This window comes from Panthera pardus, unplaced genomic scaffold (assembly GCF_024362965.1).
Source record: "Panthera pardus isolate Hobbes unplaced genomic scaffold, ASM2436296v1 HiC_scaffold_24, whole genome shotgun sequence".
Lineage (NCBI taxonomy): Eukaryota > Metazoa > Chordata > Mammalia > Carnivora > Felidae > Panthera > Panthera pardus.
In genome coordinates this window covers 130,417,391-130,539,286 of record NW_026526810.1, presented here as the reverse complement: position 1 = coordinate 130,539,286, position 121,896 = coordinate 130,417,391, and the positions used below count along the sequence as shown (strand labels likewise).

General features: G+C 50.5%; 1 protein-coding gene across 2 annotated transcripts; it reads right to left on the bottom strand.

The window, feature by feature from the left end:
* Positions 1-22,901: 22,901 nt before the first annotated feature.
* CUNH14orf132 (chromosome unknown C14orf132 homolog) lies at positions 22,902-79,444 on the bottom strand. Of its 2 annotated transcripts, XM_019462196.2 has the most exons (3): positions 79,195-79,444; positions 60,985-61,264; positions 22,902-28,974 (listed from the first exon to the last, which is right to left on the bottom strand). In XM_019462196.2, exons 2-3 carry the CDS (start codon positions 61,000-61,002, stop codon positions 28,750-28,752), a joined length of 243 nt encoding a protein of 80 aa, XP_019317741.1. In that variant the 5' UTR covers positions 61,003-61,264; positions 79,195-79,444; the 3' UTR covers positions 22,902-28,749. The 2 variants fall into 2 exon arrangements, with proteins under 2 accessions (XP_019317741.1, XP_019317740.1); XM_019462195.2 differs by lacking the exon at positions 60,985-61,264.
* Between the last annotated feature and the right edge of the window lie 42,452 nt (positions 79,445-121,896).

The following is a 121,896-nucleotide window of genomic DNA, read 5'->3' as shown; positions in this document are numbered from 1 at the left end:
GTTCAAGGTGAAGATTAGGTGGGGAAAGCACGAGGATCGTGCAGCAGGTTAGTCTGCTTGCAGAGAGAGGTTGGGTCAATTCAGAACTGAGGAGGCTTTGGGCAGGGGGTTGTAAAACACTCATTTCCTGGGGTTAAATCTGAGGAAGCTTCTACTAACTTTGCAGCTGCGGCCATAGCCAGCTTAGTAGCGCAGGAGCAACTGAACCAAGGTGCATATGCTGCGATAACGGCTGGATGCTTCCTGCCCAGTTCCCGAGGGAGCTTCCCCAGGGCTTGGTTGCCTCTTTCGCGTACAAATTAGGTGGAGGGTTTTGAAGAGTTTAGGTAGCCCCAGGGCAGGTGGTTCTGGTTCTTGCAGCCCTTGTTCTAGTCTTTTCTCTTTTTGATGTTTATTTATTTCTATTTGAGGGGGGCCTGAGGGATATATAGAGAGAGAATCTCAAGTAGGCTCCGTGCTCTAAGTGTAGAGCCCGATGCAGGGCTCGAACTCAGGAACGATGAGATCATGACCTGAGCTGCAATCAAGAATTGGATGTCTCACTAGCTGAGCCGCCCAGGCGCCCCAATCCTTGTTCTAGTCTTATAAAGACCTGTTCACGTTCATCTTCCCAAGGAAGGGACTCAGGGACTGACATTTGAGTAAGTTCCCCTAGAGTAGGGAAGCCAATAGAGAAAAACTGGGAACTGGAATCTATGTAGGAATCCGAGATGCTGCTGTTTAGTTGAACACCTAGGGAATTCTTGGCTTAGCTTCGTTCTTTCGCTGGATTCTTTCAGAGCCTCGATTGTGACCTCGGGAATGAACAGTATCTAGAAATCACTGTAGTTTTTCCTTAGAGACGTTATGCCCTTTTCCAGCTCAATTGTAGCGAATGAATGGAATCTTTTATGGACACCTCCTTGGTAACAGAGCACCAGGAAGAGATCGTCTTTGTAATAGGGTCGATTTTCTGAGGGACCAGGGGGTGCTTCAATCTTGGTGGGGCACCAATCTTGGTGGGGAGAAATAAGAAGGGGCCTCAGGACACCCCTGAGGCATGGCTGTCCAGGTGGATTGTTGGTTGTTCCACGTCAAGGCCGGTGGTACTGGCTGTTGGGCTAAAGGCTGAAGAAGGCTGACCCTATGACCACAAAGTGAACCGCTGTGGGATGATTGGACTCCTGATAAAAGGGAGTCAGGGTTTGGGACAGCTGGGAAGCAGGGGAACAACTCTCTTGCTAATAGCGCTCGAGTCCTGGACACGTTGCCATCCTGCCCAGTAGGTTTCTGGACTGGCCAGTTTGGCATGTTCCGGGGCTGGCTCGGGGCATGATTGGTGTGCACCTTGGGTGGTCTTAGACTTTAAAGGATATTGAGGCCACTTGGGACAAGGTTTAGTTATGTCTCCCTCAGTCTTTCTAGGTCCTGCATTTTTTTATTCTTCCAATGTAGTATTAGAAGTAGCCCACCGATTTTGGGATACCTCGATTAAATTAAGAGGACTTGTGTTGGAATTTGGCCTCTTCTATATCAAGGACAGGTTGTAAAGAACATAAAAGACCAGGTTCATGGTGGTCAGGAAATTCTAAGGTGGGACTTCCATCACTAGCCCTTTTAATTCCGAAAGGAGCTCTCTACCTAATGGACCGGGAGCCTAATCACAGCAAAAAGGAATGTTTTTCAGTGAAAGGTACCAGAGTCGGTGTCCTGGTCGAGATAGAAAGTCTCCATGAATTTTATAAGAGACCCCCACTACGGAAACATCATTTTTCACTTCAAGGGATTTATTGTCTTAGTGGAGAGTACAGCTGTGGTAGCTACCAGAATTTGGAAAGGTTTCCTGTTAATTTAAATTTTAGTTTCCCCTTGACTAGTTAAGGGAATTACTTACTGGTAGCAGTTTACTGGAGGATTCTCAGAGTCCTGTCACCTCTGGCAGGGGCGGCATGTGGGGGGGCCACCTTTGAGGGCAGATATGGGGACATCTGAGTTGGCATTGAAGGATTTGCATAAACCTTTGAGGACAATCTTTTTTCCAGTGTCCTAGCTGATTACAAATGAGACGTTGATCCCTGGGCCAGCAGTTTTTTAGCTGAAGTATAATTGAGACAAAGCATCCCTTTAGTTTCAGGTGTACATCATAATGATTTGATATATATACATATATATATTTTTTTAAGTTCATCTATTTACTTAGAAGGAGAAAGAGAGAGCAGGGGAGGAGCAGAGAGAGGGAGAAAGAGAGAATCCCAAGCAGATTCCACACCATCAGCTCGGAGCCCGAGGTGGGGCTCAAACCCTCAACCGTGAGATCATGACCTGAGCCGAAATCTAGAGCTGGACACTTAACCAACTGAGCACCAAATCCAGGCACCCCAGCGATTTGATATTTGTATACATTACAAAATGATCCCCGTGGTCAGTCTACTTGCCATCTGTGAAGTTATCACTTAACTATATTCCCTATTCTGTACACGGTGTCCCTGTGCCTTATTTATTCTCTATCTGGAAGTTTGCACCCCCAATCGCGTTTGCCCATTTCCTGCCCCCAACTCTCCCCCCAGCAGCCGGCAGTTTGTTTCCTGAATCTCTGAGTCGGTTTCTGTTTTATCGTTTGTCCATTTGTTTTGTTGTTTAGGTTCCACATATTAGTGAAATCACGCAGTATTGTCTTTCTCTATGACTTATCTCGTTTAGCATGATACTCTCTGGGTCCGTCCATGTTATCGCAAATGGCAAGATCTCATTCTTTTTAGTGGCTGTGTAATATTCCAGTCTGCCTATACCACATGTTCTTTATCCCTTTATCCATCGATGGACACTTAGGTTGCCTCCCCGAGGCCAGCATTTTGATGACGGATCCCTAGGAGGGTGCCGTGCAGGAAGCTCAGGTGTTAGTTTAGTGTTCTGGCCTTGGAGCCACTGTAGCTGTGAGACTAATAGCTTGGTGAACATTTGTTTGCGATCTAGTTCCAAAGTCCTTTCAAAGTGCCCAGTTACGGTCCTGACCTCCGTCAGACTGGTGGCCTCCCCTCCTGTTTTCTTCCTTTTGATCAATCCACTAATCTCAGGAGATAATCCATTTGCAAACAGGGCAGCTAGAACACGTTGGGTGACTTCATTCATCGTATGAAACCCAGAATGCCACAGGAAGAGAGCTTCCCGACCTGCCTCAAAGCCTGCAGTGGATTCGTCTCTCTTGCCATGGGTTTGAATAATAGGCCCATCAGTGTAGGCAGGGAAGTCTCTAGGAATGGCTTTTTAAAAGATCAGTCGCTATGTTGAGAACCTTTTCTGGTCCATGAGGACCAGATCTCGGTCTTGAATATTATGATGCTGAATACTGTCTTCAGGGCTACATGATTTTGCTTCCTGCATCTGTTTTTGGACTTCATGGGGTTCTATCAAGCTTTATAAGCTGATAAAGATCTGGAAGCCCTGGATATAGGCCCCAAGAAAGACTCTAAGTTCTTTGGAAAAACTTTTGGGGATCCTCCTTGACTTTAGGAAATTCTTTAACTATGCCCTTAGTTTAGTCTTTGACCACAGTGTGAAAGAATGCCTAAAGAGGATCTCCTGCAACCTCGGGATAGTTTTTATTATTTTATTTTATTTTATTTTATTTTATTTTATTTTATTTTATTATTAAAAAAAATTTTTTTAACGTTTATTTATTTTTGAGACAGAGACAGAGCATGAACGGAGGGAGGGTCAGAGAGAGAGGGAGACACAGAATCTGAAACAGGCTCCAGGCTCTGAGCTGTCAGCACAGAGCCCGACGCGGGGCTCGAACTCATGAACCACGAGATGATAACCTGAGCCGAAGTGGGACGCTTCACCAACTGAGCCCCCGGGCGTCCCTGACACTGGTTCTAAATGAGAACATGCAGTCAACTGACTCTGGGAGGCTCTCCAGGGTGGAGTCATCTCATCTGCAGTGTGGTAAAGATTCCTAGAATCGGAAACAGTCGGGAATCTGGTGTTGGCCCTCAGCTGTGTCGCCTGGGGCAAGGTAGCTTAACTTTTCTTAGCTTCATTATCTGCCCTCCAGTCAAAAAGGGCCCCACACTTTCCTCCATGGTGACGTGGTGACGACGAAGGAGTAGATGTGTGTGTCCCCACACGCCTGGTCTGTTCCCTTGTACAGGGTCCCCTGGGGAGGGGCGAGCCCCGAGGCGGGGCTCCGGCTGGGTGGCTCCTGGATGCCCCTTCCCCCCCAGCCCCTCCCTCCAGGGGACACACTGTGGTCACACCTTCCTGTGGCCTCCAGTTTGCCCCAGAAGCTCAACGGGTGTTAACCCATTGAATGCCGACAGCGAGGACGCTCCCTTGTTGCCTCTGTTTTACAGGTGGGGAAATGGAGCCCCGGTGAGGTTGGGCGAGGTGCCGAATGTTACAGGTGAAAAGTGAGACACAGGATGTGGGCCCAGGTGGTCCTGCTGCTGGCATCACTGCCCTGCTCCATCGCGCTCGGTGCTGGTGCTGGAACTCTGTTCCCTCTCGCTCTGTCCTGGGTGTGTTCACGGCAGAGGCTCGCCCACAGCCAAGGTGCCTTCGAACCCATTCCTCTTCCTCTTGAGATGTTCTCTTTCGACTCAGGATGTACCTCTTGGGCCCAGCAGTCATGGCCAAACGTGTGTCCTCCAAGTGGAGAAAAGCGGAGGTTGAGACCGGCTCTCCACAGAAACATGAACTTCACCTTGAAGTCTGGCTCACCACGAAGGAGAGCCACGAAACGAAGGACACGTGCACGCTGAGATTTTAGGGAGGGTCACCATCGGCTCAAGGGGCACCGCATTTTAAAAGGGGACAGAGAGGGGTCCCTGGGTGGCTCAGTCGGTTGGGCGTCCAACTTCGGCTCAGGTCATGATCTCGCGGTTCGTGGGTTCCAGCCCCGCGTCGGGCTCTGTGCTGACAGCTCAGAGCCTGGAGCCTGCTTCAGATTCTGTGTCTCCCTCGCTCTCTGCCCTTCTGCTTGTGCTCTGTGTCTCTGTCTCTCTCAAAAATAAGTATTTAAAAAGTTAAAATAAAATATAAAATAAAATAATAAAATAAAAATGAAATGAAATGAAATGAAATAAAATAAAATAAAATAAAATAAAATAAAATAAAATAAAATAAAATGGGACAGAGAGATGTCTTAGTCTGTTGGGACTGCCGTAACAAAATGGTAGACCGTGGGGCTTCCAAATTCTGGAATCTCGGAAGCCCGAGACCAACTGAACCGCTGACCAGCTCAGCTCCCGGTGAGGGTCCTCTTCTTGACTCGCGGATGGCCACCTTCTCGATGTGTCCTCCCTCCCGTGGTGGAAAGGGAGTTCTCTGCTGTCTCCTTTTACCGGGACACTAAGCAGGGCTCCGCCGTGGGCTTTACTTAACTCTAAATATTCCCTTATTCTAAACGCAGCCACATGGGGGCTGGAGTTTCACCATATGAATCCCAGGGGGACACAATTCACCCCGTAGCAGGACAGAATCAGAAATGGCATTTCAGGCATCCGCAAGGGAGAGTTGGTACGTGGGTTAGAGTCTTGGAGTCCACTAGAGAGTTCCCCGTCTCTGACCACTCCCCCTCCCCAGGCTGCCTCAGTTTCTTCTTGCGTGAAGTGAGATTACACACCTTTCTCGTAGGCTTACTGTGAGAACATAATGAGAAAAATAGAGCTAAAATGCTTCGCACGGGGCCTGGCACATAGGAGCTGTTCGTGTTCTTACTCGAGAGGGTCTCTTTCCTTCCACTTGCACGCGGGCTGGTCTTGGGACTTGCTTTAACCAGTGGAATGTGGTCCAAGTGGTAATCCGTGAATTTTAGAGCCTGTGCCTCAAGAGGCATTCTGGCTTTCACCAGGAGCCCTGACGCACCCTGTGAATAAGCCTGTCGGAGGAGGAGAGCCAGGCCGAGAAGAAGGTGTCACATTCCAGACACAGGAGTTAGATCATTCTAGACTATCCAGTTGCCCGCTGACCATAGGAAAATCCAGCAAAATATCAGCCTGGCTGGCCCAGACCAGAAACATCAGCCAGCTGACTCACAGATTTGTGAACTAAATAAAATGGCGATGGTGTTAAGCCACATTTAGGAGTGTGTGTGTGTGTGTGTGTGTGTGCGTACTCAATCAAATAAGGGCTAAGTGCCCATCTGAGTGAAGTGTGGGGAGATGTGTATTCTGTAAATGGGGACAGATCTTGGCGCTATTTGGGCTCTTGTCTCTATTGTCAAAGTAGACAAAGATATCTGAGCTGGCGTGGAGGTGTGCACGCTGGGAACTCTTCTATTACCTTGGCTTTTTTCCTTTTCTTTCTTATGTTTAATTGCACCGAGGTGAAAACTATGCAGGTAAGCCATGCGTCATCCTCTGTAGAAACTCGAGTCAAGCCTGGGGTCTCCCATGGCGCCCTCTCTGCCTGTCTTCCTTCCTGGGGTAACCATGGTTACTGTCCTTCCTTGGTGGATCCCATCCCTATCTACAGCGACGTGGGGACTGAGGTGCAGCGTTTTCTACCCTCTCAGTGGGACTCTATCTCACTGATTTTTCTTCCTCCTTTTATTGTATTTATTAAAAAAAATATTTTTTTTAATGTTTATTTAGTTTGAGAGAGAGAAAGTGAGCAGGGGGGAAGGGCAGAAAGAGAGGGGGAGAGACGGAGAATCCCAAGCAAGCGCCACGCGGTCAGGGCAGAGCCCGATTTGGGGCTCGAGCTCATGAACTGTGAGATCATGACCTGAGCTGAAATCAAGAGTCGGATGCTCAACCGACTGAGCCACCCAAGTGCCTCTCTTTTTTATTTAAAAAAAATTTTAAGCATATTTATTTATTTATTTATTTATTTTGAGAGAGAGAGACAGAGAGGGACAGAGTGCGACAGAGAGGGAGACACAGAATCCAAAGTGGGCTCCAGGCTCTGAGCTGTCAGCACAGAGCCCGACCCGGGGCTCGAACTCACAAACTGCGAGATCGTGACCTGAGTGGAAGTCTGATGCCTAACCGACTGAGCCACCCAGGTGACCCTTTCCTTCTTCCTTTTAAATTATTACTCTAGGAGCACCTGGGTGGCTCGGTCGGTTAAGCATCTGACTTCGGCTCAGGTCATGATCTCACAGCTGGGGAGTTTGAACCCCGAGTCGGGCTCTGTGCTGACAGCTGGGAGCCTGGAGCCTGCTTCCGGATCTGTGTGTGTGTCTCTCTCTGCCCCTTCCCAGCTGGTGCTCTGTCTCTCTCTCTCTCTCTCTCTCTCTCTGTGCGGTTATCCTGTGTGGGGCTGCGGGGCTGAACACTGGGGGAGCCGCTGTGGGGTGAGGCTGGCTGAGTCAGCTGATCAGCTGTCCTGGTCTGCGGGATTCTGGGGGGTCCCTTGGCCATGGGGCCTTTGGCACTAGGGAAGTCCCCGACTAACCTGGAGGAACTGGTCACCCCGAGGCAGGGGGACCAGGTAAAGCCCCCCCTCACCCCCAGCAGGGAGGGCTGTCACTGGGCCGGAAGGGGAGGCGGCTGGACAAGCAGAGGGAACGTGTGTAGGGGGTGACTGTGTCCCTGTTTGGTTTATTTGTGTAGGGAATGGTCTGGGCTGCTGGCTGCCGATGACCAATCTGAAAGTAACTTTTGCTTTTCGCCCCCTCGCTCCCCTTAAAACCCATGTCGCAAGCCGGAGCCTGTAAGTGATGACTTCATGGCCATCCTGGCCTCCCGTGGTCGGGCGGCTCTGGAAAGGGCCAGGGCTGTCCTTACTGTAAGCTCTGCCATCTGGCCGTCTTGGCTTCCTGCCCTTCTGCGCACGGTCAGAGGTCACCCCTTATCTTCCCGGGGACCTCCTGGAACAGCAGCCATCTCGGGGCCAGAAGGAGTGGCGGGGAGGGCAAGGTGGAGGCAGGGAAGCCCAGCTATGTCCAGTGGCGGAGCCTGGTAAGGAGCTCGTCGAGGACCGTCCTTAAAGCCACCTTCTGAGATGCGAGCGTGTGTGGGGCTCCCATGGCTGCTGTACCCGATGGTCACAAATTTAGTGGCTCAAAGCAGCACAGTTCTGGAACTAGATGTCCAAAAGCAGTCTCCCTGGGCTGAAGGCGAGGTGTGGGTAGGGCTGTTTCCTTCTGGAAGCTCCAGGGGGGAGACTTCCTCCCTGACTTCTCCAGACCCCTAGACGTGCCCACGTTCCTTGGCTGGGGACCCCTTCCTGCCATCACCCCAAGCTCCTGCTTCCTTCTTTTCTTCCCTTACTACTCACCCCAGCCCCCCACCCCCCTCTTTCTTAATTAAAAAAAATATATTTATTTATTCTTGAGGGAGAGACAGAGCATGAGCAGGGGAGGGGCAGAGAAAGACCCACAGAATCCCAAGCAGGCTCCAGGCTCTGAGCTGTCAGCACAGAGCCTGACGCGGGGCTCGAACCCACAAGCTGTGAGATCATGACCTGAGCCGAAGTCGGACGCTCAACCGCCTGAGCCACCCAGGAGCCCCCTTCCACCTCCTTTCTCTAAGGACCCCTGTGATGACCTTGGGTTCACCTGGCTAATCCAGTCTCCTCTCCCCACTCAGGATCTTTAACCTAATCATGGCTGCAAAGTCTTTTTTGCCACACAGGTGACATCTTGACGGGCCCCAGGGCCCCGAATCACACATCTCTGCAGGGCCCCTACTCAAATCCCAGGCTGCCGCCAAGGACCCCCATACTGGCTCGTGCGGGTCGTAGGTACATTTATGACAGCGAGGAGGTGCCGTTTTCTCTGGGAAGATGAAGCCCGTACCAGGCACGGAGTTTGTTCAGTGGCGCAAACCCGAGGCCAGCACCCGGAGGCCCCTAGGCCAGATGCCTGTGGGTAATGACTACACGTGCAGCCACCGAGGGGGCCCCGACGTATGTTCCCTCTTGACCCAAGGGCCGGCGGGTGGGCTATTTATGTGGACCTCCTGTTTGGTTAGCCAGGTGGACCCAGCGGCTCCTTTAGGAAGGACGTACTCAGTCTTTTAAGGTGGGGTTGGCAAACTTTCTCTGAAAAGGTCCAGGCAGTGAACGTTCCCGACTTTGCCAGCCCCATGGTATCTGTTGCAACCGCTCAGAGGCTATCGGACCTGCTTGCACAGCTGTGGACGAGACATAAACAAAAGGGCCTACTGCGTCCCAATAAAACTTTATTTATAAAAACAGGCAGTGGCCCCTGTTGGCCCCTGTCCCAGAGCATTTTCTCCTTCTCTTGCCTCCCCTCGGACACTAGCCAAGGAGACAGGGGCTCCCTGGTGCCCTTGAAGGCGGAAGGGGCCCTGCCCCCACCCTTCTAATCGAGAGAGAACGGTTTTAAAGGCAGGCTGGGCTGATCGGTTGGGCAGGGAGCCCTCAGAATGGTTGCAGCCGCCACAAAGTGAGCGCGAACCCCGTGCGGGGCTGCCGAGGTCATCGAGTTCAATCCACAGGGCGCTCCCGTGTCCTGTTGCCCAGAAATGAAACTGCGAACAACCTCCGGGCCTCGGCCCCGATACCTAACACCAGGAGGGGGTGGGCGGGGCTTTCATGGAAGGTCATACGTGGTCGCAGAGCTATAGCCCGTCTGGTACCAAGAAGCACGCTGCTTCCCTCCCCTGCAAATGTGGTTTTTTTTGTCTGTTTGTTTTGTGTTTAAAGCTTCTTTCTTTCTTTCTTTTTGAGAGAGAGAAAAAGCACAAGTGGGGGAGGGGCAGAGAGAATCGCGAGCCGGTCCCACGTTGTCAGCGCAGAGCCCGACGTGGGGCTCAAACTCACGACCCGTGAGCTCACGACCCGAGCTGAAGTCAGGTGCTTAACTGACTGAGCCACCCAGGCGCTCCCCTAACGGATGGTTTTTAAATCCCGGGCTGCAAATGCAATGCCCACGGGGGGCCCAGGGAATAAGGTAGGGCTGAAGTCTGCCGCTATAAGACAGACAATCTGCAGCCGTGGGCGGGCTGAGCCAGGACTGGGCAACTGTAGGAACAGAACCCACCTACCGTGCGTCCAGATGTGTGAAAGCTATAAATCAGCTAATGAACTGTTGACTAAAATCTATCTTAGTCCTTGTATTCTTCTATCTTAACAACTACACCTGCACGCCAACCTGCAAGGATTTGGGTTTAGGCTTGGGTTTGATACAGACTTCTCGAACTCTATTGTGGTTCATTTTAGGTGTCAGTTTGGCCAGGCTACGGTGGCCCAGGTGTTTGGACAACCAGCAGTCTTGATGTTGCCGTGAAGGTATTGTGTAGATGTGATTAACGCTCAAATCCGTAGACTTTGGATACAGCAGATTGCCCTCTAGAATGCAGGTGGGCCTCATCCGATCAGCTGAAGGCCACGAGGCAAAAAGGCCGAGGTAGACTCTTCCCAGAAAAAGGAAGGGATCCTCCAGACCGCATCTCAGAAACTCTGTCTGAGTGTCCAGCCTGCTGCCCTGAGGAATTTGGAGTTCGGATTACAACATCAGTGCTCTTACCTGAATTTCCAGACGGCCTTCCCTGCGGAGTTTAGACTTGCCAGCCTCCATAACAGCATGAGCCAATTCGTTGAAACAGACCTTTCTTTCTCTATCTTTGTATATCCTACTGGTTCTGTTTCTCTGGAGAACTCTGCCTCAGGCAGACGCTGTGGGGTTCTATGCTGGAATATGGTCCCCAGAGAGAGCTGGCCTGACCCCACTTTCTGCCTCCTGCTACCTACCTATCTGAGCCCCATTCAGTGCCATCTTTCCCATCTTGCAAACAGCTGACCCTTGGTGCTGCCCCAGGGCATAAACGTACAGACACCTATGGCAGTCAGCTTTCAAAACCTACAAATTAGGGGCACCCGGGTGGCTCAGTCGGTTAAGTGTCCGACTTCGGCTCAGATCATGATCTCGGGGTTTCTGTGTTGGCGCCCGGCATCCAGCTGTGTGCTGATGGCTCGGAGCCTGGAGCCTGCTTCGGGTTCTGTGTCTCCCTCTCTCTCTGCCCCTCCCCTGCTCATTCTCTCCCCCTCTCTCTCTCTTTCAAAAATATATAAACATTAAAAAAAAGAAAAACCCTATAAACTACATAAGCCTTGAGGAGGACACAGAATTCTGGGGTCCTGAGTAGTAAAGTTTGGTCTTGAAGACAGAGGGAAGGGTCCTTATGGACATGCATGTACCCGTGGCTTCTCAGGCTCCCTGCCCTACAGGAAGGGCCACGTAGAGGAGGACAGGGAGGTGCCCTTTAAAAGGTGGGGGCGAGGACAGGGACCCCTCTGCCTGGGCCTGACGTGAGCTAACAAGTCCACACCTCCTTTAGAGCCTGCGGCCAACCTCACCTCCCCCCACCCGTGTGCCAGCAGCCCCATGTGGATATTTGCATTTTGCCCAGGAATCCGGATTTTCTATTGCTGTGGCTCTTGGCAACCAGCAAAAATGAATTTTACAATAAATCCTGTACAGGCTGAAGGGGTTTCTGGATGAGCTGAGAATGTTGGTCCTCTTGACCTGAGTCCCTGGGTTCGTGGGTGTGATGATTCTGTGAAAATTCATCGAACCGCACAGGTACGATCTGTGTGTTTTGCTGCCTGTACGTCAGGAGCTTTATTAACACAAACCAGAGCCAGGCCCAGGTCCATGGGAAGAGGTCTGAGGGCTGGGTTTGGGCCGCTGCCCACCGGTTGGGACCCCGGCTTTCAGCTCCTCTAGGGCATTCATTTTGTGGGGCGGGATCTGGCCGCATACAAGGAAGTTTTGATCAATTTCCTCTGCGGTTTAGGGCTCCTCCCTGTTTGGGAACATGACCTCCTGAAAAGTACCATCTCGGCTTCCCCAGGTGCTTCCTGTAGGCGGGGTTTCTAACAGTCCCCGCCCAGTGGGCTGCGCGGGCCGGTTTATTCCTAGCGCCACACTGCCCCCTGCTGGTCGAGGCCTGTCATGGCGCCCCCTGGGGACAATTTTTGGGAATGAATTCCCGCACCAGAGTTTTCTGGGCAAAGCAGGATTTTGAGTGGGTTTCCAGGGAGGTGAAAAGTGAGCGTCGGAAACGATTACTGCACTGTATGTTAACTAAAATTTAAATTAAAATAGATAAATGTTAAAAAAAGTACAAGCCAAATCTCGGTTTAAAAAATAAAAAAAAGAAGAGTGAGTGTCAACATAGGTGCAGACACACACACATACTCCCTTCCCCCTGGGAAGGAGACTCCTGTCCCACAACAAGGGTTATCCCGTGCTCCGTGCCCAAAGCAATGACACTGTATTTTTGTCTTCGTAGTCACCAAATACTGCTCCTTCCTCCTCTCTCCTCCCCGCCTGGAAACAAAGTAACCCTCCGTCTTGGGTGGACCCAAGGAAATCTTTGTAAGGGGCTTTGTAACAAGCATATTCCCCCCACCCCTAAGTTAATGGAAACAAGCTTCATTAGGTAGCTTTTAAACACAGAAAATTAAAACTTCTAATGTTCTTTACAGCAAATCTATAATATCAGTGCTTTGGCCTTCTTAAGTTGAATGCCCTTTACCATAAAGTATCTGATTTCAAGCTTTACGTTAATTGAATATTTAATCCCTTTGGTTTCCCTATCTGTGCACAGCAAAAGAGTGTGGTAAGATTAGCAAATCCTAGACTAGCAGACCCTTAAACAACACGGGTTTGAATTGCGTGGTTTGAATCTGAGAGGCAGATTTTATTCGCTAAATACAGTACTGCACGTGTCCTTTCTCTTCCTTATGATTTTCTTAATAATGTTTTCTCTTCCTTAGCTCACTTTATGGTAAGAATACAGTGTATATAATGCACATAACATACAAAATATATGTTCATTGATAGGCTCCGTAAACGGTAGGCTCTTAGTAGTTAAGTTTTTGGGGAGTCAGAAGTTATATGTGGATTTTTTGGTGGCACCTGGGGGGCTCAGTCAGTTAGGCGTCCGACTACGGCTCAGGTCATGATCTCACGGTTCGTGAGTTCGAGTCCCACATTAGGCTCTATGCTGACAGCTGAGAGCCCGGAGCCTGCTTCGGATTCTGTGTCTCCCTGTCTCTCTGCCCCCTCCCCGCTCGCACTCTAGCCCTCTCTCAAAAATAAATAAACATTAGAAAAAATTTAAAAATAAAATAAGTTATATGTGGATTTTCATCTGTGCGTGGGGTTGGCGCCCCTAACCCCTGCGTTGTTCCAGGGGCAGCTGTATATTGACGATCTATCATTCTCGCTTGGCAGGTTTTAGAAATAGCACAGGCACCTAATACAGGTCGACTCCCTGGCTTCTACTTGCAGTGCGCAAGGCCACAGAATAGATGCTTGGTGAGCATTTGTTCATACCTACAGGACGGTTCATATCTACAAGCTAAAGATTAGGTTTCAACACTGATGCCTCAAAGGAGCATCTTTATGCCTGGGAAGCAGTTACAGTTGTGCTTGGATCCTGTGACAACCTCTCCGTATCGGCCCTCTTCAACTGTACTAGAATGGACAGGTGACGGCTTCTATCTCGGGATCCATACTATTGACTCACAAAGCAAGAAAAAGGATGGACACAGTCAAGGGGAGAAGAGGGATGACCTGAGGGGCTGTGGCTGCTGATGGTAGAGTTCCATAATGACTCCGGGCCACAGGGCGCCCCCTGACTAAGGCTCTGGCCGTGAAAATGAGGCTGGAGGTCAGCCAGTGCCTGCAGACCCAAAGCAGCACACGCATGATGCGACGGGAGAGAGCACACTGAAGTCTAGCTTATGAGGACTGACTGCTGGTGACAGCTTTGGGTGTCTAATCAATCAATGGCGGAAGGGGCAGCTTGGGTTGTGGGGTCCAGAAGGACTGGGTTTGAACGGGCTGTGTGACATTGCACAAGTCACCTAACCTCTCTGAATTTCAGCTTTCTCGTCTGTAAAATGGAGATGAACGTATCTAGGTCTTGGGGAGGTTAGGGTGATCGCTTTAGTTGTATTCCCCAGGAACAGACCCGAGACCAGGTTCACAGGCAAGTGATTTATCCAGGAAGTGCTTCTGGGGAGAGGTGGAGAGAGAGGGAAGGGCAGAGTGAAGTCAGGGTAGCAGTTTCAGGCAACGCCCTGCAGAGGGCAGCCTCAGCCTGATCCTGCAGGGAGCTGGGACAGGTTAAGTTGCAGCCCTTTAGAGGCAAAGGAGGGGCGCCCGTCAGTCACTGGTTAAAGGCCACCCCAGGGGCGCCTGGGTGGCTCAGTTTGTTAAGCATCCGACTTCGGCTCAGGTCATGATCTCGCGGTTCATGAGTTCCAGCCCCGCGTGGGGCTCTGTGCTGACAGCTCAGAGCCTGGAGCCTGCTTCGGATTCTGTGTCTCCCTCTTTTTCTGTCCTTCCCCTGCTCACGCTCTGTCTCTGTCTCAAAAATAAATAAACATTTAAAAAAAGGTATGCCAAAAAACTCTGTAGAGTGCTGCGCGTGTTAGGTTCCCCAAAGCAACAATAATTACATGGCATTGTATTGGGGCTGCCCCCCTCCACCCCCTGCAACACTCTACTGGTAAGAAAACAAAAGAGGGAGGGCACTGATAGGTTGTTATTATTTGGGGGCCTGGCCCAAAGGGATACCAGGGTCAGGTCCTAGGTGCTGGGACTCATTGGTGGGCAGTACCTGGGGTGTTCAGAGGCCAACGGATAAGACCAAGGCCAGGGGCTACATGTCAAGCCAGAAAAGCTGCATCTGTGGTCAGACTCAGAGTGCAAGCCCCCAGGGGTGGGCGGGGGTGGAGGTGCGGTGGGAGCAGAAAGGGATTGAGGTGGCAGCAAGGCAAGAGAGCCCAAGATGGTTGATGTTGAATGGGATGGGGCCCTAGAGCTTATCACCTTATCAGTTGGTGGGCCAACCGTCATGGGGGTTAAAGGTCAGAGTGCATTGAGAGAGTGTCAGTGAAGACCATTTCAAGGGGCGGAAACCCAGTTCAAACTGGTTCAGACATACCGGGAATTTATTAGCTCATGGTAACTGAGAATCCCATGGGTCAGCCTTCAGGTGTGGCTTGATCCAGGAGTCCAGTCAGACCCATCAGGAACCAATCTTTCTTTCCATCTCTGGGCTTTGTGCCCTCTGCTTCATTCTTAAATGGTTCTTCTTGTGGGGGCAAGGTGGCAGTGGGCCAAGGCAGGCTCCCGTCCTCATGATCCCCTATGAAGCAGAGTCTTTTCTTGGTATTCCCATACGAGTCAAGGGATCATTCTGCCCGTCTGCACTTGGTCACCTAACCGTCCCTGACCCAGTCACTGGGGCCAGGAGGGTAACATGTCACTGGGCTAGAGCCGCGTGCCCACCCTGCACATACTCACTGTGGTCACGGAGCCTGAGATGAACCGGGCACACAGATGGAGAGGGTGGCTCCCCAAAAGAAGATGGGGTGCTCAAAGGAGGGCAGTACCGTCAGGGATGGGGTGCTCAAAGGAGGGACAGATGCTGGGCAGTCCAAGATCGGCACACGTTTGCCTCAGAACCCAGCAGTGGAGCCAGGGGGGCCCAGGGACACCTGCGGGAGTCATACAGGGCTGTCCTCTCCTCTTAGAAGGGGCCAGCAAGGTAAGGGGCGTCTCCTGGGCACCCACCAAGGACAGCAGTCCCCTGCCGTGTCTTACGCACACGTGGACCCCTGCTGGTAATAAGGTGCCTTCAGAGGCTCGATCTGGGGGGAGGGTTGGGGCACGTCACACGGTCATGTCTCTGAGTGGGACTTCAAGACTGGACAGTGGGTGCCTTGGGGGCAAGGGCCAGGCCGTATTCCTGTGCGTCCAGCTCAGCTTGGAGGCTCAGTGAGTGCTCGCGGAATGAAGGAGCGGATAAGTGAATGATGCTGTTTCCAAAGGCACTTCTGGGACAAGACCACACTTTGTAAGGAGCTGAGGACAAAACTCTCTTCGCCACCGGGCTCCGTGGGGTGGCCTGGGCACCTCGGGTCGTCGTTCGAACTGTCATCTTAGGCTGAGCAGCCACCACATGTGTCCCCTGGGAACAGAGGGTTCGAGAACAGCAAATGGTTCTCCCGGCACTTGGTGCCTCCGTCCGAGCCCCAGCACCGAGGGACTTGGGTGGCATCGAGCAGCCCGAGGCCCGTCCCCGGGAGGCACCAGCCCCCTCTGAGTTCCCGTCTGGGAAAGCTCTAGGCTGTCGAGAGAATTTCCTGTCTTTCCAGCCTACACCTGACACAGGGCCCCCGACCTCCTCTGCTCAAGAGCATTTATGAAAGAAAAGGGGGAGGGGCTTTTTGTTGTTTTTGTTCATCGCGGCATCATTTATTATTGCAAAAATATGTGAACTTAACCTAAATGCTCCCCAGTGGGACAACAGACAAATTGTACACAAACGACAAATGAATGAGAATACTCTATGTCAGTTACACGAACAAGCTAAAGTCAGATGTATTGAGTTAAATCTCAACCATGTAATACTGAGCGAAAAAGAGCAGACTTGAGTTCACCTTTCTTTTTAGAATTTAATTAGACTGTACTTGGCATACTATATTAGACGAGTTTCAAGTGCACAAGACAGTGATTGGACAAGTCTGACCACCACTCTAGACCCACCAAAATAAGTGTTGATTTTTTACAGTGTTGTTGACTATGCAAAGTTATTACAATCTCGTTGACTCTGTTAGACTCTGAATCCTCCCTCTGTCTCTGAGCAGCCCAAAACTCAGGCAGGCCTTTCGTCAAGGGCCCAAGAGCCATTTGCCTAAAATGTAATCGTGGGGAAGGACAGGGCCTCTGTCTCCCCGTCTCTGCGGGAGGGTAGACTTTATTAATAGACTCGCCAGCTTTCAGACACAGCTGGACGCACCCCATACCCACGGACCCTCCTTCTTACTTGTTCACTCCTGAGTCCCCCTGAGCGCCTCCCCCCCCCACGCGCTCGCCGCCCCCTTCCCTGCTCCCTCTTGTCACCCCTGCACAACTCTGCTTCTGGCTGCCTGGCTGTCCGTGGTTACCCAATATACTGGGTTCTCACACTTGAACTTACTCTGCTGGGCCTTGTGAATCTCTGCCAGGTTCCTGACCGACAACCTTCCCCCAAACTGTGTGCCCCTTCACTCCAGCCGGACTCGCTTTATTTTCCTCCAAACCTTCATCACCGTTCCATGCTATTGAGGGAAAACTGTTCCTCTGTGCACAACAGTCCCGCCGTCAAATAACACGCCGACCATGTCTCCGACTCTCGGACACCGACGGAGTGGCCTGGGCTTTCATTTCGTTCTGACCCTCACCGCCCGGAGGCCGACGGGCTCAGGCCCACCCACCGGAGGGCCCCCACGTCAGGTGGTCCCCAGGATCCCCGCGCTTGTGTCTGGCCCGCCGTAAGTGGGGGCTCCCACGGCACCTTCCTCGGGTTTGAAGATTTGCTAGAACAGCTCACGGAAGGCAGGGGAACACTTGGCTAGGTTTCCACGTCCCAGAGGATACGAGTGAACAGCCACGTAAAGAGGAGCTTAGACCAAGGCTGGGAGGGTCCTGGTGCTCCCATCCCCGCGGGGTTTGGGGTGCACCACCCTCTGGCATGTGGGTGTGTTCGTCGAGCCGGACGTTCTCTCCGTCCTGCAGTTTGGGGTTTTGCAGCGGCTGCTTCGAGCAAGATGGCTTATCTATCGCCAGACAACGGGGCTGGGGCTGAAAGTTCCAAGCCTCCGTCCATCATGGGCTTTTTGGTCACCAGCCCCCACCAAAGTCACCTTATTCGAATGAAAGAAGTTCCTATCACCCAGGAAATTCCAAGGGTTGGGGTCCTGCCTTGCTCCCCTAGCGCATCTCAGAGCTCAGCCCAGACACAGGTTGGGAGGGAGCCCCCAGTTGGAGAATCAAAGCCGGCTTGGAAAGAGCTTTGCAGGCCCTGAAGACAGCACCCTGGGAGTGCGAGCGAGCGAGTGCGGTTACCATGGTGGTTAATGTTATTTGTGTTGTTTGCAGAAGAGGCACCCCCCCCCCCCCGCCCCCGCCAGCCTGCAGCTTAGCTTGAATAAATTTTAATCATCCTGCCATTTCTGCTGCCCTGGTCAGGCCAGCACTCTGCAGGGACCTGAGCACTTAGAGGCCTGCCCAGGCCAAAGGAAAAATCAGCAGGGAGGGCAGGCTTCGGAGATGCAAACAGGCCAGGCTCCAGAATTCCTAGGCGGCCCTCCAACATCCAGGGAACCATCCCTCCCCTCCTCCTCCTCCTCTTCTCCCTCCTCCCCTCCAGGCTCAGCCAGCTCCAGGGGTAGTGTTGGCAATGGCCATCCCCCCACCCCCTCCCCGGGGAACCCAAGGGCAGTGCGTCTTTCCTTGCATCTGCTTTCACACTCGCGCGGAGGGTGAGCCAAAGGTGACAGGCTGGCTTATTATCCAGGAGAAGGGAGCACGTCTGCCACCCCCCCCCTCCCCCCGAACTCAGGAACCGGCCAATTCTTTTGCGGGCCCGATATTGCACGTTGACATTCTGAGCCAGCGACCCATCTCCAACCATCAAAATATCCGGGTTGATTGGCAGCTGGCAAACAGAATGCAAACGTACGTATTTACAAAGCAAATTTGTAAAACCAAGAATGTAGTAGAAACCCCAGCAGGGGAGGAGGGGGGCGGGGCACGTTTTCTGTGTGGGTGGCCTGGCAGGGGCCTCTTAAAACACAAATACAGTGGATCCTGAGAAACTTAACAGAAGTCCATGGGGGAGGGGAAGGAAAAAAAAAAAGAGGTTAGAGAGGGAGGGAGCCAAAGCATAAGAGACTCTTAAAAACTGAGAACAAACTGAGGGTTGATGGGGGGACAAGGGAGAGGGGAAAACGGGTGATGGGCATTGAGGAGGGCACCTGTTGGGATGAGCACTGGGTGTTGTATGGAAACCAATTTGACAATAAATTTCATATTTAAAAAAATAATAAAACACAAATACAGGGGCACCTGGGTGGCTCACTCAGTTGACCATAGGACTCTTGACTTCGGCTCTGGTCGCGATCTCACGGTTCGTGGGTTTGAGCCCTGCGTCCGGCTCTGTGCCAGCAGAGAGGAGCCTGTCTGGGATTCTCTCTCTACCTCTCTCTGCCCTCCCCCTCAAAATAAATAAATAAACTTAAAAAAAAAACATAAATACAGGCCATGCTGTGCTGTGGCTGCCACCGTCTTTCCGTGGAAAACCTTGCTGCTGGCTTTGTTACCCCAAAGTCATATGCCTTATCAATCTTGAGAACGTTGTCTGCTGGCCGTGTGAACGCCCCTGCCATCTTTGCGGGCTGTCGGATGGGGGGGAAGACCCAGGGGAAGACCCTGTCCAAGTCGGGGACAGGGTGTGGTCCCAGGAAGACAGCTGGAGGAGGTGGTTTGAGAGGCAGAATCAAGAGTCACTCCCCAGCTTCCTCGCTGCCTTCCTGTTCCAGACGTGGTGTCCCCTCTACTCCAAAGACCAGCCCTGCTTGGTGCAGCTCATAGTGGCCCGCTGTCCACCCTGCCTCCCCACCCAGCCATTCGGGGCCCCTTTGAGCTGGCTTTATCTGCTTATCAGCCTTCTCCCCATTACTGCTTTGAACTCCAGGCTCCAGCCTGGCCTCCCCCCAGCGCCCACGCACCCCTCTGCCGTGCACCGGCTTCTTTAGGTACCATGCCAGGTAGAGTCTTGCCTCCTCCAGGCAGCCCTCGGTGATCTATTTGGCTTTACTTGGTGCCTAGGGAGCCCTGTGCAGTGCTCAATGCTGTGCGATGCCTTCTTTTCCTTGGACGTCTCCCGTCCCTTTTGGTTCACTTCCCTGCGGCTGTCAGCTGGCACAGAGGGATGGCCAGGGCCTGGGCTCTCCTCACCCAGCAGGCTAGCCTTGACTCTGCAGGATTCCAAAGTCACTAAGACAGGAAACTGCACGTTGTCTTGAGGCCTATGCCCAGGACTCGACCAAAGTCAGTCCTGCCAAAGCCTTTTGGTCGACATAGGTCACCAGGTCAGCCCAGAGAGTCAGATGTTGGGGAGAAGACAGGCCCCACCTCTGGATGGAGGAACTGAACAGTCACATTGCAAAAGGAGCTTGCATGCAGGAAAGGGAACGTTTTCTGGTGCTTTCTGCATCTTGCATTGTAGCCAACATTAATCCCTCTAAAAAACATCCTAAGAGATGGGGCGCCTGGGTGGCTTAGTCAGTTAAGCATCCGACTTCGGCTCAGGTCAGGATCTCGCGTGTTTGTGGCTTCGAGCCCCGCGTTGGGCTCTGTGCTAACAGCTCAGAGCCTGGAGCCTGCTTCAAGAGTCTTTGTCTCCCTCTCTCTCTGCCCCTCCCCGACTTGTGCTCACTCTCACTCTCTCTCTCTCTCTCTCAAAAATAAGTAAAAACATTAAAAAAATAAAATAAAAAGATCCTAGGAGAGAAGGTCGCATGGGGCGGCATGGAGTGTTAATCTACCCCTTACTTTCCTTGGCCACATGGTTCAGAGCAGCGATGGCCAAGAGTCGCTTCGTGGGCATGTGACCTGTGCAGCCACCCAGGTCCCCACATTCTGAAGGGCCCTATGCTTGGTTTGATGCCCGTCTTGAAAATCTTCTTATTAAAAAAAATTTTTTTTAATGTTTATTTTTGAGAGAGAGAGAGACAGACAGAGCAGGAGCGGGGGAGGGGCAGAGAGAGAGAGGGGGGAGACACAGGATCCGAAGCAGTCTCCAGGGCCTGAAGCCACAAACCATGAGATCATGACCTGAGCCAAAGTCAGGTGCTTAACCATCTGAGCCACCCGGGTGCCCCGCCATCTTGAAATTCTCAATAACGTTGGAAAAGAAGAGCCCCACATTTTCATTTTACATTGGGTCCCCTGGACGAGGTGGCTGGACCTGAGAGTGGCTGGACCTGAGAGTGGATGATGCACCGGGAACCCCGAAGGTCCAGGGTCTTGCTGCCTGCAGAGGGACCCGAGGAGCTGGACCCGGTCCAAAGCTCTCAAGGTGGGCAGCGGGTGAGGTCTGCAGCCCAAGATTTCTTGGTCATAAAACATTTGACCCTTGACCCATGGATCTGTTGACTGGCTTGCCCCTCCCTGCACTTGTCCCCGAGGTAGACTGCTCCTACCTTTTAGGATGACCAGACTTTAAGTTGGGATCCAAGGCTTTGGGTCCCAGCTATTGCCTAAGCCATTGATCCAATTAGCCCCTTGCACTGTCCCTGCCTCAGTGGGGTCCCGGCCACCACGGTGGACCTCCTTTGGGGCCTGATACGGATCCTTCAGAAGGGACCCTGGTGCAGGACCCCACACTTGGCCCCTTATCATTTCAGCACATAACACCTGGCAGTGACATTATCTGGACCTCTCTCCCCCTCAAACCTGCTCCAGGGCAGAGGCTGCTCATTTGGCCCAGCACCCCTGCTCCTGGCACATGGCCTCCAGAGCAGCTCGTTCTCAACAGACGTCTAGGGGACATTTTACAGCCTTTAGAATATGGACTCTGAGCCCAGCCGGATTCCGGTCCCGGTCCTGCCACTCACCAGCTACATGGCCTTGGGCAAGGAACCTCTCCCTGCCTCAGTTTCCTCATCTGTAGACACATAAACAGCATGACAATAGTACCTACGATGTATGGTTGTTGTGGAGACGAAGCAAGTTAATATGTATGTAACGAGCTCAGAACTGCACAGAACACCTAGTAAGTGCCCTATGTGTGCTGTTATCAGTGAATGAATGAAACTAAGTGCATACCCACTGTCCCGCGTTGTGTTGAAATGTATTTGGGCTGGTCTTTCGGATATCATTCATTCATTCCCTGAATGCCTGCCGGGTGCTCGCCGTGAGCCAGGCACCGTGTGAGGTGCAGGGGATTCAAAAGGTGAGTGAGATCCACCGGCTCTGGGAGGGCTCACGGTGGGAGGGTTACCGATGGGGTAAGCCAATGTAGCTTCTGGGATCTGTTACAGGGGTGAGGCTGGGGAGACTGGGGAGGGGTGCGGGGAGGAGGGAGTCATCCTGCCTCAGGTGGGGCAGAAGGAGCCCCAGAGTGGAGGTGACACTGTCTGGGATCCTTCAGCTTAACGCCCAGGTTGGAGTCAGACACTTAGAAGTTCAAGTTTTTCCTTTTTCTTTTTTTTAATGATAATAGAAAATGACAAGAGTAACGGTGCTAACAGTCAAAAGGGCACGATCCCACAGCCACATTTTGTACATCCATCAATCACGGTTAGATATTTTTAAGCAAAAGAACACACTGAAGGCCTCCGTTAAGAAATCGCCTTTTCACTGTAGTAAAAGTTAGTGACCTCGTCGCGAAACCCAGGGGGGTTGAGTAGCAAAGGATTACAAGAATAGTTAAAATACCTTTCTATTAAGTAAACTACTTACAGGTTGATTATGAAAACGTCAGTAAGACACAGAAACGTTTCCGGTTCTCTCTGCGTGAAGAGTTGGGACCCGGAGAGCGGCCAGTTGCAAGAATAAGGTCTCTGTAAAACTTTAAATAGTAGAAAGTGTTCCTACGCCTTCAACTGGGGGAAACGGGGTGGGGCACGTGGAAAAGGGTCAAAGGCAAGGTAAGACGTGGGTTTGCTCAAAGGCTGTTAGGCAGCCCCTCCGTATCCATCCATCCCTTCTAAGCTTCCCCCCCTCCCTCTCCCCTCCTCAGCAATGCTTCTCAGATGCATCGGTGAGCGGTCAGGTCCTTCAAGGTCCCGGAGACCAAAGTTACGGGGACAAGTTCAGCCCGACCCTACCATCCCACTTTGTAGGGTTTCCTCTATCCAAGCGGAGTCTCCCCGCGAAAACCCGGGACGGCGGGAACCGAGCGTCCACGGCGACACAGAAGACTTGCTTGACTGTGGATCACTGTCCTTGGACGGGACTGTCTGAACTTGGGGCGGCAGCAGCCACGATCACTGCGGTTGCCCAGAGGAGCTCTGATTTATGCCATGACTCACAGACGGGGAAACGTGGAGCTTTGGAAAACACCCATAGTTTTGGATTCAGAGACAGTATGGCCTAGTGCTGGGTTTCCCCGCCTCAGCACTGTTCGTGTTTTGGGGTCAGATCATTAATTCTTTGTTACTGGGGGTGTGTGTGGGGGGGGGGTTGTTCAGCAGCACCCCTGGTTCTAGCCACCTGAGGCCAGTAGAACACCACCCCCACCAAGTTGTGATAAACAAAAATGTCTCCCGACATTTGTCTCCAGGCCAAAGGTCCCCTGGAGGACAGAATTTTCTGAGGTTGAGAACCACTGGCCTAATAATGTTCAGCAACTTTGCTACATAGATGCCCTGGGCTCAAGACCCCGCTCACCTGCCGACCAGCCTGACCCGGCAAACTCTCCCCAACTTCTCCGACACTCGGTTTGGGACAGACACTGGGGTCACTTGGTGGCTGCCTAGCCACATGGAGGGGGCTCGGGGAGGAATAAGGGCTCTGGATTTCCCTAAGTGCCACAACATACAAGTTCCCTGCAAATCTACCTTGTCGGGATTTACTCCCGAGGCAGGAGGGGTCTCAGACCTCCCTCTGGGGAGGTGGGAAGTCAGCCTGCAAAAGGACCCGGAAGCAGAGAATGAACCTTATTATGCAGCAGAATGGACTGTTCTGGGCACGCACACGTCTGCACCTCGGCCTAAAGATGGGTGCAGGGTTCGTCCCAGGCACCGTGCGGCCCGTCCAGCCTCTCCAAGGGCTTCCTCTGCCTTTGTTGCCCATCTTGATAGAACATGATGCCTTTCACAGTGACTCAGAACAAACATCATAGACTTACATCCCAAAATTTATGTAGCCGATGTTACATACCTTCGACCATTCAGTCACACTCCCAACAGCTCCCCTTTTCTCACTGGGGGAATCGCTCCTCTCTCCAGTCACTGTGGTTTGCACTATTTTGTCCCTTGTCGTACCCCCCCCCCCCCAAAAAAAAAGGGACAAGAAAATGCCCAAGGTCTAATCTCAGAAGGGACTTTCTGGGAGCATCTGTTTAATTCCGACCACCTAAATTTCTTGGAGAGGCTCCTTTTTCCGATCGGAGATTATGAACTCTGTCCCTCTGGGCTCGCAAGCACTCAGCTCAGCCAGCCTGTCCTGCGTCCCTGTCACTGAATGACTGAGGCCAGGGGCCGGTGGGGCAGGCCAACACAGAACATTCAGGCTCTGACTGCCCCCTCTGGCCCCCTGAGCACAGCTCCTTGGCTGTCCCGGGGTCACGGCAATCCAGCCCACCTAGGACTTGCTCTGGCGATGGTCAAAGGGCACTCGCCAGGACATGGTGCAGGGGCCCGGTAACAGGTGACAGCATGATGCCTGTCCTGGGGCTGGGGCTCACGTCCAGGGCCACCCCTGCAGTCCCCAGTGAATGCACAGCACGCCGGGAGGCGGTGCCCTGGACCAGGCAGCTGGACACTTGCCAGGTCTCCATTCAGTAACCGTGTGGCCCCAGTTGCCCTTCCAAATATTACAGATCCTGATGGGAGGCTCTCTGATGCCTCGTGACCCCTGTGAGCTTCTGAGACTGATGAACACGTGTGCACTCTCCTGCCCCTTTCCAACACCTACACTTGAAAGTCTGCTATCCGGGACCCACACAGCCCCAGCCTCAGAGCCCCCCGTCCTGGGATGGTCCCTTCCAGGGAGCTCCCCATAGAGTACATGCATGCAAGGAGACACAGGGTTAACTACTCAGCCTGGAGAGCCAACAGGGTTGGATCTGAATCACAGCTCTCTAGATGTGGGTTCTCAGGCACATTAGCCTGGCCTCAGTTTTCTCAGCAGAAGAATGGGACAATGACTAATGTGTACTTCTCTGCACCTCACTTTTGCCCCCAAGGGGTGATTTGAGAAGTGAATGAGATACAAACAGAGCACAGCACAAGGAAAAGGTGCACAAGAAGTGACAACAGTAAGGATAATAATTATTAATAGTTACCACTATTAATGACGAAAGAAGGTCATGCTGAAGAAGCGTGACATTTGTCTGGAAGGAATCGGGGAGCACGGCAGACGATGGTGGAGTCTTTCCAGTCTCCAGGGAGGGATTCCCACATATGCTAGTGGTCTGGCCACATCCAAGCTTTCCATTTAGAACAGGCTGGAAAACGGCCTACTGCCTCTCCAACCAAGTGGCCTGCCCTCCTAACTTTCTCCCTTGGATCCCGGGGACCTTAAGGGAGATATAACTGTCTCTCTCTGCGGGGGTGGTTAGGGGAGGTCAGGGGAGTATCGCTTGCCTCTTAACCTTGACCTCATGGGGAAGGGAGGGATGGCAGCGCGATCATCTTGCCCAGGCCCACACGGGAGGTGGGATGCCCTTGGGATGCACCTGCCTGAAGTGCCTTCTGGCCTCTCCTCCAAAGCTCTGGTGACGGTGGCTCAAGACCTCCTAAAGCAGGTGTTACTCTGTTCAGTGAAGTGTCCCACATACAAACAAACACAAGTGTGGGACACCTGTGGCTTGCAGGGGGGTGATGGGGAGACATGGAAGGCCAAGCATGAAGAACATTCTAGCAAAGGCAGGACCTCTTCCCTGAAGAGCAGTTACTGAAGAGGCAAGCCCCTTCTTTCTCAGCACTGGCTCATCGAGTCAAGGTGGGCTCTGGGGCCAACGTCACCCAGGAGAAGCCAGAACGGGAGCTCTAGCCTGGGGTCAGCGACAGCAGCCTCTGTCCCTCCTCCCCGGGACAGCCCTGGGGCTCGACAGAATGACCGAGCCTGGGCTGGAGCCTCTCCCGCAACACAGACCGTCCCACCTCTCCTCGGCAATCCCGGCGGTCGGCACCTCACTCCTCGTGTGGGCCCTCTGTCGGACTCCAGGTCTTGGCCGGGGTCCTTCTGCATGGTCCAAGAAAGCTGCTCTCTGGAAATTTCCACAGCCACATAAAAAGACGTGTGCTCAACTTTAGACAGGAGAGCAGGCAACAGGGACTACCATCCCTGAAGCTTGAGCAGAGAGCCGGCAATGGGCAGGGGACGAGCGTGCCCCGTTCTGAGGACGGTCAGACTTCTACCTGTGGAAGAGGCCAGAGCCGGCCCACGCCACGCGATGACATGGGACCCCGGGGAATGGCCTCTGTAGACCCAGAGCCTGGTTTAAATGCGCCCTGCAGGTGCCAGCGGCCGACGGCGGCATGGTGTGGCAGAAAAGAGGCTGGCTTTAAAGCCGGATGGTCCAGACTCAAATCCCAGCTTGTCACCTTCGTGCTGTGTGGCCTTGGGCAAACTCCTCTGAGCTTCTGGTTCCATATCTGTGTACTGGAGCCATGAGGCCGTAAGGTAACCGTACGGATTGAACGTGTGCGCGTGAGTCTAGCACGGCGCCTGGACACGATGCTCACCCAGTGCCTCCTGCCCGTTACCCCACATCTAAGACAGAACCCAGCTACGTAGGGCAGGAGGGACAGGACAGCACACTCTCTGGCTGGAAATCTGTCCTTCACCCTTCATTGGACATTCACATGCACATCTATCCTCGTTGTTGAAGTGATGGTGGAAAAAACACACGCACAAAGAAAAACACCACAGGCGACTGAGACAGAGTGACCCTGAGCAAATCACTGTCATCACAGAATGCGAAGTTTGGACAAGATGGGCCCTAACGCTCGTGGCCTTGTGTCTGTGGCCCTGATGCTGAACGGAGAGAAATTCTTGAAAGTTGAATTTAACCGGCGTTTACGCCAGAGGGGAAGAAAGCCTTCGTGGGGGGAGATTCCTGTGCCCAGAATTATCCAGAAAACACCCGGCCTGCCAGGGCTCTCCTGGATACCAGGTCTTTCTTAAGAGCTGGGGCCACACGCTCCCTTCCTACCCATCACGGGGCCCAGAACCCTCTCTCCCCTGCCCTCGCCACAGGCCCTTTGGGGAACAGGGAGAGGTCGCCTGCCTCTTTTCGGGGCTGCAGGCTCCCCCGAGGACGTGGGGTCAGAGGGTGAGGCATCAGGACGTCTGGGCTGGAGTGACCTCCTAGCATCGCCTTGGACCTCTGGCTCTGGACTTCCTCCTTGGGTTCTTATGAAGACATGGGTCTACAAGAAAGACCTTGCTCATGGGGCGGACATGGGGGCCTGAGACAGGGAGGGGTCTGCTGGAGAGGCAGTGGGGGTGATGGGCACGCGACAGCTCGCCACCCAGCCCGGCCCGGCCCTGTGGAGAGCACAACCCTGTCCGTGACCCCGGAACGAGCCCAGGCAGAAGGTCCCACATCCCTTCTCCTTCTCTGCAAAGGTCATTCCAGCTCTCTGCGCTCATGGCCTCCACTTGAGCCGAAGCATTTACGGACGCGTGCGTGGCTGCGGTGACAGATGTGGCTCGTAAGAGTTGGCGGCCGTCTGGAGGTCGGGCCGGTAATCCCGTTATCACAGCGGCTCAGCGCCAGCCTCCCAGACGAGTGAGTGGCTGCCTCTGGACAGCTGAGACGTCCTTTTGCCTGTTATCAGGAACATTCATTTCTCCTGAGACCACAGGGACACATCCAGCCCGTTTGCAATGGTCCCCAAACGGTACTACGGCTTCTTACCCAGTCTTTCCAGTTTCTCAGCCATGGAGGACGGGGCGTATGCCATTCATTTTCTTTTGTGTGGCACAGGGAGACAGTCTCGCTTGGCCCGAGGGAGCCCGCAGGGGAGCCTCTCCCACTCTGGTCGGCACAGGGGTGCTGCCTGGGAAAGGGAGAACCACGCAGGGGCCTCTCCTAAGGACAGAAGAGCGAGCCCTTCCCCATGCTGCCCCGTCCCCACGGCATGTCCCATCACGTGGGGGTTCCCTTGCTTGCCAGGCCCCCCTCAGCCACTGATCTGGAAGAACCCAAGGGGACTGACCCAGACGGAGTGCAGTCATGCCCTGCGACAGAATGCGGGAGCCACGCCGAGAGTAAACCGCGGGGGTCTGAGCACCCCTCCTGCCTGGCACACAGCTTCCAGAACCTCTGGGCGTTCTCCCCCAGGGCAGCTGAGAAGCAGGAATTTGCTTAAGAGACTGCTTTGTGGGGGGCTGAGAGAACCCTGAGCCCTGAGCCGAGTCAGGAAATGTCCCTCCTGCTCTGACCCCCCCAGGAATCTGCGCTGTGACCTCCGGGCGTGGTCACATCCATCAGAAGATCAGGTGTGTGTGAGCCTGCCATCTAAAATTCCGTGATTTCTCAGAGAGGAAAGCATCTTCGTGCGGGTGTCTGAAGACGTGACTACTCAGCAGATCTAAAGCTTAAAGGCGCTTCTTCTGGTTTTAAAAAAGAAGAGAAAGTCTGTCCAGCAGATACCGGCCCCCCCCCACCCCACCCCTCCGCCCCAGGAAATCCTACCCGTCCTTGGGTTTCCTGATGCATCTGGGTCTTGAAAGGGGACACATGACTGGTGACAGAGGTGCCCTCTCCAAGTCAAGTGGGAACGTTCTATGGCGCAGGTAACCACAGCCAATATTCCAAAGGGCCGAGTGGGAAACCAAGGCCGTTCCGGGAACGCTCCAGTTCTGAGGGCAGCTCCTTCCTGGCACTGGACACACCAGGTGTGAAAAGTTGGCATAAAAACAAGACACGTGTGGGATTACTTCCCGCCCGCCAGCGATCGACCATGTCCGTATTTCAAACCTGACTGGCTGTTCCTTTGGGTCTCACGTTCCTGGAATGCAGTTTCAAGAATTCCCCAATTTGCTCCTCCAAGGCTCTGCCCCGTCCCGCCCCCAGAGGGGGCTGGAAACTCACACTCCCATGTTTTCTGGATCAGCTGGACCACAGCATAGAACGTGGGCGATCGGGGCCGCTTGGGGAAATTCCTGACGCAGGGTGGCTGACCCTGGTGCCGCGCCCCTGGTCAGAACTCCCGGCTCCAGAACGTGGGCACAGCCCAAGGCCAACGGCGACAGCGCTCTGAGCAAAGCCTCGCCCTGCTGCGAGCGCCGCGCGGGGTGAGCCGGCCTGGGGCCCGCGGGCACCCCGAAGCTCAGAAGGTGAAGGCATACACCACCCCAACCACCACGATGTTCCCCAGTGTCGCTATGATGGCAATCCAGAGTAAGACCGCGTCGTTGGAGGACCGCGGAGGCTCCTCCGGCTGGCCCTGGCCGTTGGACGCCGCATGGACGTTGGTGGAGGAGTTAAAGAGAGAGTACTCCGTGCTGAAGTCCTCGTTGGGCGAGTCCATGAAGGCGCCTCCCATCATGGGTAGCTGCGGAGAGGGAGAGAGAGAGTTAGCTGGGGCCCACGGGGCTCTCCTTGCGTTCGCTATCATTGGCAGTGCCCATTTTCACCTATAAAAGTTAGTATTGACAGCCATGCCTGGAGGCAAACACCCTCATGCCCATTTCGCGGATGGAAGCATCAAGGCGCACAGCAGTGGGGGGAGTGGGGGGGGTGGGGGAGGGCAGCCCACCACGGCTGCTGGCCATCATCGGGGATCACACCAGCCCTCCAGAAACCACGCCCCATCTAAAGGCCACGCCCCATCTAAAGGCCACGCCCCATCTAAAGGCCACGCCCCTTCTAAAGGCCACGCCCTCCACACCAGCCTGGATTGTAAATCTTCCTCCCTCTTCTCATTGTGAAGTCATGATGCTCAGCACAGAACATTACGGAAACAGTCGAGAGGATAAAGAAAAAAATGAAGAGTCCGCCTCCCCACTTTAGGACAATCCCTGTCAACGCTGCGATATTTTCTTTTGAATCTTTTTTCTGTGTGAGTGTGTACGTGTGTGTGAGAGGCAGAGAGAACGTGTTTAAACGTGCGGTTTTACGCTCCTGTATAAAAGGTCCACTGAAGTACCATTTTAACCGTTGTATCCTATTCTACCACAAATACAAGCCATAATTTAACCATTCCCCTATGGTTGGCGATTTAGGAATTTCTTTTTTTTTTCTATTATAAAATTTGTCTTATGTTTATTTGTTTTTGAGACTGAGAGGGACAAAGCACGAGCGGGGGAGGGGCAGAGAGAGGGAGACACAGAATCCGAAGCAGGCTCCAGGCTCTGAGCCATCAGCACAGAGCCCGATGCGAGGCTCGAACCCACGAACCGCGAGATCATGACCTGAGCCGAAGTCGGACACTCAACTGACTGAGCCACCCAGGCTCCCCTTTTCCCCCCTATTATGAATAATGCACTGAGAAACATCCAGTACGTACATCTGGGGGTACAAACATGCTTGTTCGTGCATTTTAATTTATTGGGGGTGGCCTCCCAGCTGTGGAACTTCTGAGTCAATGTGGACGGATACTTCAGAGCTTCTGGTGCACAGGGACACATTCCCCAGAAGAGCAATTCTTCTTCCCAAAGCCTCGCACGTGAGGACGCCAGCATGTGGGCACCCCAGAGATCGGAGTAAAGGCTCCAGGCTGGGGGTGGGGAGGTGCCGACCCTCCACACAGCCACGGAGAGACCCCTCCCTGCTTCAGCCCAGGAAACCGAGGTCCAGGCCTTCCAGATCACTCCAAGGGCTGATGTGCCTTAGGTTCCAGGGTTGGCTCAGGCAACTATTAGGCCCATAGTGTTTGTTTGTTTTGGATGGCACCCGAGTGAATGAACATTGGAGCCTTCCTTCAATACACATTTCATTTAATCACTCGGCTAACCTGTTGGAGGTATCCCTATATCCCCCTTTCACAGGTGGGTAAGCAGAGGTCAAGACTGCAGTGCTGTTTCATGGTGGAGTCAGCGCTGAGAGCCAGTCTGGCTATGGAGCCCGGTGCTTCCTGCCCTGCACGCAGCTGCCCCGACTCTGGGGTCTGACTCCACGTTAGGGCTTGGAGACGTAAAGGTCACTGACCCCCGGAAGACTCGGGCCACAGGGGAGCAAATCGGGGGCCATTTCACTTGGCCGCTCACCTGACAAATACATATGAGGGGTGTATTAATTAGGTGCCCCAGTTCCTGACTCTGGATACAGTGGTGAGCAAGACAGAAGAGGCCCCTGCTTTCATGGGCCCACACTCCAGCCGGGGGATGACCCCGGAGGAAGATGGAGAGGGAAGACGAAAGGCAGAACATCTGCTTGGAATAAGCCATCAGGATCCCCACGGGGAGGCCACCTTCAGGCAGCTCTGTGCTCGGCCCACCCGGATCCCAGAAGCTTCTATGGGCTCAGAGGAGCTCGGTGTTACATCCGTAACACAGCTCTGTCCTTTATTGGGGTGGGGACCCTCCAGCCGTCAGCCTGGGGATGTAGTAACAGGAGGGGGACTGGGGATCTCAGGACAGGCCAGGGGCCGAGCCTCGGGGGCCAGTGGTTACAGGGGCGTGTTCACGGTGCAGCCTAGAGCTGCATTTACATACATGTGCGTGTGTTATGGTTTAGCAGGATGTTAAATTAACATACTGAGTTAAATTAACACATTTAGTATATGTTAATGACTATAATGATGAACGCAAAAGAAATCACAGTTGACATACATTCTATGAAAAATACAACTAAGCGGTTCAGTAAGAGAGCTGTGACCTCCCTTGCCCCCAAGCAGGTGACAGAGGGGATGGGCTGCAGCCGGCTCAGGCAGAGGCAGCCTAAGGGGGGCTGAGGGGCTGGTGAAGCAGGGCAGCCCTGGGTCCAGGGCCTTCCCATTAAATCCATTCCTGCTTTAGAACTCAGCCACCGGTCCTCTCCACTGGAGCCCTCCTTCCCGCGTGCCCCCAGGACCCCATCCTGTCCTCGCGGCCACCCGTCCCAAGACCCAGTGGCCTGGAAGCTCCGGGAGGCCGGACCAGATCTGCTTACTCTCATCACGGAGTCTCTGGAGCCTTGCACGGGCCTGGCACACGGTGGTGCCTAATAAATGCCTTTTCACGGACTGACGAATGACAGCCTCTCTCAACTGGGACAAACAGATGTCACTGCCAGGACAATGGCGTGTCTGGCATGTCCCCCTTCCACCTGCCACCTGCCAGGTATGGAGGGCGGCGGGGTCCTGCTGCCCTCCCTGGGGCGGCTGGCGCCCCAGCCACCCCAGGGGGCCCACCTTCTCTAGTGTCTTCCTCTGACCGCCCACAGCGGAAGCAGGGCTGAGGTGAGGCCACGGACACTCTCTGCTGGTGGCCTCTTAGCGAGGCTGCGGCCAGGGCGGGAAGCTGCACTTTCTGCCTCCCGATGCGCCTCCCCTGGGCCCGCTCTACCCCACAGTTAACCCACATCCCAGCGTCCCCACTGGCCACCTGTCCGTCCCTCTCCCCCACCCAGGGCCCTGCTGGGTTTCCGGGCAGACCCCACTGCCAACCGCTCTCCCATCCTGCTGCGGCCTCGGGGGAGGCCTGTGCCCCCCTCGCCTCTCTCAGGGAGCACCAGCTCAATGGGTATTTTCATCAAATCCCTGGAGAAAAGGGGGAAGGTGGTGGGAGCTCCTGTGGGGGGAAGAGAGAGCAGCCCCAGGCGGACCGGCCCTGCCCGCCATCGCCACCCCCGCCCGGCGGCCGCTGCCGTCCGCTGGCTCTCGGCCCAGCGCCCCTCCACCCTGCACCCCTTCCTGCGCGCTGGCCCCCTGCACGCATTTACTGTGCCTGTGTCAGCTTCCCACGGCGGCCTTAACGAGTTACCACACGCTCAGTAGCTTGCAGGCCTGGAGGTCGGACGTCTGGGACACGGGTCTCACTGGCCTCGCTCAACGTGTCACCTGTGCTCCTGCTGCACCCAGCTCCCACGTCGGCCCGTGGCCCCTTCCTCTGTCTCCCAAGCCTGCAGCGTGGGGTCCTTCCAAACTCTCTCTGACCCTCTGGCTTCCCTCGTGTGAGGACCCCAGTGATCACACTGGGCTCAGCCGGATAAGCCAGGATCGTCTCTGATCGCAGGGCCCTTGACCTTCAACACACCTGCAGAGTCTCTTTGCCCTGTAAGGGGACGCACCCAGAGGCTCACCTAACTGCAGCTCGGGCTCCCACTACCAGGGAACTCTTCTTGAAGGCAGGCATACGACCTATTCATCTCAAGCTCCCTCAGCCCCCTTCTTAACACAGACAAGGTGACGAGTACGACCAAATGGAATTAGTGAACTGAAGTCAGCAGAAGCCTCCCCCCCACCCCCCGCCCCGGCCCCGGGCTTCGCATCATAAACCTGGTCCCAGAGACCCCAGCGGCGGGACAGTGCCTTCTCCACGGGGTGAGCCCCCTCCCGGCCCTGCACCTGCCGTGACAGTCAGCTCAGCACGGCCGGCGTCCGACGGATGCTGCTACCTCAGAGTGTGGGGCCAAGGGCGGGTTCTGGGGCTCAAAAGACTCAGGGGTGAATCCTGCTTCATCACGTGTAACAGAGCTGGGGGGGAGGGGTAGTCCCTTAACCCACTTGCCTGTAAGTAACGAAGATAATTCCTTATCTTCAGTGGAGGCAGCAGGATTCTTGCAAGGAGGGAATAAAATCAAATACGATAAAACGTGGTGCACGATAGTCACTCAGTAAATCCTCATGCCTCTCCTTTTATCGTTCTTGCAGAAATTCGGAACCAGGAGCATTACACGCATCTCTTCTCCAGCTGCTGAAGCTGAAGGGAGGGGATGGGGAGCCTGGCATCGCCAGTCGTGTGCATTTACGCGATCAATTAATCCGACTCTAATCTGCAGGTGCAGCAGGCAGCCCCCCTGCTCCCCAACTTATGTTTAGGCCGAGAGGCGTTCCAGGTTCGGCCAGCAATGTCATTTACTCCCTCTGTCTCGGGTGTTTGGTTCTTCTTCTGATGTTGTTTTCCTTTGTAAAACAGATTCTCCATTCTAAGTGCCGGGACAGACACGAAAACAAGTCTCAATGGCAAAATCTCGTGAAGAGAAAACAAACAGACAAACAGAAAGGTCAGCCTCTACTGCATCATTTGGAAGTTGGGAAGAGACATCCGGGAGGACTCATGGTCAGAGTGAGGGGTGGAGGCTGGAGTCACCCCAGAAGCAGGTGGTCAGAGAAGCATCTGGAAGGTCCCCTGGAGATGCTGCCCCCACACCCCCGGGGGCAACGGGGCCCTTCTCACACCAGTGGGCAGGCGTAGTCCCTGGCCCCCTGGGAACGGAACCCTTGGGTGAGGTTTCGAAACGATCATTATTAGATATTTCACCTGTTGCAATTCGACGTGGGTGTTAAGGCTCCTAAGTTCAAACCCTGCAGAAGAGAGAGGCCCACGGAGGCAGAACAAGAACCTGTGTGTCATGTTGCTGAGTCACAATCCCAATCAGGATGACACAGGGCAGGGCAGGGGCTGGAGGAGCAGGGGGCTCGTTTCCCCATCAGAGGAGATGGTCACGTCCGGGTCAGAAAAAAAAAAAATCTGTTGGCTCGTGGAGGAGGGGACACCAAGACAGGTCCATGTTCAAGGTCAGTGTTCTCAATAAAGGCCGTGCTTCTTGATTGTAACTTCCAGGAAGGCAGGGACCCTCCCTATTTCCCACAGTATCCCCAGTGCCTGGGACAGAGCAGGTGCTCAAAAAATATTTGGTGAACGAACGAATTCCAGAACCATCAGCCAAGACTTCTGAGGGCAGGTTGAGAGTCAGCCTAGAGCCAACATCTCCTGGTTGGGTGTTCCAGGCCCATTTCTTAACCTGTCCGAGGCTCTAGATTCTCACCAAAACACAGGGAGAACACCAAACTGTCCCGTTAAAGGGGGCTGCGAACAGGTGCCATATGCTTTCTGCGGGGGGAAAGACAGGTCACAGGAGAAACTCAGATACCCTCCTTGAAATTAAAAACATGCCTACAGAATACTCTGTATTATGCATGGATCCACACATACGAAGTCAAGGTAGGAACATGAATTGCGAACATACGAGTCAGACTCACCATGGCTGTTGCCTCAGAGAAAAGGGTTGGGGGCAAAGGAGATAGGTTTTGTCTGTCATACTTTATTACAAGAAAAGATGAGCAAACGTACTGAAATATTAAATAGCTTCTTCTGGTCACTGAGCATATGGGTGTCTGTTACTTTTTGGTATTTTTATTTATTTTTTAAAGTTTATTTTATTTATTTTGAGAGAGAGAGAGAGAGAGGGAAAGAGCGTGCGTGAGCAGGGGAGGGGCAGAGAGAGTGAGGGAGAGAGAGAATCCCAAGCAGGCTGTCAGCGCAGACTAGGGGCTCAGACTCACGAACTGTGAGATCATGACCTGAGCTGAAACCAAGAGTCGGATGCTCAACTGACTGAGCCACTCAGGCGTCCCACTTTTTGGTATTTTTAAACTTCTAACATTAAGAGCAATGCTTTGAACACTGGAGTAGGCCACAGACGAGGTGGTTATGATCACCACCGCGGACCCAGCGGCTCTCTGAGGCCAGGGTCTGAGGCTCTCTGAGCCTCCAGGGTCCCGTCCCTCAGCATTGGAGTCACTATGTGGCACGTGGGAGCCTGGCATGGTGTGGAGGGGTTCCAAGAGGGTGGGCTGTTGTGGACCTTGGCCGCATAGCAGAGCTGCTCCAAGGAGGGGGGTTGGCCCCCAGGTCCCCATCTGTTCCTGCTGAGAAGAGGGAGGTTAGATAAATCTCCCCCAAGCTGGGCCTCTCCAGAAGGAAGGAACAGAAAATGCTTTCAAAAGGAAATCTTCAAAGCCTGGTAACCAGAGGTGGTTCTGGCAGATGCTTCCTGAATAATGCCCGGGCTTCAGAGGAGGGGACAAGAGAGACAAAGAGCGTTTGATGCGGGAGGCTCCGTGCAGCGGGCTTGCGGGCCACATGCTGGTTCCACCCGACCCTCCTCCCTTAAAAGGCCATCCTCGGGGCCCCTGGGGCATCCCTGCCCAGACACAAGTAGGATCTGATGCTCCCGGGCTGTGGATTTCAAAGTTAAATTCATACGGGGGTAAGAAGGGTAAAAAACGTTCGTATTGTCCCCGTCCCCAGGGAGTGGTGGCACTCTGGTGCTGCTCACGGCCGGGACACCTGGGTGCTGGTCCCGCTGGGGCCCTGTTGCCCTCTCTGAGCCTCGCTTACCAGGGAGAGGCTCGGGTGAGTGTTCGCCAAGGCCAAGCCCAGAGCTCAGGAGCCCTCACCAGACACGGAGAAAGCCAGGGTCAGGTGTCAATGGTCCTCACGTGACAGCCCTGTGGCGAGGGCTGGCAGACAGGCCCTTAGAGAACATCCTCACCCAGTTAAATCTGAATTTCAGACAAACAGCAACAAAACCAGTTTCTAGCGTGAAAAACATCGCATGGGACATACAGCAAAATATCGTACTGAAGAATTAATCCGACGTTCAGGTTTAACTGGGCCTCTTGCATTTTTATTTGCTAAATCTGGGCAACTCTGTGTGTGGCCACGCGGACAGCTGCCATTTCTGAGTTTGTGTAAGGGGCCACGCCCTCAGTTTCGTCTCCCCAGAGCCCGCCATCTGCGGTCTCTGGGTGACCTAGTTCACTGGAAAATTCCAGGGATGCCTCTGGCCAGCCTGCAAACGTTATAAAGGTAATTTCTCTCACTACTAACTTCAGGAATGTCTCTGTGGTCCAGGTCCCAGGGCTGGCTACACTGGGGGTGCCATCCATCCATTCGCTACCCATCCGACAAACACCGATGGCCTACTCTGAGCCTGCAGGTGTTAGACAGACACTAAGGACGCCTGTGACCTCTGGCCTTGGAGAGCTTCCCTGAAAGGAATACAGACAGGGGCGCCTGGGTGGCCCAGTGGGTTGAGGTCATGATCTCATGGTCCGGGAGTTCAAGCCCCGCGTCGGGCTCTGTGTCGGAAATGCAGAGCTGTGTGACACACAGGGCAATAAAGTTGACAGAAACACTGACCCTCACTTGGAGGGTTAGGAAAGAAGGCCTCCGGGAGCCAACGAGTACCCCGGGGAAGAGGGTGGGGAAGGGATCCCCTAATTCTGTGTAGGAACCTGCACACATTCTGGGCTCGCTCCGTGTTGTGCAGGCACGTGAGGGCCCCACAGAAGTGTAAAGAAGGCTTTGACAACGGAACTGAGACGGAACGCTCTGTCCAAGTCCAGATGCGCCCCTGAGAGGCGGCTCTGCAGCCCTGAGCCCAGCAGCATCGGCAGCGGCTTTCCGGTCAGGCCGATGCTGGGACCACCGCCTGCGGAAAGCGGGGCAAGAACCTTCTGAAAAAAGAAACCTCCACGTGGTCCTACGGACTGACACATTCTACCAAACGTGTAAGGAAGAATCATACCAATCCTACATAACCGCTTCCAAAAAACAGAAGAGGGAAAGGCACTTTCCAACTCTTTTTATGGAACGCTTCCCAAATCAGGTTAATGATGCCAGCCCCACCCTGCTACCAACATCAAAGATATGGCAAGAAAGGAAAATTGAAGGGCAATATCCCAATGGAGCATAGACAAAAAGCAGACAACAGGCATTAGCAACCCGATTCCAGGAACACATAAAAAGAGGATGTATTTTCTGTTGTCTGGGTCGACATTTCGAAAATCAGTTAATGTAATTCATACCCTGACGGAAGTAAAAACAAAACAAAACAACACATAATCATACCAATAATTGCAGAAAAGTCATCTGACAAAATGAAACACCCATTCATGGTAAAAATTCTTAGCGAACTCAAAATAGAAAGGAACTCCTTATATCTGACAAAGACCATCTACAAGAGCAAAAAACCACCACCACCACCAGCACCAGCAAAAAACAACTGAGGGCTAACATCATACTTAAAATATTTAAAAAATCGGTGCATCGGGGTGGCTCAGTGGGTTATGCATCTGACGTCGGTTGAGAGCATGATCTTGAGGTTTGTGAGTTCAAGCCCCGTGTCGGGCTCTGTGCTGACAGCTCGGAGCCTGGAGCCTGCTTTGGATTCTGTGTCTCCCTCTCTCTCTGCCCTTCCCCTGCTCATGCTCTGTCTCTCTCTCTGTCTCTCAAAAATAAATAAACATTGAAAAAATTTAAATATGAAAAGAATCAATTGTATGTCTATAGTCAAGCAATGAACAATTAGAGTTTTTTAAAAAGTTCCATCTAAAGAGCACCAAAAAATTAAAGCACTACATATAAATCTAACAAAATGTGAACATGATCTGAATGCTAAAACAGCAAAATACTGATGAAATAAATCAAAGCATAGCTAAACAAACAGAGAGGATAGTATGGTCATGAACTGGAAGATTCAATATTGTTAAGATGTGAATTCTCCCCCAACTGATATAGAGATACAATGCAATACCCGTCAGAATTCTAGCAGGCGTGTTTGTAGATACAGACAAGCTGATGCCAACATATGTATTCCAAGGCAAAGGACCAAATATAGCCAAAAAAAAGAGAACAGAGTTGATGAATTCACAGTAGTACTTTATTTCAAGACTTACTATAAAAGCTACAGTTCTCAAAAAAGAGTAGCACTGGCAAAAAAAAAAAAAAAAAAATACATAGATCAAGAAAATAGAACACAGGGTCCAGAGAGATAGATTCACATAAATATGATTCATTCAGTTTTTAAAAAATCACAGAGAAATTCAATGAAGAAAGGGCAGTCTTTTCAACAAATGATACTAGAACACTTGGATACCAGTAAGCAAAAAATAAAAATATAAAATGTCCCTGGAACATGATCTCTTATATAAAAATTAGCCGGGGCGCCTGGGTGGCTCGGTTGGTTAAGCGTCTGACGTCGGCTCGGGTCATGATCTCACGGTTTGTGGGTTCGAGCCCCACGTCGGGCTCTGAGCTGAGAGCTCAGAGCTTGGAGCCTGCTTGGGATTCTGTGTCTCCCTCTCTCTCTCCCCCTTCCCTGCTCATGTGCTGTCTCTTTCTGTCTCTCAAAAATAAATAAATGTTTAAAATTTTTTAATGAAAAAAATTACCAAAAATCCCCATCCTCATACCTTATATAAAAATTAACTCAAAGTGGATCATAGACTTAAATGTAAACATAAAAGTGTAACAGTCTGAGCCTTGCAGTCCTTTCCGTGCCCTGGGTGACATCAGCGGTCCCGATGCACAGGCTGGAGCTGAGACCCACGTGCAGAGCCAGGCCGGTGAGGCTGGGCCCCAACCTAGGTTGGCCTCTGAAGCCCGAGCTCTTGTCACAGCCCCCAGATTTTCCTGCGTGTGTGGCAAAGGCAGATAGGGAAACTGAGGTACCTGGCCTACTGCAGAAGTCACTGTGACATCTCCACAGGCTGGCTGAGGGCTTAGGACCCGAGGACGTACTAAGTACCGTGACCGTTCTGTCTCCTTGTGGCCACTCACACCCTTCCCTCACCCAGAACCTGGTCCTAGACCTACACTTAACCAAAACTCTCCCTGACTTTCCAGGGCCAGCTACTATTCCTGGAGCCTTCCCTCGAGGTTTCAACTTCTTCTGGTTCTCAGAGCATTTTACCTGTGCCTCTCCTACCATCTCCCCGATGCCAGAGCACCACACACAGCATCCATAAGATACGGTATACACACACACACACAACACACACACACACACACACACACACACACACACACACACACTGCATGCCGCCTTGGGTTCCTAAGTGCCTTGGAGAGTTTCTTTCTCTGCACCCCATGCAGCGTCCAGGCTTTTCATACAGAGTTCCTTCATACATTTTAACAGGAAGGAAGAAAGAAAGGAAGGATGGAAGGAAAGGGGGGAAGGGAGAGAGGAAGGTAGGGAGGAAGGAAGGGAGGGAGGGAGGGAGGGAAAGAAGGGAGGGAGGGATGAAGGAGGGAGGGAGGAAGAGAGGGAGGGAAGGCTGGGAGGGAGGGAGGGAGGGAGGAAGGCAGGAAGGCAGGCAGGAAGGAAAGAAGGAAGGAAGGAAGGAAGGAAGGAAGGAAGGAAGGAAGGAAGGAAGGAAGGAAATTCTGATCCAAGGGCTGGCACCCAAATCCTATTGCTTTGGTTAGCACATAACATGGGTAAGAAGAACATTTCTGATCAAGGAAAAGGACAGTCATGTGAAAGTCTTCAGAGTGGGGACCACTGCCCATCCCTTGCCCCCTGGGGCTGGTCTCCCACTGGATGTCTGGGGCTCTCACTCCCACAGATGGAGTGGTGCCGTCCGCCAGGGCTGGGGCAACAGGCACCCCCAGGCCCCACCAGGCGACAGGACTTGGGCCAGCTGGCCAAAGGCCAGGGGTCCCCACTGGGCAACGAGGGGAGCGTTAACGACTCAAGCAGAGTGATTCAGCAGGTCACTGGGGTTTATGCCGCCGGGTCCAGGGGAAGGTTCAAGGGGGCAGGGGTTTGTTCAGGCCGCCTCAGAGTATGAGGAAGTCCCTTTATGATGCAGGCATGAAGGCCACATGGCCACTGGGTGGGGAAGAAGCAAACCACCTCACAAAACAGAGCGCGCACACCCAACAGATGTGCAAATGTGTGTTCACCACGACACTTGTACACACGTCTGTAGAGCATAATTTGGAATAGCCTCAATTTGGAAACAGCCCAGCTGCCCATCAACACTAGGACAGATACGTAAATCGCCATGTATTCACATAGCGGAATTCTACACTAGGAGAATCGTGAGCCACAATTATGCGCCACGGCATGGAGAAACCTCACAAACGCAACGATGACCCAAAAAGCTCACGCAAACAAGCACCTATCAGGGGACTGCCTTCACTTCAGTGGTCCTCGAACTGGGAGTAATTCTGCACCACCCCCCCCCCCCCCCGGGGACTTTCGGCGATGTCCGGAGACATTTTTGATGGTCACAACTGAGGGGAAGGACGTGCTATCGGCAGCTAGGGGGCGGAGGCCGGGGATCCTGCCACACGTCCTATAGCACACAGGACAGCCCGTGACAACACGGAATCCTCCGGTCCCAATCCCAAGAGTGTGCCGACTGAGAAATCCTGAGTTTTATCAAGGTCAAAACCGGGCAAAACTAGTATCTCGTGTCAGATTCAGCCTAGTTGCTGTGGGAGGGGTGAAGCCTGGGAAAGGAGCACGCGGAGTTTTGGGGTGGGGGCTGGCTATATTCTGATCGGAGACAGAAACACATCAAGTTGGGCGCTGTCCCGTGCGTCTGTCCTACTTCCAAAGCTGTCCTTTAAGAAGACAGAGGAACAGCCAGGCTTGCACAGGAGTCCTGACTTTGATTCAGATGACTCCTGAGACAGACTTTCTGCTCGGACTGTCCATACCTCTCGGGACATTGCTTCCCCGTCTCTGCGCATCAAGCAAGGCTCAGAGCGAGCTCGCGCGTCTGCGGACGAAGAGCCCCGACGTGGCCATCGTTAACCCACACTTGTCCTAGCTGGCTGCCGAGACCCCGCGGGCCCCAAGAATGGAGACGTAAAGGTGGGGCGTCCTGAGGGCAGAGGCCACAGCACATCATCAGTTTGGATCCTCAGGTCGGCCAGTGGCACAGCTCAGTGGCTTTCATGAATGCCTTCAGCGAAAACGGACGCAGAACCTGCCTCCAGAAAGAGGTAAGGACTTTGGGCCCAGGGTCCGTGTCTCTGCTGGTGAAGGACAGGAACGGGAAGGAGCGTGTGAGCATGCGAGCTTGTAAATATGTGGGTGTGAGAGGCAGGGGCAGAGACAGCATACGCAGGAGAGAATTCGTGAGCACAGGTGAATGAAACTCTGCCATCCACACACCAGGTCAAAATCGGAACCTGGGTCTGCTGGTGACACGCCTCAAGTGTCTCCTCCTCTCCGAGACCTTGCATTTCTGCAAATAGGGTCTGTGTTTTATCTGCCAAAGGCTTTCCCACAGAGCAAGATAGGAGAGGCTCAGACAGTGCAGAGAGCAGAGTGAGGATGTGACAGGTGACCGGCTCGAGGGAGAAGGTGGGCAGCATCCATTACCAGCGACCCAGGGAAAGGGCAGCGTCACGGGACATTGATGGGGAAATCAGTTATTTTAAGAGTAAGTGACCAGGTGAAGACGGGAGGGTTCTGGGCCCCTAGAGTTAATCACCGAAGGCAATGGACCATCCTCTAAGGACAACCAGAGTGCCCTCCGGAGTGGGGGGAACCTTCTCTCATCAAAGAGCCTATGCCCCCTGGGCTCCTGGCCCAGCTCCGGCTACCGGTGGCCTTTCGGCCAATCCTCCTGGCTCAGTACAGAAGGCAACTCCCATTCTGAGAGCAGGGCTCTTGGGCGTGGAGTCTTAAGTGGAAGCAGGACGCCATCCTGCTGTGAGTTTCCTCCCTGGGACCTGGAATGTGCTGGAAGAAACGGTAATGAGCACAGGTTTGAAGACTTCTCCTTGACGAGAGGTTTGTGCTAAGGACCCCATACAAACTTCCAGGTTGTAAAAACAAAGGTCAGCGTGCCACAGCCTGGGAAGAAGGACCCCCAAATAAAGAGAGCCATTCCCTCTAAAATGGTAACAATTATGTCCTCTAAAAAGTAAGAGAGGCAGCATTTCATGGCATCTAGCTCAACATCCTCAGTGCCCTTCGCCTCCGTCTCATGCCTAATTTATGAAGGCCGTGGTCATTCAGTCTCTGAGCCCTGGCCTCTGAGGACAGTGGAGGAGGCTGAAACCTTCAAAAGCCACCCACGTGCCCGGGCTAGTTGCCCTGGCCCCATGTTGGCCATCACGTGTCCCTCTCATGTCACCTTGCTTCTATTTTTTTAAGTTTATTTATTTTTGAGAAAGAGAGAGTGAGCGGGGGAGGAGCAGAGACAGAGGAAGAGAGAGGATCCCAAGCAGACTTCGTGCTGTCAGCACAGAGCCTGATGCAGAGCTCGAACCCACAAACCGTGAGATCGTGACCTGAGCTGAAATCAAGAGTTGAACGCTTAACCAATTGAGCCAACCAGCTGCCCATGTCACCTGGCTTCCTGCCCATCTCCTACCTGCCCTGGTTAGAGAGAATGCCTCTCAAGGAGGTGGTATTTCCCCATCTTACAGATGATAAAACCGAGGCTTCAATGGATGAAACCTTCCCAAAGTTCCAAAGCCTGAATTCAAATTGCCTGACTCTTATGGGGTTCGTAGCAATATTCCAGAATAATTATTATGGAAGTCAACAGTCTGGGTATTATAGGGTTCCTGGCAACATTCCAGGGTGATCATTACAGAAATGAACAGTCTGTGTATTATGGGGTTCGTAGCAATGTTCTAGGATGCTTGTTACAGAAATCAACAGTCTGAGTATTAGGGGATTCGTAGGAATATTACAGGATGATTCTTATAGAAATGAACGGGCTCTACCATGTCCCAGTGCTCAGCGCCTGGAACATACAAGGTGTAAAGGTGATGAGGCGCCAGGGGACAGAAACTTTCTACAGAAGCCTGATGTTGAGGCATCGCTGAGGAACGTGCCTGGGTCCTGCCCCCCGCCCCCCACCAGCTGGGGTTCCCGACAATATCCACACGCTTGTTCTCCTGGAAGCAGAAACGAAGACTCAAACACGCCCCGCTCTGGTCTCATTCAGAAGCGGGAAATCCTTTTCTCCTCCCTATGGGGGCATCGGCAAGCGGCTTTGCCTCCTTCTACAGACGCGGAAGTTACAGAGCAGACGCAACGCCCCCCCCCAGTCTGTAGGGAGTGTCCCGACCCCCGGCCCCAGGCTTCAGGCCTCCAGCCTACCATCACTCAAAGGAGCATCCGCCCAGACCCCAAGCCCGGAGAGCCCTCCCACGAAGTCACCCAGCCCCAAGCCACTTTGGATGGTGTCCCACAGAGAACTGGCCTCCAGCTTGGCTATGTCGTTGAAAGAGTGCAAGGCAGAAGGCAGTTCTGTCCTCCCGTCAAACTTACAACACACAGCCAGCGGCCCGCCCGTCTGCCTCTTTCTGTATGTAGGCTGGAGGTCAAACAATATCGTTGCCTGATGTCAACCCTTGCCACTCGTGTTGGCTGATGTTGACAGCATTACGTTGTATCTCCTTTAGCATCCTGGGACGGCAATGGGTCAGACCCCATCCCCCATCCCCCACATGGACCACACTGCCCTCCCTGCTCCTCCTGGACAGGATATGCCAGGTGCTTACATGCTGGAGAGTTTGTTTGTTTTTAATTTTTTTAAATGTTTATTTATTATTGAGAGACAGAGAGAGAGCATGACATGGGAGGGACAGAGAGAGGAGACACAGAATCTGAAGGGGGCTCCAGGCTCCGAGCTGTCAGCACAGAGCCCGACGCGGGGCTCGAACTCACAAACCACGAGATCACGACCTGGGCCGAAGTCGGACGCTTCACCGACTGAGCCACCCAGGCGCCCCTGTAGAGTTCTTAACGAAAACCAAAGTGTATGACATAATAATAAAAGCGAATATTTATGGAACGCCTGCCCCACACCAGATACGGGCTGGGCCCTTTATGGGCATGATCACATTTTCTCATGAACAGCCTCATGAGGTGGGCACCATCACCACACCTATTGACAGGGCAGGAAACTGAGGCACACAGTGAAAGGAGGGTGGTGAGGCATCACCGCACAGTCCTCTCTGTAACCCCAGTGAGTGGACACCCCCATGTGCCAGCATGGCCCGGACAGGGAGAGACACCTCTTCTCTCGTTGGGCATCTAAGCTGGCCAGGAAGGCAGAGGACACATCAGTGACGTTTGCAAAAGTGACAGGGCACAATGACATCAGGCCGGTGCTGAACACACGCCGAGAGCTCTTAAAGCAACGTGTGTTTATTTCGGTGCCTCCCTCAGTAGCACTGAGCCACGGCGACACCGATCTCATTTAGCACCCCGGGACGGCAATGGGTCGGACCCCGTCCCTCCACCGCACAGACCACACTGCCCCCCCGCCTCCTCCTGGACCGGATATGCCAGGTGTTTTCATGTGGCCACCTCGAATCTCAGGCCGTTGCCTGTACCCTCCACTGCCTGTGGGTCCTCCCTCTGTGCTCGCGTCCTGTCCCGAGCCTCTCCTGAGCCGGCCAGCGGGAATGAGCGGTAACCCACCCGAGGAAGGGCTTCACGGTGTCGCCTCAGCCTCACACCAGCCTAGCAGGAGGTGGGTGACTAGGGGCTCAGGGAGGTGCGGTCGTTTCTCTGAGCTTGCACAGCTCTAAGTAACTGACAACTCCACATCAGCTGACTCCTAACCCTTGTCACTGCAGGCTACGTCATGGCGTTCTCCACCGGGATGGCGTGTTAAATTGTTCCTACAACTGATAAAACATTTCTTACGTTGCTTTGTGTTGTATTTATTGCACTGCACGGTACTTATTGTATACTTGTATTATATTATGGCACATTGGGTGATATAATGTTATATTATGTTACAGTCAGCTGCCTACTGGTCTGTTAGGTTACATTACATTACGTGACATTATGCTATGTTACATCGTGTTTAAAAATAGTTGCAGTGACGTTATGTTATTTTATGTTGCATTAGGTGATGTTACGTTACATCACACTTAGCTGTGTACTAACATCACATGAGAGTACGTTGTGTTATATTAAGTTACATTATGTTACAGTGTGCTGAGTCCTTATCTTTCTTAGGGATTGTGATCTTGAGGACAAGAACGGAGTCTAATGTCTGAGTTCCCAGTGCTTAGCACATCAACTCGCATAGAGTATTTTATTTAAAAATTTTTTTTAATCTTTATTTTTGAGACAGAAAGAGTGCAAGCAGGGGAGGGGACAGAGAGAGAGGGAGACACAGAATCTGAAGCAGGTTCCAGGCTCTGAGCTGTCAGCACAGAGCCCGACGAGGGGCTTGAACTCATGGAACGTGAGTTCGTGACCCGAGCTGAAGTCAGACGCTTAACCCACTGAGCCACCCAGGTGCCCCTGCAGTGTTTTATTTTAAAAAATGTGCTCCATTAGTGGCTGTGCATTGTGCCGTTTGATACGATATCTACGTGGCAGCTGATGTGGTTCTACTTGGGACTGAACATGTCTAGATCCAGGAAACCCTAGGACCCAGGAAAACAAGGGTATTTTTGGAAAGCCTCAGAGCATCACAGAATTACGAGGAAAAAGCAAATTCACCCTTTTGAAGCCGTTGCCATAGAAACTCAGCACCACGCAGCAAGGGAAAACACTGGCTTGTCAGAGCACACATCATCTTTGATGACCCATAATGGAAGGAACACCTGCCTTGGGGGACAGAAATGTCAGAGACAGGTGGTCTAGGACTCCCAGGACCTTGCCCTTCACAGTGCGTCCGTGGTCCTCAGTGCGAATCAGGGGCCCCCTGCTTGTTCTGAGAACCTCGAGGGGAACCAGGCAAAACCAAGTGGGGATGTTGCTGTCCTCCCTGCTGCACCTGATGGCCTCCTCTCCAAGGTCATGGCTCCCTGGGGTGGAGGGGTCACCACACGTCTGTTGGTTCAGCTAGGAGAAACTCCTGTCACCGTCACTGGGTAGAAGCAGTTCAGCAAACACAAAACAATGGGGGATTTTTTTAAGTCTTCCCTTAGGGAACAGCTGGCAAAAGCGGTCACACATTAGTACCTATTCTGTCCCCAACTTACTCACTACGTCTTCAGAATGATTCAACAGGAACAGTGGGCCCAGTCCCCTGTGTGGGCCCACATCCTCCCGATCATACTAAATTCCCTTTCGCCCAGTGGAATAGAGTTTCAGGGCCTTGGGGTGAAGGGTGGGAAGTTCGTCCAATTGTTCATTCATTCCCTGGCTGAACAAATGTGGATTACATGCCAGGGAGACCGGCTGGAAGCCAGAGCGGCAAAGCGAAAAGCCATGTGATCTCTACTTTGGAGGAAGAGAGCGAAAGAGAGGAAAAGAGAGCAGGAGGAGAGGGAGAAGAGGAGAGGGGAGGGGGGTGGAGAGGAGAACTAACACATGAAATTAATGGGAGCACAGCATCGCTCCGGGTCAGGGAGTGAGTACATCCTGGGGAGAAGGGAGGGGGGCAATGACATACCCAGCATGTTGACTCCCTCAGCAGACCCTTTGGGATCTTGATTCATTCTTTCTTTCTTTCTTTTTCTTTCTTTCTTTCTTTCTTTCTTTCTTTCTTTCTTTTTCTTGCTTTCCTTCCTTTCTTTCTCTTTCTTTCTTTCTCTTTCTCTCTTTCTTTTCTCTTTCTTTCTGTCTCTTTCTCTCTCCCTTTCTTTCTCTCCTTTTCTTTTCTTTCTTCCCTTTCTCTTTCTTTCTTTCTCTTTCTTTTCTCTTTCTTTTCTCTCCTCTTTCTTTCTTTGTCTCTTTCTCTCTCCCTTTCTCTCTTTTTCTTCTTTCTTTTTCTTTTTTTCTTTCCTTTCCTTTCTCTTTCTTTCTTTCTTTTTTTCTCTCCTTTCTTTCTTTCGGTCTCTTTCTCTCTCCCTTTCTCTCTCTCATTTTCTCTTCCTTCCTTTTTTTCTTTCCTCTTTCTTTCTTTCCTTTCTCTCTTTTCTCTCCTCTTTCTTTCTTTCTGTCTCTTTCTCTCTCCCTTTCTTTCTCTTTCTTTCTTTCTTTCTTTCTTTCTTTCTTTCTTTCTTTCCCTTCTTTCCTTTCTTTTCTTTCCTTTCTCCCTTCCTTCCTTCCTTCTTTTCTTTCTTTCTTTTTCTTTCTTTCTTTCTCTTTCTTTCCTTTCTTTTCTTTCCTTTCCTTTCTCCCTCCCTTCCTTCCTTCCTTCTTTCTTTCTTTCTTTCTTTCTTTCTTTCTTTCTTTTAGGTAAGGAAAGACCTTAGCTGAAAGTATTTTTGCTGTAAGTGGAGGGGTGACTATTGCAATAAGGAAAACTTTGGATCGTTTTTTAATCTCCCTTCCTCTCTACCACAAAATCATCTTCGGCAGTAACTGTGACAAGAGACGACACCACAAGGCCAGACATCACAGCAGGTGCCCACCGGGATCTCCAGGGGAACGTTTTTAAAATGCCAGAGTCGGGGCGCCTGGGTGGCTTGGTCGGTTAAGCGTTCGGCTTCAGCTCAGGTCATGATCTCATTGTCCGTGAGTTCAAGCCCCGCGTCGGGCTCTGTGCTGACAGCTCAGAGCCTGGAGCCTGTTTCAGATTCTGTGTCTCCCTCTCTCTCTGCCCCTCCCCTGTTCATGCTCTGTCTCTCTCTGTCTCAAAAATAAATAAACGTTAAAAAAAAAATTTAAAACGCCAGAGTCTCCTCCTACAGAGGATGTCCCTGGTGAATCTGCTGCACCCCTCCTCCACAGGGACACCTGTGGCAGCAGGAAGAAGAGAGATACGCGCCCCAAGGGAGAGAAATAGTAGTGTCCTAGGAAGCTTCCAGAAGGCTTCCATGAGGGGTGTCCCCTGAGACGGGTCCTGATGCATGGACAGAAAACCCGCCAGGCAGACAAAGGGGGTTGTCTGTTCAGTCCCTGCTGACATTGGGAGCTGGGAGCTGGGGGAGTAGCACTCTCTCCCCATCTTTTGTCGGCGGCTCTGGCTACTGTCCGGGAAAGCCGGCCGTCGTAGACGCAAGCCGCCTGGGACACGTGCAGGTGTGTTCACAGGGGTTTCTGCCACTGCCGGGTCAGAAGCCAGAGGGAGACTCTCCTCCTTCAACTGGGTTCGGGAAGCCACGTCACAGCCCCCTGCCTGTCCGTGGGAGGGAAAGGCCAGTGTGTTGTAAAGAAAACAGGGACAGAGAAATAAAGGAGGCTGGTGCCCTGGGCATAGTCCGTGCCAGAGAGAAAAAAAGCTGGTCCACAGGGCTGGCCTGGAAGAGACCGGCGTGGAAAAAACCAAGGGCTAGGAAAGCAAATAAAGATTGGGATACAACTTTCGTAATTCCCCCAAAGGACCTCACAGTCCTGTTCCTCAGGGTAAGAGGGCTTAAAAAAATGTTCTTTAATGTTAATTTTTGAGAGAGAGAGAGAGAGAGAGTGCAGGGGAGGGCAGAGAGAGGGAGACACAGAATCCCAAACAGGCTCCAGGCTCTGAGCTGTCAGCGCAGAGCCCGACGCGGGGCTCGAACCCACGGACCGCGAGATCGTTATCTGATCTGAAATCAAAAGCCAGACGCTTAACTGACTGAGCCACCCAGGCTCCCCCAAAGAATTTTCTTTCTATGTGATAAAAGTCATGGTTTTACCATGTACTGATATTTGTTTTACGATTCAGGGCTAGGGAGATCTGAGCTGTCACTTTCAATCCTGAGAGCACACAGCAGGTACTCAATAAATGCTCCCAGGCTCGTTTGGGCAAAATCAAGTCTGGTTTATGCTCCACAGGAAACCTGCCTGTTGGACAGAAATCATCTCAGAAACAAGGCCATATTCTTCCTAAGAGTATTTAAGGCCAACAAGGTCCAGGGCGCCCCAGCTTGACAGCCCAAGAGCGAAGAAAGTACTTCAATCCTCTGTTGAAAAACCCTGGCCCAGCCTCAGCTGAGAAGTTTGGAAAGGGGTGTGGGGCTGTCCCCTGTGTGGCCTGGCAAGAACGTTGCTCAGAATAGCGGTATTGAGGGTACCTGATCATTACCAGCGGCTGGCAGGGTGCAGGGGAGGAGGGATTTTCTCTAAGAAGAGGTAGAAAATGTCTCCTTCCCAAGCAATGATGACAGTCAAATGATTCATGTGTGGGCTGTAATCTCAATGTCTGCTTTTGCAAGAGGCAGAGAAGAACAAAGAGGGAATAAACCAGAAGGTAATACAAAGATCCTTTGGCTTCCTCCCTCCCTCTGTCCCTCCGTCCCTCCCTTCCTTCCTTCCTCCCTGTCTCCCTCCCTTTCCTCTCTTCCTTCCTTCCTTCCCTCCTCCCTCCCTTCCTTCCTTTCTTTCCTTCTTCCCTCCCTTCCTTCCTCCTTCCCTTCCTTTCTTTCCTTCTTCTCTCCTTCCCTCCCTCCCTCCCTTCCTTTCTTTCCTTCTTCTCTCCTTCCCTCCCTCCCTCCCTTCCTTTCTTTCCTTCTTCTCTCCTTCCCTCCCTCCCTTCCTTCCTTTTTTTTCTTCTTCCTTCCCTCCCTTCCTTCCTTCCTTTCTTCCCTCCCTCCCTCCCTCCCTTCCTTCCTTCCCTCCTTCCTTCCTTCTTTTCTTTCCTTCTCCCCTCCCTCCCTCCCTTCCTTCCTTTCTTTCCTTCTTCCCTCCCTCCCTCCCTTCCTTCCTTCCTTCCCTGATTGACTGGGAACAATCAGAGGCTCATCACATGGTTCAAGCAGAGAGAGGGCCACAGACATGCCACTTGACCGCGAGCCCACCTTCTTCACCTGACCCATGGGACAGCAGCCCGGCTGCCAGACAGGGGGCAGGTTCAGAGACAAAGAACGCATACAGCAGGGGCTTAATAAGCGTGGTGACTTTCTGAGAAAAGCAGTGGGCAGCTAAGAGAGCTGCCTGCAAGGGCTTCTGACTTCACAACACGCTGAAGGGCCAGGGCAGATGGACAGAGGCTTTCTCTTCGGGAAGTCTGATTAAAATCACTCCTTATTAGGGAGAGATGCGGTGCCCGAGGGAGAAAACCAAGCCTTAGGACGGTCATCCCACTGAGGATTGCGCCGAAGCGTTTCTTTCCTTAAATCTTGCCCACCCAAAGGCATCGTCTCAGATCACCTGCTGCTTATAGGCGGCCAACGAGCTCTGCCAGAAAGAAAACAGTGAATTAAACACACACACGCCCAGCCCATACTTCCTGCTGTGGCCGGAGGTCCACCACGCGCAGCCCCAGCCATCGCACTGGCTGGTGGCCAGTTTGAGACTTGGCGACACCTGAACAAGAGCCAGCAGCCCCCCAGCGAACCTAACGGTCTGTAACGCGGGGCAATGCTGTGCACGTCCACTGGCAACGCGTCGCACCGAACCCCGATCACTCCAGCGCAGATAAGCGCGAGGACGGGGAGCCGGGCCACCCGAGTGCCACGTCTGACGCGGCTACCAGGGAGCTGTGTGACCGTGGACTAGTCCCTCACCCTCTCTGCGCCTTACGCTTCTCCTCCGTACGGAGGCCAACGAGAACAGCCTGGCCGGGGAGCCGTAAGGGCTTCACGGGCCGACAGACATAGAGACCTTGAGAGCTCAGTGCGTGGCACGTGTCGTGGTAACTACCAGACGGGTAATTATTTGATAGGCCGCCAGATTCCTTAGCGTCGCTACTAGAGGTAGCTGGCGCATCAGGGAACCTTTGCCCACCCCCTGCCCGGGTGGCATCTCGCATCCTCTGATGTTCAGTGTCATGGTTTGCTCCTCTCCGGACGGATGCGTGTTTGCGGATCTTGCTGGGCTGATCCGTGGGTGTGGGTGGGAGGGAAGAGGCGTCTGGCCAAGGTGAGGCAGGAGGCGCGTGGGAAACAGAGAGGGAGAAAGGACGCAGCCCTGTGGGTAAACTGAGGCCCGAGTGCCCGGCAGGAAGGCAAGCCATCTGCTCACATACACTCAACGCACCGTTTCTCCACCGGACCAGCAAACGTGCGCGACGCGGGAAAGCGTCCACACCCCACAAAGCACACCACCCCTGGCTCAGCTCGCTCAGCACTGGCTGTATAAACAGGGCCACTAGCATTCCCACTCTGCCATGGAGGGGATGGAGCCCCGTGGGGCGAGGACTTGCCAGACGTCCCACGGCAAGTGTGGGGCCCAGCGCAGACCTGGGCCTCGCCACCCAGGCCCACCGACCTCCTCCTCCTGTGAAGACCCCACCTCGTGCAGTCCCCTGCTCTGTGCTGGGGACACTGGGAAGCCCGGGCCAGCAGGGCCCTGCCTGATGTCCACAGGGACGACAGCCTAGCGGATGGAAGGGGGAGGAGCTTCGAGAGCAGCACAGAGAAAGAGCCTTGCTTTCATGCGCGGGGTCCAGGGCACCCGGATGCGTGGGCAAGGGGGTTCTGAACCTGACCCCGAAGGAGGGGAGCGGGGCATTCCAGGGACAAAGCACGTGGAGTCTGGGCCGTGCCGTCGGGGGCCGTGTGTGTGTCTGCCAGGCCGGAGCCGGGACTGGGAAGGTGCATTTGGGGCCCGGGCTGGGGCGGGCACCAGGGTCTGCTCCCAGGACTGAGGGTCAGCCTGGGGACTTGGACTTGATCCCCCCACGGGCAGGACAAGGACAGGATCCTGGGTCAGGAAGGGACTCGAGGCACCCAGCAGGTCAGATGCACCCGCGACGGTCCAGGAGAGGAGGGTTGGCCGGGCCACAGCAGTGCCATGGGGATTTGCGGACGGATGTTTGTGTGTTAAGAAACACCCCACCCCGCTAGGGAATAAATATCCTGCAATTTACGCCGCATCTGACCGCTGGGCTTCTCACGGCAGGTGACAGTAGGGAGGTCCAACCACAGACCTTCACGTCCCTCCTGCCGCTCGCTCGTTGTAGGACTTGGGCAAGCGTCCTCAGTTTCCTAATCTGTAGAATGGGGATGATAGGAGCCCCTCCCGGCACCGGGCCATTGTGAAGATTCGTGCATATACGGCGGGCACCGTATTGGGCACTTAGCACACGTCCAACAAAGGTCGGGCTGCACCAACATCACTGCTGTTACGTGTGCAAAGCTGTGTGCACACGCGAGCACAGCCAGAGTCCCAAGTGAACCAGTGCAGGTGTGAGCGAGCCTGTTTTCAGATCTACCGAGGGACTCAGAGTATGACAGGTGCAGGTACCTAGCGCAACATGGCAGAACCGAGCGGGTTCGGACCCTCGTGGACAACCAGTGGGCCCCCCACCACGGAAGACGAGTGATCTTGCCGCCAGCAGCCCATCGGCTCTATCCCAGAGGCGCCCGCGAGGGCAGGGCCAGAACACGGAACTCTGGGATGGCCACTCTTCCTGGCTCCCTGTTGACGTCCAGCCTGTCTAATGGAAAGTGTGTCTGTTTTCTTCTCTCGCTTTCAGATGTCATTTACAAGTAAAAGACATAAAAAGATATCGTTTATATAAAACAGATACAGTTTAACCCAATGTGATCAACAGATCCCATTCTGTGCCAAGTATTTACCCGATTCCTCTACGGCCAGGGAGAGGTGGCCAAGGGACAGAGCAGTACAGCATGAGCCCCCAGCCCCCTCCCCCCCCCAACGGCTTCCGACAGGGAAACTTTGGAGTGACCTCACTTTTGCATCAAAAATTAGTGATAAGAGGGGCGTCTGGGTGGCTCTGTCTGTTAAGCATCCGACTTCAGCTCAGGGCACGATCTTGTGCTTCATGACTCTGAGCCCCTCACTGGGCTCCACACGGACAGTGTGGACGGAGCCTGCTTGGGATTCTCTCTCTTTCTCTCTTTGCCCCTCCCCCACTTGCTCTCTTTCTCTCAAAATAAATGCATAAAAAAAAGTGATAAAAAGATGAATCCTTTCTATACGCGAAGAAGCGTAAACATGAACTAATCAGGTTATTTCATGCCACAAAAACCACGAAAGCAGCTGGACTTTGCACAGCTCTGTTCGTTTTGGGAGCCTCATTCACACATCATCAGGAATACACTGGTTTCTTGAGAGTTTGCATGAAAGTGAATTACACCGAAGAAAAGAGTTAAAAATAGTGAATTCTATCAATACAGGAGTCATTGGGATTTCACGATATTGTTGTTTTAAGGTGTTCCATTGTTTTTGAGCCTCTATTTGTCGGTTGTGATTTTCTGTCGCTGTTGCCCCTGGTCAACACAGTCGTGTCCTTTCTGTATCTCCTCCAGCTAAAACTAGGAAGAGCCTGTCACTCTGAGAGAGGACCCGGATCCCGGGTGAGGTCACGATCTCACAGTTCCTGAGTTCAGGTCCCAAGTCAGGCTCTGTGCTGCCAGAGCAGAGCCTGCATGGGATTCTCTCTCTCTCTTTCTCTCTCTGCCCTTCCCCCGTTCATGCTCTGTGTCTCTCTCTCTCCCAAAATACATAAACATAAAAAAAACTGCTCTGAAGGGGTGCCTGGGTGGCTCAGTCTGTTGGGCATCTGACTCTCGACTTCAGCTGAGGTCATGATGCCAGGGTTGTGGGATCGAGCCCCCCAAGTCAGGCTCTGCAATGAGCATAGAACCTACTTAAGATTCTCTCTCTCTCTCTCTCTGTCTCCCTTTGCCCCTCTCCCCTGCCCATGCTCTCTAAAATAAAAGACAAAACAAAACAACAACAGCAACAAAGCTGTTCCGATGAATCCTGTTCTGCTTTAAAATGTTCTCAGATGGGGTGAGAGATTAGAGCTTATTAAGAAGTCTCAGCAGGAAAGTTAACTATTGACCACCCCCCACCCCAGGAGCATTTTATTAATGCGCATAATTATAATAAGCCAATATTCACAAGGTTTTTAAAAGTGAGAACAGGGAGTTAAGTGCTGGGGGTCAGGGAAGAGGGTCAGTAGAAATGATGTCATTAAGGAACGTTCTGGTGGATAAAACATAGCTGGGGCAGGGGCAGCTATTTCCAGGAGACAAAAGATGCATTTGTGAGTAAGCTGTCTGTGTGCAAAAGAAGCTGTGTGCAAACAGAGCTGGAGAGGAGTGCCAGGTGAGGGAGATGGGTCCCAAGGTCTGGCAGGGATCAGGGGACAGGGACAGTGATGTCGGTGAGCAAGTCCTTGGGAGGCACCGGCTCTGAGAGGGCATCTTCAGGGGCCCCGGGAATGGTCTGCTTCTTGACCTGGATGGCAGTCATGGGGGCGTCTACATGGGTATGTGTATGTCGAGGATGCTCTGACAAGGCTCGTGGCTCGTGTATCACCTACAGCACAGGACACAAAGCAAGGTCAGCAAAGGGAAAGGTGCAGGTGGGTGGAGCCCATAGGCACCTGCTTCGGGAGCGCCTCCTCCTGAAACAGTCACACAGGATGCCCCGTGCTCCCCAACAGTGGGTTCGGACGAAATGTCCCCAGTGTAACCACAGGCTGCTCAGCACCAGGTGTTCACCAGGGGCCGGTCACGCAGGCACCTTCTGCCCAGCACCTACCCAAATTCCAGACTCCGGGAAGGAAAGCCGGTGTCCCATGTAAACCGTACTGTTTGCAGCGTGAACGGTCCTTAGCAGTTGGGATGCGGGGGACCCTCCAGCCAAGCGCTAACTTTGTATAAGCAGGGCTTTCACAGGATGGCTGGGACACAGGCCTGATATGTCAACCACTGTCACACCATCTGTAGATGCTTCAGGCTGCACACTTCAGAGATGGGCTCTGGATGCTAAGTTACGCCTCCCCGGAAGCAAACAGGAAACCAGAATCCACAGACACGTTTGCTTGAGATGTGAGACCCTACGAAGCTGTGGGCACGGGCCTTTGGTTGGCCTTCGCTGGGACAGATAAGAAGATAATTACGTATTCGTGTAACAGTTACCAGAACGTTTAAGGTAAATCTGATGCTGAGTCTTGTCCTCAGAAGGTCAAGCCTCGCTGTGTTTACCGAGAAGACCTGCCGGTTTTGATGTTGTAACGAATGCTTTGTTTCAACAGCCCTGCAGGCTATTGACTTACAACTCTGACTCTGCGACTATTGTTATCCTTTGTTGGAATATTTGTGGTGGAAAACGATCTGGTCACCCGGGGTTGTGGACTAGGTTTGCTTCGGGAGGATGGTCTCCACCACCCTGGCTGTGAGTTGCCCTCTGACCAAACTGGTGGGAAATCGGTTCAAGGTGCTGATTGCCTTAAAAACGAGGAATACAGCCGAAGGCTTTGGCCTCCTTGCACACGATTATTACTTTGCTATCTTGTGAGTCAGTCACTGACAGATGAGCTTTCGACTGCAACACACTGAATCTCCCCCTGCTGCCTACCAGCAAAGCTGACCCAAAAAAGAGCTAAAAAAAAAAAAAAAAAAAAAGATGGCAAGAGAACCAACATATTTGAGACAAGGTTCTTCTGGGAGAAGGGACCGGTCTGAGTCAGGAAGCTTCGCCAGCTGGAGTCAGGCTGGTCAGAGGAAGCACAGGGCGGTCAGCAGACCCAAGCGTGGGTGACGGGGGACGCTAATGCTCTTCCCAATCCCCACTCAACCCTTCCAGACAAATGCCACTGGCTCAGTCTTACAGGCCAGGAAAACAGGTCCAGAGCTGCTAGGTGACTGGCTCACTTCGCACAGGAGCCTAGAGGGCGCAGCAGGAATTGGAAGGCAGCTGTGCCTTCCTCCAAAGGCAGCACAGCTCGGGGAGGGGACACGGGCGGCGGCACGTTTCCCCCCAAAGTGGAGGCATTTTCGGGTATTAAAAGGACAGGTGAGTCGTTAGGACAGATGAGAAGAGCGGGCGGTCTCTGAGGGCATCTGTTCTAGAGGCCAGCTCCGACCACGGATGCAGGCCCTGTCCCAGACTCACCCCGCGCCCTACACTGTCCCACACAGGACTGACGCGGGCTCTGTGTGGAGGGACCCAAGTGCCTTCCGCAGGATGCAGGTCTATGACTGGTGGTCTGAGCCTCGTGCGCTCTCCCTGCCCAAAGGGGGAGCCAACTGTCCCCTGTGGGCAAATGTTCCAGAGCCGACACCCCAGGGACCTGAGCAGGTGCATGGGAGGGGTCTCAGGGAGGAGCCTGGGCCTAGTCTGGAATGAACCTGGCGGGCACGAGGCCCCTGGGCTTGAGCATGAGGCGGACAGCGGGCCTTATGCGTTACAGGTGGGATGAGAAGTGGGGACACATAAAGGGGTCTGAGCCTCATCAGGTGGGGGGGGGGGGGAGAAGGTGGGAAGGGCACCCAGACTCCACGCGTGCTCTGGCCCTCCTTCCTTCCTGAGGACCCTCGCGCCCCAGTGGCAAACCCTGCACGCCCCCAAACAGACGGAAGCCGGCACCGGCCGGAGCCCAGAGTTTCAGGACTCGAGGACCCGCCAGCCGGCCCCCTCCAGAGCCTGGGGCCACACCACAGCTGCTGCAGCCTACAAGAAAGACCCAAGTGTGCAGAATGAGAGCAGCAGGACAGGAAGTCCATAACAGCAGGGCTGGAGACACCACCTCCTCCAGGAAGCCCTCCCAGAGAGCCTGCCGCTGCAGGCTGTCTGAAGTGCCTTCCTGTGAGGCCAGCCCCAGCCTTCTCTCTGAGTATCATCAGTTCTCTCGGCTCCTCTGCTCTCCCACCAAATGGCTGTCCCCTCGGTAGCAGGGGCTGTCCTGGCCGCCTCTTCTCCCAGTACCTGGTGCGGAGCTGGACCCAGGCAAGGGGCCCAGAGCACGGCTGGCGAACGAATTAAGCAGACAGAGGAAGGAAGACTGGGCTTGCTTGGCATGAGGCCCTGAGTGGTAGCATCAGTCTTCCCATTGCGGAGTCCGGCCCCCGGCCCCTCTGCTTTCCAGGCCCAAGGGGCTCATCCCCAGTGCGCACCGAAGCCACGGGACCTGGCATCTGTCCTACTGTTCTGTCTGTTGGTGCGGGTCCCCTCCACCTGCCCCTCCTGCGCGCCAAGCACCTTTCAGATGCGACACCGGCTCCCCTGCTCACGGACCTCCCAGGCCACTCACCGGCTGCTTCCTGAGCCTTCCGTGGTGCTGCCCTTTCTCCGGAGCCCCTTCTTTACCCGCCCCCCCCCCCGCCCGCCATATACCCTGTGGAAGGGCTGGCATGCAGCCTGGCATGGGGAGACCCGCTTTTCCTCTCTGCACCTGGGTTCCTACTTTTGCAGGCAAAGCTGGTGACCCGTGCTCCCGCATCAGAGCAAGCTTGCCCTGCAAACCAGAAGCGCCGTGGAAATGTGAGGGATGCCAGTCACTGCCGTCCTTCCGGCTCCCGGCTCAGGCTGAGCTCAGACCCAGCCACCCGTCCCCTGCACGGCAGAGCAGGGAATGAGGTGGGAAAAAGCACACGGGTGCCTGGCAGCCAGCTGGAATCCCAGCTCTACCATTTACAGCAGCTCTCCGAGCCTCAGTTGCTTCACCTGAAAAATGAGCAGAATTGTGATTTCTCACTCAAAACGGAGGGCGGAGGCTGATCTGTGTTGATCCCAGGAAAGCGCTCAGCAAAGAGCCTGGCGCCCCGCAAATGGACACGGGTGGCGCCATAGAGCGACCCAAGGGGCCAAGGGCACCCGGAGGTCACCTCCTCCACCACCGTGACGTGAGTCAAGACAGAAGGAGCCCTGGTGTCTGCCCATTGCTGACATGATGGATCCGGCGAGAGGAGGCCCGCACGTTCCTCCCCCCAGAGCATCCCCCAGCAGCGCCGAATTTTCCTGACCAAAAGTATAAAAAATGGGCTCCAGGGGCACCTGGGGGGCTCAGTCGGTGAAGCGTCCGACTTCGGCTCAGGTCATGATCTCGCGGTCCGTGAGTTCGAGCCCCGCGTCGGGCTCTGTGCGGACAGCTCAGAGCCTGGAGCCTGCTTCTGATTCTGTGAACCTCTCTCTCTGACCCTCCCCCATTCATGCTCTGTCTCTCTCTGTCTCAAAAATAAATAAACGTTAAAAAAAAATTTAAAAAAAAAATGGGCTCCACCCAGAGGGATCAGTAGACCTCATTTGCCAGGAGGAGGCTGAGCTGATCTTCCTTTAGCAGAAGGCATCGTTCTTCCCTGTCCACCCACGGGCCAGTCCACACTGCGTGGCACTGGGGGGCAATGAGTTGGGGGGGGTCCATCAGCCCAAGCTGCTCCAGTGGGTGTCCTGGGGACTGACCCCTGGTTTGGGACAGAACGATGGGCAGCTCCAGCCATTGGGACCTGTGCATGGCCCACTTTGAGAATCTGTCACCTTCTTGCTGGCTGCAACCCCACGTAGAGAAGCCATCTCTGCGGCCAACAGCCCTGCAGGGTGACAAGCTCAGAGCCGGGAGGCACCCTGAGCACCGGCCCAGGTCCCGGGCCAGGCATGGTGACCGGTGCGTTTGTCATGCATGGCGGGAGGAGGTGCGATTAGCTGCTACCATTGGCGGTGGGCACAGACAGGTAGTATGGCTTGCCCAGGTCACACGCGACCAGGAAGGGGCTGAAGAGAATTTGGACCAGGGTTTCCCCACCCTGTCTCCGGGGGTCTTCCCATTTCTGTGTGCAGCAAGAGGTCCCGCGGTCCACCTCCCCCCCACCGCCCCGTTTTGTGGACCAGGACACAGGAAATGCAACATCACAACACGTGCCCGCACACATACGGCGTGGTCTGATCCACGAGGCCCGAGAGGTCATCGAGAAATCCTCGCAGACGAGGAAACTGAGGCCTAGGAAGATGCAGGGCACGTTCGAATCTCCCAGCCAGTTTCAAACGCAGGTTTCAAACCCAGTCTGTCTGACTCTTCGTCTCTGGCCCGTAACCGCCGGCTTCGCTGAGACCCTAAGTGGAGCCTCAAGGGGGGACGTCCGTCACCCAGCCCCGAGGTCGCACAGCGCATGGGCAGCATTGCCGAGACCGGACAGCAGGTGTCTGGGGGCGCGAGCTACCCCCACCGCTCCGGCCCACCGAAGGACACGCGGGGCAGTTCTGTGTTCCCTGCGCAGGAGACGCACAGGGGCCCTGCCACGCGGATGCCTGGTAAATTGCTGCCCGTGTGGCAGCATGTGGACGGGTCTGCAAGGTTTGCGACACCAGCTCGCTCCACACGGCCCCTTCCTCATCAGTTCTCTCCAGGGAGCAGCTAGAGCAGTTCCCTTTCTCACCAGGTAGGAAACCCACATCCTGCCCCACACTGTGTCCCAGGAAGCTCAGACTTCTGGAACGGCGTCATAGTGGCCCTGCTCAGCACGGGGAGTGCGGGGGGAGGGGGGGAGGCTCCAAACGTGCCGTGTTTATCCCCTCCTTTCATTTGTCCCCTAACCCCCAAGAGGCAGGTTCCATGACCTGGATGAGGAGGCTGAGACTCAGAAGTAACTCACCCGCTTCCCCTAAGCCTGGGCGGGAGCCGGGCTCCGTGCCCTCCCAACCCCAGCTTGCGGGCGCGCACCGCCGGCCGATGGGCTCTGGGCCGGGATGGAGATTCTGCCCATTGGACAGGAGGGAAGGAGCAGGAGCCCGAGGACCAGGTCAGGGAGGGATCCTGAAGACACACGGGGGAGAATCAAGCGCTGGACGGAGGAGAGGGGCTCCAAACCACCGCGATCGCAGCTCTGTGCCTTCTCCCCGTAGGCTCCTCCGTACCCGCACAGTGAGCAGGCTTCCAGAAGAAGCTTCCAGAACCCCTTACAGCACTTCTACTTCAGGCTGTAGAAGCAGGATCAGAGAGGCTAGTACTTTTGCCCAGGGTGACACAGCTCAGGAGTGGCCAAGGGAGATGCAAACCCAGATCTGGGCACTGCAGTTCGAGGGATGAGCATTATCAGGAGACAATTCTCCATCGGTCTCTCACGCGCCTTCCGAGCAAAGGCCTTGACGGCTTTTGTTTCCGACGGTCTTTTAAAGGCGTTTGCACAGCAAACCGCCCCGAAGAAAGACATAGCGGTCCCTCTGCTTCCTGACCACGGTGACGTCTCCCTCTGAGCAAAGGCTGGACAGCTTTGCCGGCAGCTCCCTTTAAATTTTTTTTTTTTTCAACATTTATTTATTTTTGGGACAGAGAGAGACAGAGCATGAACGGGGGAGGGTCAGAGAGAGAGGGAGACACAGAATCGGAAACAGGCTCCAGGCTCCGAGCCATCAGCCCAGAGCCCGACGCGGGGCTCGAACTCACGGACCGTGAGATCGTGACCTGGCTGAAGTCGGACGCTTAACTGACTGCGCCACCCAGGCGCCCCAGCTCCCTTTAAAAGAGTGAGGTTTCGGGGCACCTGGGGGGCTCAGTCGGTTGAGAGTCCAACCTTGGCTCAGGTCATGATCTCACGGCTTGTGAGAGAGGGGAGGGAGAGAGAGAGGGAGGGAGAGAGGGAGAGGGAGAGAGAGAGGGAGGGAAGGGGAGAGAAAGCCAGAGCGAGAGCAATGGAGGGGCAGAGAGAGAGGGAGACACAGAATCGGAAGCAGGTTCCAGGCTCTGAGCCGCCAGCATGGAGCCCGATGCGGGGCTCAAACCCACAGACCGCGAGGTCGTGACCTGAGCTGAAGTTGGCCGCTTACCCGACTGAGCCACCCAGGCGCCCCAGCACCTTTTAAATTATAGTAGGCAAACATGCGATTTCAGACACCTCACTGTTCTTGACATATCTGTGTTAAGGTTCAAAAAGATCAGGGGTACACATTCTGGAAGGCAGAAGTGGCTAAATAGCGCTCAGAAAAGAGATGTGTCTCCTCAGTAGGAGTCAAGGGTCCAGCATCATGGAAGGTGAGATTTGGCCCTCAATGGCCACATTAATGGGTGTATCAGGGCTAGATTCAAGGAGGTGACGATTCGAACATAGTAATAGTTACTGGCATTCGTGCAATCTTGTGCAGGGTGCACTTTTTCATCCATCATCGCGTATCATTCTCCGGCCCACGCTGGGAGCTAGGTGTTACTGCTCCCATGTAACAGACAGAGACACTGAGGCTCCAAGAAGGTATCTTACTCTAAGTCACAGGTGGAAGGGCCACCCTGGGACTCGGGCCTCCGGCTTCCCCAGCTCAATGCTCTCCCTGGCCCCGTGCAATCACAGCAGAGGCTACCATGTGCAAGCAGGAACAGACTTGTTTCCTGGGACCAAGGGGCAGAATTAAAGGGAAGGTCACTTTGGGCTCAAAAGAGGAAGCTGGCAGTGAGCAAGTCCCATTTGCTGACACTTACTAGGAGCCACGTCACCATAGTTAAGCCTCATAATCTCGAGGTGTGTCGTAACTCATCACAACCCCCGCCATCCTGTTGCAAAGTTGAGCGTGCTGGGGCTTGGAGAGAAGAAGTGAGGTCCCCGGCTGTACAGTGGCAGCCTGACAGCAGAAGTCACTGTCTCGCAAGGTGGTAAGTTCCCCGTCGCCGAAGGCACACAGAGGGCCACTCACCCTTTCTAAGGAATGCTGGGAAGGATTCTGGCATTACGTGAGATCTGCTTAGGGATCTGGCCAGGGGCCTAGAGCAATGAAAACACAGGAGTCAGAACTCACCCTCAGGCTCCCTGACTTGGGGGCTCACTGCGTCCATCCCGTGGGTTTTTATTAAGCACCTACTGTGGGCCAGGCCCTGGGGCTCCAAAGAGGAACAAGGCACAGCTTATCCCATCAGCCTCGGAGGGTCTCCTGGACAGAGAGGGGAGGCAGATATATGTGTAAAGAGGAATGAGTTGTAAGACGTTGATGTCGGGGGGGGGTTCAATTTCAGCTTGCCTGGAGTGCTCCCCATGGAGGCTCATGACTTCAGTGGAACTGTCGTTGTCGTCTTCTTCTTTTTTTTTGTTTTGTTTTTGTTTGGCACTTCTTTCCCAGATGGGCTACTGGGGAGCCATAGGGCGAGCCATGCTTCTGGCTAAGTGTGCTCCCACAACAGTGCTCCAGACCCGTGGGGGGCTTCTGGGTGGTGGGTGGCCAGTGGGAGACAGAAGGGACCAAGAGTAGTCAGGCAAACCAACTTCCCTGAGCCTTGGGATTTACTTCCTAGAGGTCTCCTAATGGGGTCGCCAACCGCTGTCAGGCCCAGGCTGGGATTTCAGGGGGTCCCCGGGGACACAGCAGGGCTAGGGCACAGAAGAAAAGTGCACTTCGCCGGCGGCCCAGGGGAGTCAACTCCCCGGGGCCAGGGGTGTGATGGGTCCTGCTCGCCCTCTGCCGCCTCCCCGATGAAGCCACAGGAGTGGGCATTAATTCCTGGGCATCCCTCCTGGTGGCTGCTGAGACACAGAGGTGGGGGAGGGGCAGCAGGGGCTGTGTGGTCTCCTGGCCCTGGGCCACCTTCCCTGGGAGGTGCCGAGGGGTCAGGACTGGGTGCCATCACTGACAACCAGCTGTGTACGTGTTCACCTCTACACTCATTACCTGTCCCCACGCAGAGAGCAGGGACTTTAGTACATATTCCCTTGTGTGCCCAGTGCCCAGAACCGTATCAGACCTATACTGGGTGCATATGAAATTTTTGAGAAATGAATGGCCAGAGGGAAGGTGCTAATTCCATCATCCCCCTTCCTTTTTAAAGAGCAAGAATATTAGTGAAATACACAGTGAGGTGCCCTACACTCTGGAAGGGTACGGCAGTCGTCCCTGAGGGATCCAAAGATCCCTGGGGAACCCCAGGTGACTTGTGAGTAGGGTCCCCAACACCCAGGTTTGCCAGGAAGTCTCTGGGTCTCAGCACTTAAAGCCCCACGTCCCGAGAAACCCCTCGGTCCTGGGCCGACCCGGACAGCTGGTGTGGCCTTACCTCCGAGCCACCACGTTGATACCGAGGCCCAGAAGTCGAGAGGGATCAGCCTTCTATTCAAACCCAAGTACCACCGGCTGCGGGCTGCAGAGGTCTCACCCTCTCCGGTGGTGGAACGACCACCCTCAGTTCCCACCGCTGGGACTGTTCACAGGCTGGCACGCAACGTTTCCCAGAAAGCCCGCGTCCTGGGCCGCATCGTGGCAATCACCCTGCAGGGGGCAGGGGAGGGTGCTGGGGCCTGGGGAGCTCAGGGACAGGGCAGTGGCAGTGGCAGGACTGGGCGTGGCCAGTAACAGGTGGCCCTGCCCTGGGGAAAGAGAGCTACGATCCGGACTCAAGCAGTCAGTGCCCGGCAAGCGGGTGGAAGACGAGGTTTTCTATCCAGCTTTTCTTGTGCTCTTCTTGATTCCTGGCTGTCTCGAGTCTGGCCTTGGGTCGGGGGGTAGCAGCGATCCGGGTATAAACGAGACAGGAGGGCTCGCCCTCAAGGAACGCCAGGATCCTCTACTCTTCTGACGGACACAGAGGGGCTGCGGGGGTGCGGAGGAGGCGGGAGAGGAGGGGTGACCACTTCCGGAGTAAGCTCCCCCTGCTGCGGCCCCGTCCCGGGCTCTTTCAGCCTCGTGTGGGCCCCCCCCCCCCCACCCCGCCCCCGGCCAGCCTCTGGCACCAGCCCGTCTGGGCTTCGGGAGAACTCACTGCAGCCACAATGCCCTCTACGCACACAGGCTCCGGGGAGGAAGACAGGCTAACGGCAGGCTGGGCCGCGGAGGTCTGTGACCCTGAACCACACCTGCCAGGGCTCAGGGCTCCCTGCCCTCCACCTTGAGCGCTGCAGTCCGTCAGCTGCTATCCAGCTGGTACCTGGGCCCTGGCTCGGACCCAGCCCGCTCTCACCCCTTCCTACCTGGGTGACTCTGGGCCAGACCCACAGGCTCTCTGAGCCCCGCTATCCCCCTGTGTGAAGGGGCTGTGTGGCCAGGGCGGTCGTGCAGCACAGGGCCTGGTGCTCAAGATGCATCCACGCCGTCTGCCCACCCCCCTTCCACCTGAGGGCAGGCTCCTGCCTCACCTGTCTGCGTGCCTGAGCGTGATGTTCGGGGCGCAACGTGCGTTGACACAATGTTGATCAGGGTGACCAAGGTGACAAAGCCTGGTAATAGCTTCGTTCGGGCTCCTCGCCCCCCCCCCAACACAGCACGGGGGGGCCTCTCCGTGGCACGCTGCCCGCGTGGCCGACCCTGCCTGATAGATTTGGTTGTTGGGGGGCACAGAGGGGGCCCCGGTGGAATCTCCACGGGGAGGAAGCAGGGCTGCAGGGACCTCAGAGAGGAGGCAGGGGGTACAGGCAAGTGCCACCCGGCTCGGCAGAGAGGCGAGGGCACAGGGGCCTGGGACACCAATTCGTCACCTCCCCGAGGCCCCTCCCCCCGCACTCCTGCCAAAGCTGCTGGAAGCCAAGTTTTACTGCATTGCTAACCGGCCCCCACAGCCCCGTGCTGAGAAGAATGAGGGGCCGTCATGGGGTCTGGAGAGGACACGCGGGGGCCCGGCTGTTGGCGGCCACCCCGGGGAGGCCTGAGGCTGCGGCCGTCTGGTGCCCACCCCCACTGCCCAATTGCATACCCCTGAGGAGCGAGACTCCCCACGGTGCAGGGGCCTGGGTGGAGGCCTGGGGGCACCCACCGGCTTCGGGCTGCCGGCACACAGGCCTGACTCCCGCATCCCAACACTGGCCCTCTGGATGACTCCCGCATGCGGTCACAGGGCACCCAGAAGCAACTCGAGAGGCAATGGCAGTGTGGAAAGGGACTTGCTCTGTAGGTTCACGGCTTGGCTCTCTAACCCTGGCATCAGACTCGGCTGTGAGGTTCAGTGTGTACACTGCCCACCTTTTATGGCATCTAGAAGATTCCAAGACGTGCCAGACCGAGCAAGGTGCTGCAGCCGGGGCCCGGGGGAGTAAGCAGTGGGCCCGATTCGGACTCAACTGTTACATCCCCTTTTCCACAGTGCGGGAAAGGAGGAAGGTACAAACACAGCTGTTAAAAACACAGGCTTGAGGAAATTCTGCTTCCGGCCAAGATGGAGTAGAGGGGACTGGATCTCCGCTTCCAGATGAAGCCACAACGAAAACGTACAAAACATACGAAAATGGTTTTCAAGACGTGGGACATCAGGCTGGTGCAGAACGTGGCCCTCGAGAGTTAGGAAACAAACCAGGTGATCCCTGCAAGTGACTCAGTTTCCCGTCTGGGGAGAGGTGCCAGGCTGTGGAGCAGGGAGGAGGAACCCAGACAGCGGCCGGTGGGCGCCTTGATGGGAAGGGCAGGGTTGAGAGTCTGGGGAGACCAATGCAGCTACAGACAACAAGGCACAGCATGGAGGGGAGAGAGGTGTATGGAGAGAGGATCCTGGGGGTCTGCAGGAGGACCCCTTAGATATCAGCAGAGCACTGAAGCGTGCACATGTGCGAGGGACACTCTGGAGGCAGGAATCCCCCAGAAGCATGACAGGAAGTCGTTCCTAGCACCCGTACAGGCCAGAGACAGTCCCTGTTTCCACCAGCCCCTTTGAAAAACCTCCTAATTCCCAGGCCACTGGGTAGAATCCTCAAAACTGCCTGCCTCAGCAGCAGGAAAGACTTACTTTTAGACTAAAGATGGCCCCAGTCCGACCTGAGAAACCTTGAAAGCTCAAGACCCCAAAGGATCAAAGTGTTTCCAGGTAACATAACTGTACCCCAGAATAAAGCTCAAGAATATTTGCAGGAACACGAGAGCACGGGGCGTCCCACAAGGTAAAACTCACAGTGTTTGGCATCCACTCAAAATTTATCAAGCATGCAAGGCAGCAGGACGCTATGACCCATAAGGGGGAGACAGCCAGCAATCAAACCCAGCCAGAACGGAGGTGGATTTAGAACCAGCAGAGGAGGGCAGGGGAGCAGCTGTTGTCACTGTTCCACACACCCAAAAAGCGAGAGGAGGGGGGCGCCTGGGCGGCTCAGTCGGTTACGTGTCTGACTTTGATCTCACGGTTCGTGGGTTTGAGCCCCACGTCGGGCTCTGTGCTGACAGCTCACAGCCTGGGGCCTGTTTCAGGTTCTGTGTCTCCCTCTCTCTCTGCCCCTCCCCTGCTGGCACTGTCTCTCTCTCAAAATAAATAAATAAACATTAAAAAAAAAATCCAGGGGCACCTGGGTGGCTCAGTCGTTTGGGTGTCCGGCTTCAGCTCAGGTCATGATCTCACGGTCCATGAGTTCGAGCCCCGCATCGGGCTCTGTGCTGACAGCTCAGAGCCTGGAGCCTGTTTCAGGTTCTGTGTCTCCCTCTCTCTCTGCCCCTCCTCCATTCACGTTCTATCTCTCTCTCTCTCTCAAAAAGAAACATTAAAAAAAATTTTAAAAAGGCTAGAGGAGACACTGAACAGGTTAAGAGAATGGAAAATATAAAAAGAGACACAAATTAAGCTTCCAGGCCTAAAAACTACAATGTCTGACATCAAAAATACACTGCATGGGATTCACAGAGGTGAGATGTTCAAGAAACACACTGGTGAACTTGAGGACACATCAGTAGTAATCAGCCTACGTGAAACATACATAGAGAAAGAGACTCAAAACCGTGAATAAATACCAGGGGGCTGGGAGACACGTGCAGGCAGCAGGTATGTGTATGTGTGAATGGAGTCGCCAAAGGAAAGAAGAGGAGGGAACAGAAGAAATAGGTAAAGAAATCACGAAAAGCTCATGCAACTCAACAGCAAAAAACCCAAACAATCCAGGTAAAAAAAAAAAAGGTGGGGGGAGGCAGAGGACCCAAAAGGCATTTTTCCAAAGAAGATATTCAAACGACCAAACAGGTGCATGAAAAGGTGCTCGATATGACTAGTCATCAGTGAAATACAAATCAAAACCACAATGAAGGGCGCCTGGGTGGCTTAGTCAGTTAGGCATCTGACTTCGGCACACGTCACGATCTCGTGGTTCGTGGGTTCGAGCCCCACGTCAGGCTCTGTGCTGACAGCTCGGAGCCTGGAGCCTGCTTCGGATTCTGTGTCTCCCTCTCTCTCTGCCCCTCCCCCGTTTGCGCTCTCTGTCTCTCAAAAATAAACATTAAAAAAAAAAAAACAAAAAACCCACAATCAGGGGCGTCTAAGCGTCCAAATCTTGATTTCATCTCAGGCGTGATCTCATGATTTGTGAGATCAAGCCCCACATCAGGCTCTGCGCTAACAGCTCAGAGCCTGGAGCCTGCTTGGGATTGTCTCTCCCCCTCTCTCTGCCGCTCCTCTACTCATATTCTTTCTCTCTCTCAAAATCAAAAAATTTAAAAAAGCACAATGAGATGTCACCTCACGCCTGTCAGAATGGCTATCATCAAGAAGAAAGAAGATGAGAAGTAACAAGAGTTGGCGTGGACCCGGAGAAAAGGGAACCCTCGTGCACTGCGGATGGTGTGAAAACTGGCACCACCACTGTGGGAAAAAGTACGGAGGTTCAAAAATTAAGTTAACAATGAAAAAACAGAACCGCCATATGATCCAGCAACCTCACTTCTGGGTATATAGCCCGAGAAAATGAACTCACTCTCCTGAAGAGATTATCCGCACCTCTATGTTCACTGCATCATTATTGCAACAGTCGGCACACGGAGACAACCTAAGTGTCCATCGATGGGTGAACGAAGATGTCACACACATACACACACCTGAATACTATTTAGTCACAATAAAGAATGAGATCTTGCCGTCAGCACCACCATTGGATGGACCTTGAGGGCTTCGCGCTGTATGAACAAAGTCAGAAAGAAAAACGGAATACTGTACGATCTCACTTATACGTGGAATCTAAAAAAAACCAAACTCATAGAAACAGAGACCAAATGGGTGGTTGCCAGAGGGGGTGGAGGAGTTTGGTGAAGATAATCAAAAGGTACAAATTTCCAGTTAGAAGATAAGTTCCGGGGACATAACGTACAGCATGGTGACTACAGGTGACAATACTGTACAATATATTTGACAGTGGCTAAGAGAGTAGATCTTAAAAGTTCGTATCACAATGAAAAAAGAATTGTAATTAGGTGAGGTAAGGATACGGTCATCGTTTTGCAATAGACACACATACCAAGTCACCGTGTTGTAGACCTAAGATGTACACGATGTTATACGTCAACTATATCTTGAAAAAGCTTGGGGGAGAAAAAGAAAGAACAGCAGAAGACTCTCCAAAGGTGAGGAAAGGTATAAGCCCACAACTGTGAAAGATTCCAAACCCCAACCACAAGAAACGTGGGAAAAAATGACACGGAGGCACATTATAAGCAAAATGCTCAACATCAGTACGGAGAAAACTGTAAAACTTTTTTTTGCCGAAGGAAAAAAGGCACATTATGTTCAGAGGAACATGATCCGATGGCAGCAGATCTCTCAGTGGAAACCTTGCAAGCAGGGAGATGGTGGGACAATATCTTTACTGAAAAACAAACTGCCGACCCGGAATTCTATGCCTAGTGAAATTAACTTTCAAAAATGAGAGCCAAAAAAAAAAAAAAAAAAGGACATGTTCCCCACCCTCCCAGGCATATAAAAGCTGAAAGAATTCAGTGCCAGCCCTTCCGCACTACTAAAAATGTTAAAAGTCCTTCAGGCAAAAAGAAAATGATACCATATTTGTGATCTGCACAAAGGAATAAAAAGCACTAGGCATAATAACTATATAGGAAAACATATAAGGCTTTTTTCTTACTATTTAGTTCTCTTTAGAAGATCATCAATCTGGGGGTGCCTGGGTGGCTCAGTCAGTTAAGCATCTGACTCTTGATCTCAGCTCAGGTCATAATCTCACAGTTTGTGAGTTCGAGCCCCAAGGTGGGCTCTGTGCGGCCAGAGCAGAGCCTGCTTGGGATTCTCTCTTTCCCTCTCTCTCTGCGCCTCTCCCTCTCATGCTCTCTGTCTCTCTCTCTCAAAATAAACAAATAAACATTAAAAAAATAAAAGATAATTCTGTTTTCACAAAAACGATAATGTGGTATGATGTTTATAACATGCAGAAGTGAAATGTATGATAATAATATCACACCAGCTGAGAGGGGAGAATAGAAGTGTTTGGTTATAAGGTTCTTACATGTGAAGTGGGCATAATATTACTTGTAGATAGGCTGTGCTACGTTAATGATATACACTGCAAATCCTAAAGCAACCACCCAAATAACAAAACAGTTAGAACTAATAAGCCAACAAAAGAGATCGTATGGAATAATAAAATGTTCTCAATCCAAAAGAAGGCAGAAAAAGAGGTAAAAAGGAACAAAGAACATATGGACCAATAGGCAACTGTAAGAGAGTAGATTTAAATCCAACCATATAAGGAATCACACTAAACACGAACGGCTTAAAAACTCTAATCTGAAGGCAGAGACTGTGAAATTGCATTTAAAAAACAAGCTGACATGGCACAGAGATCTGGGTTTGAATCCCACCTGTGTGCCTAAGCCTCAGTTTCTTCATCTGTAAAATGGACCTTAAAATTGCCTATTCCAGGAGCTGTCATAAAGGATTTAGTGAGATTCTGTGTATTATAGGACACAGGGCCTGCCCAGCACCCTCTAAGCACTTGATAAATGGCAGCTATCATGGGAAGGTACAGGGACATCTTGAGGAGACAGAAAGGGGAGAGAGTGAATACGGGCAGGACTCCATCACTTCAGAGTAGAAAGAGTCGGGGTTCAGACCCTCGAAGCAGGGTGAGCAGGGTTGAGCACACAACAGCTGCTCCTTAAGCACTCAAGTATTTAACTGCAGACTGCAATCCACCTCCAGATGCCCCAGTTCTCTTAGCTCTGTGACTTTACAATTATTGCAAGTCAGATGGAATGTCTTGACTCTTAAAACGCTGTCTAGAAATCTGGTCTACAAAAAGTACTACAGATTTTTACTCTTCCTTCACTGCTCATCACACCTCTGCAAAAATGTAGCGCTGTGTTCTCTCTCGCCGAAGCAGATCTAATTAGAATAATAAAATATTTAAATGTTTTAAATGAGAACTTGAAGTACAACAAGCAGGCCCTTCGGTTAAAAACAGCTGAGATAATAGACAATTTGTATTTTAATCATAATTCTTGCTTTAAGGGAAAGAAGCAGCCAGTGGCTGGGGAAAACATTCTGTAAGCAGCAGATTGCCAGACTCCCTAGAATTTTATTTTCCTGGGAGGTGCTGTGTTCCCCTGGGGAGAGAACATTTCTGCAGGGTGTGTTGCAGACCGTTTGGAACGATCCCACGAGCCCATGAGTGTAGCCACGACCATTTCAAGAGATAACAGCCTCTTCCACACGACCAGAGTTTTTTGCGGATTTTTTCCCCCTCCATGAAAAATGATTAAAATGCAAATTAACGGTGAGCCTCCCAAGGTCCAGGGGGCTGGGGGCTGGCAGCAGATAGGTCAGTATCTCAGCTCTGATTGGACCGCACAGGCTGTCTTCCAGAAAGACCCGTCCACTGTCAACATACTATTCCAGGTGTGACTATGTCTTCCCACCAGCAAGGCCAAGGTTCTAAGAGCCCAGCTGGGGGGAGAATTGTGTGTGTTTCATGGGCGGGGGGGGGGGGGGCTCCACTCCTCAGACCTCCCCAGCAGGTGCTGATTACCCTCCCCACATCCACTCACTCCACCCCTCCATAACTCAAGAACTTAATGTCTCACCAGGTAGTACTTACTGGGCTTAACTACATGAGACTCTCAGGTCAAAAATGGTCATGTGGGCTCTTTCCATAATTTGGCTATTGACGATAGCATTGCTATAGACACTGGGGTGCATGTGCCTCTTCAAATCAGCGTTTTTGTATCCTCTGGATAAAAACCTAGTAGTGCCATTGCTGGGTCGTAGGGTAGTTCTGTTTTTAATTTGGCAGGGGGAACCTCCATACGTTTTCCAGAGAGGTTGCACCAGCCCAAATGTCCATCCACTGATGAATGGATAAAGATGTGATACACACACACACACACACACACACACACACACACACACACACACACTGGAATATTATGGAGCCATCAAAAAGAATGAAATCTTGACATTTGCAACAACGTGGGTAGGACTACAGTGTATTATGCTAAGCGAAATAAGTCAGAGAAAGACAAATATGATTTCACTTATATGTGGAATTTAAGAAACAAAGCAGATGAAACTAGGGAAAGGGAAGGGAAAATAAGATAAAAATGGGGGGCAAATCTTAAGAAACTCTTAAATACAGAGAACAAACTGGGGGTTGCTAGAGGGTAGGTGGGGGGCATGGCTAAATGGGTGATGGGCATTAAGGAGGGCGCTTGTTGGGATGAGCACTGGGTGTTGCATTTAAGTGATGGATCACTAAATTCTACTCCTGAAACCAATACCACTTTCTATGTTAACTAACTTGAATTTAAATTTAAAACAATTTTAAAAAATTAAAAAAAATTTTTACATGTGGCACTGAAATATTATTCAGCCACAAAAGAAAGGAATTTTGCCATTTGTGACAATATGCATGGACCTTGAGGGCATTATGCTAAGCGAAATAATTTAGACAGAGAAAGATGAACACTTTTTGATCTCACTTATACGAGTAATCTAAAAACCAAAACCAAAACCCAAACCAAAACAACCAACCAACCAAACACACACCTTGAATTAGTGAATAGAGAGTTCACATTGGTGCTGCCATAGGTGGGGGCAGGGAGTGGGCCAGATGAGTGAAGGTGGCCAAAAGAGGCAAACTTCCAGTTATGAAATAAATAAGCCCTGGGGATGTAATATACACATCATGGTGAGTATAGTTAGCAATTCTACATTGTGTATTTGAAAGCTGCTGACAAAGTAAATCTTAAACATTCTCATCGCAAGAAAAAAATGTGACTATGTGTGGTTAAGGATGTAACCAAACTAACTATGGTAATCATTTCACAATAAATACATATGTTGGATCATTATGGTGCCCCCTACAACTAATAAAATGTTGCATGTCAATGACAGCTCAGTAAAAGTGGTTTTAAATCAAGAAAAGAAGTGGCCGAATGTCAAGCAACTTCATACTGTTCGGCCGAACGAAGTCATGGGTTACCTCCTCAGTAGTAACTTACTTCTCTCTCGGGCGAGGCAGTTCACAAAGTTCTGTCAAGCTCTACACACATCCGACTGGTCTAGAGCGATTACTGGGGCGGCCCCAGGGTGAACCCCGTCCACACACCTGTCCTGTCTGCCCCATGCAGCGGCCAGTCCCCAAAGATATCCATATTCCTTCCGTCCCTCCCGGACGTGCACGCTGTTCCCCACGTTGAGAGGTGGAGGGTACCCTCTCCACTGAAACGCGGGCTGGTCTTAGGGCTTTCTTGGCCAAAGAAATGCAGAGTGGGTGACATTTTGGAACTTCCAAGGCTCATTCATAAGAAGCTTCGTAGCTTCGACCTGGGAACACCTGTTGGGGGTGGGGAGAGGAAGGCAGTGTCCCACAAGACCACCATACTGGGAGGAAAGCCCAGCTGCCTAAAGAAACGTCTACAGGATGAAATGCCAAGTGGAGAGAAGGGTCAAGTTGAATGGAGTTGCCAGACACGTGTGCAGAAGGAATGCTGGAAGTCTGGACCCCAGGCTCAGGTATCCCAGCTGATGTCACCGAGCAGGAAGAAACTGCCAAGCCGAGTCCTTCCCAAACTCTGGTCCCACAAAGTCGTGGGCAAAATAAATGATTGCTGTAAGCCACTAAGTACCTGAAATAATGAGCTATAAGTAACTGACACAGCTCCCATCATGGTTGGCTGGCTTATTAAACATAAATTTTTTTAACATTTACTTTTGAGATACAGAGCAAGACAGAGCATGGGCAGGAGAGAGGCAGAGAGAGAGGGAGACCCAGAATCCGAAGCAGGCTCCAGGCTCCGAGCTGTCAGCACAGCGCCCGATGCGGGGCTCGAACTCACGAACCTCGAGATCATGACCTGAGCCGAAGACGGACGCTTAACCGACGGAGCCACCCAGGGGTCCCAGCTTGTTAAGCATTTTTAATCAGTGGCCAACATTTAAAAATCCAGGCTGCACGTTAAAAATCCAAATTTTCAGTGTTTCTGAAAACCCACAAGAGCCCGCAGCCCTGGGCCTGCGTGTCTGCATGGCTCGAGGAAGGAGCGGGGGGGTGGGGGGTGGGGGGGAATCTCAGGCAGCAGCTGTCCACTGTCTGAGTCACCACAGCCCCCCACCCCTCTCTGCTCCACTGCATGAGGTCCGCGGCTGGGCTCTCATCTCCCACTCTCTCCCCATCTGTCCTCGGCCCGACTAAATGCTCTGCCCAACCCCCCGCCCAGCAGGAGACACTATTTTGAGCCCCCATTCCACTCCACCCTGGTGTATGTCATCCCCCCTGCCTGGAATGCCCTCACTCCTTGGTCTACATAACACCCAGGCATCCTTCAGGCAGCTCGGTTCAAACCTCCTTCCCTGACCTCTGGGTTAGGTGCCTCCTCTGGGCTCCCAGGGCACCTGTGTTTACCTGCACCGTGTCACATACCACACGGCAGCCCGGTGGCCCTCTCCTCCCTGCAGCCCCAGGCCTGGCCCACAGGAAACATTTACTGAGTGGCTAAATGAACAGCTCCATGGGGAAGGCGATTTTGCGCCCATTCACAGAACATGAAACTGAGGTTTGGAGAAGTGATCTGTCCGCTGCCCCTCTAAGACCAGTGACCACCCACACAAGAATCCAGATCCTTATTCTTTTTTTAAAATTTTTTTTTTACATTTATTCATTTTTGAGAGACAGAGCACAAGTCGGGGAAGTGCAGAGAGAGAGAGAGGGAGACACAGAATCCGAAGCAGGCTTCAGGCCCCGAGCTGTCAGCACAGAGCCCGACGCGGGGCTCGAACCCACAGACCGCGAGATCATGACCTGAGCTGAAGTCTGACGCTTCACCGACTGAGCCACCCAGGTGCCCCCAGATCCTTATTCTTTATGGGTCTTCAGAACTTGTTACGGGTTGAATTGTGTCTCCCCCAAGAATATGCTATTGAAGCTCTAACTCCTGGTACTTGTGAAAGTGACCTTTCAAACTAGTTTCTCTGCAGATGTAATCAAGTTAAAATGAGGTCATCAGAGTGGGCCCTAATCCAACATACCGGTGTCCTGATAAGAGGAGAAGAGACACAGACGTGCAAGGCGAGGGCCCGGTGCACAGAGGCAGAGATTGGAGCGACGTGGCTACAGTGGAAGGGCTCCAAGGACTTCAGGCAACACCCTGAGGCTCAGAGAGAGGCGTGGGATGGGGTCTCCCCTGACATCTTCCGAGACACTTGCCCTGCCACCGCCTGGATTTGGGTTTTCTAGCCTCCAGAACCGGGGGAGATTATATTTCTGTTTGAAGCCACTCTGTTTGTGGTTATTTGTTATAGCAGCCCTAGAAATAATACAGTCCTCTTTAAGAACTTGTTCAGGGCTGGCTGGGTAGCTCAGTGGGTTAGGCGTCCAACCTCGGCTCAGGTCGTGATCTCTTGGTCCGTGAGTTCAAGCCCCGCATCGGGCTCTGGGCTGACAGCTCGGAGCCCGGAGCCTGCTTCGGATTCTGTGTCTCCCTCTCTCTCTGCCCCTCCCCAGCTCACGCTCTGTCTCTCTCTCTCTCTCTCAAAAATAAATAAACATTAATTGTTTTAAAAAAGAACTTGTTTAAAAATAGAGAGGCAAGCCAGAAGAGACTCTTAAATACAGAGAACAAACTGAGGGTTGCTGGAGGGGAAGTGGGGGGGGGGGGCTAAATGGGTGACGGGCATTAAAGATGACACTTGTTGGGATGAGCACTGGGCGTCGCATGCAAGCGATGAATCACTGGCTTCTACTCCTGAAGCCAAGACTACACTGTATGTTAACTAACTTGGATTTAAATAAATAAATTCAAAAATATATGCATAAACCCAACACTCCGTGTACCTCGGGATTGCTGATTCCCTGACGCGGATCCATGATGGGGCCCTAGAGTCCCTCCCGTCCTCCCAGCACTTGGTCTGCTCTGCGAGGTGGTTTGGTCCCATGCAGGGTGGCCCCTGCGGTCGGGGTTCCACTCCTGGCTCCTCTGCTTGCCGGCTGAACCACCCCGGCTCCCCATTTCTTCCCTGTGCATATGGCGGGACTAACAAAGCCACCTACCCTGCGGCAGGTGTGGTCAGGAGGAAAGGAACACCTCAATTTTGGAGCAAGTTCCTGGGTCTCACTATTTTAAGTTGCTGAGTCCCTACTCGGGTGACTTCCTTCCAGTGACTGCATGACTTTTTATGACCTGGAAGGGACCAGAGAGCCACAGATCTGTTCCATCCCCGAGGAGGGGGAAGGAGAACGCTCTAAGTGTGGTTTCGGCTTTGAGCCTCAACCCTGGCCACTGGGCTGGAATCAACTGGAGTCAATGGACAGAAGATTCCGATATCTGCTTCCAGCTAAGACTCTTCGAGGGGGTACTGGGGGCAGGACCTGGGTCGCTGGTCTTAAAAGCTCCCGGGGGATTCTAACGGCAGCAGCATTTGGGAACTACTGGGTCTAGACTGGTCGCTCTTGGGACGGCTCAAGGCAAACACAAGACTGAGCTCTTGTGCCACAGGCGGGCTTGTTCAACACGGCCTTACAGCCTAGAATGTGTGATGAGCGCTCCTGGGCCCTCTTGTTCATTTCTGCCCATGCAGCAGCTTCCTGAAATTTCACTCTCTCCTCGCATCCTGGAGGTCTCAGGGTCTCTGCGCTTCTTGCCTGATGGTGGGCTTGCCCCAGAACAAGCATCCTGGGGGTTGTCGGTGGAAGCTACGGTCTTCTTAAAGCTAATCTCGGAGGCTCCAGAAGGCCCTTCACACGGCATTCTCCTGGTCAAGAAAGACCAGGTTTAAGGGGAGGGGAATGAGATTCCCCTCCGACAGGGGAAGAAGGGAACATGGCCATCTTTGGAGAAGGGCTACCCCACCAATGACACAGAGATTTGGGGCTCAGTCCTCAAAGTCTGTGTCATCCCCTGGTCTCCAGCTCCCTGGGGGTCTGGGCAGCCCTGTCCTCTTGGCCACCACTGGCCAGAGAGAAACAGGTGCTCCTGTGTACTGTTCGATGCTCCAGGGGGCTGTGGGGACGCAGGGATTGTGCAGAGTGGGACCAGGGTGCCTCCCAGGGTGAGGAAAGGGCAGCTGAGCACCACCCCAGGGCTCAGGGGTGAGGTGGGGTCCACGGGCTGAGTCTTCACATCTTCAGTGCCCACAGCCTCTCTTAAGCCCTAACACGCAACCCCACGCACTCACACCAGGGAGGGCACCTCCCTCCACCACCAGGGAGGGCGTCAGAGGAGTTGCTGGGTAACCACTGACCACTCTGGCCATCCGTAAAGGGTAGCTTCGTAATGCTTGGCTGTTGAGAGGCAAATCTTTCCGAAACGGCTTATATCCTGCGGGCCTTTTAAAGCCACGAAGAGGGGACGCCTGGGTGGCTCAGTCCGTTGAGCTCCCGACTCTTGATTTTGGCTCCGGTCATGATCCTGGGGTCACGAGGTGGAGCCCTGCAAGCATGGAGCCCACTTAAGAGTCCCCCTCTCTCTCCCTCTGCCCCTCTCCCCGGTTCGCACACCCTTTCTAACGAATAAATCAATAAATCAATAGATAAAGGCACAAACAGGACTCACACTTCACAACCTTGAGGAGGGGGAGGAGTCTTGGAATCACAGGGATGTCCTTTCATCCAGTCAATTAATCAAGCAGGTGGACGCTTCCAGCTCCGCTCAGGCCTCCAGCCTCTATGCTCCACCAGGGCTGGGATCCTCCCAAAGCACTGCTTCAATTGTGAACCACTGCCCGCTCAACAACCTGCAATGGCTCCCACTGCCCGCTGAGTCACGTGAACTTCTCGCTCAACGGTCAGCCCCCCTCTCTCTCAGCGTGTCCTGTGCCCTCACCTCCCTCCTTCCTGAAGGAGTCTGTGAATATATCCTGGGCCTCCCTCCTCCTGCCTCTCTGCCTAGAATCCATCAGAGATCTGTCTGTAGTTCTAATCCATCAAAACTCAAGTCCTCAAAGTCCTTGACAGGTTCACAGGCAGGGCATTCTACACCCTGAATGCGCTGTTCTCCTGTCCTCGTCTTTCCACGCGCATACGTCGTGTCTCGCCCCATCCAATCATCTAACAGAAACTTGCTGAGGGCCTACTACGTGCCAAGTATCTTGGTCCCCCCAGCCCTGATCCATTCCCCTTGCTGAGGATGGCGTGGCTCATCATTTCTCCAGTCCTCTATAAGCACCCAGAAAGAAAATCTACATCCCATTCCACTGTGCCCCCCAGCACCTTGGTCCCAGTGCCGGGCACGGAGCTTGGCACAAGACGGGGACTCAGCTTTTGCCGAACAAGTAGACGGAAGCGTTAACATTCCTCCGTCAAACTGCCCACTGCTTCTGCGTGGGGGGACAGCAACTTGGTGTCCAACACCTGGTGGTCCCTGCACGGTCCGAGCACGTGTTGAGAGTTCGCAGAAGCCGGGCACTAAGTGCTGCAGATAAAAAGAGTCAAAGTTCCCACCCTCGTGGGGATAACAGGTGCACAGCAACACCAGAAGGCAATGCATCCTGGTGAGACCACTTCCTGGCAGAAGGCAGAAGAGATGACTCCTCTTTAAACATGTGCCCCTGGCCCTTACAGTGTGTCTTCCTCAGGGAGGAGCGGCAAGGAGGAACACCCAGCAGCTGTGCAAATACTCAGACCCGGGTTTAAAACCCAGTTCTCCTCCTTAAAGTGGTGTGCCCTGGGTAAATGATTAATCCTGCTGAAGTCTGATATCCTGATCTATAAACGGGGGAATAATAGCACCCACGTCACAGACTTGTAAGGATTTACTGTAACCCCAGCGTCTCTGCCCATCTGAGCGCACATCGTTGTTTCTGTTCCTTGCAACTGACTCGAGACCGAGCATGTGATCGATGCCCAAGTATCTGTTGGCAGGAACACACCGACCACACATAACGTGAGAGTAAACAAAATAGACACAGAGAAAAAAAAAGAACCCAGTCTCTGCGCGGGCTCTGCCTACAGATGGCGAAAAGCCTTATGTTTATTTTGTCAAGTTACCATAGCAACATGTGATGCTCCAGCCAGCCCCTGGGTTAGCAGTGATCGATTTATCTTGTAACCAGGGACACAGGCTGTGTGGTGGGATCCAGAAGGGGAAGGCAGGGACAGCCATGTGTAAGGTCCTCTCTCCCCTAGAAATAAATCTGGTGAAGCTGCCTCAGTTATCATGTAGCTAAAGTCACCACTGTCTAAAATAACACCCACATGACAATATTTATAAACGTGGGTTTAGGAACAGGAGAGAAAATAAGGAAAACAACAACAACAGTGTTGCTGATAGGAGCAACGAGCATTTTGGAAAACTAAACAAGAGGCTGCCAGGAGCTGGGATCTGGAGACACCCTGGGGATTCTGTGTCCTTCCATGACTGTGTTGGGGGCTTGTTGTCCACACAGCTTGGATGTTGCTGTTAGTTTTTCAACAGGCTCCCACTGGGGTGAAATTTGGCGGGGGGGGGGGGGGGGGGGCCCTGGGGGCCACCTTTGAAAAGGCAGGTGTCCTTTTCAAATCCATTCCCTGGAAAATTAAACAGCAGCAGGTGGGGCCCTTGCCACACACACAGGGGACAGACAGCACATCAGTGGCCTTCCCACCTCTGGGCTCCCAACGTAACCAACTCATGGAAGGTGCAAGGTCTGAATGTGGTAACCTGGGATTTACTCTCCAGGACCAAATGTGGCCTTCCCTGGAGCCAGACTGTCCTCGGCACCGGGTCCTGGGAAAGGCCACAAGGCGCTCCACAAAGCGGGGATCTGTCTGCCTTTGTTCTAGCTCAAGAGAGCTGAGCACAGAAACGGATCACCCAACGCTCAGAACTCAAGGGGACCCCCCTTCAGCAAGGATCAAGTGATCGAGTGATGACAGGTCATCTGTTTTCTCCTGCCATTGGCAACCTGTTTTGTGTCCAGGGAAGAGTTATGGTCGCTACGGGCACTGATGACTCTACAGACTCAGCACAAAGCAAAAAAAAAAAAAAAAAATAGGATAAAATGATCGTTGCGCTCTCGCGCTTGGCTGGTCACCGAGGGGGTCTCGCCGCCTTCCTCGGGCTACAGAGGCTGTGGTCTCCACTCAAAGGGGAGAAAGTGAGTTGAGGCGGGGGGGCGCCCCAAGTCACAGGCAAGTTGCAGATAAATCTGCGCCTCGGGAAGATGTGGAATGGAGAACAGCGAGGTCGCCCACCCACCCAGGTCCGCGCGGATCCGGGCTGCACCGCCTTGGGTGCGTCCTGGGGACTGGAGCGGCGACGGCAGATAGGGGATGGGCAGGGAGGGGTCGACTCGCACCGCCCTGGCCCCTCGCAGTCCGGAACGAGGTCGGCCGGGCGCGCTCCGGGCGCACGGCCGGCCCCACCCCCGGGCGCCGCGCTCCCGCCTCCGACGAGAAAAGCCAGGTGGGGATGCCCGGCTCGGGACAAAGGATCCGGGCGTAGATCCCCGGCGGGCGCCACCGCCAGGCTGGAATCCTCCCGGCGCGTCCAGCCCCTGGCCCCTAACCTCCCCAAACTTCGCAGCCCGGGGCGCGCGGGGAAGGCGCCCCGTTACCTGCGCGGCCATAAAGGACAGATCCATGGTGTCGCCGGTGTCGCTGCCGCCGCCCGCGCTGGAGTCCTCGCTGCCGCCGCCGCCGCTGCGGGTCCAGCCGCCTGCACCGCTGGCCGCGAGCGGGCCGAGCAGCGAGCAGGGACCCCGCACCCCGCCGCGCCGCCCACCTCAGCAGCCCCGGCGTCGCGGCCTCGGCAGCCTCCGCGCTCCGCGCTCGGGACCGAGACCCGGCCGAGGCGGGGGGGCGGGGCGGGGCGGGGCTCGGGGGCCCGGGAGCCCCTCCACGTGACCGCTCCCAGCCCCACCCCAAGGGCGGGGCCAGACGGAACCCCCGCGCGCCCAAGAGCCTCTCCCGCGTGGGGGCCGCAGGCGGAAGCTGAGGCCGGAGGTCGCCCGGCTGGCGGGAGCGGGACCTCGAGTACGACGCTGTAGGCGCCCCTTGGGGCTGGCGTGTGTTGCTCGGGGGCTTGAGGGTCAGGGTCAGCGTGACCCAGCTTTCTGTGCCAGCTCTGCGCCCCGCGTCGGGTGTGCCTCCGCAAAAGGAGGTTTCCATCCTGGCCGGGGCTGTTCTTTCTTGCCCTGCCTCGCCTCCCTTTCCTGAGCAGACCTTCTGGGTTCCATAAAAGTCGTGAGAGCGGACAGCCATGGTCATTAACCCCTCGCTGAAAGGGGGGCGGTGATGAAGCTTGGAGACACCTGCAAGGGGTGCACCTCGCGCCCCTGCATCCTCGCGGCTCCGTGAAGACAGTGCTCCCGGGGGGCGGCGTCTGACCTGGAAGGTTCTCTGCAGACCAAGGGTTTGGGCAGTTACCCGCCTGGCGAGCCTGGCCTTGCTCGGGGGGAGGTGGCGGGCGCCCTGACCTCTCCCAGGACTCGGCTCTGAAGAAAAACGGGACAGGAGGTGAGCGGATGTTGGATGGACCACCGTCTCGTGGCGTGTTTTGGTTTTGTGTTCTTAAACCCAAACCTCCCACCCCGAGCAGCACCCTGTGGTCAATACCTGTCTGGGGTTGTGGGTCCTTAGATAAGTCTCTCCTCACTGAGTTCCCATCCGTTCTCGCAGTTGCTGGGTCCATTATTGGGTCCTGGCCATGAACTGACCTGTTAAACCACAGTGTCCTCGAAGAGAGAAAACATACTGATGTTACCACACTCAGGGTGACAAGGAAGACCAGAGGACTTAGAAGGTTGTCAACAAAAGCTTGAATGGGGGTATTTAAATCCCTCTACTGATGGATAATTTACATAAATGTCCCTATTTTACACATACAGGTCGATGAGTCTTGATACATACATACACCCTTGTAACCAGAACTATAATCAAGATATAGAACCTTCCACTCACCCCTAACCAAAAGTTCCCTCTTGCTCCTTTGAAGTCACCCACCTTTCTATCACTATGGGTTAGATCTGTCTTTTCTAGGTTTCTGGAATCGTACAGATTGTATTCTTTTCTTCGTCTGGCTTCTTCGATTCAGGATGATGTTGTCGAGAATCTTCCATATTGTGGCATGTGTAGGTAGTTATATTTTGGTGCCTGAATACGGTTCCTGCAAATGGATGGACCACGCGTGTTTCAATCATTTCTCTTGCTTGTGGACACTTGAGTTGTTTCCAGGTTTTTGGTGATCGTGACTCAAAGGCCTGTGAACACTGGCATATAAGTCTTTGAATAGACATCTTATTTCCAGTCTCAAATTGGAATGACTTAGTTGTGTGTTTACGATAGACTGCCAAGCCATTTTACAACCTGCTCGTACATTTTACATTCCCACCGACAGCGTATGGGAATTCTAGTTCCTTCCTGTTCCCACCAACACTTGATATTGTCTTTGGTTTTAAGTTTTTATTTATTTATTTTTAGAGAGAGAAGGAGGGACAGCGAGAGGGGGAGAGGGAGAATCCTAGGCAGGCTCCCCATTGTCAGCACAGAGCCCGATGCGAGGCTCGAACCCAGCTCGAACCCACCAACGGCAAGATCATGACCTGAGCCGAGGTCAAGAGGCGGATGCTTAACGGACTGAGTCACCCGGGTGCCCCTTTTGATATTGTTAGTTGAAGCCATTCTAGCGGGCCTTGTGGTTTGAATTTGCATTTTCCTGATGACTGGTAAACTCAAACATCACTTTCACTTGCTCACTCTTGGACGTTCATTTGTTTTCTTTGATGAAGTGTCTGTGCCAGTCTTTTGTCCATTGAAAAACATTGGGTCAATTATCCTTTATTATTGAGTTGTAAGAGTTCCATAAGTGTTCTGGATACAAGTCCTCCATCAGCTATCTATATTAGATGTATTTTTTCTCTATCTGTGGTGTTTTTTGTTTTCTGAATGGTGTTGTTTTGTAAAAGTTCTTAGTTCTGATAGAAAAGTTCTTAGTTCTTAGTTCTTAGTTCTAGGACCAGGACTAGATTTAAGGAAACACAAATTTCTTTTTTAATTTTTTTAATGTTTATTTTCAAAGGAGAGAGACAGAGCATGAGAAGGGGAGGGGCAGAAAGAGAGGGAGACACAGAATCCGAAGCAGGCTCCGGGCTCTGGGCTGTCAGCACAGAGCCTGATGCAGGGCTTGAACTCATGAGCGGTGAGATCGTGACCTGAATCGAGGTAGCCAACCGTCTGAACTACCCAGCCGTCCCAAGAAGACACGAATTTTAATGTGGCACAGACTCTTATGTGCCACTCTTCACTTATGTGACCCTGGGAGTGTCTCCTTAAATTTTTTTAAGTTTATTTATTTATTTTGAGAGAGACAGAGACCGAGCAAGCAGGGGAGGGGCAGAGAGAGGGAGAGAGATAGAATTCCAAGCAGGCTTCAAGCTGCCCGCTGCAGAGGTCAATGCGGGACTTGAACCCACGAACCATGAGATCATGACCTGAGTCAAAACCAAGAGTCAGACGCTTAACCAACTGAGCCACCTAGGCACCTCTCCTTAAAGTTTGATTCCTAAGCACCTTGTTGGCCTCTCCCACTGACTAGTAAGCCCCTCACAGGCAGATCTGCACATTAGAAATACCACTCTGTGGTTTTGCCCTGGGCGACCTCATCCAGGCATGTGATGATCCAGCGAGGACACCCAGATCTCAGCCCTGAGCTCCCGATGGGCACGTCCGTCTGTCTACTCAGCACCTTCTCCTGGATGGCCAATGGCATCTCGAATTTAACCTGGCCAGGACTAAGCTATGATTTCCCCCTTCTATCCGGCTGCTCACAGGCAGATAACGTCACTCCCCAGGTCCTCCCTATACAGTTCTGTGTGTTGTGCACTGCACAAGGGGGCACGGCAGATAGGCAAGCAGGAGTTAAAATTCAGCCATGTCCCTCTGGTGGAATCTTGTGTGTGATAAGGGGCTATGTCTATCTAGAAAGAGGGGTGTCTTTGCTCTTCTCCCCAGAGCCCTCGTAAGGACCAGTAGATCCGGTCTTCTGTCTCCCTTACACCCCATTAACCCTCTCATTCTCTGTGCTCCATCCACACTGGGCTTCCTTCTGTCCCAGCAACACCCCAAGTGTGATTCTGCTACCCTTCTGGCTGCACCTGTCTTTCTCCAGATCTTTCCTTTGATGCTTCAGGTTTCAATTCAAAAGCCACCCTTTCCAGGGGGCCTTCCCTGGCTTAAGCAATCTGTCCTTAAAATTAAAAACACCATTTTTTTTTCCATAGCATTTCTCCACTTTTTAAATGTATTTACTTGTTGGGAGAGGCAATGTGCCAGGGCCCTGAGCATCCAGGTTTCAAGGCATCAGCAGGCTCCAGGTCCTGGCAGCTTGGCCTGGGGACAGAGGAAGGGGATGCGTCTATACGTGGCCCATTGAGAGGATTTGGGTCCCAGGGACGGTCTCCAGACCACCCTTATGCCAAGTACTGGAATGGAATCCAGGTGCACAGAGAACTAGGGATCCTGTGAGGGGAAACATCTATTCCCTAAAAGGCTGTCGGCCTGAAGGCCACCGCAGAGGGGTGCCTGACCCTGACATTTCGTCTCGCCTCATCCGGGACTTAGAGAGAGAGGGCAGGGGCCACAGTGACCCTGGAGGGGATTCCCTCCCTTCCTGGGAGGCCCTTAAAAGGGTTTAAGAATTCATGAGCTTCTTACGAGCGACTTGATAAATTTTTCAAGGCACATCACAGGGGCAGAGATGGCTTAGGACCCACCCTGCTTCGAGCAGGCTGAGAAAATTGAGGGCAGCAGTGGAGGCAGCCAAATGCACAGGAAATCCCGCTCCCCTTCGAGGCCTGCCTCCACTGTCCCTTCCCTGCCAACCTTTGTTGCATGACACGCTTCTTCTGGCCATTCACTAGGTGATCCCTAGCCCGCCAGCGCCTGGGTCGCCAGGCAGATTCCTCGTGAATCTCGTTCTCTGAAAGCGAGGCTTGCAGTCGGCATTGTACCTGCTTCGCCGATGACGCCGGCTCACCTTCTAATCAGAACTAAGCTTTCTCTTCCCCAGGCCTCCCTCAGACTGTGCTAAAAAAGTGCGATTCAGCTGCATCCCATAACGGTGTTTTCTGAGCACCTATACGACGCTCGGCGTAGAATCTCGAATACTTTGCTTCCGAACCTCAAAAAAAGAATAGCCTCAGAGGGGTTAAGAAACTCGCTCAGGTCACTGAGCAGATATGGGCCGAGCCAGGATTTGAACCCGGATCCAGCCAACACAGAGTCCACATGCCTTCCACGCTACGGTTCCTGCCCGTGAGGACCCTAAACGTCCGTCAGACCAGCGCGAAAGCAAGTCATCACAAAGTGACGAGGGATTCGTTCATTCTTGCTTTCATTCGACAAGTATTCCGTTCGTCCATTCAGTATGTTTCCCGAGCGCCTGCCGTGTGCTGGGGACTGTGTGCCGCGAAGGAGCGGAGGCAGCAATGACAAGGAGCTGCGGTAGCATCCAAAGCCCCCTACTGGGGGAGCCTGAAGAGTCGGGTTTGAATCTTCGCTCTGCCACTTGCTAGCTGGAAGCCATGAGGCAAGCTACTTGACCTTTTCTGACCCAGAGTCTTTTCATTCCTGAAGACGGAAGACTGGATGGGATGGTGGCTAGGGGACCTAGCACTGCCTCTGGCACATAGTAGGTGTACTGAGTGGAGGAAGGTTAAATCTGGCACATAGTAGGCGTACTGCCAGGGGACGGAGAGAAGGAAGGTTAAAGTCCGTCGGGGGAAGGGAAGGTGCTAGTTTTATACAAGGATTGCTCATTTGCTTGTTTATTCCTGTTCAAACCCATGTTCTGCTGGAATAAGTTCACCAGAGGATTACAGAGCAAAAAACAGGATGGTTTCTTATTTATTCATGAAATGCATCAGCACCTAGCAAACGCCTGGCTGCAATGAAGTACTCTGGGAGCATTTCGGAAATGAACAAACTAATGAGCTAATAAGAATTTATGGTTGAATAAATGAATGGACGAAATTAAGTAGGGGGGTGTAAGACGTGGAATGCCTCCCTCCCCTGCCCCCCCCCCCCCCACCGCCCTCAGTGGACTTACCTGCTTTCCTTCGCTGGTGCACACACCTCGGGGCTGATATTTAAAATGAGAGAATGCCAGACGCCAGACCCTCAGTTGTTGGACTCACTGACTCCTCTTTAGTGGAGGGCTTCCACGGCGTGGGAAGGAGCAGGGAACTTGGAGCAGGATTCCTGGGTCATTGCCAAGCCCACATCTCCTCGCAGTCTCTTCAATAAGTGGTATTGGGAAACCGGACAGCGGCATGCAAAAGAATGGAACTGTACCACTTTCTCACACCATACACAAAACGAAAGTCAAAATAGACTAAGTACCTAAATTTGAGACCTGAAACCACAACACTAGAAGAGAACACAGTCATTTCTCTGACATCAGTCGCAGCAACATTTTCCTAAATAGGTGTCCTAAGGCAAGGGAAACAAAAGCAAAGATAAACTCTTGGGACTACACCAAAACAAAAAGCTTCTGTATGGTGAAGGAAGCCATCAACAAAATAAAGGCAACCGACGGAATGGGAGAAGATATTGGTAAGTGGTATACCTGATAAGAGGAGAATATCTAAAATGTATAAAGAACTTCTGCAACTCAACACTAACTAACCTGATTAAAAAAGGGCAGAGGACCTGAATAGACACCTTTCCGAAGGAAATATACACATGGCCAACAGACACATGAAGCCATGCTCAACATCACTCGTCATCAGGGAAATGCAAATCGAACCCACAATGAAACATCACTCTACACCTGTCAGAACGGCTGGACACGAAGACAAGAAATAATAAGCATTGGCAAGGATGTGGAAAAAGGGAACCCTTGGGCACTGTGGGTGGCAATGCGAGCCCAGCCACTGTGGAAAATACTACAGAGGTTCCTCAAAAAATTAAAAATAAAACTACCTTACGATCCAGTAATTCCATTACTGGGTATTTACCCAAAGAAAATGAAAACACTGATTTGAAAAGATACATGCCCCCTTATGTTTACCGCAGCCTTGTTTACAATAGCCAAGATAGGGAAGCAACCCAAGTGTCCACGGATAGATGAACGGATACAGAAGATGTGGTAAATATACACAATGGAATATTACTCAGTCCTAAAAAGAATGAGATCTTGCCCTTTGCAATAATCTGGATGGACTTAGAGAGTATTCTGTTAAGTGAAATTAGTGAGACAGGGAAAGACAGATACCATGTGATTCTACTTATATGTGGAATCTAAAAATCAAAACGAGCGTATAAATACAGAGCAGAACCAGACCTATAAATACAGAGAACAAACTGGTGGTGGCTAGAGAAGGTGGGGGGCGGGGATGAGCAACATGGGTGATGGTGGAGTGCAGGTAGGGAATGATTAGGTCACAGGAATAAAAGGCACAGCATAGGGGATATAGTCAGGGATACTGTAACAGTGTTGTGTGGTGACAGATGGTAGCTACCCTTGTGGCAAAAATAGCACAACGTGTAGAGATGTTGAATCACCATGTTGTATATTTGAAACTAATGTAACACTGTGTGTCAACTATACTCAAAAAAAAAAAAAAAAAAAAAAAGAAAGAAAGAAAGAAAAAGAGAAGACAAGAGAAAAGAAAAAGAGATCTGGCAAGCCCAAATTCAGATGTAAGTGTAAAAATACACACAGGACTTTGGAGACTTAGTACAAAAATGTAATGATTTTCATCTGACTCTTGGCTTTGGCTCAGGTCATGATGTCATGGTACCTGGGTTCGAGCCTCGAATCGGGCTCTTGGCTGAAGGCACGGAGCCTGCTTGGGACTCTGTCTCTCGTCTCTTTTTGCCCCTCCCCTGCTTATGTGCTTTCCTCTCTCTCTCTCTCTCTCTCTCTCTCTCAAAATAAATCAATAAACTTAAAATGCTGTAAAAAAAAAGTAATGATTTCAATATTGATCACATGTTGAAATGACACTATTTTGGATATAATGGGTCAAATAAAATGTATGATTAAAATAGATTTCACCTGGCTTGGTTTTGTTTGGTTTTGTTTTGCCCTTTTTTTAACGTGGCTGCTAGAAAATTTCAAGCTGCGTGTGTGCCTCGCATTCTGCTTCTGTTGCAGAGTACTGGCTGGTCTGTGGTGTGGGGGTGGGAGGCAGGAGGGTGGAGGGGTCTGGGCCAGCTCTGTGGCCTTCAAGGATGGGCTGGATGAGAGAGAAGGACAGAGTGCTCCAGCCAGAGGGCAGTTTTCACCAAAATGTGTCCCCAGCTTCCCAAGTACACGGAACAGAAGCGTTTCAAATCTGCTTGTTTCACTGTCTGGGGAAGATAGCCCGCCCCCCCCCCCCCCCCCGGCATCCCAGGCCCCCCACTCCCCCAACATCAGGGTCCTGGAGAGGGAGCTGGGGTGTGGAATGCTTAGAAATCCGTGCATGGCCGCTTTTGTCTCTCACACACAGAGAGGAAAGTGTCTCCCTGTCCCCAAACCCCCAGCTCAATCATGCCAGGCCGTCCCCACTCGCTTCTCTTCGTAGGAAACTTCCACAGCTCCCGGCACCGCCTCCAGAAGGTAATTGCTGTTTCTGCTTCCTTTGTTGGCTGCGCCTCCAGAGTCTGATGAACTGATTTTAATTAAAGCGCTGATTGCATTGGGAGGAAATGGTGGGGGGCGGGCGGGTCTGCTGGGGAGGACGGCAGGGCTGTGACGCAGGAGGACGCCTCTCCCTCCAGCTCTGCCTTCCCCGGGCAGCCGTTTCCCACCCTCTCCCGGTACCTAACAATGACCATGGTGATGATGGTATTAATCATGCTGTCTCTGGGCTGCTCCCATTTTCCTGCTCCTCAATTTCCCAAGCTCCTTTGTGCCCACTTCTGGGCCACTCGAGGCAGCAGCCTGCCAGGGCAAGGTGTCTGTGTGTTGGGGTCGCCATTCGGGGAACCGAAGGCGAACTTCCCCAAAGTCCTGGGCGAGTGAGCGGAAGGGCAGGGCTTGAACTCAGCATCTGACCTGGTGATCTGTTCACTGCCACCACCTCATATCCCAACCCCCAGGGATAAGATGTGTCCCTAGGGGACTCCCAGGGTCGGAACCCAGCCACATGTGGCCTCTGCTTCTACCTAGACAGCTTTGATCCTTGGGAGCCCCGATTTCTCTGTTGTGTCACACTGAGCTAATATCACCGACCCCACAGGACAGTGAGAATTCAGTTGAAATCAACACCTTTATCGGGGCCCCAACATACCCTCACATGGCTTCTGTCACATCCAGGACAGCATGTGAGCTCCTCAGCATGGCTCTCCCACCCTCCCGGTCTGCTCCTGCCAGCCTGTTCCGATTCCTGTTTCGCATTTCCCTCTGACTTCTGTGCTTTGGGTCCTGCTGAACTGTTTTGTCAAATCCAAAAAGCTCTGTTCCCTCTCTCTCCCAGCCTTTGTCCTGTTCCCTTCTGCCTGGAATATGTCTCCCTCCCATCCCTGCCCCCTCCTGCCTCCATTGTGCTCAGCCCTCATGGCTCCATGCAGACATTCCCCTTCTCCAGGAACCTGCCAGGTGCTGGGTAGGGTCCAGTTTCTGTGCCCACTCGTATCAGAGCGTTCTCTGCCTACCTTGTGTCTCCCCACACTGTGAAAGCCCCTGAAAGGTACAGGGCTTCTTGGCTTCCTCACCGCTGGGACCCCAGTAGCTGTCTCCCAGACCTGAGACCAGAGGGAACAGAGACCTCTGGGACCTGGCCTGCCTTGAATGCCATGAGTTGAATTGTGTCCCCCCGCAAAGATATGGCGAAGTCCTAATCCCCCAGTACCTGTGAAAGGACCCCAAATGCCCTTACTTGAAAGGCTAAATAAAGTCATTAGGGTGGGACTTGATCCAATGTGACTGTCCTTATAAGAAGAGAAGAGAGGGGTGTCTGGGTGGCTCAGACGGCTAAGCATCTGACTTCGGCTCAGGTCATGGTCTTGCGGTTCATGAGTGAGCCCGGCATCAGGCTGTCTGCCGTCAGCACGGAGCCCACTTTGGATCCTCTGTGCCTCTCTCTCTCTGCCCCTCCCCCCTCTCAAAAATAAACAGTAAAAAAAAAGAAGAAGAAGAAGAGAAGAGACTATGGTCACACGATGATGGGGCAGAGACCAGAGTGGTGCACCTGTAAGCCCGGGAAACCCAAGGGCCGCTATCCACCAGCAGCAGCTGGGAAGAGACGAGGAAGGAGGTTTGCCTAGGGTCTCAGAAGGAATACGGTTCTGCTGACACCTTGATTTCAGGCTTCTAGCCTCCAGAACTGTAACAATGTATTTCTGTTGTTTCAAGCCCCTCCCGGTTTGGGGTTCTTTGTTACAGCAGGCAGCGCTAGGAAATTAACATAGATGCCCAGCCCTACAATTTAACTGAACTGTGCTTCAGTTCCTCCTAAAACCGGGATGATGGTTATGGGACTTACCTTGTAGAGTTGTCAGCCAAGCAAACGGAAGCCTGAAGCTCAGTAAACAACACGTGCTACGTAAGAATTCGCTGTTATTATTCTTGGTAATCGCAGGGGCTCAAAAGTTTATGTGGAGAAAAGAAATGGATGAAAGCCACAGAGTAGGCGATCCAGAATTGGGCCTTCCCTTTTTCTTTGTGCCCTCCAGGGGCAACTGCCATTTAAGCCCAGAGACTTCTAGCGGATATGTATTGTTGGCGTCTGTTCGGCACCCATTCTCTCTGTTCTGGCGATGGCACCCTAATTTTCCGCATCCTCAGCTCTCCATCCATGTGGCTTGGCCAGGACTGACGCTGACCCCCGCACCCTCCGGGCTACCACAGGAATTTGATTGGAGGAAGAGCAAGTAATCCCAGGTTGGTCCAATGAGAGTTAGCCCTGGAGCTGTCACTAGTCATCGTCCTACCAAAGTGACCCATCGGGAAGCAGAGCTGAGAGATCAAGAGGGAAGGTCCCCGGTGTCGTCATCTGAACACCTGGATCCTCTGGTGCTTGAAGGCGCATCTACTTCCGGGCTTTGCAGTTGCTGGAGAAAATAAATAAGAGTTTTGTGTCCTGAAACCAAAAGATCTGGCTCAGTATTGAAATTCGTAGCAGAGGGGCGGGCACCCCGGGGGCTCTGACAGTTAAGCATCCAACTCTTGGTTTCGGCTCAAGTCACGATCTCACGGTTTCGTGGGTTCAAGCGCCGTATTGGGGCTCCACACTGGCTGCACAGAGCCCTCCTGGGATTCTCTCTCTCCCTCTCTCTCTCTGCCCCTCCCCGACTCACGCTGTCTCTGTCTCTCTCAAAAATAAATAAATCAACAAAAAAAATGTGTTAAGTCTCTTGCTTAAAAAGAAAAAAAAGAAATGCATGGCAGAAGTGAGGTATTGTTAGTAACAGAACCCAAAATGAGGAATCAGCTGAACGGTAAATGATGTTGAGCAATGAGAATTTTAAAATCTACAGCGGGATGTTATTTGGAGCAAACTAGCCGGCTGAGAGTGTCTTGCTTTTCCAGGGACAGAGACTGTGTGCCCACTGGTACTGGCTTTAAGAGACGGTGGGAAAATGGATTTTGGCGTAAGCTTCTTGCGGACTTTAGTAAGCTCTTACAAGAAAGAATTGAGCTTTTCTGGAAGCTGGCCTGCCCAAGACATGGTGGAGAATAAAATCTGGCTTCCCTGAGTGAGTTTCTCTGCCTGTGGTTAATGATCCAGGTTGACCGAGAGCCAGCTACGAGAACAGAGGGAAGGCTGTTTCTTTAAATTTTTTTTTTTAACGTTTATTTATTTTTGAGACAGAGAGAGACAGAGCATGAACAGGGGAGGGGCAGAGAGAGAGGGAGACACAGAATCTGAAACAGGCTCCAGGCTCTGAGCTGTCGGCACAGAGCCCGACGCGGGGCTCGAACTCACGGACCATGAGATCATGACCTGAGCCGAAGTCGGACGCTTAACCGACTGAGCCACCCAGGCGCCCCGAGGAAAGGCTGTTTCTGATCTACAGAATTTCCCAAGCCATGGCCTGGATGTAAGGACCACCTCAAGCAGGCTTCTAACTGGCCTCGGGATTTGCTCTGAAATAAGCAGACCAGGATATGAACTTGTCAGGTCATTGGGCGTCTAGAGAAATCCCAGTACCGGAAAACTGAAAGCCTCGGTTCCTCCACCCTGGAGGCAATCGTGAGGCCTTGAGCTTACACGATCAGAGATTGGGTTGCCAAAGACATACAGCTTTCAAAGGAGCATCCTTCATGATCCAGCAACAAAGGTCAGCAGATGAGGGGATCTCCTCAGAGAGCAGACCACGGGCAGCCAAAAGTGACCCACCAAGGACTCGTTCGTTGCCGGGAGCGAGTCCTTTGTTATTGTTCCTAAGGCAAACACTATGGGCAAGGGGCAGTCTGCTGTTTCTCCTCCTTCTCCTAAAGGGATTTGTGTTGTAATTTTTCCTTTTCTGTCTCCTCTGTTGTACAAGAGATGGGTTGAGAGAGGGAGTTAATTTATCATTCAGCTGCTTGTGAGCTGGGCCTCTGGAAATCATCCTGAGATCTGATGGAGTTTAATGAAATTCACCCAGGGGTCATGGGTTCGGATCTGGATATGCCTCTAGGTCGGCTCTGTTTGGGGAGAGGGCAGTGTCTGACTGGACCCGATTTCATTGCATCCTGTTAGGTGGAGGCAATTTGAAGGTACGGGAAGGCTGTGGCACGTGCAAGTTGGAGGGCAGGGTGTAGGTGACGTCCGTGGTTTTCACCTGCCCGGCACTCATTCTCGCCGTCTCTGTTCCCAGCACCCTGTGGGAGAAAAGACCGCAGAGAAAAGCCCTCCCCGACTGTCGCACAGAGTGCCCGACCGGGTTGGCAGCTTGTCTCCCACCCACCCTCTCAGACTTAAGGGTTACCCCATGACCCAGAGCCTGGACGATCAGTGGTTACATCCCCGAGTCCGTCAGGCAGAGACATAGGATGCCCATGAAAGTCAAGCAAGTACTTCCTCTGAAACCACGAGGCAAAAAGAGGTTCCCTTTGCCCTGAGGCCATGAAGCCTGTAGGAGGCAAGCCTGGGGCTGCTGGTACCATCTTGCTCCTGTGAAGGGAGCGTCTGCTTGAAAGCAGAGGTGACCAGAATGGAAGGGACAGAGTGAGACACACCTACCACGACAGCCTCTGAGCTCCTAGAACCTGAGGCTTAAGTGAGCCAGTGAACTGTCTCTTTGGCCAGCCGACTTGAATTGGGTGCCTGCCATTACGGTAGAAAGAGCCTTGGCATATAGGAACGCAGGCCGATTCTTGGGGTGGGGGCGTCTGGAGTAAAAGAGCCCTGGGGATTTCTGTAAGGGTTTGATCTTCGGTGCCCTTCGTCCTCCGACTCCATGTGAATGACTCAGAAAACTCCCCACCACCAACTGCGGAATTTCCGCAGCTGTGTCAACCCGATGGACATGTGGAGTCACTGAGGTGTGGAAATCTTCACTTTGAGACTGAATTTGGCTCCCCACCCCCCCCCCCCACCCCTGTCACATAGGGGGTAAGTGTGAGTGAATATACTTACCTTTGAGCTCCACATAATTATCTTTTTTTTTTTAATTTTTTAAATGTTTATTTATTATTGAGAGACAGAGCATGAGCAGGGGAGGGGCAGTGAGAGGAGGAGACACAGAATCTGAAGGAGGCTCCAGGCTCTGAGCTGTCAGCACAGAGCCCGATGCGGGGCTTGAACTCACAAACCCAGCGAGATCATGACCTGAGCTGAAGTCAGACGCTTAACCGACTGAGCCACCCAGGCGCCCCAATTATCTTTGAATTTCATGTTAGCTTCAAATTTCTAGATCTGAAATGACGTCAAACAGCAGAAAGTCACAAGAATACTATGAGGCCCTCCCATATACCACCCAGGTTCACCAATAATTAAGCATTAACTTTATTATTCCTTCTCTCCATATATATCCAATTATTTTTTTCTGAACTATATTGATTCACCAATAATAAAGCTAATGCTTTATTAATAATAATGCTTATTAATAATAAAGCAACTGCTTTATTATTCCCTCTCTATATATCCAAATTATTAATTTTCTTCTGAACTATTTGAGATTAAGGATACAGATATTATGCATCTCTAACCCACAAAGAGGTACCGTGTGTTCTTAAAACAAGAATCTTTCTTCTGGTATCATGATCAAAATCAGACAATTTAGCACTGATGTAACATTATTATTTAATCTATGGAATTTATTCAAATTTCATCAAATATCTAACTGTCCCTTATGGTCATTTTTATTCTAATCCAGGATCCCATGTTGGGATTAAGTGTTGCATTTGATTTTCATTGCTTTTTCGTCTCCTTTAGCCTGGAATCGTCCATTGGTTAATCTTTGTTTTTCTTGACATCTTGGCATTTTTGTTCCGTAGAATGTTCCTCAGTTGGCGTCTTTGTCCGTCTGGGTTTCTGTAACAAAGTACCGTAGACAGTGGGGCTTACAAACAACAGAAATGTATTCCTCACAGTTACGGAGGCTGGAGGGCCCAGATCAAGGGGTCATCCGATTCTGTTTCTGGTGAGGCCCTGCTTTCCGGGGTCACAGATGACCCCTCTCTGTTGTCTTTTCTTATAGGAGCACTGATACCATCATCAAGGCCCATCCTCTTGACCTCATCCAATTCTTACTACCTCCCAAGTCTCCATCTCCAAATGCCATTTCATTTTTAGGGCTCTGATATGTAAATTTTGTGGGGACATAATTTAGTGAAGAGAAACTACATTATTTTGAGATGCACATTGTCTCAGATTTGTCCACTGGAAACTCCTTCAAGTTGGTTCACGTTGGTTTCTGTGTCCTTTTTACATTTTCCCCCTTCCTCCCTCCCTTTCTTTCTTTCTTTCTTTCTTTCTTTCTTTCTTTCTTTCTTTTTCTTTCTTTCTCTTTCTTTCTTTCTTTCTTTCTCTTTCTTTCTTTCTTTCTTTCTTTCTTTCTTTCTTTCTTTCTCTCTCTATTCCCTCCCTTCCTTCCTTTCTTCCCCCCCACCCTTGTTTCTTTCTTTCTTTCTTTCTTTCTTTCTTTCTTTCTTTCTTTCTCTTTCTTTCTTTCTTTCTTTCTTTCTTTCTTTCTTCTCTCCCTCCCTCCCTCCCTCCCTTCCTTTCTTCCCTCCCTCCCACCCTTGTTTCTTTCTTTCTTTCTTTCTTTCTTTCTTTCTTTCTTTCTTTCTTTCTTCCTTTTTTTTCTCTCTGTTCCTTCCTTCCTTCCTTCCTTCCTTCCTTCCTTCCTCCCTTCCTTCCTTCTTTTTTTTTCTAGAACGTCCTTATTCTTGAGACACAATTTGATGTTATAGACTCATATCATGCTTTTCCTGTTCCAGCCTGAGGCCAGACATTTTTCAAAGAAGCTCTGTTTTCCTTCATTGGGACTGGTGTTTAGAAATCAAGATGTAACAATCACTGGGCTTTTGAACCCAGAGTGGGGCAACTTCTGAAACTCTGTTGGGCTTCTCCAGAAGCTCAGAGACCCTGGGGGAAACCCTTACCTTCTCATCTGTAAAATACAAACATTTTCCAGTTGTTTCAACCATTTTATTTTTAGCTGTGGTGTGCTCTGTTCAAAGAAGCCCGGTGGGTAAAATAGATGTGAAGGGGGGGGGGGGGTGTTTGAGAAATTAGTTGGTTTCTGGCTTGTTGGGCGGCTGGGGACACTTGAATAAAAGTGAAGAGGGATTTGTCCCCTTCCCTGCCCCAGTACGATGGGCAGGCAGGCTTTGAGTTCCAAGAGGATTTAATGGCTTTTGTGTTTCATAATTAAGTTGGTTCTCTTCTTAGAGGGAGGGGCTGTTTATTTCTGAGCTTTGAGGCCATGAGATCAGAAAGGGGCAGATTTTGCATGTTCTTGGAGTGGGGATGCCTGAGCTCTATTCCTAAAAGCAGCCTCCATGGATGAGGAAGGAGAACACAGGTACCATGAAGTAGAGAGCTAGGTCTGTCCCCCAATTTTATGGTCTGAGCAAGCCTTGGGATTTCTGGTATAACCTAAGGGAGCCCACCAGTGTTAGATCTTAGAAACCTTTTGAGAAGAACTCAAACCTGGATCTGAGTTGATTTTTTAAATGTGGAATTTTGTGTTTTCGTGTGTTGGTTGGGGGCTATTACATAGATATAGATAAAAGGAGAGTTCTCTTGTTGAAGAGGGATATCCAAGGATGTAAGGAATTTTCCATATGCTATAAACACTCTGTGCTGAGATTTGACATGTGGCATCACCATGCCCCATCCTGGATGTTGCAATGGAGACATCTCAGGACCTGGAATCCAAAGTTTCATTTGTAAAGTGGGAACGGTGATGGTACATCATAGGTTTTTTTTTATGAATGTTACATGAGAGGACCCATGAAAAGTACTGCCTATAGGGCATGCTCTATAAAATAGGCTGAGATCTTTTTTAATTCATTCATGGGGATCTAGGTTTTGTTCTCTTCAGTGTATTCTTTATTTTTTTTTAATGTTGATTTATTTTGAGAGAGAGAGCATGAGCAGAGCAGGGGAGGGGCAGAGAGAGGGAGAGAAAGAATCCCAAGCAGATCCCTTGCTGTCGGTGCAGAGCCCAACGTGGGGCTTGATCTCACAACCATGAGATCATGACCAGAGCCAAAACCGAGAGTCGGACACTTAACCAACTGAGCCACCCAGGTGCCCCCTTTCTAGTGTGTTCTTCAAGCATTGGCCTGCCTGACCCACTTCCTGGTCTTTGAGTAAAGGTATCCTGTGGACAGATGTCCCAAGTCAATGCCAAGGCCACCATAAATTGCCCTTCTTCGGTTTGTCCACAGGGAGTTCTCATTCTCACACACCACACATGTCAACCAACTTTGGCATCGGCAAGGTGGGAGGGGTGGCCTTGCGCATGGGTGTTTGAGCCACTGGCTCCTGCTTTGTATTATTTGCCAGAAAGGCTCCACCTTGCGTTGTTTTGGAAAGGGTTCCGTGCCACCCGATGGGGCGCAGCTGGGTACCGCTGGCATCCTGCCTTCCCTCGGAGTCGTGCATCCCAGGACGCAGGCGTGGAAAGCCAGAGAGAATCCCGGGACAGTGACCTTGATTCCCAGTAATGGATGTTGTGCTAACTAGGTAATTGTTTTTCAAGCTGAAAATCATCACTTTGGGGAATCCACTGATGCATTCAACCCAAGCGAGCCCTCCATTATCACCATGGACGGTGGGCCTGCTGACCGGGGCAGCACGCCTGTCCATTCCACACTGGGGAGGACTTGGAAGGCTTCAGGAAGAGGCTCTGGGCGATACTTTGCAAGTGACCAGGCAGAAGATAGTGACGCTGAGGGTCAATGTCCACATCGCAGCCCTCGGACTCAATCAGAAACTCTTTGTTTCCATTACCACAGTGGTGTCTGAGGCTCAGAAGTAGTGAGTGGGGCAAGAGAGGCAGCTGACATTCCAACACCCTTCTAGGTGTTTTCTCCAGACATCCCCAGAGGAGCCTGGTGCAGTGCAAAGATCACCTGCTAGATGTCAAGAGACTCAGGGTCTCACCCTGCTGTACGGCAGCTGGCCAGGGGACCCCAGACTTGTTCTCTCTAGTAAGGCTGGGTTAGAGGTCCCTGAGACTTTCAGAGGCAATTCAGGGCTGTGGGCAAGAGCGCCTGCCCTACCTCTTCCAGCCTGATCACAGTGTTCTGCCTCTCTGTGCTGCACTTTTCTCTTATGAATGGGGATGATCATAGTACCTGTGTCTTCGGTAGTAGGAGGACAAAATGAAACGATAAATTAAAACAAATTGCTCAGACCTAATTTTCAGGAGCTTTTTCTGCTTTATTTCCTATGCTGTTAACTTGGGCCCCACAAATGGTCTCCATGGTTAGGTGGAGAGAGGGTCAGGCTATCTTGGAGTTGCTAATCATGTCCTTCCTTCTCACATTTCTTTCCTAAAGACCCTGTGTCATCCTCTGTTCTGGCACCAGGAGCCCTTGGGATCCCACCCATAGCTTGATGGAGGTCTAGCTGGGAGCCCGGGAGACCCTCCCTGTCTTAGGAATTTGGCATTGAGGTAAAGGCTGGCTTATCAGTCATGGAGGCAGAGTTTGCACTGAGAGAGAACACAGATGGCAAGCAGAGAGCAAGATACGAGAAACACATAGCCTGGGAGAGATAAATGTAGAGACGGGGTTCAGTTAAGGGTATAAGGGATGTGGAGTGCAGTATTTAGGATGTCAGTTCAGCTGCCATGGCAGAAAACCAAAATAACAGTGAAATAAACAAGACTGCAGCGTATTCTGTCTCACAGAATAGTCCAAGTCTGTCTTGGCTTTACTCTCCAAAGTTACCTGAGGCCAGATTCTCTTCATTTTGCTACTGAACCATCCTTTGGTGTTGCCCTTGACCCCACGGTCCAAGATATCCCCACCCCCACCCCATGTCTGCCTTCTAGCTATCCAGGGGCAAAGAGGAGGCTGGCACACTTCCAGTTTCCAAGTACACCCTGCACTTGATATCGACGAACTTCCCTTTGATATTTTGTAAGCGCATTTGTGTTTTGGCTCATCTGAGTAGATTTCTATTCCTTGCAGTCAATATGTCTCTAGTTCATCATAATTCTTCAGAAAAAAATAAGTCAATGGAGCAGATTTTATTATGCTTGAGATTTCTTTCCATAATTCAGAATCAGAAATGTACATGCTACTGTTAAGACTCTCATCGGAACTGAGCACCTTGGCTCAGACATCAGGTTCGCCCTGTCCATTACAAGGACGTGGAAACTGACATTATTTATCTTTATACTGTCAAAAATATGGAAGGATAACATTTTGAAATATGTATACTATATGTGTGTGTGTGTCTATACATATATATATATATATATATATATATATATATACATGTATATATATGCAACAATGCTGGAGACAAGTGTTTGAGTAAAAATGTAACCAACCCTTATATATACATGTATATATATATGTATAGACACACACACACACACACACATATATAGTGTATATATTTGAAACATATATACATTGTAGGTAATTCATTTTAACCTTAAATCTTTTCACCACTAAGAGTAGGCTAGGTGTCTGAGGCTTATGGCCTCAGGGGAAATTATTGATCTCTGAGAGAACAAAGTTGTCAATTGAGTTTTTAAGAACATTATTTTCATACTCCTAGCTAAGGCAGCCGTCATGAAAGCCAAGGTTTCAATCGATTATAAAAGCAAGTATCTTGTTTACGTTCCAAAGCCACATTTCTTTCTTTCTTGTTTATTTGAGAGAGAGAGAGAGAGAGAGAGAGAGAGAGAGAGAGAGAGAATCTCAAGCAGGCTCCACTCTCAGGGCAGAGCCCGACACGGGGCTTGATCCCACGACCCTGGGATCGTGACCTGAGCTGAAATCAATAGTCAGGCATTCAACTGACTGAGACTCCCAGGTGCCCCTCAAAAGCACCTTCAAAACATAACATTGTCTGCCAATTGGAGAATGGCATGAAAGAGGGCACAGAAGTCAAGAAAGAAGCTGGGAACAAGTCGCAGTTCTTCTGGGACATGGCCTGGAGAGAACTGTGGTGAAGTAATGGATAGAATCAGTGGTTTCCAAAGGCATTTATAGAACATGGTTAGGAAGGTGGAATCAACAGGGCTGGGAATTGATTGGGTGTGGGAGACTGACTTAAAAAGGTGATGTCTGGGTTTCTGGTTTGGCCAACCGAGGGGGTTGTTTCACCATCGTTTGAGGTCAGGGCACTGCGGGAGGAGAAGGAAGGAAGCTGAGATTCCATTCTTAGGCAGGTTGATGGGCTATCCCATGATGATGTCTGATAGGCAGACAGACTTGCAGTTCTAGGGCTCTGAAAAGAATCCATGATGGAGAAAGAGAAGTTGGAGTAGGGTCCCAGCAGACAGATGCCTGATTCCCAAGCTTGTGAGTGTAAATACTCTTAGTCTGGTGTTAGTGACCCGGAGGGATTGTATATTTAACATCTAGTCCACAGCTACCCCATGCCACGCACAGTGCGAGATACTGAGTATTCCACGATTACTATTCATTCCCACATGGGTGTGGTGGGTTCTTCCTAGTTTCAAGACTCCATGGCTAAATATATGTTGATGTGTATATATATGCACACACACACACACACACACACACACACACACACACACACAATCGCCTTGAGAAATTAATACTTCCTAGGGGTTTTAAATTAGACATAAAACCCTGCATGAATCATCTGTGCATCGTAAGTAAAGCTGTCAATTGTGGTAACGGAGGCTATCCAACGTTGCTTAAAAAGTATCAGTGCTCCTGCCAAAAAATCCTGAGTAGCTTTGCAAATCTATTACCCACCTCACGAAAGACAAGATTGTTGGAAAGCAAGATAAGTGAACCACAGAGGGGATATATATCAGCTCATTCATTCCACCAAACAGGGCAACAATGCTGGAGGCAAGTGTTTGAGTAAAAAGTAACCAACCCTTAGGCAGTGAAACTGAGCACCAGTGCCTCGGTATTCAGCCCCCTATTGGGCTGCAGAGGAAAGGTTTCAGGTTACCAGTGGGTAGAAGAATCCTAGGGTTGTCTGGGTTCAGCAGAACACTAAGGGTAAGACGTGACCTAGGGATTCCATTTGTAGGTTTGTGTCTTAGAGAAATAAAAACATGGTGTAAGGAAGCAAGGACAGGAATGTTTATGGAAAGAATGCTATAATAGGGAAAAGAAGGTAAGGGAGGGGAAGGGAAGAAAAGGGAAGGGAAGGGAAGGGAAGGGAAGGGAAGGGAAGGGAAGGGAAAAGTGCCCCCCCCAATTAAGGAATGGGTAAATAAACTAGGATATATCCGTAGTGTGCAATGTGCAATGCTCTGCATCACTCTAAAAATGAGTGGTGTTCCAAACACTGACAGGTAAGATTTCTAAGACATTAAAGAGAAATCACTCACATTTTCTATTAAGTTATAAGACACATAAAGTCAAACTTATTCTGTTTAGAGTACAAGTCTGTGAGGTTTTTTTTTAATTTATTTTTTTATTTTTGAGACAGAGAGAGACAGAGCATGAACAGGGGAGGGTCAGAGAGAGGGAGACACAGAATCTGAAACAGGCTCCAGGCTCTGAGCTGTCAGCACAGAGCCCGACGCAGGGCTCGAACTCACGGACCGCGAGATCATGACCTGAGCCAAAGTCGGCCGTTTAACCTGCTGAGCCACCCAGGCGCCCCCAAGTCTGTGAGTTTTGACACATGTAGGCAATCATGTAACCCCCACCACTATCAAGATATAGAAGACTTCCATCATCTCCCCAAAGTACCTCCCACCACGTTCCTTTGTAGCCATCCTCTCCCCACACCCCAGTCACAAGCAACCACACATCTGTTATCTGTCTATACAACTGTGTCTTTGCAGGAAGGTGCTAGAAATGGAATTATACAGTATGCAGGCCTTTGAGTCTGGCTCTTTTCATTTCACATAATGAGTCAGAGATACAACCATGCTGCTCTGTGTCTCTTTTTTCTTGCTGAGGAATATTCCACTGCGTGCATGCCCCACGCTATCCATTCTCCACTTGAGGGACTTGGTGTTTTCCCTCCCTTCCTTCCTTCTGTCCTTCCTTCCTCCCTCTCTCTCCATCTCTCCCTCCCTCTCTCTCTCTCTCTCTCTCTCTCCCCTGCTTAGCAATTACAAACAAGCCACTATAAGCATTTGTGTACAGGCTTTTCAAATTGGGCTATAACTCACATCTTTTAAAATTTACCACATTAAAGTGAACAATTTAGTGGGTTTTTTTGGTGTGTATTCCCAGAATTGTGCAGCCATTACCACGATGTAATTCCAGAGTATTTTTAACATACCATTAAGAAACCCCACATCCATTAGCATTTACTCCCAATTTCCTCCTCTCAGCCTATGGCAACCATTAATCTATTTTCTCTTTCTGTGGATTTGCTTCTTTAGGACATTTCGTGTGAATGGAATCACATAATGTATGGCCTTTTGTGTCTGGTTTCTTTCACCTAGCTTAATGTTTTCAAGGGTCATCGGCGTTGTGTCATGTATCGCTACTATGTTTCTTTTTTATGGCTGAAAACATTCCATTGTATGGAGAGACCACATTTTGTTTACCTATCAATTGATGGGTGTTTGAGTGTTTTCACTTTTGGTCTGATGTGAATAATTCTTCTACGAACACGAACGTGCAAATTATATATGTTTTCAGTTCTCTTGGAGTAGAATTGTTGGCTTTGATGGTAACTCTATGTTTAACTTTTTGGAAATGAAAAACTGTTTTCCAAAGTGGCTGCATCCTGGAACATTCTCCAGAATAGATCATATATTAGACCACAAAACAAGTCTCAAAAAATTGAAAAAAAAATTAGTCATGCCGTGCTTCTTTTCTGACCACAACACTATGAAACTGGAAGTCAACCACAAGAAAATCTGGAAAGAACATATATACATGGAGGTTGAACAACATGCTGCTGATAAATGAATGGGTCAACCAAGAAATCAGAGAAGAAATAAAGAATTACATGGAAACAAATGAAAATGAAAAGGCAACAGTCCAAAACCTTTGGGATGCAGGAAAAGAAAAGAGGGAACTGTATTGCAATACAGGTCTACCTCAAAAAGCAAGAAAAGTCTCAAATACGCAACCAAAGGAGCTAGAAAAGGAACAGCAAATAAAGCCTAAAGCCAGCAGAAGAAGGGAAATAATAAATATTAGAGCAAAAATAAACAACACAGAAGCAAAAAATCACAACAGGACAGATCAATGAAACCAGGAGCTGATTCTTTGAAAAGAGCAACAAAACTAATAAACCTCTAGCCAGACTCTTACAAAGAAAAAGAGAAAGAGAGAAAGAAGACTCAAATAAACAAAATCACAAATGAACGAGGAGAAATAACAATCAACACAATAGAAATACAAACAATAGTAAGATAATATTATGAAAAATTATATGCCAACAAATTGAACAACCTAGAAGAAATGGATAGGTTCCTAGAAGCATAACCCACCAAAACGGAATCAGGAATAAATAGAAAATTTAAACAGACTGATTACCAGCGATGAAATTGAACCAGTAATCAAAAAACTCCCAACAAACAAAAGTTCAGGACCAGATGGCTTCACTGGCTATATCTACCAAGCATTTAAAGAAGAGTTAATACTTATTCCTCTCAAACCATCCCGAAAAGTTTAAGAAGGAAGGAAAACTTCCAAATTTGTTCTATGAAGTCAGCATTACCCTGATACCAAAGCCAGATAAAGACACCACAAAAAATAGGCCAATATCTCTCTGATGAACATAGATGCAAAAATCCTCAACAGAATACAGCAAACTGACTCCAACAATACATTTTAAAAAATCATTTACCACAATCAAGTGGGATTTATTCCCAGGATGCAAGGGTGGTTCAATATTTGCAAATCAATCAGTGTGCTACATCACATCAATAAGAGAAAGGATAAAAGCACACGTGTGGTCATTTTAATAGATGTAGAAAAAGTATTTGACAAAGCACAACATCAATTCATGATGAAAATCCTCAACAAGGTGGGTGTAGAGGGAACATAACTCAACATAATAAGAGTCATGTGTGAAAAACCCATAGTGAACATCATTCTCAATGGGGAAAAAAATGAGAGCTTTTCCCCTAAGGTCAGGAACAAGACAAGGATGTCCACTCTCATCACTTTTATTCAACATTCTGTTGGAAGTCTTAGCCACAGCAATCAGACACGAAGAAATAAAAGGCATCCAAATTGGCAAGGTAGAAGTAAAACTTTGACTATTTGCAGATGACGTGAGACTATATATAGAAAACCCTAAAGTCTCCACTAAAAAACTACTAGAACTGCTACATTAATTCAGTAAAGTTGTAGTATGCCACCAATGCACAGAAATCTGTTGCATTTCTATACATGGAAATGAAGCACCAGAAAGAGAAATTAAGAAAACAATCCCATTTATAACTGCACCAAAAATAATTAAATATCTAGGAATTAACTTAACCAAAGAGGTGAAAGACGTGCGCTCTAAAAAGCAGAAAACATCGATGAAAGAAATCGAAGACAACACACAGAAATGGAAACATCTTCCATGTTCATGGATTGGAAAAACAAATATTATTAAAATGTCTGTATTACCCAGGACAATCTACATATTCAGATTTAATGCAATCTTTATCAAAATAACAACAGAATTTTCCACAGAATGGAAACAAAAATCCTAAAATTTGTATGGAACCACAAAAGACCCCCAAATAGCCAAAGCAATCCTTAAAAAGAAAAACAAAACTTGAGGTATCACAAGTCCGGACTTCAAGTTATATTACAAAGCTGTAGTAATCAAAACACTATGGTACTGGCACAAAAATAGACACATAGATCAATATGACAGAATAGAAAACCCAGAAATAAATCCACAATTATATGGTCAATTAATCTTCAACAAAAGAATAAGGTATTTGCAATGCGAAAAAAGATGGTCCCTTCAAAAATGGTGTTGGGAAAACTGGACAGCTACATGCAGAAAAAAAAAAAAAATGAAACTGGACTACTTTCTTACACCGTAAACAAAAAAATTCAAAGTGGATTAAAGAGCTAAATGTGAGACCTGAAACCATAAAAATACTAGAAGAGAGCACAGGCAGTAATTTCTCTGCAATCGGCTGTAGCAACATTTTTCTACATTTGTCTCCTGAGGCAAAGGAAATAAAAGCAAAAATAAACTATTGGGACTACATCACAATTAAAAGTGTCTGCACAGTGAAAGAAACAATCAAAAAACTAAAAGGCAGCCTACTGAATGGGAGAAGATATTTGCAAATGACATATCTGATAAAAGGTTAGTATCCGAATATATAAAGAAGTTATACAACTCAACACCAAAACAAAACAAACAAACAAACAAACCCACAAAAAAAAAAAAACCCAAACAAAGTAAAACAACAGCAACACAATCCAATCTAAAAATGGGCGGAAAAATTTCAGCTTGCTTTGGGTTTAGTTTGATTTTCTTTGTTTTGTATCTTAAGGTATAAGGTTAGGTTTTTGATTTGAGATCTCTCCTCTTCTTAAATATAAGCATTTAGAGCTATATTTTACCCCTACATCTGCTTTAGTTGAAACCTATAAATCTTGGTATATTATGCTTCCACTTTCATTTATTCAAAATATTTTTAAATTTTCCTTGTGATTTCTTCTTTTATTCATTATTTAGGAATGTATTGTTTAATTCCCACATATGTGAATTTACCAAATTTCCTTCTATTATTGATTTTTCATTTCATTCCATTGTAGTCAGAGAAAATACTTTGTGTGATTTTAGTCCTTTTAAATTTCTCAAGATTTGTTTTATAGTTTAACTTAATGATTTATTCTGGAAAATGTTCCATGGGACATTTGTGTCCTTTGAGGACAGACTTAGTTGGCTTATAATATTGTTAAAGTTTTATATTTCCTTACTGATCTTATGTATACTTGTTCTTTCTGTTATTGAAATTGAGGTGTTGAAATCTGCAACTATTTTGTTCAATCACTTATTTCTGTTCTCAACGTTGTCATTTCTTGTTTTATGTATTTTAGGACTCTGTTCTTAGGTGAATATATGTTTATAATTGTTATATCTTCTTGATGGATTGACCCTATTCTCATTATATATGTCTTTCTTTGTCCTTAGTAATAATTTTTTTTTTGTCTTAAAGCCCATTTTATTTGATATTAGAAGAGCCATTCCAGATCTCTTCAGGTTACACTTGGCATAGTATATTGTTTCCATCCTTTTATTGTCAAGTTATTTGTGTCTTTGAATCTAAAGTATGTCTCTTGTAGATAGTATATACTTGGATAGTGGGTTTTTTTAATCCATTTTGCCAACCTCTGCCTTTTAATTGGAATATTTAAGCCATTTACATTTAATGTTATTACTGATCAGGTAGAATTATGTCTGCTACTTTGGTGTTTGCTTTGTCTATGTCTTCAGTTTTTTTATTCCTCTATTCCTCCATTATTTTGTATTAAATATTTTCTAATACCATTTTAATTCTCTTACTTCTTAAAATGTCTATATATGTTAATATCATATAGACAGTAGTCTAGTTCAAATTAATACCATAAATAGACATTTTCTAATACCATTTTAATCCTCTTATTTCTTAATATGTCTATATATGTTAATATCATATATATATATATAGTAGTTTAATTCAAATTAATACCAATTTAATTTTAATAGTCCACAAAATCTTTGGTCGTGTATAGCTCTGTTCACTTTCCTCTTCCCTTGTAATATTATTTTTTCCCTTGTGCTATTATTATCATACAAATTACACCTTTATACATTTTATACCCATAAACACAGACTTACAATTTTTGCTTTATGCAGTTTTTTTTATAAGACAGAAGGGGGAAAAGTTACATATAAAAAATACATGTTGGCCATCCTTTATACTTACCATAGAGTCACCTTTACCAGTGTCTTTCTTTCTTCATGGGGACATGCAGATTAGAATTACTGTCTAGTGTCCTTTCCTCTCAGCCAGTGGTATTCTCTTTAGTATTTCTTGTGGGAAAGGTCTGCTAGTAACTAATTCTCTAAGTTTTTATTTATCTGAGAATACCTTAGTTTCCATATCTATAGCTTGATGGATATAAAATTCTTATTTGACGGGTTTTTGCTTTCATCACTTTGAATATACCATACTACTGCCTTTAGGGCTCTATGATTTCTCTGAGAAATCATTGATTAATCTTATTGAAAGTCACTTGTATTTTTGCTGCTTTCAAGACTCCCTCTTTGTCACTGGATGTTGAAAGTTGGATTATGATATGTGTGTATATATATATATATATATATATATATATATATATATGGAAAGTTTTGCATTTATCCTACTTGGAGTTTGTTAAATTTTTTGGATGTGCATATTGATGTTTTTCATCAAAATTTACCAAGTATTAGACCATTCTGTTTTAAAATATACTTTCTGTCTTTTATGTCTTTTCTCCTGGTTCTCCTATTATGTGTATGTTGTCACATTTGATGGTGTTCCACAGGTTTCTGAAGCTTTGTTCATTTATCTTGTTCTTTAAAAAAAAAAAAACACACCTCTTTTTAAAAAAAATTTCTGTTCCTCGGAATGGATAATCTCAATGAAACTATCTTGAAGTTTCCTGTTTCTTTCTTCCGCCAAGTTACTTGTTACTGGACACTTGTTAGCCTGGTAACAGGATCAACAATGCAATTTGAAGTGAAAAATGAAAATGTGGAGCACCATGGTCAAAAATTATTAAAAATTCTGGGGCACCTGGGTGGCTCAGTTGGTTAAGCATCTGACTTCAGCTCAGGTCATGATCTCATGGTTCGTGGGTTCGAGCCTTGCATAGGACTCTGTGTCTCCCTCTCTCTGCCCCTCCCTCACTCTCTCTCTCTCTCTCTCTCTCTCTCTCTCTCTCTGTCAAAAATAAATAAAACATTAAAAATTTTTAAAAATTATTAAAATTTCATTAAAATTTTTTTAACGTTTATTTATTTTTGAGACAGAGAGAGACAGAGCATGAACGGGGGAGGGTCAGAGAGAGAGGGAGACACAGAATCTGAAACAGGCTCCAGGCTCTGAGCCATCAGCCCAGAGCCTGACGCGGGGCTCGAACTCACAGACCGCAAGATCGTGACCTGAGCTGAAGTCGGAAGCTTAACTGACTGAGCCACCCAGGTGCCCCTAAAAAATTTTTAAATGGCAATAGCAGAATTTTAAACCCAGTACAGGACACTTTTGAGCATGGGCCCTCTGATTGCACACCTCACATGCCCACAACGTCATTTTTGCCTCTGGTGGGTTTTGGGAGACATTCATTCTTGTTCTAAGACTTAGTTTTCGTCAAAAGCTCTTTCCTTAGGTCTTGGGGGTGGGACTCGTCAGTGATCTTGCCTACCTCCAACTGTGGTTTGGCCAGTGGACAGTGATCATGCACTTTTCCCCCAAATAGGGGACGTTTCCCCCCCTTTTTTCTGCAGCTATAATGGGTTTTCACCAGCGCCCTGAGGATGACAAGGTTTATTGCCCCACGGCAGTGGTTGGTTGCCCTCTGACCTCAGCTTTCTGAAGGCTCAAGAAAAGGTATAAATTTGTCTGGCAGTTTTATTGTCGTTGTAAAGGTGGAGCAGGGTTCTTTCCATTTTCCTACATCCTAAATGGAGACTGGAAGTCAAGGTATCTGAAAAAGTTTTAGTATGATAAATTGAAGTGCAGTGAACCTAACCACCCAGTTATAACAAATGTCAATCCGAGACCCCTCTCATTTCATCTTGTTTCCTCCCACATCAGTGGATTATTTTGCAGCAAATCCTATACACTATCAAATTTTAAACGTAGGATGTCATTGTAAGATATATTTTAAGTCAATAAGTGTATCACTACAGTGCCATAATAACTCAGCATGAACTAATTTGTGCTCAAATAAACGTATGTTTATAAATGCATGGACAGGAGTCTGGAAAGGGACACAGAAAACTGATTTAAGAGAAGGATGGGATTGGGTGGGAGTCAAGGGTGACATATCTTTTATCTTGAATGTCTTCATTAACCATGAGAATGTATTCTTGTCTTTTTTGTGTAATCTAAAAAGTGTGAAAAGGAGGGGCATCTGGGTGGCTCAGTCGGTTAAGTGTCTGACTCCTGATTTCAGGTCAGGTCATGATCTCATGGTTTGTGTGATCGAGCCCCGCATCAGGCTCTGAGCTGACAGCACAGAGCCTGCTTGGGACTCTCTCTCCTTCCCTCTCTGCCCCTCCTCAACTCATGCATGAGGGTGTTCGCTCTCTCTCTCTCCCTCTCTCTCTGCCCCTACTCTACTCATGCACTCTCTCTCTCTTTCTCTCAAAATAAATAAATAAAAACTTAAAAAAATTAAAAAGTGTGAAAAGGAAATAGGAAATGAAAAGAATAAAAACAGACTTTGGAATTTAACATGGGCTTGAATCCTACCACTGCTGACCATATATGTATTTCCTTGGACATGTCACATCACCTCTGGGACTAAAAAGAGGTGGGGAGGAATGGAGAGCCGACAAGTTTGAGGGGCAGATAAGATTCCTTTACAGGATTAAGAGGATTTACTGACTCACCATATGTAAACATTCTGACATACAGTAGGCGCTCGATAAATGTGAGGAACTTCATTTCCTTCTGTGTCTCCACCCAATGTAGAGCTATGAACAGGGGCAAACTCGTTGAAGAAGAAATCCTAATTATAACGAGCTGTTTCTGCCCCTGTGTGGCGTGTTTAGGTTATTGCTAGGATTTTTCTAAATCGTGGAAAAATCAAAATGAACATTATTTATTTGCCTCTTAATTTGCAATTCATCTCTTTCACCTCTTGGACTCCAAGACTGATTCTGCTGTGTCCCACTTAGGTTTCTGTTACCATCAAAGGCTTGCCCCACAAGCTTGTAAACCCCTTGAGGGTAGGAACTTCTCTCTGTCTCTCCTTTATTTTCATTAAAAAAAAAAAAAGGGACAAAACAGCATGAAGCCTGCATGGCTGTTGTGATGATCGCATTGTCTCAAGTCTGTGAAAACACCTTGTAAACTACACCATGCTTTCCAGATCCACTCATTTGCTCATTCACAAACATTTGCTAACGATGTCTACCAGCTGCACGCTGCACAATTTGGAGGGCACAGCTCATTTCCTTAAAGAGTTGGCGGCCTCCTGGCGGTAGGAGAGAACAACTGTTGAAAGCGAGGTCCAGGTTGTGCAAAGCACAGTGGGAGCGCAGAGAAGGGAGGGAGAGGCCCGCTGGGGACAGAGGGCAAGCGAGGAGCCTACACAGAGCAGGTCTGAGCTGCCGCTAGCAGCCTCAGCAGGAGATCACTGTGGACAGAAAGATGATCTCAGAGGGAGGGTCAACAAATACAGGGAGGCGGGAGACAAGGAGGCATGCCGGGGCCATCTCAGGGTCCTGTATGGGGGCACTTTGAGGGCTGTGCTGGCTGTGGCTGGAGAAGGGTCTGGAATGACAAGAGCAGTGGAGAAGAACAGGAAGACCCTTGAACTGTCTTCAGAAATATGGGCACAGATCCTTAAGCTTAGCCTGCTGCCTTCCAGAGAGTAGACATTCAACAGGCTCCTGTGATGTTGAATTAAGTGGATATGAAGGTAGGAAGAGCCATTGTTTCTATCTTGAACCGTCTGTTGTCCTCTGGTTTGAGAGGCAATTTGCAAAGTTGCAGCTTTACCACGTCTGTTTTAATAATAGCATTGTCCCCAACACATTCCCTAGGCTACCATGTGAAATTGATATTTGTCCCTGTTCATAAAAAAAAGTCTTGGGGTGCCTGGGTGGTTCAGTTGGTTTAGCGTCTGCCTCTTGAGCTCGGCTCAGGTCATGACCTCATGGTTTATGGGATTGAGCTCTGCATTGGGATCCACATTGGAATCCTCTTGGGATTCTCTCTCTCTCTCTCTCTCTCTCTCTCTCTCTCTCTCTCTCTCTCTCCCCCCCTCTGCTCCTCCCCTGCTTGTGTGTGCACAGAAGCGCGTACTCTCTCTCTCTCAAAACAAGTAAATAAACTTAAAAAAAAGAGAAAAGTCTCATGGCTTGACAATGTGATTTTTTTTCTCAGAAAGTGATCCTTAAGAAAATGTGGCTTAAACATGAATAGATACTTCTCCAAAGAAGACATCCAGATGGCCAACCGACACATGAAAAAGTGCTCAACGTCACCCATCATCAGGGAAACACAAATCAAAACCACCGTGAGATACCACCTCACACTTGTCAGAAGGGCTAACATTAACAACTCAGGCAACAACATATCTTGGCGAGGATGCAGAGAAAGAGGAGCCCTTTTGCATTGTTGGTGGGAATGCAAGCTGGTGCAGCCACTCTGGAAAACAGTATGGAGGTTCCTCAAAAAACTAAAAATAAAACTACCCTACAACCCAGCAATGGCACTACTAGGCATTTATCCACAGGATACAGGTATGCTGTTTCGAAGGGACCCATGCACCCCCATGTTTATAGCAGCACCATCAACAATAGCCAAAGTATGGAAAGAGCCCAAATGTCCATCGATGGATGAATGGATAAAGAAGATGTGGTATATGTATACAATGGAGTATCACTCGGCGATCAAAAAGAAGAAGTCTTGTCATTTGCAACTACGTGGATGGAACTGGAGGGTATGATGCTAAATGAAATTAGTCAGAGAAAGACAATAATCATATGACTTCACTCATATGAAGACTTTAAGATACAAAACACATGAACATAAGGGAAGGGAAGCAACAATAATAAAGAAACAAGGAGGGGGACAAAACAAAAGAGACTCATAAATATGGAGAACAAACTGAGGGTTGCTGGAGGGGTTGTGGGAGGGGGGATGGGCTAAATGGGTAAGGGGCACTAAGGAATCTACTCTTGAAATCATTGTTGCTCTATACGCTAATTTGAATGTAAATTTAAAAAAAATAAAAAATAAAATTTAAAAAATGTGGCTTAAAATTTTTTTTAAATGTTCATTTATTTTTGAGAGAGAGAGAGACAGGGAGACAGAGACAGAGCATGAGCAGGGGAGGGGCAGTGGGAGAGGGAGACACAGAATCTGAAGCAGGTTCTAGGCTCTGGGCTGTCAGCACAGAGCCCAGTGCGGGACTCCGACCCACGAACCGTGAGATGGTGACCTGAGCCGAGGTCAGATGTTTAACTGACTGAGCTACCCAGGATCCCCCGCCAAATTTGGCTTTTTAAAGAGTCTAGTACATGCACTTCTTGGAATACAAAAGATTCAGTAATCATACGTAGATTTCAGAACATCTAAAAATGGATCTGAGTGCCTTTTTGCTAGAAGATAGATTTCTCTCAAAAGTAATTGATTATTATTTTAGCAGTTGACAGGCAGCATTCATCAGATTTGTTGCCTTGGGGCTTTTAAGAAAAAGGAAGGGAATGGAATCCAAGTGAAATACAGCGGTGGCAATGGAGAGTAAGAATAAAATAGGGTGAGAAGGTTTTCTGTTCTTAAGAATACCTTTACAGTTTTAGGATTATGGTGGTAGAAAAAAGCCTTCAAGTCATAATTTGCTCCCAAGTTCCCTTTGCAGATTGGTTGTTATCCAAACTCCCACTTGATGGAGAAGCCAAGTTGAGTTAGTAGAAAAAGGAGCAAGGAAGCTAGCTAGGCGTGTCACAAAACATGGGGGGAGATCAGTAAATATGCGAACACAGAGATGCCTTAATAGATGAAAACAATATTCAATATTTACCCATGCAACCGGCAGAGATTTAAAAACATCACTCATTCATGGACACAGATACTGGTGGAGGGGACACTGGTTTGTCATTTGGATTTCCACTGCAGGACACAGGCACTCACTTCCCAGCTGCCAGGAGTGTTGGCTGCTGACAAAGGGCTCATAACCTAGTCCCTTCCTGAGAAATAGTATCTCCTGGGGCATCCCACGCCTGGTCCACATGGGGACACAAAAACCCGCGCCTTTTGCCTTGATTCAGAACAGCTGGAGGCAGAGCCCCAGATCTAGAATTGCCTGTGAGGTCTGCAGTTCAGTGTTCCTCTGTCCAGTCTTGCTTCTCCCACTCCCTCCCCGACAGGTGTCACTGCACGAGTCCTTCCAGGACACCCCCAGCACACACATCTCCGTCCTCTGTCTGTTTCAGCCTAAGACGACTGCCATGGGGAAACGGACATACTTCCCCTTGTCAAACCTTTTATTACTTTCCTTTATGAAATCTTATTTCGGTTCTATCTGTATAAAGCATTTTCCACCAGGCACCCAGGTAATGTTCACCCTATTTTCTCTTGACTTTAGTGGTCCATATTTTTACATGTAACTCTAGAATTCATATAGTGGAGTGGAATTCATATGTGAAGTGGAATCTAATGAAGTCTCCTCCCACAGTCGGCCCCCAGCACTCATTACAGAATAAGGCACCTTCTTCTCCATGGAATTTGAAGGGTGTGTGATCTGATGTCACAAATAAGAAGTCTGAGCATTGAACATCTTCGGCTGGGAGCTTCCCCACTTAGGTCAATTTAGGCAGGATCAGCAAGATTCACGTGTCACCAGCAGGGGACTCTGCTGCTTAAGGAATGGGTCTCTGACGACAGGCTAAATTCCTCCAATAGATCGTTTGTTTTCTCTGAAATTGGCAGAGCTAGACGCCCCGCCCCAGCTCCGGGCCAGGGCCCGCGGAGAAGAGGCCTCTCTGCCGTCAGTGATGTAGACAGCCTGAAGTCTGGGGAAGAAACAGTTTGAACTTCACCCCGCAACATCCCCACACAGAATATTCTGTCTTAAACAGTGCATTTCCTGTGCTGAGGGCTCAGACAGGGGCTCCAGAAGCGTTTCTGTTAGCCTTCCAGAGACCCAAAGCTGATCATCAACACCACTCCCGAGTGTCTTTATATAAGCTATTGTACTTGACCGCTGGCTCCCAAGAGCCCTTTATTCGGTTACTATGCCCTGTAGGAAGAACAGTAGGGCCCATCAGCTGACCAGTCCTGGTCCCAGTCGGCCGACAGCCGGAGGTGATTTTTCTGTGATCATGGTTTTGTGGAGAGATGGCTGTGGCCGTGGCAGTGCGAGCAGGGAAAGAACGTGGCTTCGATTCCCAGCTCGGCCACCGGCAGCCACAGGCTGCACTCTCTCTGAGCCTCATCTGTAAATGAAGGCATAGCCTGAGCCGGGCCCTTGTTTTCTCGGAGGCTCTGCATCTTGATTTTGCGAGAGGGTGGTGTGAATGCCACCAAGAACACTGAAACTCTGTGCTGCAGTTGGCTGTTGTTTTGTTAGCCAGGGTGGGGTTCACTCAGGGTGTTGTCCACGGCTCTGCCTCTCTCAGGGCAAGCTGGGCTCCCAGGACCACGTGCACAGGGCTCACAGCTGCCTGTCAAACATGCAGACCCTCAGCCTCCTGCCCACCCACCCCCCACGCCAGAGATGCTGGTGTGGACCCACCAGCACACAGTTGACCCCTGGGGGATCCTGACGCTCAGTAAAGTGTGAGACCACTGCCCACAGGATAAAGTCCAGCCTCTCCCTGGCTCAGCTCATCAGCCCTGCAGAATCGGGCCTCTGCTTAGCACACCTCCCTGTGCATCCTTCTTCCGACAACACACATCCCATACGCTGGAACCTGGCCCTCCCCCGCTGCCTGGCTTTGGAGAACGCACCCGAATGGTTCAAACAGCTATGCACTTGCTCATGCTGGTTCCTTCTCCTGAATGCTTCCCGTACCAAACCCCCCACAACCCACTTCCTCTCCGGGAAACCCAAGATCAGCTGCCCATGCTTCATGTTTATTTTGAGCTGTCACCTCTTCCCTGAAGCCTCTCTGGAATCATTGGCCCCCAGAATGCATCGACTCTCCCTTCCCTTGTAACCTTGTGCTGTGTCCAGACTCCTGTCACCGCACCTCGTCATACTTCGGTGCCCTTGTGTGTCCACCTCCCCGTTTCTAGCCTGCATTCCATGCAGGCAACACCACTGTATTAGCTATCATTGTAACCCCAGGGTCTACCCAAGGGAGCCCAGCACCCTGAATGGACCGTGTCTGCTGGATGAACGAATGGATGAATTGTTTGTCTACAGAGCTCCTGAGAAGAAAGAGCACGGTGTGCGGTCAGCTGAGTTCTGGGAGACGAGTCAGTGGATTGGCCAGCTTTGATGAGGAGGATTGAGAGCCACACTGGAGAGTCCTGCAAGGCACCTTGAATATGCTGGCATCAGAGAACAGATTGAGAAGGTTGCAACACAGGGCATGTGGGAAGCTGGAATGGGAAGGGGACATTGACCATCTGAGCCTCTGCCTTACATTCAACAGAGATCAGCCATGGCGATTTAAATGGTGCACATTTCAAGAAGCTGACCATCTTGCTTGTATTGCATACTTGCATACTTCTTTGTCACCCCAGACCCTCAAGGGCCAGCATGGTGTTGGGTGCATGGTAGGCGGTGGGGCAATGATGGCTGCGTGAGATTGAAGTGATGCAGAGTTGACTTCTAACAGGGAAGGGACAAAGCAGCAGGTGCAAAGCTAAACTGGAGGTAGAAACAGCATAAACTTTGAGATCCAACAAGCCTGGGTTCCAGTCCCGGCTCTGTTATCTGCTGCGGATCTTGGGCCAGTCACTTGACCTCTCTGAGCTTCAGATTCTTCCTGTGAATGGAGGTGGAAACTTCCACCATAAATTGCTGCTGAGATGATTAGAGATGTGTTCGTTGAGTGCCTGGCAGAGTGGACGCTAAGTGAGCACTGGTTACTGCTATGTGAAGTTCCTCTGAAGAGTCTCCTCTGTCTGTGGGGAACATAAAGGAGAAATATTGGAGCCTCCATGCAGGAGGTAGCTTTTGTTCAACATTCAGGCCCTGTTCTCATATGGGTCTTAGAAAGGGTCTTGGGGGAATAGATTCATGTATCGAAATATACCCAAGGTTTCAAACGGCAGGTGCAGGGTGGAAACAGCCCAGCTGGCAGCCATTGTTCCATCCCTGGTAGCTTTCCTCTGATTATTGAGATTCCCATGAAGGTGTATTCGCCCTCAAGTAATGAAGCTTGCATGAGACCAAGCTTCTGACCCTTGGATCCCTAAGTTGAGACCACAGGAATTTCCAAAGAGGTCACTGAATATCTAGTGGGGACAACAGAGGACAACGGGAACAGGAATCTCATTTGCCTGATGCGTTCAGATGTCTGACCTTGGCAGGGTTAGTTTCTACTGGGGCCTGTCCTGTTCCCTGACGATTTCCAAGGAGAGAGCTCACTCAGGGAACCCTCTATTTTTGGTCCTTAGGTTTCTTTGCCTAGCTCTCTTCCTGGGCTCCTTCACTTTCAAATACTGAACCAGCCTTGCATACCTGGGATAATCCCATCTGGTTGCGGTGCATACTCCTTGAGATATATTGTTAGATTTAATTTGCTAGTATTTTTGTTGAGGATTTTTGCATCTATGTCCATGAGAAATATTGGTCTGTAGTTTTCTCTTCTTGTAATGGCTTTGGTTTGGGTATTATGGTAATGCTGGCCTCTTAGAATGAGTTAGGGGTGTTCCCTCAGCTTCCATACTCTGAAAGAAATCATAGAGGATTGCTATAATTTCTTTCTTAAATTTTGGGAGAATTCACCCGTGGCCCCACTTGGGCCTGGTGCCTTCTGTTTCGAAACGTTATTAATTATTGATTAGATGTATTTCACAGACACAGGACTACTTAGGTTGTCTATTTCATCTTGTGTGAGTTTTGGCATGTTCTGTATTTCAAGGAATCGGTCCATCTCATCTAGGTTATCAAATTTGTGAGAATAGAGTTACTCATAGTATTTCTTTATTATCCCTTAACGTCCATGGGATCTGTAACAACATCCCCTCTTTTATTTCTGATATTAGTAATTTGTGTTCTCTTTTTTTCTTAATTAACCTGGCTTGAGGCTTATCAATTTTATTGATCTTTTCAAAGATCCAGCTTTTGGTTTCATTTCTTTTCCCTATTTTTCAATTTCATTGGTTTCTGCTCTAATTCCTATTATTTCTTTTCTTTTGGTTACTCTGGATTTATTTTTCTCTACTTTGCCTGGTTTTCTACAGTAGAAACTTAAAATATTGATTTTAGATCTTTCTTCTTTTCTTTTCTTTTTAAATGTTTATTTATCAGTTTTGTTTTAATGTTTATTTATTTTTGAGAGAGAGAGAGAGAGAGAGAGAGAGCACAAGTTGGGGAGGAGCAGAGAGAGAGAGAGGAAGACACAGAATCCGAAACAGGCTCCAGGCTCTGAGCTGTCAGCACAGAGCCCAAAGTGGGGCTCAAACTCATGAACCGTGAGATCATGACCTGACCTGAAGCCGGACGCTCAACTGACTGAGCCACCCAGGCACCCCTCTGTTTTTGAGAGAGATAGAGAGCAAGTGGGGTAAGGGCAGAGACAGAGGGAGAATCCCAAGTAGGCTCCATGCTGTCAGTGCAGAGCCGGATGCAGGGTTTGAACCCATGAACTGTGAGATCATGACCTGAGCTGAAATCAAGAATTGGCTGCTTAACCAACTGAGCCACCCAGGTACCCCGATCTTTCTTCTTTTCTAACATCTGCATTCAATGCTATAAATGTCCTTCCAAGCACTGCTTTTGCTGTACCCATAAATTTGAAATGTTATATTTTCATTTTCATTAATTCAAAGTATTTTAAAATTTCTCTTGAGATTTGTTCTTTGATCTACATGTAATTTAGAAGTGTGCTGCTTAGGCCCCTTCAAGGACAAGACCCTAGCTCTGACAGCAGGAGACTTACCAAGGGGTGGCTGGTTGCCCAGTCTTGAGGACCATTATAGTCCCATCTCCCCCCCTTCACGTGGTTTCTCAGTATACCAGGAACCTCCAACGTGCAAGGGGTCCTCCTCCTAAAGCCAAAGTCATGCAAGTCAAAATGGATAAATAACTCAAAATGAGATATTATGGTGGGAGGGATAGAGAGACCAAGCAACATAGATCTTGGGCCCAAAAAGCTCACAACCGAGACGGGAAGACAGATTGGAAATGTCAATAGGACCTTCAAGAGGCAGGTATACAGAGGGCTCTGTAGGTTCACCAAGGAAGAGACCGTCTGTTCCTTCCAGGAGCCCAGAGAGATCCCAATTTGGGAAAGTGAACAAGTATGCATCAGGTAAGCTTGGGGCATAGGGAGGCATGGAAGGACGTTTCAGGAAGACTGTTCCAGACAGAGGAGGAAGTGCAGCAAAACTACAGGAATGTGACGTAGGGTCTGCTTTACCCTAGAGGCCAGTCTGGGCCTCAGTTTCTCCATCAGTAAACTGAAGGTTATTTGGATGAGATTTTAATTTAATTGTCTGAGCAGTTAAACTGTGCTTTTCCTCTTGCCTCCCAAGAACTTTATGTGACCCTCCATAATATAAAATAGATCAAAGTGATTCAGGTGTTTGACGTAGTTAAAGGATGAGGCCTCCAATCTAGGAAGTACCCCTATTATGGCTTTGGGATCCCCGTGACTCCTTAGGACACTCCCATGACCCCTTGCTAGTTGGTCTGTAATGCCCCCTCGACCACAGGAATGCTATGACTCTGAGCCTTGTAATGGATTCAAAGTCATGTTCTTTTTTAATATAAAGTTTATTTTATTTATTAGAGAGACAGAGAGAGAGAACACATGTGTGTGAGTGGGTCAGAGGCAGAGAGAGACAGGGGGAAAGAGAGAACCCCAAGTACACTCTGAACCGCCAGCCTGGAGCCCAACAAAGGGCTTGAACTCACAAACCATGAGATCATGACCTGAGCCAAAAGCAAGAGTCAGACACTCAACCGACTGAACCAACCAGGCGCCCTGAGAGTCATGTTCTTAATAATGATGGTCAAAGTTGGCGTCATTAGGAAATGTCTTTGGAGGACCTCTTATACATTTGTCAAAGAGCCTAAAATGCAGTGTTTCCCCCCTCTAGGTAAGATATTCAAATCCCTAATCCCACGTTTAGGCTTTAGGGGACCGTTGAACCTCTTACAACTGAAGGCAAGTTAAGAACCACTAGATAATTTAGACAATTTTGTATTTTCAACAGTCAGGGTTTACTGGGGGAAGAGTGAACCAGTCCTGTTTGCCTGCCAGTTGATGGCTGGCTTCAGGGGGGAACTGCCTTTCACGGAAATGAATGAAGGTTTTTAACTCAGATACAGCAGGTGCAGAGACGGGATCCTGACCCGGGCACTCTTTGGAGCCGAACCTGTATCAAGCTTCTCTGTGCCTTCCACACTCCTAAATGCTAGGTCTGGGAAGGAGACATACCATTAGGCTTTCATGCTTAAGGTTCTAAATCTTAGATTTCCTAACTTTGGGTAAAGGCATCCTTCGAGCCGGGAACAAATGCTCCTCAAAGAGCTCAGTGTCTCAGAAAGCATGGAGTCTTTTGGCCTAGGTGCACTGGACAAAGATATCACGGTGGAGATAAATATTCCAAGAAAGCTGGCTCTGGTTGGAGCTGGGAACCCAAGGAGTGAGCTGTTGCCAGGCTGACTGGGTTCAGAAACGGTGAAGATTATTTGCTGGGTCCCCATCGCTCTTTCCTAGTGGGATGAGCAGTGAAAGACTTCATATGAAAGACTTCATAGGAGAGTCTGGCCTACACACGTTACTGAAGGGCTGGAGTCAGAAAGAGGAGGGAGGGTAGCAGTGAGCCCTCCAACCCCTCCCTCACACCTCAGAAATAACAGCAGGAAAATGAATCTAACTCAAAGAGGCTCCAGAAAGAAGTCCAGAGACCAGCTGCATTAGAATGGTGTAAGATTTTGGAGTCTTTGTAACAATCTAATTATGTTACCTTGTAATGTAATGTCTGTTTCTACTGGTGACTAGAGGAAAATAGCACCTAGTAGAAATACTAGTCCAGACAGGCGAGGCTGTGCTGCAGAAGCCTTCAATTCTCTGTGACTTAATGCAATAAAGTATAAAATTCAAGGAACTCTGTGTACAGTTCAATGTGCTCAGGAGGCCCTTATGCACCTTGTAGCTGTGTCACTTGGTGCAGAGAGAGAAAGATACACATGACGTCATTCATAGGCTATTGGTCAAAACTAGTCACGTAGCCCCAACTTAAATGCAAGGGTGGCTGGTAGAATACTGGGTGAGTACTATCTCTACCAAGTATGCCCTCTGGGCTCCAAATGCCCCTTTGATCTCTTCTCCTCCCCACCCCACTCCCTGCCCAATCCCCACAGCTCCCTTAACCCCTCCTCCAAAATCTCTTCCAGTTGCTACATGCAGTTTCAAACTCAGGATTTCCAAACGATATTCGACTATCTTCCCATCCTGTTTACATGGCTCCTCTGGGTCCAGAGATCTCTGAACAGAAAAAAAAAAGTCACTTGTTTAATCCCATCCTCAATATATACTGATAGAACTGGGAGAATATGACCCCAATACACACTCTCATTATTTAGAGACAGGAATGATGGGAGATACACAGCGGTCTGTCCATTATGGTTCTGAAATCCCATCGGGCAGACGCTGTCAAAACCCTATTCTACAGGCAGGGGATGGTCCATGGTGAGGCCCTGTCATCAATCTCTGGGAGATGCTCCTTGTTCATTTTTCTCCATTAGCCTTGATTCCACCCTCTGCGTGTTTTTTGGTTTGGGTTTTGTTTTGTGTTATTTTGAATGAACCTTCTTGGTAGCCTGGAAGTCGGTCACTGAGGAATAATCCCTCTCCGGGGGACGGCCTGTCTCTCCATCTCACTTGGTATTCTAGAAGTCTGGCACAAGAATTTCCTTAAAACTTGAACGGTGAAAGGCTTGCTCAGCCTGGATGTGTGGTTCCTTTGGTAATAGGCCCTCACAAACAGTACATTTCTGATATATTAGCTTCCAGCTGGGTCCATGCACCTCAACATTGTTCAAGCTAGTTCCCCGTCTGATTCTTTCTCTGCTCCCTTGCCCCACGCCCTTCCTTACTTAATAAAGGCCCCATTGGGGTTCTCTGGAGCTTTAGGTTGGCAATGTACACCCTTCCTCTGATCTTTGCTGCAAATTTGATCTTCACTGGGAAGTTTGGCTGGACTTTGTACCTTAAAGCCTCTTTTGATTCCATTTCTTCTTGTTTTGGATCTAAAAAGAGTTGGCTTTCTTTTTTTTTTTTTCATCCATGCAAAACCCCACATTTCTGGACTCTTTATTTTACCTTTTTCCTTGTGTGCCTGAGTTCATCTTTCCTTATAATATCTTATCAAATCCAGCCAGTAACATCGAGCATACACCACTAATGGCATTTCTCCAACCCCTACCTTGGAACCTGCCAGTTCAATAAGCCCGTGGTCTGCCTCTCAAATAACTGCAGGCAACACTTTCACCATATGTTGTGCTATTTTATAATAAGCTGAATTGACACATTTCCAACCTGTCTTAATTTTCCTCAATGCCTATTACTCAACCACTAAGGAAGTATCACATATTTCGGGTTCATTGCTCTGGCAGAATTCCACTTCTGGTCCCAATTTCTGTTACAGTTGGGATAATTAAGTGCCAGTTGGCACAACAAGTCAACCCTGAATTTGCTTGGCTTACGTGGAAGGGTTTGGGCAGGAAAGGCCCTGGAAACAGGTTCTGAGGATTTGTGTGTGGAAATGATTGGGGAGTGTTCTCGGGAGATACACCTGTAAGGAAACAAGGAAGGGAGGACTGGGTTAGAGGGAGAAACTGACCTGCAAAGTGTTGCCTGGAGACCTCAGCCAATCGAACAGAGAGTTCTGGAGCTGGGACGGTCCTTCATTGTTGTCCCAACATGGAGGAAGAGAGCTATGCCTTTGTATCCAGGTATCAGCCAGTTACTGGCTACTGGCCATACCCTTAGAGAGGATATAACCTTGCATGTGGATTGACCCCACTCAGAAGGTAATTCCCGTGAGAGATGAAGCTATGAGCTGTCTGTCAGCAGCCAGGAACGTGTCTATCATCCCTGAAGAGTGGGTCTGGGAGGGGGGACACTGTAGTGCCCATCCGAGATAATACGAAGGTGTAGGCGTTACAGGGAAGGCCCCATCACTGACCTCGCTGCCCGCAGCCCTGGAGCAGCTGACTTCAGTGGACACCTTGAAGGCGAAGGGCATTTGGTGCTGATAATCCCAGCTGCCTGCCCCCAGCTTCGCTCAAGTAATAATGACTTCTTCCCTTTTCCCTTCCACTTGTCAGTCGAGGGCCTCTCGTTTGCAAAACCTAAGTAGGAGCCATATTAAAAGAGGATCCTGGGAAATTTGGTTTTGTGCATTTCTCCTGCAGTGCAGGAGAGAAGGTGGAGGGAGATGGTGTTCCTGCCAAGCTGGAACAGATCCCCCGACTGTGTAGGGCTGTTCCATAAATGGTCAAAGACGTGAACGAGCCAAAAATTGGGCAAACCTTCATGCCCAAAGATACTCATTCTGGAATCATTTGCAAAAGGGGAAATCTGAGCGAACCCAAACATCCAGTAATGGAATATTTGAGTGACCGTGGGCATGGAATCATGAAGCCAGGCTGCTATCTCTCTGAAAGCCAAGACAGACCTAGCGCCGTGCCCGGCTCTGACAGGCTGACGACCTCGCAGCCCACTTGCTGGGCCTTCGTGGGTGTTAAAAATAATAAGCAGCAACTAAATGCAACTGATGATGCTGAGTGGACATGGTATTGAACGCGAAAGCAGATTTCAAAATCTTAAGCGCACTGTGATTAAGATAACTGAAGCATATTTGCGGGAGAAGCAGGTGGGCAGTGAAATGAGAAGGAAAGCAGCTCCAAGGGCTCTGGTCAGCGTGTTCGGAGGATGAGAGGCTGGAGGAATCAGAGAAAGAGTGGGGAGTGACCTCTCAGAGGGAGGGGGCAGCGGGTGGGTCAGGGAGCAGAGCAGTGAGCCCAGACACGAGCGATCAGCCTATGGGGTGTGGGAGCCCAGGAAGGCCTTTCAACCCACCAAAGGCCAAAGGCCAGTCAAGCCAGCTTGGCTCGCAGAAGGGGCCCACTGGGTGCAAATGGGCGTATTTGCCTTGTTCATGGGCCTCAGCTGGTCATGAAGGCTTCTTTGTCGCCTGTTTTCTGAGCCTAAATTTTCCCCAGAGGACTTACGGAGAGTGAGAGCCAGTCAGAGGCAGGATTTGACTATCTCTTGGTTCTTGGGATACATATTCTCTATGTCTCTTGGACAAATGAGGCTCAGGTCGGTCACACTACTTGCTGTAACATGTTGGAAACGGGATGAGAACTCAGATATGATGGCATCAAGCGTATATCCTTGTCACGGCATATATTTGCCTCTCTCCCCGTTGGGTGTTGTTAGAGCAGCACCCATGGGCACGTCCTGCCTTCATCATGCCATCCTCATTCCATCACTGTCCTCCTCCTATGCTCTTCATCACCATCATCCCATCACCATCATCATCGTCATCATCATTACCACCATCATCATCACCACCATCACCACCATCACCATCATGATCCCCCCATCGCCTTTGCCATCACATCACCACCATTATCACCATCACCATCATCACCATCATCACCATCATCATCATCACCACCATCATCATAATGACATCATTATCACCATCATCATTACCATCACCATCATCACCATCACCATCACCATCATCAGCATCACCATCACCACCATTATCATTATCATGACATCATCACCATCATCATCATCATTACCATCATCATCATCACCACCACCATCACCACCATCACCATCATGACCCCCATCACCACCATTATCATTATCATGACATCATCATCACCATCACCATCACCACCATCACTATCATGACCCCCATCACCTTTGCCATCA

Bases quoted from the DNA above. Each gene is read 5' to 3' on its own strand.
- CUNH14orf132 (XM_019462195.2), bottom strand. From the start codon at position 79,221: ATGGATCTGTCCTTTATGGCCGCGCAG. The intron at 28,975-79,194 runs GTAACGGGGCGC...CCCTCTCCGCAG, and splicing joins TGTCCTTTATGGCCGCGCAG to CTACCCATGATGGGAGGCGC.